The sequence below is a fragment of the Delphinapterus leucas genome, chromosome 3, assembly GCF_059928025.1.
Source record: "Delphinapterus leucas isolate spDelLeu-1000000601 "Yukka" chromosome 3, BTC_Dleu_Yukka2, whole genome shotgun sequence".
Classification (NCBI taxonomy): Eukaryota; Metazoa; Chordata; class Mammalia; order Artiodactyla; family Monodontidae; genus Delphinapterus; species Delphinapterus leucas.
Genome location: NC_143131.1, coordinates 134,548,289 through 134,672,417, shown reverse-complemented (window position 1 = coordinate 134,672,417; position 124,129 = coordinate 134,548,289). Strand labels below are relative to the sequence as shown.

At 38.3% G+C, this 124,129-nt stretch overlaps 1 protein-coding gene and 1 pseudogene across 6 annotated transcripts; both read left to right on the top strand.

Moving 5' to 3' along the window:
* Positions 1-40,315: 40,315 nt before the first annotated feature.
* On the top strand, positions 40,316-41,631 carry LOC149749711 (RNA-binding motif protein, X-linked 2 pseudogene; annotated as a pseudogene).
* Positions 41,632-61,098: 19,467 nt separating this feature from the next.
* On the top strand, positions 61,099-123,880 carry CLINT1 (clathrin interactor 1). Of its 6 annotated transcripts, XM_022590257.3 has the most exons (13): positions 61,099-61,312; positions 84,252-84,306; positions 96,774-96,878; positions 97,416-97,512; positions 99,074-99,182; positions 100,134-100,298; positions 103,137-103,314; positions 105,180-105,426; positions 107,496-107,565; positions 114,748-114,822; positions 118,594-118,886; positions 120,736-120,940; positions 122,166-123,880. In XM_022590257.3, exons 3-13 carry the CDS (start codon positions 96,787-96,789, stop codon positions 122,510-122,512), a joined length of 1,878 nt encoding a protein of 625 aa, XP_022445965.1. In that variant the 5' UTR covers positions 61,099-61,312; positions 84,252-84,306; positions 96,774-96,786; the 3' UTR covers positions 122,513-123,880. The 6 variants fall into 6 exon arrangements, with proteins under 6 accessions (XP_022445965.1, XP_022445964.1, XP_022445963.1 ...); XM_022590256.3 differs by lacking the exon at positions 84,252-84,306 and having other exon boundaries at positions 120,790-120,940; XM_022590255.3 differs by lacking the exon at positions 84,252-84,306.
* The last annotated feature ends 249 nt before the right edge of the window (positions 123,881-124,129 follow it).

Here is a 124,129-nt window from a genome sequence, read left to right as displayed (position 1 = left end):
ATCGAACTTGTGTCCCCTGCATTGTCAGGCGGATTCTTAACCACTGCACCACCAGGAAAGTAGTTCTGGCAGTTTCTTACAAAACTAAACATAAACCTACCCTATGACCCAGAAATCCTACACCCAGGTATTTATCCAAAAGAAAAACATCTACACAAAAAAGAAAAACTATAACATCTTTATTTATAACAGCCAAAAACTGGAAATAGCCCAGGTGTCCATTAATAGGAGACTGGAAATACAAACAGTGGTGTAGTCATACCATCCCCAGCAACAGAAACAAACTACTGATACATGCAACAGACTGGGCAAATCTCAAAAACCTTATGTTGAATAAAAGAAGCCCTACATAAGACTATATACTATATGATTCCATTTACATGAAATTCTATAGCAAGCAAAATTAATCTATGCTGGAAAGAATTAGAACAGAAGTTGATTTTGGGATAGGGATTGACTAGGAATGAGGGAACTTTCTGGGGTGATGACAATGTTTTTTATCTTGATAAGGATTTGTCAAGTGGATGGATATGTCATCACCCACCCACTGAATGCTACATAGGATTTGTGTATTTCATTGTAAGTGAATCTCATAAGAAAAAAGTACACAAACAAATATTGAATTTTAACAATATGTATGATGAAGTAGTTGGGAAGAAGGGTACTGATGTCAACAACTTATGGTGAAATACATCAAAAAATAAGATGAATTGGGCTTCCCTGGTGGCACAGTGGTTGAGAGTCCGCCTGCCGATGCAGGGGACACGGGTTCGTGCCCCGGTCCGGGAAGATCCCACATGCCACGGAGCGGCTGGGCCCGTAAGTCATGGCCACTGAGCCTGCGCGTCTGGAGCCTGTGCTGCACAACGGGAGAGGTCTCAAGAGTGAGAGGCCCGCGTACCACAAAAAAACAAAAATAAAAATAAGATGAATTAAATAAAAGACTGGATAGATATGTGATAAAGCACATGTAGTAAAACGTTGATTGTAGAATCTAGATGGTGAGTATATGAATACTCACTGTAAAATTTTTCCAAATTTTCTGTAGATTTTGAAATGTTATAATAACATGTTAGGGAGAAAAGTTTAAAACATTGTAGAAAGTATGGAAAATTCGAAAAGTTCAAAGAAAATGAGACTCTCCCAAAACACTACTGCCCAACAGCAATATTGAAAACAATAGTGAACTGCTTTCCAACCTTTTTTTTCTATATTTATGGGTGTGGGTGGGTGTTTCACAAAATTAGTATCAAACAGATTTATATCTTCCTATGAAGTAGCGTTTTATCAATGGCCCTTTTCCAGATGATTAAATATTTTTCAAAAGTATTGTATTATAATTTATTTAAACATATTTCAAATATTTTAGGTTATAACACTTGGATGAACACACGCAAGTAAATATATATTTTGCCCAGGGCCTGACAGCTACCTAATGCTTTTACCAAAGGAAGTGTTTTTTTAGGTCAGTACAGCGTTGTGGTTTAAAGAGTGCGTATGAGCCCAACTCCCGCACCTACTCCACTGTTACCTTGGGAAATTTGCTAAATGTTTCTAGATCTATTTCTTCTCCTGCTCTCTGAGGTAGTTTGTGGGAAGTGCCTAGCACTGTGCCTGGCACATAGCTCCCAGTAAATGGCAGCTATTATTATTTCACCCAGCCATGTTACTTGTGTACTGTGACAGCTAGTCAAGAATATTTCGGACAAAGGAAATATTCAGGGTTACAAAGAGAACCATAGATATAACAAGGACCATATCTACTTTGACTTAGTATCACTATGCCTTGCATGGTTTCAATCACATAAGAGGTGCTCAATAAATATAAGCTGAATAAATAAAGAATGAATGTATAAATAAGAGGGTAGCTACCTGGCTTTAATTCATCTAGGCATGAGGCCAGCCTCAACCTCCCTTGTAATTTTATCCTGCCTCATCCCCTGGAAGCAGCTGAACACATCTCCCCTTTGTTGGCTGAAATTGTATAATACACAATTAACTAACTGGGAGACCAAGGTTCAAAGTCTTGCTCCATCTCTAACCAGTGGTGTGCCAGTGAACCAAAACATTAGTAACAACATTCCCATTATTCTATTAGACTCTTAAAATAGTCTCCAGTGAGGGAGGGGAAGCAGAGCATGTCATTCTACCCCCTGTTCAGAGGAAGAAACTGAGGCCCAGAGAAGTGAAATGATTTGTCCAAATACCCTCCTCCAGACCAGGAGGCAGTCAGGTAAAAAACCTCTACTGGCTGGTTTGGCTCTATGGGTCTTAAAGTGCAACATTTCCTCTTGACCACCACCTGACTGCAAATAAGTTCCCTGATTGTATTGTCCTTTCTGCTACAACCTTCGTTTTTTTTTTTTTTTTTTTCGTTTTTAACTCCCCTCGGGGCTCCCTTCCCCAAAGCCAGCTGTGCCAAGCTGCGCTAGGGATTTTTGACAGCAGAGGGGGTTGCTGAACCAAACCGGGCTTTCTCCAAATAAGGAAGGGAAAGAAGTATGCTTGCCTGCTGAGATGCACCCTGACTTCCTCATTCTAACCTGAGTGCTGAGAAGACTCATAGGTCGCAGTAGTACAAAATACTCTAGGGATCTGTAGTACAAAATATAATCCATGAGGAACATGTGCTCTGGTCCTAGCTCTGCCAATAACAATTTGTCACCCCAGGAAAGTCCCTTCGTTGAAATGTAAAAAAGTCCTGGCTCAGGGGTTCTCAAACCCTGAGCTGCATATCAGGATCTCCAGGGCTGCTTATTGAAAATACACCATCTGGGGCTCCAAGCCAGGCCTACTAAACCAGAATCTTCAGGGGCGGAACCAAGAAATCTATCATTTTACAATTTAAGATCCCGGGATTTTCTAAAGCACAAACATGTTTGGGAGCCACTAAACTAGATACATTTGAAGGTTCTTTTTTTCATTCTAAAACTAAAAACTCAAAATGTGTTGATCTCTTTCCCACTTCCATAAAACATGACTGCTTTTATTTCTGGTTTATTGGTAATTGACTGCCTAAAGAACTGTCTTAAGAATGATTTGAAGGCAGGACCGTACTCTAGTAATAAAACACGAGCCACAAGTGTGAGTACCACATACAATTTTACATTTTCTAGTAACCACTTTTAAAAAGTTTAAAGAAACAGGTAAAATTAATTTTAATAACATATTTTGTTTAACCTAATACATGCAAAATATCATCATTCCAACTTGTAATCAATATAAAAATTATTGAGATATTTTATATTTTCTCTTTTGTGCTAGGTCTTCATGATCTGGTATGAATTTTACCTATAAAACATACGTCTATTTGGACTAGCCACATTTCAAATGTTTGATGGCTGCATGTGACCTGTGGTTACCAAATTAGACAGAGCTGTGAAGCCACATCAATAGGAGAAAGTGGGGCTTCCCTAGTGGCACAGTGGTTGAGAGTCCGCCTGCCGATGCAGGGGATACGGGGGATACGGGTTCGTGCCCTGGTCCAGGAAGATCCCACATGCCACGGAGCGGCTGGGCCCGTGAGCCATGGCCACTGAGCCTGCGCGTCCGGAGCCTGTGCTCCGCAACGGGAGAGGCCACAACAGTGAGAGGCCCACATACCACAAAAAATTTTTTTAAATAAAAAATAATAATAGGAGAAAGTGCAATAATCAATTAGAAGCATCCACAATGAGCAGGGAATTGGAGGGGAGGCACTAGTGCCATATAGTTGTCATCGCCGGGTAGTGGACACCAAATGGCCTAATTACTAGTCCTCTGAAGATCAGGAAAAATAAAGGAAAGATCAGGGGTGACTCGGCCTAGGATTCAATCATGAGGAGGAAACAGGAAATTCCACACTAGTAATTAGTGGTTAGGAGCACTGTAATTGAGTATAACATTAAATTAAGAAAAAGATTTAATCAAAACAAGTGTAGAATAGACCCAAGCACCAGCACTTGAGAATATATGTTTTATTCTTTCTATGAAAATGATCTTCCTGACTGTCAGTGTCAATATAACGGGCCTATTGAAGGGCTAATATTGATTGATTTATAAGGAGCGTTCACAGTGTGGTTGAATCTCCACTGTGAGAAACAGCCAACTGATATACTACAGAAGAAGTAGGGGAGGAGGGTATCTATGGCCATGAAAATAATCATGTAATCAGTAATAATAATAGGTCATATTTAAAATTTATGATTTTAAAAAGCACTTTATCCATTCTCATTTGTTCCTCATGACATATGGGACAGGCAGGTGAGATGCATGTCCCCTTTTAGACTGGGGAACTGAGATTCTGAGTGTTTGCCTAAGTCTCATAGGCAGAGAATGAGTAGCATAGTTTCTCCACATGAAGCTCCCTGGTCCCTATGGGAATTCAACCTTGCCTTCATTATCAGCGAGCTCTTTCCAGCTACTTACCTGATGCAGCTATAAATATCGTTAATTCACTTTTCAAAGGCCTTTCCTCTTCTAACAGATTAAGTTCCTGTTAGCCTCCTATCCACCCCCTCTTTTGTGTCTGTGTCTGCATCTCCTCTGCCAGTCTCTAATCATATGTGTCCCTGGAAGGTGTAAATGTCTTTGCCTCGGGCGAGGATGCCTTTTCTAAAGCACCATGTGGAGCCGCCAGCAAGCTTCTAATGTGGGAGCAGCACTTTTCTCTGATGGCATAGTCCAGATAACAACTTGCAAAGTCACTCAGGAGGCATGGAAGGGTTTCAAGCTTGAAAGTGATGTGATGAGACAGGATGGTACGTGAGGCAGGTGTGCTCACCTGCCTCACACACCTACATAGCACTAGAGCACTGTTGTTGAAGTGGAAAGAGAGGAACGGAAATAAAAAGAGGAAGAAGAGAATCATATCATCATCATCAATATCGGCTCATCTTTCAGCTCTCAGTTTATATCAGTTCCTCGAGTGCAATCTACCTGTCCAACCCACCTAAAGTAGCCATCCTATCACTCTCTATAAGATCATCATCCTTCACTTTCTGCACAGCATCTGTCACTCTCAGATGTTTTTGTTTGTTATTACCTGTCCCCACTCCAGGTTGACTATCGGGTCCATGAAAGCACAAACTCTGCTTTATTCACTGGTCTTTCCACAGATAATACAACTACACCTGGCCCTAGTAAACACTAATTAAATGTTAGTTTAATGAATTAATGAGGGGCTGAGCTAAGTACTTAACATGGTTTACAGGTTGCATCACTGAATCCTCACATTAATCCAGGGAATTACGTCTTAACATCTGCACGTTACAGGTTCCTAACCTAAGTGTGAGATGATACGAGTTTATAATCTGCATACTGTAAAGTCACTAGGAATTGTCTAATCCCCAAATCTAAAATCCTTTTCTCAATGAAGCCTTTCCTCATTCATTCCAGCCTTGCTTCGACATTGGAGACTGTCAACCCTAGGTTTCTCCTAGAAAATCTCTTTTGGATTCTACTCATTCCGTCATTCAACAGAAGTTTGTTAAACACCAATTATGTACCAGTCACTATTCTATCGGCTGTGTATGCAAAGTTTTGATGGCCAAGCAGGAATGGGGAAGGGTCCCAATGTGGCGATGCTGCTTTTCTCCCCATCGTTTCTTCTCAACCTCCTCTATTTTTCCTCTATCCCTCAAATGTGAGTGCCCCCAAGGTCCAGCTGTAGGCCTCTCTCTGTGTACATTTCCACCTGTGATGGTGATTTCAATCTACCATAGCCTCTTAAACAGTCACCTATGTGTAAATGCCTCCTAAATCTATAATCTCTAACATGGACCTTTCTCCTAAACTCCAAATCTGCAACTCTTTTCTACCTGGATATCCCATTACCACCTCATCTCAACTCAACGACCCTAAAATGGAATCTATCCATGTACCTCACCCTCCCAAACTAGCTTGCATTCCTGGCACCTATTCTCTCAGAGAAGTCACAAGAAAGAAACCAAAGGGGCAAACTATTGGTAGGAGTATTGACCTCACAGGATGACAGATTGGGAGAGTCTGAAGTAGAGCGCCCTAGAAATCAGGGCTGTAAGTACAATGGACATATTTTCAGCTGCAGCTAAGGGTCAGCAAAAGGTCTAAAGGCTTCAGTGTAGAAGGTGGGATCAAGGGCTCCTACAAGAATGTTCAAATGCTTGCAATTAAGTCATTATACACTATTTAAAGGTCCCATTGTATTGATTCCACTTCAATCCCCATGTAGGGATGGGCTAGAGTCAATATGGAAAACCTTTAACCAAATACACTTTCTTCAAAAGTTGCCCAAAGCGTTTGAGTTGCAAAAACAAATGGAATATCCTTGGCCTAATGGATCCAGGTGAAAGGAATGCAGAGATTGCATAAGACTTTAGCATAAGAAGTCAACTCAACCCCCATCACTGGTGGAGGAATTCCCTATACTGCAGAAAAGACAAACTGAATTCATTGAGGACAACTGCTAACCAAAAATCAGTACCTGTGTGCTGCACATTCTTTGAGAAAGAATGCTGTGATTGATGAATGATTTCTGCCATGGTGGGGAGGAAGACACAAGGTAATAACAGGATTATTTCACATATTTGCCATCTGGGTGGTCAGACAGTTTTTAGACGTATTCTGCTAATCATACTCAACAAACATCAACATTTTCTTTTTGTACAATGCAAAAAAGTAGATTTAATTTTGACCAAACATGTTTTATTTGAATTAAGCTAAGGAATAGCTGCTAACAATACCATACTTCTAATGTCAAAGCCATGAGTTCAGTCCCTGTGGGCAAGATAACTTTGCTCTAGTGAGCAATTCCTAATTTCATCCCTTTTCAAAGTCACATATTTACTTATAACTACGCTATTCAGTTATGTAAAAACCAAATCAAAATGAAATGCACTGTTGGTATTTAGACGTAAATTCTCCCCAAATTAACCTATAGATTCAATGCAATCCCAGTCATAAATCCCAGTTTCTTTACAGAAATTGACAGAAGTTGATTTTTAAATCTAAACAGAAATGCAAAGGATAAGCAAAATAATTTTGAAAAAAAAATCCAAAGTAAGGGAACACACACTACCTGATTTCAGGAGTTATTATAAAGCTATCTTAAAAAGAAAATGTGGTATTAATAAAAAGACGTACTTACAGATAAATTGGACAAAACAGAGACTCCAAGAAGAGATCCACACATACAAACTCAATTAACTGATAACCAAAATGTCAAGGCAATTCAAACAGGAAAGGATAATCTTTTCAACAAATGATACAAGGGAATAAACCTCATCCTTCCTTTATACCACACACAAATAATAAGTCAAAAGGAATCTTACAGCTAAATGTAAGAACCAAAACTATAAAACTTCAAGAAGAAAACAGGAGACTTTGGAGTAAACATTTAACTCAGACCCATGAATACAATCAAAATGAAAAACTTTTACTCTACAAAATAAAAAAGAAATTATTAAGAAACTGAAAAGGCAAGTCCCAGACTGGGAGAAAATATCAGCAAAATAGTTACCTGATGAAGGATTGTAACTAAAAAATATAAAAAACACTCAGAACTCAATAATAATAGCTTTAAAATGATAACATATGTAAATATTTGAACAGTCATTTCACCAAAATAAAAGATATACAGATAGCAAATAAGCACACAAAAATGTGCTCATCATTATTAGTAATTAGGGAAATGCAATTTAAACCACAATGGGATGTCATTACACAATTCTTAAAATGGCTAAAATTAAAAAGATTGACACTACCAAGTGTTGATAAAGGTGTAACTGAGGGCTTCCCTGGTGGCGCAGTGGCTGAGAGTCCGCCCGCCGATGCAGGGAACACGGGTTCGTGCCCTGGTCTGGGAGGATCCCGTATGCTGTGGAGCGGCTGGACCCGTGAGCCATGGCCGCTGAGCCTGCGCATCTGGAGCCTGTCCTCCGCAACGGGAGAGGCCACAACAGTGAGAGGCCCGCGTACCACACACACAAAAAAGATGTAACTGAAACTTGCATGCATTGCTGGTAGAAATGCATAATGGTAGGACAACTTTGAAAAAAATTTGACAGTTTTTTAAAAAAGTCAAATATATACCTACCATAAAATTCAGACATTTCTCTCTCCTAGGTATATACCCAAGAGAAAAGAAAGTATATGTCCAAAGAAAGACATATGCAAATGTTCACAGCAGCTTTATTTGTAATAGGCAACTGGAAACAACTCAAATGTCTACCAATATGTGAATGGATAAACAAATTGGAATTCCATACAATGGAATACTACTCAACAATAGAAATGAACAAATTGTTGATACACATGACAACATGGATGGACCTCAAAATAATCAAACTGAGTGAAAGAAATCAGACAAAAAAGACTAATACTGTATGATGCCATTTATACAAAATTCTAGAAAATGCAAAATAAACTATAGTAAAAGAAAGCAGATCAATGGTTGCTGGGGAATATAGTAGGGGACATAAAGAAACTTGTGAGAAGTATGAATATGTTCATTACATTGATTTCAGTGATGGTTTCATAGGTGTAGGCATATGTCAAACTCATCAAATTGAACACTTTATATATGTGCAATTAATTTTATGGCAATTATACTAAACTGTTGTTTTTAAAAGCATGAGAAAAGACTAGAAATTTAAATAAAATGTTTAAGAAATTATATTTGATTACAGAAGTACAGACACTATACATTTTCCTTTGCCCTATTTGTATTTTCCAAAATTCTAATATTTATTATTTTTGAAGGTTTTTTCCCTCAAATATACCTTTATATTTGCTCATTATAACAAAGTTAAACAATAAAGGAGTTTAAAAGGCAAAATCTATTCATCACTCTGACTACCATCATCAAATCCCAATCCCAAATTAACCACCATTAACAATGTGGTGTGAGGCTTTCCAGACTTTTTTAATGAATGAATTAACATGAATTGTGTGTGTGTGTGTGTGTGTGTGCGTACACACACATATATAGATTTTTTTCCCACTTCTGCAGGAAGTTAGATCATGTAGTTTTAGAGATTACTGACCTAACACTAATTCTTGGAAACGCATGATGCATGATTCTACCAGTTAGAAAAAGGACTTATGACTCAGGTCCATTTCACAGTGAGTCCAGTGGTTCCTTGATTCCACCCCATGTTAAATACAACATTGCTTGTGCACCCAAACTTATAAATGTGACTGGATCTGGCATAATATTCCTTTTACCCTCACCCATCCAGATTCATTCCCTAACATATTCCCTGGATTTCCATATATAAAAAATATAGAGAGACAAAATCTTCCACAATTTTTGGCACTTATGATCCTTCCCCATGAGTTACACTTTGTACCTGACCTCCTGGTGCCTGCCAAAACTAAGTCTGGGTTAAGTCTATAGGCAATGAGAGTGGTGAGAGGTAGGTATTGAGGAGGATCAGTATTCTACTGTAAAGCTACCACCTCAAGAGAGGCTCTTACAGGTTCTTCAGTCAAGGGAGACTAGACTTCTCCAATATGGAAGGTCACTGCTACTGACCAAAAATGTTCAGCAAAATTTGGAAGTTCAACAAATAACAAATGCTGGCAAGGATATGGAGAATAGGGAACACTCATACATCGTCAGTGGGAATGTAAATTGTGGAAAACAATATGGAAGTTTCTCAAAAAAACTGAAAATAGAACTACCATATGACCCAACAATTCCACTCCTGGGTATATATCCAAAAAAATAAAAATGCTAATTCGAAAAGATACATACATGTCAATTTTCATAGCAGCATTATTTACAATTGCCAAGATAGGGAAATACCTAAGTGTCCATCCACAGAGGAACCGATAAAGAAGATGTGGTATATATATATAACAGAATACTACTCAGCCATAAAAAAGAATGAAATAATGCCATTTGCAGCAACATGGATGGAACTAGAGATTTTCATACTAAGTGAAGTAAGTCAGAAAGAGAAAGACAACCACCATATGATATCACTTATATGTGGAATCTAAAATATGACACAAATGAAATTATCTATGAAACAGAAACAGACTCATAGACATAGAGAACAGACTTGTGGTTGTCAAGGGGGAGGAGGGGTGGGGGAAGGAAGGATTGGGAGTGTGGGATTAGCAGATGTAACCTATTATATATAGAATTGATAAACAACAAGGTCCTACTGTATAGCACAGGGAACTATATTCAATATCCTGTAATAAATCATAATGGAAAATAAAATAAAAAAGAATATATATGTGTATATCTACATATAACTGAATCACTTTGCTGTACACCAGAAAGCAACACAACATTGTAAATCAACCATACTTCAATAAACTTTTTTAAAAATTAAATTTCGCCATTTGCAGCAACATGGATGGACTTAGCGGGCATAATGCTAAGTGAAAGTCAGGCAGAGAAAGACAAATACTGTATGATATCACTTATATGTCGAATCTAAAAAATATGACAAACTAATGAGTATAACAAAAGAGAAGGAGATTTACAGATATAGAGAACAAACTAGTGGTTACAGTGGGGAGGGAGCAAGGGGTACTGTGGGGACCGGGGAGTGGGAGGTACAAACTATTGGGTGTAAGATAGGCTCAAGGTTGTATTGTACAACACGGAATATAGCCAATGTTTTTGTAATAACTGTAAGTAGAGTGTAACCTTTAAAATTGTATTTTAAAAATAGTATTGTAGGGCTTCCCTGGTGGCGCAGTTGTTGAGAGTCTGCCTGCCAATGCAGGGGACACGGGTTCGTGCCCCGGTCCGGGAAGATCCCACATGCCGCAGAGCGGCTGGGCCCGTGAGCCATGGTCGCTGAGCCTGAGCGTCTGGAGCCTGTGCTCCGCAAGGGAAGAGGCCACAGCAGTGAGAGGCCCGCGTACTGCAAAAAAAAAAAAAAGTATTGTACCAATATAAAAAAAAATTTTGGAGGTTCAAAGTGCTGAGCTTTACTGGAATCTACCCATATATCCCCATCTTAATTTTCAGGATCCCACTCCTGCCAACACGAAGCATAAATTTAACATACGAGACCTTGTGAGACTTGTGAACTCCATTTGTGTTGTAATTCAGCCACTCACAGGATTAGACTTTGGGTCTGATTTTCAAAAACCTAACCCCATGGCTACAAAAGATAAGCTTTTTTCTTTTTTTCAGAGAAGTCATAGAAGATTTGTGTTTCCTTACTTGGCCTTTGTGCTAAGAATTAAAATCCCTGAGCTTATTATTTTCTTTCTCCAAATTCTCTGGTGACCTTGAAGTAGTTAATCAACTGCAGTCCTTAAATTTTTACTTCCACTACAGTGTTTTATGGTAGCAGCTACTTGGTTATCTTGCCTTCCATAGGCACTTGGCTCCAGGTGGCTACAGGTGATCAGTAAAGTAAGTGATTCGCCACTATATACCACATACTATCAGTGTCCCATTTACCACTGGCAACAGGCTCATTTATGCCATAAAATCAAATCTGATCAAACAGCTAATTCCAGATTCCAATCTTTATGGTTTAATTTCCTGGAACCATTCCAGTACCAATAACCGTATCAGAGAGGGTTCGGCCGGGGAAGCAAAGTCACTCTGAGTATATAAAATAAATACTTTATAAAATAAATACTTTAATATAGAGATCGGATCTTACACAATTGTGAATGAAACTGTGAAAGAAATAAAGGTCAAGTAGGGAAAACCAGATGATCAGAAGAACCACTAACCTGTTAATCTGAGAAGCCAAGAGCAATCAGCCTCTGAAGTATGACCACAAATAAGAAGCTTGTGGAAAGGTCTATGGAAAGCTATTGTTTCTGTGTTACTACTGCCTCTGTGGGTCCACAGCCAAGCATCTAGTGCTCGGTCTGGGACCCACAGTTAGGAAGACCTGAGAGCACCAACGACAAACTGGAACCCTACCAGCACCTGTCTGTCACCACAACTGACCACAACAACCCTCTGAGAGTAATGGCCACTTCTTCACTTCCACCTGCCCAATCTCACAAAATCTCCTCTTTCAGCCAACTCTTAACACAGAACCATACAGGGAAGGGAACTCTGGGAAATGATTCCCAGTTAAACCAAGCTGACCCAGCATAATCTAGCACGTATAGTATACTACAACGTAGGCGTATCATGCTTTCTTTGTTCCTTTATTGATTATATGTACTTAAGTTGACTCTATTAGCTGTTTAAAAGTGCTCCAATAAATATCCTTGAGTATATATATGTCTATATATATAGACAGATAGATATTTTTTTACCAGTATTTTTTTAGGTAAATTCTTAGAATTAAAATTGCTGGGTCAAAGGACATATGGATTTCAAGTGTTTATAGATGAGTTCAAATTGTCCTCCAAAATGGTTATGTCAATTTATACCCTTTTCTGCCTTCTTTTCTTGTCCACACTGAATATCATTTGCCAATATGATAGAGAAAAATGGCATCTTGCTTTTTTATATCTTTCACATGTCAAGAGATTTACATTTCTTCTTTCAGTTATGATTATAGTCTTTGCTCTTTTTATACAGAGTTTTTCTTGTTGATTTTAGGAGTTCTTTATCTTTTAATATATTTTAGGTAAATATTTACAAATATTTTCACTCAGCCTGTAGTTTACATTTTAGTTTGGTTTATACTGTTTGACTTTTTGTTTTACTTTGTTTTGGTTAGGATCCTATCACTTAATAATGAAAAATGTCAATGTGTGCTTGTGGGCTTAGTGAAAATACGACTCTATCAGTGTAAAAATTCCCCACTTCAAGAAAAACCACAGATGTATAGATCCAATTGATGGCAGGTTAGAAGCAAAGCTGTCCTAAATGAAGCAAAGAATTATAGCTATTCCTCTGCTCTAAACAACCCAACTGTAATTTTGAGAAAGTTCACAGAATCCCAATTCTGAATACAGAAAATCTCTTTGAATATTTAACAAATAATCGCATTAGGTTTCAGAATTCCAGTTGGAATTTCTTAGAGCCTATTTGACCAAGGGATATTAAAAATGAGGCACCCATGCTATCATCACCACCACCGTCCCCTTTTTTCACCCATGGTAGACAGTGCTAATTGATTATTCTTTCTTTCGGAGCCCAGATGTGTTCTAAAAAGCTTTCCCTATGAAGCATTCAAGGGAGCTGTTACCAATCAGTCAGATAAAATCTGTTTTGCCATCCTGTTTCTAATCTAACCTCCCATTTTCAGAGGAATAAATGGGAGTCCAAGGCAGGGATGTGACTTACACAAGAACATTCAGCAAGTTAGTTGCAAAGCCAGAGCTCAAAGCTAGCCTTCTGCCTCCCAATCTAACACTCCTTCCATGGGACCACTGTATCTTGCCACCACTAGCGAAAGCCCTTCACAGAGGATTTGGTGAAGACCTTTTCAAAGAATGAATACTACATAAATGGTTAATCACAGTATATGTGTCAATAGTATCCTGATAGCTTTAGAGCTGGGTTAACAGGGGACTAAGTTGGGCAATTAATAATCTATAAGAGGCACTGAAATACAATGACAAATCAAAGAAAGTGGAGACCTTGTCTCACTAAAAGCTCCACATGGAATTGGATGAAACATTGAGGATAAGTTGCTTGCAGAGGGCATAGGGAGCAAGGGTCCCATCAAAGAGCAAGCTCAGTACCAAAAGATCATCTCTAAACTAATGCTCTAGGGACTTCCCTGATGATCCCGTGGCTAAGACTCCACGCTCCCAATGTAGGGGGCCCAGGTTCCATCCCTAGAACTAGATCCCACATGCTACAACTAAGAGTTCGAATGCCACAACTAAAGACCCCGCATGCCCATCCTGCATGCTGCAAAGAAGATGCCGCGTGCCACAATTAAGACCCCGTGCAGCCAAATAAACAAGTAAATATTAAAATAAATAAATAAATAAACTACTGGTGTAATTAACTTTTGTTTTGCAAAGTGGAGCAATAATAAATTGTTGGGGACAATCAAGGAGAGACTAAAGGCTAACAGAAGCCAGCCTCCTCTCTGATCCTCCCCCATGCATGTTCCACTTCACCTCTGAACTGATCCTGAACAAATATTTAAGGACTATCAGTTTAAAGGATCACCATATTATTGGTCTGCTCTGAGCACCAAATCACTAATCCTCAGGAGGCAGTCCCAGGTCTCCCGCTAACTCCGTTTACCCCTGCCCCAAACTCTACCCATCCTTGCATCTTAACTACTCTACAAAAGCTTTCCTGATTCCCACCCTGCCCACTGTTATCCATTTCTCCTTTTGCTTGTTATCTGCATCTTGATTAGGCCCTGGGAATGTGCCACCTGTTATCAGCAAGTACCCCTCTATGGAGGGACAACCTGCTTCTTCTTCTCTACCAGGCACAAACTGTGCCTTTTCCTTATTTGTATGCCATGCAGCACCTGGTTGACACAGTCAGTGCTCAAAAACTGTCTGTTGATTAAATGGCGAAAAGGAAAATTCACAGTGACTCCTGGGCTTGACTTTCAAAGGGTCTGTGGAGACTTTGGAAGCACACAGAGTTCCATTTCCTCAAAGGCCTGACTGGGTCCTGTGCCATTTGTGGAAGGGTTCTGCTTGGAGAGGAATGATTTTGAATTGCCTACACTGTTTTTTTTTTTTTTTGACTGACTCCCATTTTATCATAATACTACACATACAGTAGTAATTTGTTTCTATTTGCTCTCATGCCTAAGGCTAGCAACAATTTGTCGTGAGACCCACAATGTAATTTATGGTATCGTGAAGGGCTGGAATTAAGGAGCTGGAATTAAGGAGAGAGATGAGAAAGAAAGAAAAGTGGGGCAGGAATAAGAGGAGGATGAGGTTGTTGGTAATGTGAGTTCACTGATAAATGCAAATCTTTATCTAGAAGAGTGGCTCTTAACTAGGGGGAGACTGTCCCCCCAGGTAGGTTACCACATTAAATATAGTACATCCAGTTAAATTTACACATTCTAAAATTTATTCATTGTTTCTCTGAAATTCAAATTTAACTACGCACCCTGTATTTTTATTTGCTAAATCCAGCAACCCTACCCAGGGGACACGTGGCAATGTCTGGAGGCATTTTTGATTGTCATGACTTAGGGTTGTTAAAAGATAAACTGGGGCATATTAAAATTCTTAAGAGTTTATTTGAGCAAAAATCAATTCGTATTGGGCAGTACCAAATGGGAAGTGATTAGGAACCTCCTCCAACAGGAGCTGGGGGCAAGACTTTTAGAGATAAGACCACAGAAGCAACGCAAGGAAAGTATTTGACTGGCTATGGCTTAAGTGGTTGCCCCATTTGGGAAAGCCTGGGTTAGCTGTTTGTGCTTGGTTAGCCTCAGGTTTTGATACCTTAACCTTGGGGCATTTACAGCCTTAGTCGTGGTTGCTTACACAGACTAAGTAAGGCATTAGAACCACCTCAGTTTAATGGCTTCCTTGTTTAATTAATTTCACAGGGTGCTACTGGCATCTAGTAGGTAGATGCCTGGGATGTTGCTAAACAGTTCCCCCCATAGCAGAGAATGATCTGGTCCAAAATGTCAACACTGCCACTGCTGAGAAGCCATGATGTAGAAGAATAATTTTCATCCCTAAAAAGTACCTAGTATGGCTAAAATAGCACCGTAGGAAAACAGTATGCATATGTATACATAAGCATATATATATTACCCAGAAAACATGTATGCAAAGCTTTTCTAATTTAAATCTACAAGCTGTGATGATCTACAGTTTTATCACAGTAATTTCTCCAATTTCTCTCTCCAGGATCCCACAGAGCCCCAAGGAAAATAGAACTAAAGCTCACAACTGCTGAACACACTACTCATTCCAGTAAAGCCAGCCTCTCTGCACCTCCCCTGTTCAGCTCTCACCACGCTCAGAATAAGGCAATTGCAACGGGGTTTTCGGGTTTTCGTTTCCAAGAGATCAAAAGTTTTCACAACTGATTAGTATCCAAAAAGAAACAGCCTCCTTTAACCTTGAGATGCAAATAGCCCAAGATTGTCAAGGGATCTGAAGAGCTGGAGGATCTGATTAGTTTCACATGCAAAGTCACAGGATGGTCCTGTCTACTCTCCTCGAGCAGGAAAGCTGTAACAAGACTCTGAGCTTTATAAACTTGGACTAATTGGTCTGTACCCATCCAGCAGAGTTCATTATTGTCATCCCCATTTCATAAAACACAGAAGGTGTGTAGAAATCTTTTTACTCCACCACCACTGGGCACGGGCTTCTTTACTTCCCTCTTCGGATCACTATACATAAACTCCAGGTACCAAAGGTGGGGATTGCTCTGCTAATTATTCATACTAGAGGGAAGGAAAGGTCTAGAATTAAGTCAAATCTCATTGCATGTGCCTCTTAACATTCCACTTGAAGGTGAGTCCTGGCCTCAGAAAGGTTTAAAAGAGTTCAGCACTCTTATCTAACAGTTCAGGAAACCAGGGAGGAAATTGCTGTCAATTACAGCCCGGACTTTGGAGCATGAGCTAAACTGATTTTGAAAGACCTGATTGCTGAACCACTTCCCACACACTGGCGGCCAGGACTGGAACCATGGCTGACTTCTCCAGACGTGCTGTGGCAATCGAGATCCAGCCAGTTGGTCAAGTCCATCCTGTAGCCTGTTGTCACAATGGATTTTCCACTCACATATGTACAGTTATGTCTGCATGTCTTTTGTCATCACCTCGCTCTCTGAAGGGCAGCATGTCAGCCTCCTCCAGGACCATTTAATGGCTGGAGAATCTTCTGTCAGGAGACCCTGCCTGACCAACGAGGTTTATGACAATCCCAGACTCTCTAGGGTTTTCATCTTGGTGTTTCCCTTCCTCTGGCACTGATGAGGCTTTATCTTATGCAAGCTGGCAGCTCGCTTTCTCAAATTGGCCAAAGGATACTGGTGGCAAAGACTTGCCCGGAGGGAGCGTGGCCAGCCAAAGATGCTGATGGAATCCTCGCTGTCAGCATTGACTCTGACTGAACAGCTCGGCACTGACTCCCTCACCCTTTAGGCTTTCCCCTACCTATCAAGAAAAAGGCAAGGCTGATAACAGGAGGTCCAGGCCCTACAAGATTTCTATCCCCCCTTACCTCTCGGGGATGCTTGTAACAGTAAGGTGTGGTGGTTAAGAACAGGGCTCAAGTTTCTGCCACTTTGCTAACCTCATACAAGTTACTTTTTAACTGCCATTTCCTCATCTATAAATAGGGGATAATGATACTGAGACCACAAAGAGTTGTAGGGAGCAATAAATGAACCATGGGCACATGGCAAGGACTCAATAAATATGACCTTGTATAGTGGCAGTGGCGGTATGGGCTCCCCCTGTCAATCAAAGTCACAGGCAAATTTAAGCCTCAGGCCCACTCTATGACACCCACGAAAATCCATCAATCATGGAAAAAACAAACTCCAAGTGGCCTCATTTTCTTGTTAGCCTGTTGCACTCTAAAACCACTCTCTATCCCCACCCAGTCCCAGTGCCCTACTCCCGCCCTGTTTTTAACTGAAATCTACACCACCCTTTGACCTTCACTCAGACAGCCCTTTTACATGCACCCTGGCACACATTAAAATCCTGCTGCCCATTCCATCAAAACTCCTGCTGACTCCATCGCTCTAGTCTCCTCCAGTATCACAGCATACCCACTGGGCTGGCCCTGGGCACTGGCAGGTCACACCACTACCTTCAAAGGGTGACTTGAGGAATGTCAGGAGGCCATGCTTGTCCAAGGACCTCCCCCCAGTGGTCAGTCTCAGAGCCTTCCTTCTTTCCTTACTGGCCTAAAAGGCCCAGTGTGAAACTTCTAGTTTAGACAACATCAAGTAACCCATGAGCTACTATAGAGATGTTCATTTATTACATGAGAGGTGAAGGAAAGCCACTTCTCTTACTAGGTACCCAGTAAGTCATTAGTTCAACAAAATTGATCAGATTAGTGCATTGAAAAGAGAGCAGACTGAGAGAGCTGGGCCACAGATGGGGAAGTTTTGCTGGGATCATCGGGGAAAACATTTTACTGTATGAAGAACAGGCAGCTCTGGGGACCATAATTATTGGGGGAAGAATGAGGGCTTGATATCTAGGAACTTAGGAGGAAAGAGGCCCAAGAATGTAGGACAGAGATACAGGAGATGTCAACTTCTCCCTCTCCCCTGTAGCCTGAGTCCTGCCTCCCTGAACCAGAAGGCAACAGCTGACTGGCTGGATATGCATGTTCATGAACCCACGTTGCTGCAGACAGAAAGGCATGAATATTTTAAATCTACATTTCCTGTTTCTGTCAGGAGCTTCAGAAACTTTTGCAGACAAATTGTGGAAGGCAGGAAATCTGAAGGTAGAAGTCATTACCTTCTTGGGCTGAAAGAACAATAAACTTTTTCACCTGCAGGGTCTGTTGGGTAACATATCAAAAGAAAGGGGTAGCACAGGGAACTCTACTCAATACTCTATAATGGCCTATATGGGAAAAGAATCTAAAAAAGAGTGGGTATATGTATATGTATAACAGATTCACTTTGTTGTACACCTGAAACTAACACAACATTGTAAATCAACTATACCCCAATAAAAATTAAAAAGAGGGGCTTCCGTGGTGGCACAGTGGTTAAGAATCCGCCTGCCAATGCAGGAGACACGGGTTCGAGCCCTGGTCCGGGAAGATCCCACATGCCACGGAGCAATTAAGCCCGTGCGCCACAACTACTGAGCCCGTGTGCCACAACTACTGAAGCCCGTGTGCCTAGAGCCCGTGCTCTGCAACAAGAGAAGCCACAGCAATAAGCCTGCGCACCACAACGAAGAGTAGCCCCCACTCGCCGCAACTAGAGAAAAGCCTGTGTGCTGCAACAAAGACACAATGCAGCCAAAAATAAATAAAATTAAATAAATTAATTTTTAAAAAATTAAAAAGAAAGGAAGGGAGAGAGGGAGGGAGGAAGGAAGGAAGGAAGGAAGGAAGGAGGGAAGGAAGGAAGGGGTAGGGAGGAACTCCGCACTTCCACTGCAGGAGGCGCAGGTAATATCCCTGTTTAGAGAACTAAGATCCCACCTGCATGCCGTGCAGCGCAAAGAAAGGGTCAGGGGAGAGTGCTCCATGTGGGGCTTTTATCATGTGCCTGTGGTGGGTCACTTTATATGGGAAAAGAATCCAAGAGTAGAAAAAGCAATAATAAATGCAGGTGAGAATAGCACATATTGTAAAGTATCTCAATTTATAAAGTCACCACTTTAGGTGACCTGAAACACTTGAAGTATCAAACGTAATTTTTTTGACTTCTACAGATGCCATTAACATTTGGCATCTAACTCCCTGATGTCTGCACACCTAAAACTAGAGGAAAAAAAGTAGGCAGACACAGTAGGGTAAAAACTCTCCCCCCACCTCCCCAAATCTCAGTGATTTGAGAGATAAAGGTTTATTTCTCATTCCCATCACAGTCCAGTGTGGAATGCAGTTCCTCAAGCACCCAGATCCTTCCAGTGAATTCTCTCTTTGGAGCTGGTCAAGAAGGGAGAAGGAGAGAGCCCAAAGAAGGCTTCCTTGTGCTTAACCAGCTCAGCCCATAGGTGACTTACATTACTTGAGCTTATATTACATTGGTGGGAACTAGTCACATGGTCCAGACTTAATACAAGGAGCTGGAGAAACATAGTCCAATATATGTGCCCAGGCAGAAGATAAAACGGATTGGCAAGCACCTAGTCTCTACCATAGCAAGTGACATTAATTTTAGCATCTAGTCAGTTTCACATTTGGTTTTCCCTTCATTAGCACAATATATAGTGCAGATTATGGTTGGGTTGAGCAAGATTCTAATTCAAAGCAGTCAGAGGAATCATCTTTCCCTAGATTGCCACATTCTTGGCAGGTTTGCTGTCACTTCCTATTTCCTGACCACAACAGACATAGCTCATTAATCATGACATTCTTCCCTATAACTCTAGTCACAGCCCCACAATCCTTCTCAGTATAGAACTACAGATATTCAGGACCAATGGATCAGAGGCAGCATGCAATACAAAACGTATTTTCATCAAGAATCATTGGATTCTTTCCACCCCTTACATTTTATAGATGAAGGAACAGAAACTTAGGGAAGTAAAATAACTTCATTCACTGACAAAGTTCTCTTTTGTCCCTACTATATATTAGACATGCTAGGTTTAAACAATACTACTTCAAACAAGATACAGGCCTGCCTCCAGGAATTTAAAGGACAGTGGGAAGTCAGATGAGAGGAGGGTAATTACAATACAGTGTGACAAGTGCTACAAAAGAGGTAGGGGTAGGATGCTATGGGAGAACATGACTGACATCTAACCTGCTCTTGATGAGGGTTAGGCAAATCTTGCTAGAGGAAGAGCCATCTACGCTAATCATAAAAATGAACAGACTTTAGCCAAGGAAAGGGTGAAGCTGAAGGATAAGAACATTTCAGGCAGAGGAACCAGCCTGTGCAAAGATCAAAAGGTAAAAATCAGGGCTTCCCTGGTGGCGCAGTGGTTAGGAGTCCGCCTGCCAATGCAGGGGACACAGGTTCGTGCCCTGGTCCGGGAAGATCCCACATGCCGTGGAGCGGCTGAGCCTGTGAGCCAGGGCCTCAGAGCCTGTGCGTCTGGAGCCTGTGCTCCGCAACGGGAGAGGCCACAACAGTGAGAGGCCCATGTACCACAAAAAAAAAAATCAGGATGGCAATATATAGAAAACTGCAAGAAATTTAGCCTGACTGGACCCCACAATACAGAGAGATTAAATTAAGGGTGTATCAATTAGCTGCTGCTGTGTAACAAGCCACCCAAAACTTAGTGGCTTAAAATAATAACATCATTATTATTGCTCATGAGTCTGTAGTTCAGCTGAGCTGTTCTTCTAGTCTTGGCTGGCTCATTCATGTATCAGCAGACAGCTGAGAGCTGGGCAGGTAGTCTCTCTCTCGCATGTCTGGGCATTAGCTAGCTATAGACTGGTTTAGGATAGCCCTGGCTGTGACAGCTGGGCTCTACTCCAAATAGTCTCTCATCCCCCTGCAGGCTAGCCTGACCTTGTCCACATGGCAGTGGCAGGATTCCAAAAGAAAGAGTAAAAGCACTCCAAGCCTCTGATGCCTGGGCTCAGAAATAACACAGTGCCACTTCCAGTGCATTCAGTAAGCCAAAGTGACAAGGACAACTCAGAGTCAAGAGGTGAGAAAACAGACTCTACCTCTTGATGGGAGAAGCCACACAATCTTTTTGCAAAGCATGTGCATACAGGGAGGAAGAATTTAGTCTATTTTTTAAAAAGTCAACCTGCCACAGAGGGATAGCAGTGGCAAGAGGTAAACCTGCAAAGATAGACAGGTCCAAGACATAAAAAGTCTTGTTTTTCAAACTCAGGTGTTCAGAGAGGCAATGGAGAAACAGGGAAGAGCAGCATGTTCAGATGTGAACTCTAGAAAGGTGTTACTTTAACCCAAAAGATAGTTGATGAAGGCCTGGATCATGGCAGGAGAGATGGATTGCACAGTGATTAGATTCAAGAGAAAACTACAGATACTACCTGTTGTGGGCATGGAAACGAGGGAAGCACCTAAGGTTTTATAGCTGGTGAGTAGAAGGGCTAAGATTAAAGCCAGGCCTTCTACATCCCAATCTCATGTTACTGCCATTCTTCCCACGAGTACAGTATTTTAATTAAGTTCATGGATTTTTCCATCCCTCCCCTACCAGTTACCGTGTTTCCTTGGCTGCTTTCTGAATCCATTACCAGGAAACAGAGGCACCAAGGCCATTCTAGGAAGTAAACCTCGTTGAGATATGAAGCCCTGCTTATCAGAGCTAACTATCAGTGGTAGAAAGCCTTTAGAGATAGGGAAATAACAATAGACCCTAATAACAAGGGTGTCCACCTGGTGTGGCCTGGAACATTAGTAACCGTTGTTAAAGAAATCCTGCTTATTGCTTAGCCAGGAGCATGCTTCTCAAAGTTGCTTATGTGATAAGCAGCTCAGTAGCAAATCAGCACCTGTCATTAGGAGCATTCACCCTTTTGACTTTCAATTTAGGACTCATATTTGAAATCATTTTGTTTTTCTCTGCCTACAGCATCTCAGTCCTTTGGCCTGTCTCTCCCAGTCAGCAGTCTGCAGGCCTCAGTTCAATTTTAACTGCTCTGAAGAACGGCTTCTTTAGAGAGAGCTCCTCACAAGTGAATCCCATGCATGCCAAATCAATATTGCCCATATTTTGTCTGATCTTTGCAAACATACCCTCCAAACCTGATGAAATCTACCTAATTGATTTTGTAGGTCATGGTGACAAACAGAAACTACTTCTGTTTATTTATAGTGGATAATTGCCCATACACTGCACTTTTCTAGCAAGGGGCTCAAATCAGTTTTTTTTGTTTTGTTTCGTTTTGTTTTGTTTTTTTGCAGTACACGGGCCTCTCACTGTTGTGGCCTCTCCCGTTGTGGAGCACAGGCTCCGGATGCACAGGCCCAGCAGCCATGGCTCACGGGCCCAGCCGCTCCGCGGCATGGGGGATCCTCCCAGACCGGGGCATGAACCCGTGTCCCCTGCATCGGCAGGTGGACTCTCAACCACTGCACCACCAGGGAAGCCCTCAAATCAGTTTTTGAATCTTCTTTCATTTAATATTACACCTTGACAGGTATGAGTCAGCTATCATTATTCCTTTCCCTTTTTCAGGTCCATTGTGACAGTTGATCTCCAAAGATGGTCTCAATAATTCTGCCCACCCTTTATATTGCATACCCTTTTTCAGCAATTCCCACCAAGAAGTGGAATCTGTTTCTCCACCTCTTGAATCTGATTTGGCCTCATCACTCACATGAACCAACAGAATATGGCATAAGTGACACTGGGCAACTCAATTGGTCTTGCAGCTTCTGGTGTGGCTCTCCTGGAGCTGCTGCCATGTTAATTAATGGCAGCCTGCCAGATAGCCTGCCAAGCTAGCCAGCTAGCCAGCTGGAGGATTAAACAAGAGAATGTGTACTAAGTCCCTAGCACATAGTAGGTATTCCAGTACATGTGAGTTTCTTGCCTCATTTTCTATAGTAATCAGTTCCTATCTAGGTAAGGCTTGAATTAAATTAGTAATTTCTGCACATTTCTTTTTAAGAGTGGGAGAATGGTTTTTCCCTCTTCCTTGTTCAGAAATGTACTAAGAACCTGGTGTGATCGTGGCCAGTTGAAGCGTGTCAAATATAATTACCATCTGAAGGACAACAGCAGGGTTCTTCAGAAACCCTCTGCCCCTTAGTGAGAGAAAGGTTTCACTTTGTAATATGTTCTCATCAATGAGCACAGAGAGGACTTTGAGTTCTGAATACTAAGTATAGTTCAAAAATCCAACTTATTGGAAAGGAAAAAGGAAAATCACAGGTTTTACAACAAAGTCACTCTTCAGGTTCTCGGAATCAGTTTAAAAGACCAATTCTACTGTTTGCCTGCCAGACCTGAGTATTTTCGTCCTGTGGCTGCTAACCGCATAGGTCTCCATGGGTCACCAAGGCCTCAGAGACTGGGCTGCTGTAGCAGGAAAAACCAGTCAAACTGGTGGAGGGCAGTGCAGCAGGTGGCAACTTACCTTGGAGTCCTTTGAGGTTTACAAGGAGAAAGGGGTGTGGGAGGTGGGTGGTGGCAGTGGTGAGGGTAGTGTGACATTTTCTTGCCAAGACTGTGTGACAGCAGCAGTGGCAGAGCTGATAACAGTCCAAAATCTGGGGAGCCATTAATAGAAAAAAATACAGTGCCTGCTAAAACCTCCTGACCACCAGCAGGAAATATGATCAACCAGGGTCTGTGGTCTTTCAAAAGCACCCATCCAAGACTCCAATGCATGCTCTTCCATTCGCGGAGGCTGTGCCCATATATAGGGTGCTGTGGGTGCTAGGGACTGAGAACAGAGAAGGGAGGAAGTGAGAAAGTCAATAAGCCCCACAATCAGGTGGGGAAGGTTACTCCTATGCCAGTTTTCTTTGGCATATGAGTTGATGCTTGCCAATACTTGCAATGAATTGAAGTCTGTATGAAAGTTATTTTAGTGAGTAGAAATTGTGACTCAATACTCCCAATTTGAGCAATGTCACATTTTTTTAAAAATAAATTTATTTATTTATTTACTTTTGGCTGTTGAATCTTCGTTGCTACATGAGGGCTTTCTCTAGTTGCGGTGAGCGGGGTCTACTCTTTGTTGTGGTGCGCAGGCTTCTCACTGCGGTGGCTTCTCGTTGCTGAGCACAGGCTCTAGGTGCGCAGGCTTCAGTAGTTGCGGCACGTGGGCTCAGCAGTTGTGACTCGCAGGCTCTAGAGCACAGGCTCAGTAGTTGTGGCACACGGGCTTAGTTGCTCCGTGGCACATGGGATCTTCCTGGACCAGGGCTTGAACCCGTGTCCCCTGCATTGGCAGCCTGATTCTTAACTGTGCCACCAGGGAAGCCCCAATGTCACATATTTTTATTTTTATAAACCACACAAAATCCACCTTCATGTCCCAGATGACAAGGTCAGTGAGAAGATGACATCTGTCATCAGTCATTTTTGTGGCTTCTCTCTGTCTTGGTTTGTATCAGAGCATGGGTGTGGTGCACTTCCGGAAAAAATGGAGGTAAGAGCTCTGGTTAGTCTTTGCTGGTCACTATCATCACCACTGTGCCTTCTAATATGTGCGCAAGTGTTGAGAGCTGCTCCCTCCATTTGTTGGTACTGGCCACTCTGTGTGCTTACTCCTTCAGCCTTCCTCTCCCTAAGTCCCTAGGCCACAGGGGCTGAGACATTCTTCTCAAGAGCACAGCAGCTACACAACCACCTGCTGGCCAAGGGCCTGTGATTTTTGAAGGGTTTTGTACAAGAGGCAGCCCAGATTTCAGACACCCTACACAGGAGTCTACAATCCCCATCCCGCCCCCGTCTTCAGGACAGAACTTCAGCACAGCGCTCTTATCTGGAAAATAAACAAGGTGGTCAATGCACCCGTGGACCAGGAACCTGAAACTCAAGGCTGCCTGCCCTTCCTTAGATGTGAATGGAAAATCTACCTCCTCATTCTTTGGCTCTGAGTCCACCACAATGAATAAAACAAAGCATAAACTAAGTAATTATTAATGACAGCCTCCCTGATGCTGAACCATGGTCATTTCTCTGTCTTTCCACTGTTGGTAAATAACAGTAAACCTTTCCTGATAGACAAAGAAATGCAAAGTCACTTACACAACGTGTCCATGCTTTCTCTGTCCAAGCTACTGTGGTCTCTAAGACAGTCAATTCCCAGGGAGTCATCACCAATTGTTTACTTTCCAGTATAATTACAATATGATGCACAACTAGGCAGTTATGTATAATGATCCCTTCTAATAATAATTATCATCATCATCATTAACATTATCATATATTATCATTTATTGGGAGATTATTTTGTAATAAGCACTATGTCAAGAGATATACTTGCATTACCTCATTTTATCCTCAGAACAACCCATAGAAGCAGGCATTATTATCCCCATTTTCCAGCTGTGAAAATCAAAGCTCATAAAGATTAAATTGCCCATGATCACTAGCTAATACATACAAGAAGTGGGGTCAAGGATACATTGTCTGACTTGAGAGCCCAAGCTTTGAACCTCTAGGATACGTAGTCTTCCTACCACATACAGGATATGCCCAAGCGTGGCTTACTAAGCCCCCGCCCGCCTCTCCAGGCTTTTGTACAGCCACACATCACATTTCAGGTCCAGCAAAGAACATACAACTCCCTGAACACGACCTGCTGTTTTACACCTTGGAGCCTCAGTTTCTATGGATCACTCTGCTAGGATCACCTGCTCCCCACCGCTTTTGCTCATTCATCTCACACAAATCAGCTGAGACATAAGTTCCCCAGGAAACTTTCCCCAGGCTGGGTTTGTGTCCTCACTCTGTTGTCCCCTAGCACTCTAGGCATTCTTCTGTCATTGTCCTTACCACATCATGTTGTAGTATTATATTTCCTTTTTATTTATCTGTCCTACTAGACTTCAAAAACAGGAGTTATGTAATATATGTTTTTATATAATATACAGTCATATATAATTTATATAATATATATTATATATAATATATATGAGTCCCTTGAGCCACTGTTAACTAAAGCACAGATGAAATGACAAGGTATCTGTGTCAAAATACTAAAGCGTATCTGTATATCAATCAGGTAAATGGTATTTATATATATATAAATATATACATATACACATATGTCCTGTTATATACATTAACGTTATATTTTATGATACATTTGTATTTTATATATATTTTTAATCTCCAACACATCATACATTCCCTATTGTGTATGAGATACTCAATAAATATTTGCTGACTTGTACTTCCTACAATGTTAAGTGAGTTTCCAGATGCTTATCTAAAAGTATTACCCACAGCTCTGAAACAATGTTAAAACTGACCACCATTTAATTCAACCAGTATTTATCACAGTCACTAAAAGAGCACAGAGAGATCTTGGAGAAAATTTAGTTCACAATGGCATGTAGATGAAAGACTCTGTCTGGAATGGGAAGCAAGGAGCTGAGTTCAAGTCTGTCTTAGCTACTTTCCAGCTCAGGCACTCATGACCTCCCTGAGCTTTGGTTGGCTCATCTGTGGAACAGGGTGAATCGTACCTTATCTACCACGAATGGTTGGTGTGAGGATCAATTAGAATATTTATGAATACTGAAAACATTATATAATTAAATAGCTTTGTTTTGTTTTTGCTTTGCATAGAGCCTGGGACATAGTAAATGTCCAATAGTTGCCAATAAAAGGAATTAATGATTAAACTCTTCATTCTCTGGTTAAGATATCAGAGGTCAGATTAAATAACTTGCTTAAGTTTCCCCCTAAACTATAAGCTCCAGAAAGCAAGGTATTTTTTTTTATCCCCAGCACCTAACACAGTACCTGGCCCATGGTAGATGCTCCATGCGTTTGCGGAAGGAAGAAAGGGAGGGAAGAGAGAAGGAACATCATACAGCTGGGAGTGACTGAAAAAAGGCCCTTCCACCTGATTATGGCATTAGGTACTCTAGGTCAGTGGTTCTCAAAGTGTGGTCCTGAGAACCAGCAGCACCAGCATCAAGTGGAAACTTGTTAGAAATGCTCACACTTCATCCTAGACCTTCTGAATCAGAATCTCTGGGGGTGAGTCCCTGCAATCTAGGTTTTAACAAGACCTCCAGGAAATTCTGATGTGTGCCAAAGTTAGATCTCATTGCTGGAGGACAAACTCTTCATCATCTGCTTATATTTGACACTAAATGGACAGAAAAGGGTGAATGTATTTATGGCTTTTAGATAATGTCTTCAAAAACCCTAATGCATATTATTTTCATTGTCATTTCCTTTTGACTTGATATATTTATGATACAAGGGGGGTACATTGCTGGAAAGATTGCATCAATAATGCAATATGTTTTTGGTTAAAAATAACATTTACTGAATTGTTTTCTAAGTATAGAAGACTACATGATCATTGCTAATAATATGTATAATACTGAAAATTGTAATGACACTTACATAGTGTTACTATATACCAAGCACTATTCTATGCACTTTTCCTATCTTAAATAACTTATTACTCAAAACAATCCCATGAGGCAGGTATAGTTTTTATGATCCTCATTTTACAGAGGGAAAATTGAAGCATGTAGAGGTTCTGTAACTTGCCAAACAAATGTCACATGGCTGGTAGAGCCAGGATTTATATCCATGCGGTCTAGCTCCAAAATTCTTGAGATTAACCACGTTATACCATAAATCACCCATAATTTAGAGATAATCGCTGATTATTAATATTTACAGAGAATTCAGAATTTTCCTTGAGGTTGGTAAAATATATATATAAACATATATAAATATACACACATATCTGTGCATTTACATATGTGTATATGTGTATATAATATATTGATGAACTATTTATAATTTATTTATTTATATGTAACTAATCATAATAGTTTTTACATTTTTAACTTATTTTTATATATTTTACAAATACATTTATTTACAATTTAAAAAATAAAACTGGGTCATATGCTGCTATAACCTAATTATTTTATTTAATAATATATTGTACACACATTCTAATATTACTACAACTCTACAATAATTGTAATGGCTGTACTGAATTCTCTTCTAATTTATTTAATCAGTTCTCTATATTGAACAATCAGATCATATCCAGTGTTTTGTATGGTAACACGGTAGTGAATATCTCAGAACTTAAACTGTGACAATCGTGCACTTCAGTTTTGAATCTCTGAATCACTCTTATTTATTTATTTAATTTTATTTATTTTTGGCTGTGTCGGGTCTTAGTTGCGGAATCTTCGTTGTGGTGTGGAGGCTTCTCTCTAGTTGAGGCGTATGGGCTCAGTAGTTGTGGTGCGCGGGCTTAGCTGCCCCGTGGCATGTGAGAGCTTAGTTCCCGGACCAGGGATTGAACCCGTGTCCCCTGCATTGGAAGGCAGATTCTTTCCCACTGGACCAACAGGGAAGTCCCTGAATCACTCTTAAACATGGGCGCACATAAATAAAGAAGAATAACTCTATCCAAACAGTACATACACTCCATAAACTTTCTCACTTTAATACTTTATGACAGCAAAATCTAATTATGCCCCACTGCCCAGCAGCAAGACTATCTAATAATTGTACATGTCATTTAAAAATACTCTGAGTGACAATTTTATTAGCTTTACATTAAGGAAACCACAGGCACTATCTTCAGAGATTCATAGATGCAGTAAAGGAAGAACTGAATAGCAATAAAAGGTCAAAATATTTATGAAGGAAAATAAAAGCTCTCCTTGCATCTAGATTCATCCCAAAGGCTAGACAGTGTCTAGAATGTAGCAAATGTTTTGTGAATGAGTATCCATCTAATACCAGTAAATAGATGAAAACATGAGAGAAACTAGAGAAAAGGAGAAAATAGGCCCTTTTTCCAGACTTCTCTGTAAAAGGCTATTGATTCCATTGTGGCAAATAATTTGGATATGATTCATACACCAACACTAGAGAGAAATAAAAATAGCAAAGTGATTCATTTACATACCACCACATTCCTGGTGCAGACTTCTAGGGCCTCGATGTGTTTGGATTTGGCCTGAGGTTTCTCAAATCCAAACTCCCAAGGAACTTGAGGGAAACCAAAATATTTAAGCCAAATTGGACGGGCCCAGGATGTCTGCTGCAAGCTAGTAATAATAGGATCTCTGGGTCCACACCTGTTACAGTGGGAAGGGGAGGTGCAACTCTACTAACCCAGATTTAACTGGAGGATTGGAGAAGAAAAAATAATGATTGAAATAGATGTATACTGCCAGGAGCGAGCAGATCATTTCAGTGTCAGAACCTACTGAGACCTCGTTTCCCATCATTATCTCATTCATACTTTGTTGCCAAAGGAAAATTTCGTACCGTGGAGAGACAGGTTCTTCTGGTATAACTGATCCTTTTGGATCATGTAACTAAATTTTAAAGGCATACTGTTGACTTAAATATTTAAAAAGCTTAAGATGCTGAAGTTGGAAGGACTTTCATGTTCAACAAATCTCAATCTAGCATTTCTCAGATGAGAAAATTAAAACCTAAAGAGACGAAGAAACTTCCAATACCACAGAGCAAATTAGTGGCACAGCCAAGATGAGAGCCACAATTTTGATTTCTGTTCTCATACCACATGGCCACTACCCCATGCTTGTGGCCTCGGTGTAATGATATTACACTTCCTCAGACCATCAGACAACAAATTTCATTTTACCCCAATACTGCTTAATTCCTTTGCATTATTTTATTCAACACCTATTTACTGAACACTTTCTAGATGTCAATGTTCTAAATGCAGGTGAGAAAGTAAGCAGCAAGATGTGTCCTTGTCTTCATAGATTTAGGGGGATACAGACGAGGAGCAAGTAAAGAAGATAATTTCAGGTCATGATAAATGCTATGAAGACAACATAATACTGTGGCAAAGGGTGTCTAGGATTGGAAGAGGCTACTTTATAGAGAGTAGTCAGAGGAGGCTTATCTGAACAGGTGACAATTGAGTTAAAACCTGAAATATGAGTAGGAGTTGGTCAATCAAATATCTGGGTGAAAAGCATTTCAAGCAGGGAAGAAAGTAAGTGGAAAATCCCTGAGGCAGGAGTGCCAGTTCCAGGTAAGATGATGTAAGCACATTCTCTCCCAGTAGATATGGCTAGAAAGCCTGAAGTTTTCTTAACTTAAACCATAGAAGGCAAATTAGAGAAGATCAGAATTTGAAGTACCACCAAACCAGCTGTGAACTTCCCCTTTTTTCCCTGGTATCCCCAACCTGGTTTCTAGACATCCTGATACCCAGAGCTTGTCAGGAGGCAGAGAAAGAGAGGTCCAGGAGAAGCCTTCTAGAGCTGGGCTAATGCTAAGGGAGAATGGAAATTTCTTGGGGGTTGTCCTTTTCTCTGTGCTCTCATGCACCAGCCCTCAGGCAATCCCACAGCAGCAACGATAGCAACAGTAACAGCAGCCAGGGCCTACAGGTGTCTACTTTCTGAGGAGGGGAGCCTTTCTCTCTCATTAGAGGGACTTTGAGCCTAAGGAGTGGGGGGAGAACACCTATTGCTTTTTTCTTTCTTACTGTTCTCCCACCACTGATGCAGGCACAGCTGTAGGAAGTCCAAGGCTGAGTGTTGTACCTAAAGGCCTGAGGACTGAACAGGGGAACACCAGGAACCTGGAAACTACAGGGAGATCATAGAAAGGGAGGAGTCAGAAGGAATTTTTTCATAAAAAAAGGAAATGCAAATGACTCTTAAACATATGAAAAGATGTTCCATCTTGCTCATAGCGAGAGAAATGTAAATTAAAACCATGCTGAGATACCACTTCTTACCTATCAGATGGCAAAAAGTCCAAAAGATTGACCACATATTCTGTGATGTTACTTTGGGGAAACAGAGCTTTTCATTCCTTTATGGTGGGAAGGCAAAATGGTACAACTTCTATGGAGGTTAGTTGGCAATATCTACAAAATTTTCATTTTCTCTTTGACTCAGAAATTCCACTTCCAAGTTTTGATCCCAAAAATACACTTACAAAAATAGGAAAATTTCTGTGTATGCTGTGCCAAGTGCAAATTGCATTACTTGGAATAGAAAAAGACTGGCTACAACTTAAGTGTTCATCGGTAGGAAGCTGTCTGCATAAATAATAGTCCATGCTCACAGTGGAGTTCTCCAAGCTGTAAATATGCTATGAAGTGATTTCCAAGGTATAACAATGAGTGAGAAAACAAGACAGAGAAAAGTTATTGCAGTAAGCTCCTGTTTAAATACATATATGCTTATACATACATGATATCTATGGTATATATATACACACACACATATTATATATATATATATGCATATATATAAAAGAAATTACATATATTTAAAACAAAATGTTACCTGCTGGGGAGAGAGTGAACAAGATAGAGGGAATAAGATGAGAAACTAGACTCTGCATATAATTTGTTTTATAGATTTGACTTTTAACCACCTAAATGTCTACATGATTAACTAACAAAAATAAAAATAAAGGCACTTCCTAAGAAATAAAAACAAAATGAAACAAAAACTAACAGTATATTGAAAGGAATTATTTCACATGATTTTAAAACATAGTAATTTGGCTATGTATCCCTAGTAAAGAAAAAGAACTGCAAAACTATCTTAAAGTATGTTTAGTAATCATATTGTTAGTAACAATATTGCTGTTATTATTCTGAAACTATTATATTCATGGTAGAATAAAGCAAATAAGTAATTGTTAATGCTGTTAGGAACCAAGATTTTCAGATTAGGAGAAAATAGATACAAATACTATGAAAATCAAAGATATTACATAATACCCTGTAATAATAAATTTGTATTATTATGAACTCATGATGTCTTTCCTTTTTAAAATAAAAAAAGTATTGCCAAGATCTCTCCACTGCAATGTCATAAAAACAATAATAAACCCAATAGAAATGAGCACTGCTAATCTTCAGATCATGGCCTCCAAATACCATTTCCTTGGAAAAATGGTTGACTTGAGGTTGAAGCAGAAAATGTAAAAGACAAGTCTGGATATCGTGTAATAATAAAAAGCGAGGAAGCAGTTAAAGAAGTCTGGTGTTGTGTCAAAAGGATTCAGGAGCCATAGTGAAAAAGTTCCCCTTGGCCAAAGTTGGAATAATCTGAACATTAAATAGAATAACAACTGTAATTAATTCAAACAAGTCAAATGTACTAAACTTCATGAGTTCATTTTTAAAAAGGAGCATTTCTGAAAGATGCTAGGGAACCAACTCACTATTCTGAATACTGGTGAATACAGAGAGAATCAAGCATTTATTTTTGTTCTCAGAGTTTCCAAACAATTGGTGAAGGAAACATTTCTCTTTAGAAAAACAAATAAATCCCAGTTGAATGAAAAAGTAATGATAGAATTAGAATGTGACCATTTTTGCAAACCCTGAATGAAATAATGGATCTAGTCAATAATCCTCAATGGGGCTTCCCTGGTGGCGCAGTGGTTGAGAGTCCGCCTGCCGATGCAGAGGATGCGGGTTCGTGCCCCGGTCTGGGAAGATCCCACATGTCGCGGAGCGGCTGGGCCCGTAAGCCATGGCCACTGAGCCTGTGCGTCTGGAGTCTGTGCTCCGCAACGGGAGAGGCCACAACAGTGAGTGCGAGGCCTGTGTACCGCAAAAAAAAAAAAAATCCTCAATGATAGCTTCTATTGCCATAGAGGGAGACGACCCCTCACTATGTGCCTCGTGATAGAAATTCCCAACACCACCTGTGTTGGTTTTCTAGCCTGGGTGGCTGAAACAAAAGAAATTCATTTTCTCACAGAGGCTAAAAGGCTGAAATCAAGGTGTCAGTAGGGTTGATTTCTTCTAAGGCCTCTCACCTTGCCTTGCAGATGGTCCATCTTCTTGGGTTTTCACTCTGTAACTGTCTATGTCCAAATTTCCTCTTCTTATAAGGACACCAGCCATACTGGATTAGGGCCCACCCTAATGATTTGATTTTAACTAAATTACCTCTTTAAAGATCCTGTCTCCAAGAACAGTTCACATTCTTAGGTATCGGGGATTATGACATCAACATACAAATTTTGGGGAGACACAGTTCAGTCCATAACAACATCCATGACATATTCTTGCCAAAAACTAGAATCTGAATTAGATCACAATTAAACACCAGTTTACAGGGAATCCGGGGCGGGGTGGGGGGGGCAGTGTTGTGGGGGTGAGAAACATGTTAAACAACACAATGGGAATGCAGTCTGCAAAATTCAGAATTTGGAAAACTCCAAACTTCCAAGTGACCTGCTTCTGCAACAGATAAATTGCAAGGACAAAAGAAGAGGTACCCCCAGATTATGAGAGACCTAAGAAATACATGGATCAAATGCTATCTATGTGCCTCATATGAATCCTAATGAAACCAAGCAATTTTTTAAAAGACATAGTTGTGAGACAATTGGGAAATTTGAACATTAACTGATTCTGAGATTTTTTACATTATTAAGGAATTGTTTTTAGGTGTATTAATGTAGGTTGTGTTTTTAAAACAGTCCTTATCTTTTAGAGATAACATACTAAAATATTTACGTATGGGTGATATGATGTCAGGGATCTATTTAAAAATAATCCAGTGGGGAAGGAGGCAGACAGAGTGCAGATGAAAAAAAGAGTGGCAATGAGTTAATGCTCACAACTAGGTGATGGGTACATTGGGCTTGCTTATACCACGCTCTCTACTTTTGGGTATGTTTGAAGTTTTCCATAATAAAAAGCTTATAAATCAATAAATGAATGAACAAACGGGTGGTCATACCACGCATCCCACTGGGCAAGAGCAAAACAACTGAGATGAAAACAGGGAAGATTAACATACCAAGGGAAGCAATTGGGAATAAAATGTGACTAACACATAATAGCAACTGCCCTTTGTTGAGTAACAGGTAGATTCCAGGACAAGCACTAGGCAACATCATACATCTATACGTATAGTCACAAATTTCTACTGCTTTTCATCTTTATAATGTTCCTGGAGCAGGGGAGAAACTGGGTCATTTTACAAATAGAAAATCCAAGATTCAGAGATGCCTGAAACCATAAACTGGTAAGGACCTGAGATAAACCAGCACCCAAGACTTTGGTCTACAATGTGTATCCCCTTTCCCGTATCCCACTGTACCTTGGGGGTTCAAAAGGGAATGAAATAATGGCCAAAACTTGAGTCAAGAGGGAGTGGCCTCAATCTGGAAATAAAACTTTGTTTTCTTCCTTTGTTCTTAAGGAAATTAGTTTTAAGAGCTTTCTTAGCTTTGTCCTCTATTAGTACTCTTCTTTTTTTTTTTTTCAGGAAAAAAAAAAGCACTTTAAATGGTCCTCATCCAACAGAAATGCTTGCAGTCACATTTCTCTGCAGGTTCACTTTCACAGTAATGAATACAAAGCCTTTTCTTCACCCCCATGATGATATATGTAGAGCTATGACACCAACGTGGAAATATAAAGAAAACAGAGATAGTGTGGAAAATATGTGCGCATTTTTTATCTTCTGCTATGAGTTTCTAGGTATTCCTCTCCGCCAAAATAAAACTCTTCAGACATGATTCACAAGCTCATGGTATCTCAAATAAAATGTCATCCATCTTTTTCATTTGTAGACTATGTTTTGGTTCTGTTTTTTATTTTCAGTACACTCTTTTTAATAACGTGGGGAAGTAGACTCCATTTTAGAAAGATTTCCATCAAGACAGGTAACAGTGAAAGGATCAGCCCATGAAGCTGAAGCCTGGCTCACCTGTGATTCTATACAACCAGCCATTACTCAAGCTACTAGAATGTCAGCTTCTCTCTCCCCTTAGATTTTTATCTTCCTCATGAATGTTAGGGGAAGAGTTGAGGTGGAAGTGGACGTTAATGATTTGTCCCTTGCAGAATCATCTGCTTGACTGCTCCTTCAGGCTACTTGGTCTTTGGCCACTTCTCTCTGCAAAGGTGGTGGGACGGGTCTGGGGAGAGAGGGCCCTTACATCCCTTTATGAATCTGCCTTGAGCACAAGGATTGGGAGTAGAGGGGTGCAGAGGGGACTTTTGGTCTGGCCTCCCATTCATGAAAGGACTAAAGTTCTCCTGTAAAGATTTTTCTCAGTGGGCTTATAAATAAAGATAGGAAGATAAGGTGACAGGACTGAAAGATACTGATGTTTGCCTTGCCTTTCAGCTTTAGGCTTGTATCCTATCCCTGAGCTACAGTGTCCACAGTACGCAATTTGTATACCATTGTAATTATCCCATAAAGAGCGCAGTTTTATTGCTTGTATTTTTCGTGTGTGTGTTGCAAAGCATTAATTTGTCACATATAAATGTCTAAAGCATACCAATATTTTGCAATCATATTTTGTAATTTCCTTATTTGTTAATACACTGGTAGCCTCAAAAACTGGAAGTAGCTCTGGCTCCTTTGCTGTCTGAAAGGCCTTGAGAGGGACTTCCCTGGTACTCCATTGGTGAAGACTCTGTGCTTCCGATGCAGGGGCCTCACGTTCGATCCCTGGTCGGGCAACTAAGATCCCACATGCCACATGGTGTGGCCAAATTAAAAAGAAAAAGAAAGGCCTTGAGAAGAGGAAGAGGAGAAGGTATGGTAACAATAGGCACAACAGTGAACATATACTGAGCATTTTTATGGGCCAAGTGCTGCTGGGTATCCTAATTTAACTCGTTAATTAGCACTTTTTTAAAAAAAATAAATTTGTTTTTTTTTTTTTTTTTGGCTGTGCTCGGTCTTCGTTGCTGCACGTGGGCTTTCTCCAGCTGTGGCAAGCAGGGGCTACTCTTTGCTGCGGTACGTGGGTTTCTCATTGTGGTGGCTTCTCTTGTTGTGGAGCACAGGCTCTGGGAGCACGGGCTTCAGTAGTTGTGGCATGTGGGCTCAGTAGTTGTGGCTCGCAGGCTCTAGAGTGCAGGCTCAGTAGTTATGGCTCGCGGGCTCTACACTGTAGGCTCTGTAGCTGTGGCTCACGGGCTTAGCTGCTCCACAGCATGTGGGATCTGCCCAGACCAGGGCTCGAACCTGTGTCCCCTGCATTGGCAGGTGGATTCTTAACCACTGCGCCACGAGGGAAGCCCTAATTAGCAGATTAATTAACATGTATTAATTAATTTAATCCTCACCTAAGAGGTAGATATTATCTCCATTTTACAGATAAGGAAATTGAGGCACAGCTAATAAGAAGCTGTGTATCAAACTTTACTGAAGGGTTGGAAGAAGCCAAAGGCAGTTACGGAGTATGAGGGAAATAGCATAAAACTAAATACTAAGTATAACTTTTCGTGGTTAAAAGGAAAAGCACCTAAGAGGTTAAACCCTCCATAAAGGGAATTTCCTTCCTGGAATTCCCCCAGATCCTAACCTTGTTTCTGGACCCTCATATTCTTATATGAAAGCACCACCCTCCTCTCTAATCTCTGGAAAATTCCACCCTTTCTCACAAGGACTGTTTTTGCCCCGTCAGGGCCATATCTCTTCCCCAACCAGGGGAGGTGTTTCCCCTAGGGAAAATATCTCAAATTCTGAGTTACTCAGTCTGACATTACACTCAGATATTTGTCGAGGAGGTGCGCTGTAGGGGAGGGGGTTGTTGATACTCCAGGTGTCCAGTCCTCTTTGGTGTCTCTCTTGACATGGTAGGTGACAAAGATCTTCTATCTTGGCCTGTCAATAACTTTTGGACCTACTTGTATCTTCCAAAACTTAACATTAATCATCAGAGGCAGTTAAATCTAAACCAATCCACAGGGATATAGAGAATCATACCTAAATGCTTCATAATTTGCAAATGTATCTTTCTCAACACTGGAGTTAGTGCTCTGGATTATATTTGCTTCACTGTCCCCCTCTCCTCAAATAGGGTTCCCTTGAGCAAACTACCTTCCTCCCCATAACTACTTGGGGTGGATGGGAGGTGTGTGGACGAGGGTATGAAGACTTAGGTCTTCCAGCTGCACCACAATGTAAATAAGGTCATCTGAGACTTTTTTTTTAAAACATACTTCCTCTATATTCTAAGTCATCAATAAAAGACTATAGTTGATATTATTCAGTCACATTTTACCCCAGCACCAAAAGTATTCGTTGAGAGTTCCCTGAGAGCTTGGTTGTTAATAAACGCTGTATAACTACTTTCTGTGAGGCAAGTACCAGGGCCTGGCCCTTACCCAGCTAAGTTGTAAGAAATCTCATATTAATGTTTTATTATTGTAAACATCAGTTGGGGCTGGCCCCAAGCACAGGGATAAATTGGTACTGTAAACAATTCAAGGGCAGTTTTTAGAATGAAAGCAATTCCTAGAATAAGAAGTTTTCCAAAGCACTTTTACACCTACTGCATTGTTTCAGTCTCACGATAACTCAGAAAGGTCGTTAAACTTGTCATTATTACCTGCATTCATAGAACAGGAAATTGAGAGTTTAAGTGATTGGGCAAGGTCACCCAGTTAATTAATCAAAGTGCAAAGCTTGCTTTCGGACAACCTAGTCCAACTTTTGCCAAAGCATTGACATTTGCCTTCTTTATATCTGTAATGCATTTCACAGGATTAAAACTCATTTAATCCTTGTGATGGTTAATTTTATGCATCAACTTGTCTTGGCTAAGGAATGCCCAGATAGCTGGTAAAACAGTGTTTCTGGGTATGTTTCTGAGGGTGTTTCAGAAGCGGTTAGCATTTGAATTGGTGAAACGAGTAGAGCAGATGGCCCTCCTCAATGTGGGTGGACATTATCCAATCTGTTGAGGGCCTGAATAAAACAAAAAGGTAGAGGAAGGGTGAATTCACTCTCTCCCTGTGAGCTGGGACATCTGTCTTCTCCTGCCCTTGACATTATAACTCCTGGTTCTTGGGCTTTCAAACTTGGACTGGGACTTACACCATTGTCCTCCCTCAGCCACCTCCCTTAGTGGGTTCAGCATTGTGTTAATCAAGAATACAAGTCTGGGACTTCCCTGGTGGTGCAGTGGTTAAGAATCTGCCTGCCAATGCAGGGGATACAGGTTCGAGCCCTGGTCCTGGAAGATTCCACGTGCCACAGAGCAACTAAGCCCGTGCGCCACAACTACTGAGCCTGTGCTCTAGAACCTGTGAGCCACAACTACTGAGCCCATGTGCCACAACTACTGAAGCTTGCGTGCCACAACTACTGAAGCCCGTGTGCCTAGCACCCGTGCTCCGCAACAAGAGAAACCACTGCAATGAGAAGCCAGCGAACCGCAATGAAGAGCAGCCCCCACTTGCCACAACTAGAGAAAGCCCGTGTGCAGCAAAGAAGACCCAATGCAGCCAAGAATAAATAAATAAATTAAAAATAAATAAATAAAACAAAATAAAAATTAAAAGGTAGATATGGGGGGAAAAAAAAAGAATACAAGTCTGAGATCCTGGAATGACCTCTGAAACAAAAGTACCCAAATTGAAGGAGACAAAAATTCTTCATGGAAAATAAGAGCCAGCAATAATTCTAGTCATTATTATTGACATTAGGAATAACTTCTGACAGTTATCATCAATCAACTAAAATAATTCATTGGGAAAAGAATAATCTTTTCAACAAATGGTGCTGGGACAACTGGATATTCACAAGCAAAGAATGAAATTCACACCATATACAAAAATTAACTCAAAATGGATCAAGGACCTGAATCTAAGAACTAAAACTACAAAACTCTTAGAAGAAAATATAGAGGTAGATCTCTGTGACCTTGGATTATGCAGTATTTAGGTACAGCACCAAAAGGACAAGTAACCAAAGAAAAAAAATTAATAAATCGGACTTGATCAAAATTTTAAAATGTTGTGCTTCAGAGGACATTATCAGGAAAGTGAGGGACTTCTCTGGTGGTCCAGTGGGTAAGACTCTGAGCTCCCAATGCAGGGGGCCCAGGTTCAATCCCTGGTCAGGGGACTAGATCCCACATGCACGCCACAAATGAAGAGTTTGCATGCCGCAGCTAAGAGTCTGCATGCCAAAACTAATTAGTCTGCATGCCAAAACTAAGAAGTCCGCATGACACAACTAAAAGACCCTGCATGCCACAACTAAGGATCCCACATGCCTCAGCAAAGATCCGGCATGCCTCAGTGAAGATCCCACATGACACAACTAAGACTTGGTGCAGCCTAAGTAAACAAATAAATACGGACTTCCCTGGTGGCGCAGTGGTTAAGAATCCGCCTGCCAATGCAGGAGACATGGGTTTGATCCCTGGTCCGGGAAGATCCCATATGCCACAGAGCAACTAAGCCCATGTGCCACAACTACTGAGCCTGTGCTCTAGAGACCATGAGCCACAACTATGGAAGCCCGCACACCCTAGAGCCCCTGCACCGCAACTACTGAGCCCACACACCACAACTACTGAAGCCCGCGTGCTCTAGGGCCCGTGAGCCACAACTACTGAGCCCGCATGCTTCAACTACTGAAGCCCGTGGGCCTAGGGCCCATGCACCGCAACCAAAAGCAGCCCCTGCTTATCACAACTAGAGATAGCCTGCGTGCAGCAATGAAGACCCAACGCAGCCCAAAATAAATAAAGTTAAAAAAAAGGACTCAATTGACTGGTCTTAAATCATTATTATAAATAAATAAGATTTTTTTTAATTTTTAAATTTTATTTATTTTTGGTTGCGTTGGGTCTTCATTGCTGAGCGCAGACTTTCTCTAGTTGTGTCGTGCGGGAGCTACTCTTTTGTTGTGGTGCACAGGCTTCTCATTGCAGTGGCTTCTCTTATTGTGGAGCATGAGCTCTAGGTGTGCAGGCTCAGTAGTTGTGGCACACGGGCTTAGTTGCTCTGTGGCATGTGGGATCTTCCCAGACCAGGGCTCGAACCCATGTCCCCTGTATTGGCAGGCAGATTCTTTTTTTTTTTGCGGTACACAGGCCTCTCACTGTTGTGGCCTCTCCCATTGCGGAGCACAGGCTCCGGACGCGCAGGTTCAGTGGCCATGGCTCATGGGCCCAGCCGCTCCACAGCATGTGGGATCTTCCCGGACCCGGGCACGAACTGTGTCCCCTGCATCGGCAGGCGGACTCTCAACCACTGCGCCACCAGGGAATCCCGGCAGTCAGATTCTTACACACTGCGTCACCAGGGAAGTCCCTAAATATTTTTTTTTTAAGTGACAAAGACAACGTACAAAATGCGAGAAAGAAATGCGCGCGTAGCACCGGGGCTGCGCATGCGTCAGACGTCTTCTCCCGGAAGCCGCTTCCTAGGTTCTGAGCGTGAAGTCGGTTTCTAGCTTCTGAGTGTGAACCCGCAGAGATGAACCCTTTAACTAAAGTTAAGCTGATCAACGAGCTGAATGAGCATGAGGTCCAGCTGGGGGTAGCGGAGAAGGTGTCTTGGCACTCCGAGTGCAAGGACAGCGCCTGGATCTTCTTGGGAGGGCTTCCTTATGAGCTGACTGAAGGGGACATCATCTGTGTGTTCTCACAATATGGCGAAATTGTTAACATTGTTTTGGTACGGGACAAGAAGACTGGGAAATCCAAAGGATTCTGTTTCCTCTGCTATGAAGACCAGAGGAGCACAATTCTGGCTGTTGACAATTTTAATGGGATCAAGATCAAAGGAAGAACTATCCGAGTGGATCATGTGTCTAACTATTGGGCCCCTAAGGACTCAGAAGAAATGGATGATGTGACCAAAGAGCTGCAGAAGAGGGGGCTGCGGGGCTCACACTCCCTCACTGAGTTCATCTGAGGGCTCTGAAGATGGCAAACCCACCAGAAAACACAAAAAAGACAGAAAGGAAAGGAAGAAAAGAAAAGAAGAAAAAGAGAAGACTGACCAGGAGGTACAGGCAGAGCAGCCAGCCTCCTCTTCATCACCCAGAAGCAAAATGATAAAGGAAAAGGATGACCCTGGCTCTAAAAAGCACAGTGGCAAGAAATCAGAGAGGGGTCAGAAGTCAGAGTCTAGGGAGGTGTGGAAGCCCCAGCCCAGCTCCCCTGAGATCAGGACGACCTGCCATGGTGGAACAGAGGACCGAGAGAGGGAGCCGAGGAAGGAGAAGCCCAAGCACGAACACAAGTCATCAAGCAGGAGGGAAGAGAGAGAAGACAAGAACAGAGATAGAGACAGAGGTCGAAGCTCAGACGCACATTGCAGCCGGCACAGTGAGCGCTCTGAGGGGCTTAGTCACAGAAGTAGAAGTAGGAGTCAAGATAAATCCCACAGGCATAAAAGGGCCCGGCACTCCCGGGACCGGGAGTCCTCTAATCCTAGTGACCACAGGCATCACTGAAGCCACAGCCTGTTCAGCTGCATGGTAGAATTGGAAATGAACTGTGTTTTTTGTTTGTTTGTTTGTTTTTTCTGTACGCGGGCCTCTCACTGTTGTGGCCTCTCCCGTTGCGGAGCAAAGGCTCCAGACGCGCAGGCTCAGCGGGGATGGCTCAGCATGTGGGATCTTCCCGGACCGGGGCACGAACCAGCGTCCCATGCATCGGCAGGCGGACTCTCAACCACTGAGCCACCAGGGAAGCCCCTGAACTGTGTTTTTAAAATGCAGTGAAATTCAGTTATGCTTTTACTATTTCTATATGTAAAATATCTGAGGATGAATTCTTTTATTTTTTTAAAATTTTTTTTACATCTTTATTGGAGTGAGTATAATTGCTTTACAATGGTGTGTTAGTTTCTGCTTTATAACAAAGTGAATCAGTTATATATATACATATGTTCCCATATCTCTTCCCTCTTGCGTCTCCCTCCCTCCCACCCTCCCTATCCCACCCCTCCAGGCGGTCACAAAGCACCGAGCTGATCTCCCTGTGCTATGCGGCTGCTTCCCACTAGCTATCTACCTTACGTTTGGTAGTGTATATAGGTCCATGCCTCTCTCTCGCTTTGTCACAGCTTACACTTCCCCCTCCCCATATCCTCAAGTCCATTCTCTAGTAGGTCTGTGGCTTTATTCCTGACTTACCCCTAGGTTCTTCATGACATTTTTTTTTCTTAAATTCCGTATATATCTGTTAGCATACGGTATTTGTCTTTCTCTTTCTGACTTACTTCACTCTGTATGACAGACTCTAGGTCTATCCACCTCATTACAAATAGCTCAATTTCGTTTCTTTTTATGGCTGAGTAATATTCCATTGTATATATGTGCCACATCTTCTTTATCCATTCATCCGATGATGGACACTTAGGTTGTTTCCATCTCCAGGCTATTGTAAATAGAGCTGCAATGAACATTTTGGTACATGACTCTTTCTGAATTATGGTTTTATCACGGTACATGCCCAGTAGTGGGATTGCTAGGTCATATGGTAGTTCTATTTGTAGTTTTTTAAGGAAACTCCATACTGTTCTCCACAGTGGCTGTATCAATTTACATTCCCACCAACAGTGCAAGAGGGTTCCCTTTTCTCCACACCCTCTCCAGCATTTATTGTTTCTAGATTTTTTGATGATGGCCATTCTGATTGGTGTGAGATGATATCTCATTGTAGTTTTGATTTGCATTTCTCTAATGATTAATGATGTTGAGCATTCTTTCATGTGTTTGTTGGCATTCTGTATATCTTCTTTGGAGAAATGTCTATTTAGGTCTTCTGCCCATTTTTGGATTGGGTTGTTTGTTTTTTTGTTATTGAGCTGCATGAGCTGCTTATAAATTTTGGAGATTAATCCTTTGTCAGTTGCTTCATTTGCAAATATTTTCCCCCACTCTGAGGGTTGTCTTTTGGTCTTGTTTATGGTTTCCTGTGCTGTGCAAAAGCTTTGAAGTTTCATTAGGTCCCATTTGTTTATTTTTGTTTTTATTTCCATTTCTCCAGGAGGTGGGTCAAAAAGGATCTTGCTGTGATTTATGTCATAGAGTGTTCTGCCTATGATTTCCTCTAAGAGTTTGATAGTTTCTGGCCTTACATTTAGGTCTTTAATCCATTTTGAGCTTATTTTTGTGTATGGTGTTAGGGAGTGATCTAATCTCATACTTTTACATGTACCTGTCCAGTTTTCCCATCACCACTTATTGAAGAGGCTGTCCTTTCTCCACTGTACATTCCTGCCTCCTTTATCAAAGATAAGGTGACCATATGTGCGTGGGTTTATCTCTGGGCTTTCTATCCTGTTCCATTGATCTATATTTCTGTTTTTGTGCCAGTACCATACTGTCTTGATTACTGTAGCTTTGTAGTATAGTCTGAAGTCAGGGAGCCTGATTCCTCCAGCTCCATGTTTCTTTCTCAAGATTGCTTTGGCTATTCGGGGTCTTTTGTGTTTCCATACAGATTGTGAAATTTTTTGTTCTACTTCTGTGAAAAATGCCAGTGGTAGTTTGATAGGGATTACACTGAATCTGTAGATTGCTTTGGGTAATAGAGTCATGTTCACAATATTGATTCTTCCAATCAAGAACATGGTATATCTCTCCATCTATTTGTATCATCTTTAATTTCTCTCATCAGTGTCTTATAATTTTCTGCATACAGGTCTTTTGTCTTCTTAGGTAGGTTTATTCCTAGATATTTTATTCTTTTTGTTGCAATGGTAAATGGGAGTGTTTCCTTCATTTCAGTTTCAGATTTTTCATCATTAGTGTATAGGAATGCCAGAGATTTCTGTGCATTAATTTTGAATCCTGCTACTTTACTAAATTCATTGATTAGCTCTAGTAGTTTTCTGGTAGCATCTTTAGGATTCTCTATGTATAGTATCATGTCATCTGCAAACAGTGACAGCTTTACTTCTTCTTTTCCGATTTGGATTCCTGTTATTTCCTTTTCTTCTCTGATTGCTGTGGCTAAAACTTCCAAAACTATGTTGAATAAGAGTGGTGAGAGTGGGCAACCTTTTCTTGTTGCTGATCTTAGTGGAAATGCTTTCATTTTTTCACCATTGAGGACGATGTTGGCTGTGGGTTTGTCATATATGGCCTCTATTATGTTGAGGAAAGTTCCCTCTATGCCTACTTTCTGGAGGGTTTTTATCATAAATGGGTGTTGAATTTTGTTGAAAGCTTTCTCTGCGTCTATTGAGATGATCATATGGTTTTCCTCCTGCAATTTGTTAATAAGGTTTATCACATTGATTGATTTGCATATATTAAAGAATCCTTGCATTCCTGGAAAAAACCCCACTTGATCATGGTGTATGATACTTTTAATGTGCTGTTGGATTCTGTTTGCTAGTATTTTGTTGAGGATTTTTGCATCTATGTTCATGAGTGATATTGGCCTGTAGTTTTCTTTCTTTGTGACATCCTTGTCTGGTTTTGGTATCAAGGTGATGGTGGCCTCGTAGAATGAGTTTGGGAGTGTTCCTCACTCTGCTGTATTTTGGAAGAGTTTGAGAAGGATAGGTGTTAGCTCTTCTCTAAATGTTTGATAGAATTCGCCTGTGAAGCCATCTGGTCCTGGGCTTTTGTTTGTTGGAAGATTTTTAATCACAGTTTCAATTTCAGTGCTTGTGATTGGTCTGTTCATATTTTCTGTTTCTTCCTGATTCAGTCTTGGCAGGTTGTGCATTTCTAAGAATTTGTCCATTTCTTCCAGGTTGTGCATTTTATTGGCATAGAGTTGCTTGTAGTAATCTCTCATGATCTTTTGTATTTCTGCAGTGTCAGTTGTTACTTCTCCTTTTACATTTCTAATTCTATTGATTTGAGTCTTCTCCCTTTTTTGCTTGATGAGTCTGGCTAATGGTTTATCAATTTTGTTTATCTTCTCAAAGAACCAGCTTTTAGTTTTATTGATCTTTGCTATCGTTTCCTTCATTTCTTTTTCATTTATTTCTGATCTGATTTTTATGATTTCTTTCCTTCTGCTAACTTTGGGGGTTTTTTGTTCTTCTTTCTCTAATTGCTTTAGGTGCAATGTTAGGTTGTTTATTCGAGATGTTTCCTGTTTCTTAAGGTAGGATTGTATTGCTATAAACTTCCCTCTTAGAACTGCTTTTGCTGCATCCCATAGATTTTGGGTCATCGTGTCTCCATTGTCATTTGTTTCTAGGTATTTTTTTATTTCCTCTTTGATTTCTTCAGTGATCACTTCGTTATTAAGTACTGTATTGTTTAGTCTCCACGTGTTTGTATTTTTTACAGATCTTTTCCTGTAATTGATATTTTGTCTCATAGCATTGTGGTCGGAAAAGATACTTGAAACAATTTCAGTTTTCTTAAATTTACCAAGGCTTGACTTGTGACCCAAGATATGATCTATCCTGGAGAATGTTCCATGAGCACTTGAGAAGAATGTGTATTCTGTTGTTTTTGGATGGAATGTCCTATAAATATCAATTAAGTCCATCTTGTTTAATGTATCATTTAAAGCTTGTGTTTCCTTATTTATTTTCATTTTGGATGATCTGTCCATTGGTGAAAATGGGGTGTTAACGTCCCCTACTATGAATGTGTTACTGTCGATTTCCCCTTTTATGGCTGTTAGTATTTGCCTTATGTATTGAGGTGCTCTTATGTTGGGTGCATAAAAATTTACAATGTTATATCTTCTTCTTGGATCGATCCCTTGATCATTATGTAGTGTCCTTCTTTGTCTCTTGTAATAGTCTTTATTTTAAAGTCCATTTTGTCTGATATGAGAATTGCTACTCCAGCTTTCTTTTGTTTTCCATTTCCATGAAATATCTTTTTCCCTCCCCTTACTTTCAGTCTGTATGTGTCTCTAGGTCTGAAGTGGGTCTCTCATAGACAGCAAATATATGGGTCTTGTATTTGTATCCATTCAGCCAATATGTGTCTTTTGGTGGGAGCATTTAGTCCATTTACATTTAAGGTAATTATCAATATGTATGTTCCTATTCCCATATTCTTAATTGTTTTGGGTTCGTTATTGTAGGTCTTTTCCTTCTCTTGTGTTTCTTGCCTAGAGAAGTTCCTTTAGCATTTGTTGTAAAGCTGGTTTGGTGGTGCTGAACTCTCTCAGCTTTTGCTTGTCTGTAAAGGTTTTAATTTCTCCATCAAATCTGAATGAGATCCTTGCTGGGTAGAGTAATCTTGGTTGTAGGTTTTTCTCCTTCATCACTTTAAATATGTCCTGCCAGTCCCTTCTGGCTTGCAGAGTTTCTGCTGAAAGATCAGCTGTTAACTTTATGGGGATTCCCTCGGGTGTTATTTGTTGTTTTTCCCTTGCTGCTTTTAATATGTTTTCTTTTTATTTAATTTTTGACACTTTGATTAATACATGTCTTGGCGTATTTCTCCTTGGATTTATCCTGTATGAGACTCTCTGTGCTTCCTGGACTTGATTAACTATTTCTGTTCCCATATTAGGGAAGTTTTCAACTATAATCTCTTCAAATATCTTCCCAGTCCCTTTCTTTTTCTCTTCCTCCTCTGGAACCCCTATAATTCGAATGTTGGTGCATTTAATGTTGTCCCAGAGGTCTCTGAGACTGTCCTCAGTACTTTTCATTCTTTTTTCTTTATTCTGCTCTGCAGTAGTTATTTCCACTATTTTATCTTCCAGGTCACTTATCCGTTCTTCTGCCTCAGTTATTCTCCTATTGATCCCATCTAGAGTATTTTTAATTTCATTTATTGTGTTGTTCATCGTTGTTTGTTTCATCTTTAGTTCTTCTAGGTCCTTGTTAAATGTTTCTTGTATTTTCTCTATTCTATTTCCAAGGTTTTGGATCATCTTTACTATCATTATTCTGAATTCTTTTTCAGGTAGACTGCCTATTTCCTCTTCATTTGTTAGGTCTGGTGGGTTTTTATCTTGCTCCTTCATCTGCTGTGTGTTTTTCTGTCTTCTCATTTTGCTTATCTTACTGTGTTTGGGTTCTTCTTTTGCAGGCTGCAGGCTTGTAGTTCCCGTTGTTTTTGATGTCTGTCCCCAGTGGCTAAGGTTGGTTCAGTGGGTTGTGTTGGCTTCCTGGTGGAGGGGACTAGTGCCTGTGTTCTGGTGGATGAGGCTGGATCTTGTTTTTCTGGTGGGCAGGTCCAGGTTTGGTGGAGTGTTTTGGGGTGTCTGTAGACTTATAATGATTTTAGGCAGCCTCTCTGCTAATGGGTGGGGTTGTGTTCCTGTCTTGCTAGTTGTTTGGCATAGGATGGCCAGCACTGTAGCTTGCTGGTCATTGAGTGAAGCTGGGTGCTGGTGTTGAGATGGAGATCTCTGGGAGATTTTCGCCATTTGATATTATGTGGAGCTTGGAGGTCTCTTGTGGACCAGTGTCCTGAAGTTGGGTCTCCCACCTCAGAGGCAGAGCACTGACTCCTGGCTGCAGCACCAAGAGCCTTTCATCCACACAGCTCAGAATAAAAGGGAGAAAAAGTAGAAAGAAAGAAAGGAAGGAGTTAGGGAGCGAGGGAAGGAGGGAGAGAGGGAGGAAGGAAGGAAGGAAGGAGGGAAGGAAGGAAAAAAGAAAGAAAGAAGATAAAGTAAAATAAAATAAAGATAAAATATAATAGTTATTAAAATAAAAAATAATTATTAAGAAAAAAAATTTTTTTAAATGAAAACAAAAAAATGGACGGATAGAACCCTAGGACAAATGGTGGAAGCAAAGCTATAGAGACAAAATCTCACACAGAAGCATACACATACACACTCACAAAAAGTGGAAAAGGGGAAAAAATCATAAATCTTGCTCTCAAAGTCCACCTCCTCAATTTGGGATGATTCGTTGTCTATTCATGAATTCCACAGATGCAGGGTACATCAAGTGGATTGTGGAGCTTTGATCCGCTGCTTCTGAGGCTGCTGGGAGAGATTTCCCTTTCTATTCTTTGTTCTCACAGCTCTCAGGGGCTCAGCTTCGGATATGGTCCCGCCTCTAAGTGTAGGTCGCCGGAGGGCGTCTGTTCTTCGCTCAGACAGGACGGGGTTAAAGGAGCCGCTGATTCGGGGGCTCTGGCTCACTCAGGCCGGGGGGAGGGAGGGGCACGGAGTGTGGGGCGAGCCTGCGGCGGCAGAGGCCAGCGTGACGTTGTACCAGCCTGAGGCGCGCCGTGCGTTCTCCCGTGGGAGTTGTCCCTGGATCCCGGGACCCTGGCAGTGCCAGGCTGCACAGGCTCCGCGGAAGGGTGGTGTGGATAGTGACCTGTGCTCGCACATAGGCTTCTTGGTGGCGGCAGCAGCAGCCTTGGCGTAGTATGAGTTCTTTAAATCCCTTGAGTGTTAGAATCATTCAGAGAGCTGTAGTTTTTAACAGCTAAATGTCCTGGATTTTTGAGCAAAATCCATTGTCCCTGAGAGTATACTTGGTACTTTTGGTACTTAACCAGAGTATATATCCTAGATTTGGGTTCATTTATGGCCCTTGAATTTGAGACCCCAATTTATGATGAAATGGCCAGGAAGGGGAAATACCAGGCAATTCTAGAATTCCAGTCTTTGTGAGATATTTAGAACACTTGCAGTAACATTTCCAGTTGGCAGGTATAGCCCTAGAGTAGAGAAGTGTAGCTTCACTAGGCTCAGACAGCTTGCTGTGAATGTGGTAAGGATTCTTAACATCAACTTGCTCCCTTCCCACCTCCCCACCCCTTTTTTGAAATTGTAGACTTTTTTTTGTTTGTTTTTGTTTTGGTTGATATGTCTCCACATCTTTTCCTTACAACTTTATTTATTTATTTTATTGTGAAGAAATTAACATAAAATTAACCATTTTTAAAGGGAAAAAAATGAGAGAGAGTACTTGCAAATCATATATCTAATAAGGGACTTGTATCTAGAATATATAAAGAAGTCTCACAACTTAACAACAAAGACAAAAAATTCAATTAAAATATGGGCAAAGGACTTGAATACATAATTCTTCAAAAAAGATATACAAATGGCAAATAAGCACATAAAAAGATGTTCAACATCATTATCCACCAGGGAAACACAAATCAAAACCGCAATGAGGTAGCACTTCACACCTACTAGAATGGCCATTATCAAGCTCTAAAGAGGATGTGAAGAAACTGGAACCCTCATACATTGCTGTTAGGAATGTATAGTGGTGCAGCCACTTTGGAAAACTCTCTGGCAGTTTCTCAAAAAGGTAAACATAAAAAAAAAAAAAAGTAAACATAGAAGTATCATATGACCCAGCAATTCCACTCCTAGGTTTATACCCAAGAGAATTAACATATGTCCGCACGAAAGTTTGTACACAAATGTTCATAGCACTATTTATTCAAGGTAACTGAAAAGCAGAATGAATGTGCATCAACTGATGCACAGATATACAAAATATGGTATATTCATACAAAAGAGTAATATTCAGCCATGAAAGAGAAATGAAGCACTGATGTATGCCACAAATGAATGAACCTTGAAAACATCATGCTTAGTGTAAGAAGCCAGACACAAAATGTCACATATTACATGATTCCATTTATATCTATTGTCCACAGTAGGCAAATCTACAGAGACAGAAAGTACATTAGTGGTTGCCAGGGACTGGGAAGACAGGGAGATGGTAAGTGACTGCTAACAAATACGGGTTTAATGATAATGTTCAGGAATTAGTGTGATGTGAATATGCTAAAAATCACTGAATTCACACTTTAAAAGACTATTATGATATGTAAATTATATCTCAATTAAAAAAATAAATTCCAGCTTCTTACAGGTGCTACATTAAGGAAAACAGATAAATCAATTCAGGGCATCTAAGCCCATCATCAGGGAACCCAGTGAGGAAAGAATAATGCTCAGAAAATCACCAGGGAGGTCAGATTGGTTGTTATGACTCTAAAAGTATTCTAGTAGCACTCCATGTCACTCTCTAGGAAATTTGCATCATGCTTTATACGATGACTAGCCCCAAAGTGAAGCTATGGCCTTAGGACCAAGCTGCTTTCATTTCTCATTAACCTCTATCTTGCCATCTTTCAGGTGTTTCCTCTGCAGTATCAGAAACAAGGACCGTCAAGTTTATGACTCTCAGATAACTGAACTCAATTCATTCAACACATTTTATTGAGTACCTGGAAAGTGCCAGGCACTTGCTATACCCAGGGAATCAGATGTGATCAGGATAAATGCTCCCTTCTCTTGATGAAACATATTCTAATATGAAAAATGGATAATAAAAAATATGCTGCTTCTCTTCAATGGCTCTCCCATCCCCAACCTATTCAAAGGCCTTTTCTGACCTGCTTCTGGAGAGGTAGGGTTCACCTCTGAGAACTGTGTAAACCAGGCTCCCTTTTACTAGCAAGAAATTAGGCAGCAGGAAGAGAGAGGTGAGGGTATTTCTTCTCCCTGCCTCAGCCTCACAGTTCTGGCAGTAAATTTCAACTACTACATCTCCTGTAGGATAGACTTCCTCTATAGCACCAGATCTCACTGGAAATTCTACTTTCTTCCTCTGTCTTTTCATACTGAAGCATGTGTGGCAGATTATCTGAAAAGACAGCTACTAATGATTCATTTCAACCTATATATTCAAGCTGATCCTCCCCTTAAAAAGTAGTATCTAGTTCACCTCCCCTTGAATCTGGACTTGCCTTGTGACTTGCTTTGACCAGAAAAATGTGGCAAATGTGATGCTCTGTCTGTTCTGGGACAAGTCCTTAAGAGGCCCAGCAGCTTCCACTTTGACTTTCCCGGGACCCAGCCACCTAATAAGCGCTCAGGCTAAATTATTAAACAGGGAGAGATCACATGGAAAGAGAGACAAGTCTAGCCCACTACTCACCAGTCCAGCCACCCCAGCACAGAGGTACCAGATGTATGAATGTACCCATTTTGGACCCTCACTCAGCTCCAGTTGAATTTCCCCAGCCAACTCTACCAAGTACAGAGCGGAGATGAGCCATTTCTACCAAGCCCTGCTCAAACTGAATAATCGTGAGCAAATAAATGGTGGTTGCTTTTTTTAAGTCACTAAGTTGTGGGCACCTTGTTACATAGCAATAGAGACCTGAAACTGATGGTAATGGGTCCTCAGTGCTGCTTAGTCCCAGATGCCTCGACATCCTTATTAATACCCTTAACCCTGACCTTGGCTCCATGAAGGGTCCACTGGCTTCATTCTCTTCAATTAAACCCTCTTGAGTTCTGTTTTATGTTCTGTTTTGAGCTCTGAGACACTGCCCAACACAAGTAAATAAATGAATAAGACAATCACAGATCCTTGTTGGTACCAGGATGAAAATAAGCAGGCTGCACGATAGGCAATGACAGAACCAACTTCAGGCAGGGTATTCAGAGAAGGCCTTTCTAACTAACTCTGCTTAAGCCAGCTAACATCTGCAGCAAAGAGGCTGAAGGAAATGCAGTGCTAGTGGAAGCAAGGTTGGTGACAAACTCAGCTGAGGAATACACTTCAGGTTCAAGTCACTTTTTCTGGTGTCTCTGTCCTGTGCCACAGAGCTAAGGCTTGCAACTGCTTTCATATCTCTGGGTATATCACTCATTTCATTCATCCCATTAGGCTGAATATCTGAAGTAGAGAAAAGACAAACAAAAAGAATGGGAATGGCTCCTTCCCTGCCATGCTTGCCTCTCATCTCCCAATACACCTGAAAATACAAGTTTGAAGGGTGTGAGCCATACTGCCTAAGAAGAACCAGGACTAAAAAATGGGAGGGATGTTAAAAAGGACTTTTACATAAGGTATGAAAACATATTTTTTTCCCACAGTTAGGAGTAATTTGAAATTAAGGCAACATATTTTTATCAATACAATTGGCAAAAATTCTAAAGAGCAATAGCATCTAGTGCTGGTGAGGATGTGACAAAATGGGCTTTTCAATATGTTGCTTGGTGAGAGAAAGAACTGCTATCCTCTCTTTGGTATACAATTTGGCAACATCCTTAAATAAAAAAACATATAACATATCTTTCCCTGGTCCCACTTTTGAGAATCTACTCTAAACACCATATGTAAAGATAGATGTGCAAAGATCTACTTTATTGCAATATTGTTCACAGTGGCAAAAATAAAAAGCAGGAACAACCTGATTATCCATCAATAAGAAAATGGTTCAATAAATTACGGTACATTCATATTAAGGAACCACACCAGTATTAAAAAGAATGAATTAGATCTATATTTATTGAACTGGAGGGATATCCATAATATATTATTAAGCAGGTATTTTAAAAAGCAAGCATCATGTATAGTATGATCCTAAAGCAAAAGTGACATATGTGCACGTATATTTGTTTATATTTATAGGAACATGAAGACAGTGTAGAAAAATACATATGCTTTTAACAGGATTACCATAGAGGGGTGAAAATAAATGGAAAAGGATCAACTTTTCTTTACATATTTTTGGACTGTTTCATTTATTGAAATGAGTGTATATCACTTTCATTTTTAATTCTGCTGTCCCCACCCTTCTTTCCACCTCAGGCAACCAGTTCTGATTTACTTCACCTTAGATTAATTTTAACTGTTCTAGAATTTTATATAAATGGATTCATAATTTTTTGTGTCTGGCTTCTTTTGTTCACTGTTGTGCCTGTGAGATTCATCCAGGTTGTTGTATACATTGGTAGTTTATTCCTTTTTCATTGCTAAGTTGTATTCCATTCAAATGGTGTATCACAATTTGTCCATATCCTGCTGATGGACATTTGGGTTGTTTCCAGATTTTGGCTATTGTGAACAAAGCTGCAGTGAACATTCTTGCATGAGAATTTTTTTTTAATTGCAGTATAGTTGATTTACAGTGTGTTAATGTCTGCTGTACAGCAAAGTGATTCAGTTATACATATACATACCTCCTTTTTTATATTCTTTTCCATTGTGGTTTATCAAAGGATACTGAATATAGTTCTCTGTTGCACAAGAATTTTGACATAGATTTCCATTTCTCTTGGATAAATACCTAGGATTTGAATTGTTGGGTCAAAGGGTAGATATATGAGGATGTATGAACATATTTTACTTTTGGTAATTAAAAAAAAAAAAAAAACCGGCTTCCCTGGTGGCGCAGTGGTTGAGAGTCCGCCTGCCGATGCAGGGGACGCGGGTTCATGCCCCGGTCCAGGAAGATCCTACATGCTGTGGAGCGGCTGGTCCTGTGAGCCATGGCCGCTGAGCCTGCGTGTCTGGAGCCTGTGCTCCGCAATAGGAGAGGCCACAACAGTGAGAGGCCCGCGTACCGCAAAAAAAAAAAAAAAAGTTGAAGGAAGAGTATGAATCTGTACTTCAAAAAGGTAATAATCCTTGCTATCTTTTTCTCCATCCTTCCCCTCCCAACAGGTGTTTGCATCTGTCAGTTCTTAGGCTTCCCAGGCCAGATCAGTGACCCACTACTTTTCAGGATGAATCATCAAAGATGGGGAAATTCTAATGTTATACCCGCCCAACAGGAACTAGGTTTAGATAACGCCCACCAGAAGGCTTAAGACTCAAATGATAATTCAAGAGAACTGCTAACACACAGGAAAAGCGGCTTCTATAGTCAGAAACTTATTGCAAACCAAACAAAACTCATGACACTCCTTTTCTATAATAACAAGTTGTCACCAGAATAGATACTTAGCATGAAAAAGAAGAAACGAGTCAAATCAACACATCAACAAGAGTAGCAGAAGTAACCCTACTGCAAGGGAGGGTTTACAAACAAATTGTGAACCAAACCTTGGCAACTTTCCAAACTTAAACTGAAAGTCCAAGATGCTATAAAAATCCAGTCAATACCATGAAGACCTATTCTAGGAAGGATTGGCTGGAATAAACATATTTTTTAAGTGTTAAAAAAAGGGGTACTGCCACACTGTCAATGACAGATTTTAGCACCCTTTTTCTCAGAACCGGCCTTGAGCCTTAACCCATAAGAGGGTCACAGTTTCAGTATATCCTCCAGGATACAGCTGTTTAGACCAGGGATGGACCTCAGACAGTTCAAGTTTGGATTCGAAGTGCCATGGGAAGCCAATAAAGTATTTTGTGCAAGTAGTAACATGGTCTGATTTATGATTCAAAAAGATCTTGGAAGAATAAATTAGCAAGCATTTGCAGTAGTTCAGATGAGAAATGATTATGGTTGACGATGGCAGTGGAGAAGGAGAGAAGTCCTAGGCAGCCCCTCAACATCTACAAGCCAGGGAGAGGAACAAAGGGTTTGTGAAGGAGTCGACATGTAGACCTAAAAGACTGTGGGGTCATGAAAGCTAAGAGAGAGGGAGTTTTGGAGAAGGAAGAAGTGATCAACTGTGGCTTCAGAAGTAATGACGAGGAGCCTGTCTGTGAAGAAGACAGCCCTCTGTTAAAGGGAGCAGAGAAACGGGGCGGTAGCAGGAAGAAGATAAAGTGACAAGGAAGTGACTAAAGCATGTTTGTAGCTTCTTTTGCACTGCAGATAGAAATCTAAAAGGCCAGGTTCTTAACTTGCCATACAAGTCCCTCCGTAGCGTCACTACTTCTATCAGTCAGGTTCCCAGTAGCAGACGCTGGCACACTCGGAGTTTAGCCGAAGAGAACACCGCAATGGGACAATTTACAGCCGTGCAGGCAGGGTGAGGAAACACATCGTATGGGGAAGCACCCAGGTGTTAGCTTCAGGGTGAGAACATTGCCACACAAAGCCTGAAGAGAAAAGGGAGGGAAACTTAGAGCTGGGGCCATGGAAGGGGGGCCACCTGACACCAGCAGTGGCCACGGAGGGCCAGAACCCTGTTGCTAAAGCAGGAAGGAAGGAGAAGGAAATATCTCTCCCCCTGTTTTCTGATCCACCCTCACAACATTGAACCCAACTGGAAACCACAAGCCATGAGGATGCAGATGATGTACTCCACAGAGGTCAGGAGGGCACGGAGAAAGGCAGAGAAGTCCCTGGGAAGTTGATTGAGCAGCTGACTCACCAGCACACCCTTGCTCACCTCCCCAGCTCATCTCTGACCAGTTTCCCTCCCCTCCCCCCCACACTGAGCCTTCTTTCACATCCAGGAACATGCCGAGCTGCATGCTACCTTGGGCCTGGGTACAGTCTGTTCTTTCTATCTGGAATACTCTTCCTCTCTCCGCCTTGTTAGCTCAAAATTATCTTTCCACCTTCACTTTAGATGTCACTTTCCCAGAGAGGCCTTTCCCTGCCCTTGTCCCTATCCCATCTTCAGGAAACACCACTGTTACATTCTCTCATAGCACCCTGTTCTTTTTCTTCTACAGCATTCTTCATCGTGTGCAATGATAGCTTTACCGCAGCGTTATTTGTTTAACATCCACCTACTCCCTCAGACTAAACATCATGAGAACAGGAATTTGTGTGTTTTCACAGGATGATTTTGGCAATGGGGTAAATGCCCAAACACATATTTATTTAAAGACTTAATGAACCTGTTATAATACCCTCTCCACCTCACCCATGATCTCTGAACACAAACGGTTTAGCAGTGATAACAGATCTTATTTAATCCGTCCTTGTTACATGTCAATCAGTGTGCTAGAAATTTAATGTATGTCATCTCATTCACCGCCGACAACAAAGTTCTAAGAGTCAGGGACTCTTTTCAGTCCCATTTACCCAGAAAGGGCGCCAAGGCATGAGAGGTCAAGGAATTCAGTCAAGGTCACACAGCTATGGGTTGTGAACCAAATCCCACTGATATCACAGCCGGTGCTCTGACCTTCCTCCCCCCACCACCCCCATTATACTGCCTCATTAAACATCTCTCTCTGGTTTTTGCTTGTTTGTTTATAAGTCTATCTTCCATATTAGACTATAAGCCCCTTGGGTAACAACAGGTTTTAGTCAACTATTTAACCCCACTGCACATTGCAGATGCTCTATAAACACTGAACGTCAACCCTTTCCTACCAGAAAAGCACGTCTTGTGCTGACTGACCTCTCCCCTCACCTCCAGTCTTTACCCACATTCATTCTGTTTATTAAAGAACAGTGGTCTCTCAGTCAGACTCTTTTGATGTCCACTGCAGTGAGCTCTTCCACTACAGCACAATTCTTTTAATGAACTGATAAAGAGTTCAAGGACCAGCAAAGCCTCCTGTGAACTCTGAACACCTGGGGGCTTTCCCAGGACGCTTGCCCTTATGCAGAAAGACCCTGCCTCAGAAACCAGCCAGCCCATCCTTTCTGACATCCACCCAATTCAGCCCTGAATCTCACTTGACAAAGCAGGATCAGTTCCCACAGTCACAGGCTGCCTAGTTGCTTCACTGACGGCAACTTGCATTCCTGTGAATAGAGCTTTCAGAGGCCCAGCCACTGGGAGCAGCACATCTACCCTGGGCTCCCCTGTGGTCAGGGGACAGAAGGGGAGAGAGCATTCCAGGAGGCAGAAAAATGATTCCAAGAGCACTTCTGCCTCCATCTCACCTACTGCCAGCACCTGCGCATTCTTGCAGAAGGACCTGGAATGTGTTAGCCCTTTAGAGAACTTACCAGGCTCTCTGAATAGGTCCACCCAAGCCCTCTAACAGCCCTGAAAGGAGACCGAATTTCAGCCAAGAAGAGCCCAACTGTCAGCAGAACAGAGAGTTAGGGAGGGCATGCCCTCCTACCAGCTTACCTGCTGCACGGTGCTGCGGCTCCACTTAACTCCTTACTTCTTCATCGCTTCTTTTTCTTTTCAATTATCCCCATGGCACTCTTTTCTCTTTTGCTCTCCACAACCCAACTTCTGTGTGATGTGGACCAAAAAAAAAAAAAAAAAGTCAGAGCTAGAAAGAAACTTGTGTCATCTAACCCAAGGCATCCCAAGCCCTGGCAAAATCACTTAAGAGGTTTTTTAAAATACAGATTTCTAGACCCTACCTTAGACCTGCAGTAGTAAATAACTATTGCTTTCGTCTGTCGAGGCATGGCTTTCTTCAGCGTTTCTTCAGAGAACTTTTCTTTCCCCAGCCTACATGGTTCTCCTAGGACTAGCAATTCCATGATGCACGGCCCTAAGATAGGTACATGATCCAAACTGGGCTAATCAGTCATCCCCAGTGCTATCAGACTCAGTGGAGGAAAGACTAAAGTGTCCCTTTCCCACTGGTTGCCTAATCGAAAAAAATGCAACCCACTCTCCACACAGTGGTAGCCCTATTTCCTGCCAACTAGAAGAAACTTATCTGCAATGAAGGAAAGTGAAAATCAGAGAGAGTTCTGACCATATCTGCTAAGTTCCTGAGGCAAATTCTATCTCCAAACTCCTCTGTCTCCTGGGTCAACAAATTCTCTTGCTTTGCTTAAGCTAGCTTTGAGAGTTTCTGTCATCTGTGACCGAAAGTATAGGGATTAATACATCTACTGAGTCAATAACTCAAAGGTTAGGAAACAGAATCTGAAATTTTGAAAGATGTGCAGGGATTTCTGATGTAAGGCTAGGTTTAGGATATTCTGATAGACCAACCCCTCAGCTTATAAGGATAAAAGCTGAGATCCACATAAGGGATTTGATAATAACGATGAGGTAGAATTTAGTGAGCACTTACTACATGCAGGACTCAATGTGAAATGAGTTATATGTATTACTTCAATCCTCAGCACATCACTTTGAATTTAGTATGTTTACCATATCTATTTGCTTGTTTACTGTGTCTGTTTTATCTACAATTATACATCTACCACCTTACCACCTAGCACAGTGCCTGCAACATAGTAGGAGCTTACTAAATACTTGCAATATTGAATAAATTTTACAGATTAATACAATTACTAGCAGCAGCAGTAGTAGTAGTAGCAGCAAGGTTACTAACATTTACTGAGTGTTTATTTTGTGTTAGATTCTATTCTAAGTTCTTTTTAAACATTAGCTTAATTGTCTGAAAAAGCTTTTAAGGTAGGTTTCTGTAATCCCCATTATGATAAGAAAACTGAGTCACGGAGATGTCAAATAATTTCCCCAAGGTCACATAGCTAGTAAGCAGCAACACTAAGATTCAAACCCAGGCAATCTGGCTCCAGCGTCCCTGTTCACAACCACTATGCTATACTGGTTTAATTAACTTATTCAGAATGACCAAGCTACTGAATAGCAGATACAGAATTTGGGCCTAGGTTTGTCTGAGTCCAAAATCTGCACTTTTTAACCACTACTTTATACTTCCTGCCTGTGGTTAATTGTCTGACAGTTCATGGTAGTCCACATAAATGGTCCTGGGGTCGTGCAATATACAATCTGCCTAGCTCTTGTGGTGACCCTCATAATATGATTCGAAACCAAGTATCCTGACTTCTAGAGAGGAATAGTTAGGTGTGATCAAAAACAGCCCTCGCTGGGCCAAGTACTGAAACCAAGGTACAACTGTTTGCCTCTTGTGTCAGTTTGGATACTGCAAGAAGCAAAAGCCAAGATGGAATTAGAAGTATAAGAGATTTATTGAAGGATAAATGGAAGAAGGAACAGGAGTATGTGGGAAGAGTTTCAGACTACAAGGAAGTTCTGTCAAGAGAGAAAGGAGAAGGAAGATTGGGTTGGAAGAGAATCTGTCCAGTTGCAGCAAAGCTCCGAGGAAATGTGGGCCAGGTCAGTGGGGAGCCCAAGGCAATGCTGGCCCAGCAGAGGAGTCCTGCTTTGGGCAGAAACAGCCTCACTCCAGAACACCTTGCTCAGTCATTACTTGGGAGCAGCCCAGTGACAGCACAGCCTTGGCATAAATGCTGTGGCTGATCCCTAAGAAGTGGCTGTCGGAGCTGCTGGTCATCCACACTCCTCTCAACTGGTCCTCTTAAAGATAGATCTGGCCGGAGCCTTCCCATGGCTGCCACAGCCCTGTACTGGGAATCAAACTCCTCTGGAGGAAACACCAAGGAGCCAGTCATAGGAGAGAAGCAGTGTTTACAATTGCTCCTGGCACATAAATAACACTGCTGCGTACATTTGCTTTCAAACCTTGTGTTGGTTTGGCCTTACTAAAAGCCCATTTAGTGAAAAATATGTTTTCCTGAAGAGGGGTAGGTGGGACTTTTTCTTGTTTATTTTTCTGTGGACACATTTAAATTGCCACAAAGAAGTTACTATGGAAACTGCTCCCAAACTTGCAAGATAAAGGGTAAAAATGGAACACTTTGTTAAAATGCAAATGATTAGCCTTTAGAGACCAGAGCACTTTTTAACAAACTCTCCTTGTCTGGCTCTTCTGAGTCCATTAAGGGCTCTCTTAAATCAAAGGTAGACAGGCAGGTTTTTTGTGTTATATTCTAGATGGCATTGGTCAACTGTGAAAACACCACAGGTGACGACTCTGGAATAAATCTAGACACTTTCAAACTTGTTGGATCAGGCAAAGTAGATAACAGTATTGTACTCTCTGGGTAACTCTGGTGAAGCTGACTATGAATTACTATGAATGTGCAAACAGGCCGAGGGCAGGGAAGGTGATTATTTTTATGCCAGGCTCATTCTGCTGGTGTACCCTGAACCCGCTTGTTTGAAAGTTAACTTGCTGAGCTCTTATTTATGGGAAGCAGTTTCCCTTTCTTATCTCCCCAGGCCACATTCCACCCTTTGAATCTTGAGCTGGACAGTCCTTTCAACACGAAACACAAACTTCTCATTCGAAAGGCCCATTTCTCTGCCTATCTCTTTACCTGCCCCTCCCCACCCACTCTCCAACTCACTTTACTTCTGTCTGCCTGAGCAATCCTATCTTGACAAAGCTCTCAGATAGCTTTGTCCTGATTTCTGCTTTTTGTACTTTTCTGCCTGGCAATTCTTTCAACTTGCTTGTCTTGTTGAAATCCCGGAAGTCTTACTGAAACCCTTTTTCAGAGGTGCTTCCAGTTATTAAGTGGATGCAATACGAAGGGGTGATTTGACCTGAAGAACTAACTGAGGGGTCACATGTTCTAGATTCTTGATTTGATATCATTGTTACCTAGCTTCATGACTAGCAGCAATCAATTTCAGGTCTCCTTTGTGAATCAGGGTCATCATCTGTTCCCTTCACCAGGAATTCTTTTCTTGCAGTTGTTTTGTTTGTTTGTTTTTTGCCAGCTCCTTTTTATCATTCAAGTTTCAGCTTAAATAAAATGTCATCAGGGGAATTCCCTGGCGGTCCAGTGGTTATGACTCCAGGCTTCCACTGCAGAGGGCACGGGTTCAATCCCAGGTTGGGGAACTAAGATCCTTCATGCCAAAAAAAGAAAGTCCTCAAAGAGGCTCTAAATACTCCCTAATGTTATTTTCCTCGAACATCATTCTTCATAACATTATCTTCTGTTTTCTTCAAGCACTTTCTATCTGCAATTATCGTAAATGTTCCCTTGATTACTATGTTTTCCTCCAAAGGACCTTTAAGAGCCAAGAGAGCTGAGGCCTTGTCTGTCTTCTTCCCAGCTGTATTCCCCACTCCTGGCACACAGAAAATGCTCTGTAAAAATTTGTATAATGAAAAAAACTATAAAATTTAAGCAGTTGGACCAAATGAACTTTAAGGTTGCTTGTGGCTTTAACATGAACACTGTCAAAAATGAGTAAGTTAAAAATAAAATGACAACAACCATTTAAATAAAACAATGAATGCAGTGTGGATGTATACTTACGCTTTAAGGATATACACCTGCCAAGTTCTTGGGCCTGTCATAGTGTTGTACTGCTGTTTTTATACAGTTTCCCAGGGAGTATGAACTGAATTTCTGAGCTTTATAATACAGTATTTAACAAGGATATCAAGTAGCTGTCTAAATATAAGAGCCCCGTATCACAGAATTAGAGTGGGATAGGTTTTAAAATACAATCTCTTCAATTTACAAGGATGTAAACTAAAGCCCTGGGAAGGAAGTATATTTGGACATTTGGAACCAAATTCAGCGTTGCTTCTGTCAGTGAGGAATACATACACCAATCACACTTCTTTATATGTAATCATTATTCATAACATAATAATGCTTTATATTGGAAAAACAAGTTTGTGTGACGAGATTCTATACCGGTGGTTCTGAAATGTGAGCATGGAGGATTTGTTAAGGCACACACTGCCGACCTCACCCCTAAAGTTTCCGGTTCTGTGGGTCGGGGGCTGGGGAGGGGTGCGGAGAACCCCGAGAGTTTAAGAGGAGCCCTACTAATCTTACCTCAGGAACTCTCTCAGCTTAACTGGCCCGCTTGGCGCGCTGAAAGAACTACAAGTCCCAGCGTGCCCCGCGCGCAGCGGGAGGAAAGTCGGGCACTTCCGCTCCACGCAGAGCCTCTGTCCCCGCGTCTCGACGTGTCACTGGCGGCGCCGCGGCTGTGGCACGATAAGGCGCTGACTGGGGGAGTTTGAGGCGGCGGCGACCTCGGCCTGGATCTGTCCCGGCACGGAAGGGTTCTGGGGTCCGTGGGGAACAGGAAAGGGAGGTGGCGGCTCAGCCCGCTCGGGGCACGATGTTGAACATGTGGAAGGTGCGGGAGCTGGTGGACAAAGCGTGAGTATCTGGGGTCAGTTGTGGCCGAGGCCCACGCGGGGGAGGGGCGGGGGGAAAGGGGAGCCTGGTGTGCGCGCGGGGCCTCCCGCGTCACGCCCCCCGTGTCGGCCGGCCCCATCATGGCGGCGTCCGGCTGTCTCCTCGGCCCCGGGCCGCGTCCCGAACCGCCAGTCTGGGAAGGGACCCTTCCTCGTTCGAAACATCCTCTTAGCCCCCTTCTCTCCTATGCAGGCCGTCCTCACCCTGCCCCTACCGCCACCCTTCTAGGCACAGACACTTTGGTCGGGGAGGGGGCGGGGTTGTCTAGAGATGGGTCAGTGCCCTGGCCGGAGAGCTGTCTTGGCCCCAGGCTTTGGGCTTTTGACTCCTGGGCAGCAGCGAAAGCTTGTGGGTGGAGGACTCACTTCACTGGCTCTCTGTGCACCTCAGAGTGTGGTGCAGAGACCTTAGGCCTGGTCGGGAGGTGTCCTTTACCTTGCTGGGTTTCTTTTAATTCCTAATGAACCTGAAGTGTTGGAGTGGGTGGTAGGTGTAACAAGTGGCCACTGTGGTCAGACTGAAGTTACTCAAGAGGAGACTCATCCTTCGCTTTTCTAACATCAGTGAGAGTAGATCACCACATAGCTTACTGTGATTCTTTTCCTCTGTTTCCTTTTCCACTACACTTCATTTTTGGAGGGCCACTTGTTCCATTTGGTTTAATTAAGAAGTCATTGAATTAACAAGAAATTTCCCCTAAAGAAGGAAACAACCCAGGTTTATATCCTGTTGATCTACTTTTAACTTCCCTGACAGGTAAAAAGACTAATATATAGTTGATTTTCTTTAAGATTTAAGTCGTAACTTTAGTATCTTACACTTAAATTGAGTGTATCAGATAGATAACAATGGTTAAGTAAGGTCTGCTAGGCCAGCAGGAAATAAAGTTTAAGAATTTTCCCCTTCCTCTCGGGTTTTAGTGATGATACAACGTGTGGTGACAAAAACATTTCATTTGTGCCACTTACCCAACCTAAAATCAGGAACTGTAGATGGCAAATTCTTGAGGCTTTCTTGACCCCAGAAAAAATAATTCATTAAGGGATACAAACTACTAGGTATAAAATAAATTAGATCCAAGGATGTAATGTACAGCACAGGGAATATAGCCAATATTTTATAGTAACTTTCAACAGAGTATAATATATGAAAATATCTAATTGCTGTTGTATACCCGAAGCTAATATTATAAATCAACTATACTTCAATAAGAAAAAAATTCACAGTGGCTTGGGTAATACATCAGATAGAATTTAGAGTCTGACCATATTTTCAAGTTTTCTGTGCTACCAAGAAGGCAGTAGAGTGCCTAAGGAGCACAGGTTTGTGAACCTGCAGAGCTGGATTCAAGCTCTGTAACCTTGGCAGATTACTTAACCTTGAAGTGCCCCAGTTTTCTCAGGTGCAGTATGAAAATATGATAGATACTTAGAGTGTTGTTGTGAGAATTAAGGGCTAAGGACTTAGCATATAAAGCCCTTAATACAGTAGGTTTAGATCAGTATGCTTTTGATAACTATAGCAGATGTTCTGCATCAAGAGTAAGATTAAACTTCATTAAGAGAGAAGCTCCATGTTTAGAAAGTGATTTGGTGATTTTGCTTTATCAACTATTTATTTGACCGTTAAGTTCTCAGTCCTTTATTTTAGGTTTGTTTTGCTATTTATATAACCTTTGCTTTCCAAAGATAAAATAAAATCATGTTGCCTTTTTTTTTCAGATCCAGGTTCGTTGGTTTTTTAATATTTGGTGTAAGTCTAGGATACCAGCTTAAATAGTCTTTAAAAATCCAAAAGCCTCTACAAAACTCTCTCTTTATTTCTTAGCCAGATGACAGTGGAAGAAAAACCACTAAAAAAACACGTTCTTATCTTAGGGGACTAAATCTGTAGTACTCAAAAATTTGAAGAGACTGTACATTTTTTAGGAGACAAATCAAGGCAATATTTCTGCTTTAATTGTTCATTTCATATTGTTTTTAACACTTTTGTTACTAATTTTCAAGTGCTTCAGGTTAAATTTGTCACATAAATAGTCAGCAAGTCAATCTAATGGAAGAGCTGCTGTTGAAAAATAGCTTCTCTCTTCCTTTTTACTACCCAATTTAGAATGGAGACTTGAACCAAGTTATTCAAGAACATGTAAGAACGTTGCCACCAAGGACTTTTTAAAGATTTCGTGGGTGTCTGACACATGATATTAGGATTACAACATGAGGTTATTTTACTGATGAATACTCAGAACTTAATTTTCATCTTTCACTGGCAGGAGAGAAGAAATTGTTCCCCCCAAATGAAAGCATTTTACAGAACCAGTACCTGTGGCACTGTGTGCATTTAGACTCTTCACCTTAAATTGCCATAATGAAGGTGAAGCAGATCCATAGAACCGCTGTTCTGATTATCAAGGGGATAAGGTGATGAGGAAACTTGCAAATGAGGAAACAATGAAGTGACTAAGGACTGCTCTGAGAGCTTTGTTGAATAGAAATGAGGCTTTATATGATAGAGCACTGGTTAGAGGTTTAGGAGACCTGGGTTCAGGTTCTGATACTGCCTTTTAAATTAGCCGTATGTCTGATCTGAGGCAGACTCATATGACTCTCTAGACCTTGGATTCCTTATCTTTAAATTGATGGGATTGGGCTAGAGTAAGACTTTTGCCAACAATATGCCAATATGCCAATATGCCAACTGGCATATTGGAGGCATGAATTTCTATCAGGGGGCAAAGAAACAGAGCAGATATTTCATAAGAGCAGATAAATTTTAGGAAGTCATTATCCTCCAGAGACAGTTTCAGCTGAAAAAGGAATTTTGTTTAAATGTGGCAATCAATAAATGTTATATTTAAATGCTTTATGCAGTAAATAAGTGCAACCCATGACTCTGGAAAATTAGGACTTTCATTTAGCATATATCCCTACCTATTAAGGTTTACTTCAGAAAGAAAAATGTGGTCTTTCAAAATGTGTCCTCTGGAGCTACTGTTAGATCCAGCATGGTGGCAGTTCTTAAGTATAATGATATATTTCAAATACTGGCTTTTGAGATTTTATGGAAGGTTGGGGAGGTATTTTCCACAATTGTTGCACCTGCTGGTGGTATTAAATGGCTCTGTTTTGCAGAACATTGTGGAACTGAGGAAAAGCAGATAAAACCATAGGCCAGCCAGAGCTTGGAGTGCCAGTTTCCTCCCACTTGTACTTGAGTTGCATTAAAGAGAGCTGTGGCAGGAGAGGATAAGTGGCACCACTCCCACCAACTGGGAAAAGCTTGACCATTGTCATCCTTTGACCTGCCTCCCTTTATTTGAGGCTGTAATAAAATTGAACAGTTTTATATTTTGTTATCCTGTTTATCGTATAAATTGAAAGTTGCTACAGCTCTGTTGTCTTTTTTCTTCAAATTTTGGAAATGCAGTGAAGGTAACCTGGTAGTGGTCAATCAAACTGCTACTTACTGTTCAAGCCCAGCCAATCCTTCTCTTTCATGCAGGGAGTAGTATTAACAGTAAATCTATTTCATCAGTGGCCCCTATTTTTTTTTATGATAGTGATTCAAACAGGGCTGGCCAAGGTCCTAAGGCAACTGCTATAGATACTCCATTTTAAGTTATTCTCTTAAGCATAGCTTGCATTTTTTTCCCCCATAAGTTGATTTTTTGGTGTTACTTGCATGATTTTAGTTTCTAAATGGTCACATAATGTAATAGAACTGTGGAAACTACTGATCTAGTCTAGCTGACTCCAGAGGGAGAACCCTTTGCTTTTATAGAAAATATTTCATTCAGTTATTTCAACAGATAATACATTTATTATTTCTTGGAATAGTACTGTATTTTCTGAACTTGAAAAATACAATACCTGCCTTCAAGAAATTTGCCACTGCAAATTGGTGCACTTGAACTTATCATTGGTTTTCCACTTCAGTCCTCGGATGTGTTCCCCCTGTTTCCCTATCTTACCAGTAAATCTCTGTTCAGTTTGCTTCTTAGAACTTGAAAACAAAGGTGATTTTCAGCTTTCTAGTTTCCCCCATCAACTTTTCTTTAAACCAGTTGTTATTGCTGTAACAGTAAATTCATTATCCTTCCTTCCTCTCTTCTAGTAACTGGACACAAGTAGATATTAAGAATTTAATTGCAAAGAAAGATGATTTTATCTTTGCCAGCATTTCTTAGGAGTGATTTTCTGTAGTTCAAATTAGTCTGTTTAGTACCATTGCCAAGGTGCTTTTAAAAAGCTCTTAGCTGCCTCTTACATTTTCCTGTGCCCTTCCTGTTTTCAAGTAGTTTTTCATTTGTTTACTATGCATCCACTCAAAGTATTTGGCCTTTTTAATTTTAAGTACCACTTAATAGTACTCACTCCTAGGTTTTACAGTATGACTCCACAGTTGAACCTTTTTCTGTGCTCTTGTATTATTTTCTTACTTATTTCCAATGTTTATTTAATATTTCCTTTAAGAAAAAAAGGAAGAGTATAGGCAGCTTAAATAACTTTTTTTAGTCTTGAAGAAATTTTATTGTTTTATCTTTAATATTTAGATCTGTCTGGTTGGAATTTACTTTTTGGCTTTTATTATGGAAGATTTCAGATATATCCAAAACTGGAGGGACTGTTGTAATGAACCTCTGTGTACACAGACCTAACTTCAACAGTCTGACTAGTCTTGCTTTATCTGTGCCTCTGCCTCCCGCCCCCACTCCGTATTATTTTGAAGCAAATTCCTGACACTGTATCATTTCATCTATAAGTATATCAATCTACAAAAAGTAAAGAGTCAACTTTTTTTTATCATAACCATAATACCATTATCACACCTTTTAAAAAGGATGATTACTTAATATCAAATGCCCAGTTAGCATTTGTTTCTCATTTGCCTCATGATTCCTCTTTGATGTTTCTGAGTTGGTGGGTATCTCTTGATTCTTTTAATGTGTAGGCTCAATCTCTGCCTTCTTTTTTTCCCTCTTAAGGTTTACATGTTAAAGAAACTGAGTTTTTTGTACTTTCCTCAGTTTGGTTTTTGCTAATTGGATCCCATAGGGTTGTTTAAGTGTTTTTCTAACCTCTGTATTTCCTGCAATTTGGTAATTTTATCTACTCGATAAATTCAAGTTCCAATTTGGGGGGCAGCAAGACTACTTCATAGATTCAAAGTACATTTTTAGTACTTGTAATGGGTCTTATGTATAAAGATTTAGCTCTCTTTAGTCTCAGCTGACATTATTTAACATTCTGGGACAATGTATTTAACTGTTTATTCTTTTTTTTCCTAACGTGTCACTGCATATGAGCTTTCATTGTTTAGTCTAATTATGTGAATGTGTGCATATATGTATATTTTAAAAATATATTTATTTGTTTATTTTTGGCTGAATTGGGGCTTTGTTGCTGCACGCGGGCTTCTCATTGCAGTGGATTCTCATATTGCAGAGCACGGGCTCTAGACGCGCAAGCTTCAGTAGTTGTGGCACACAGGCTCAGTAGTTGTGGCTTCTGGGCTCTAGAGTGCAGGCTCAGGAGTTGTGGCACTGGGGCTTAGTTGTTCCGCGGCATGTGGAATCTTCTTGGACCAGGGCTTGAACCCGTGTGGCCCGCATTGGCAGGTGGATTTTTTTTTTTTTTTCTGACTGGTGACAATGTTCTTTATTCTTTTCCTTCTTTTCTACTAATTTTTTTTTTTTTTTTTTTTTTTTTTTGCGGTACGCGGGCCTCTCACTGTTGTGGCCTCTCCCATCGCAGAGCACAGGCTCCGGATGCGCAGGCTCAGCGGCCATGGCTCACAGGCCCAGCCACTCCACGGCATGTGGGATCCTCCCAGACTGGGCACGAACCCGTGTCCCCTGCATCGGCAGGAGGACTCTCTACCACTGCGCCACCAGGGAAGCCCTCTACTAATTTTTTTTTTTAACATCTTTATTGGAGTATAATTGCTTTACAATGGTGTGTTAGTTTCTGCTTTATAACAAAGTGAATCACCTATACATATATCCCCATATCTCCTCCCTCTTGCGTCTCCCTCCCACCCTCCCTATACCACCCCTCTAGGTGGTCACAAAGTGCCCAGCTGATCTCCCTGTGCTATGCAGCTGCTTCCCACTAGCTATCTGTTTTACATTTGGTAGTATTTGTAAGTCCATGCCACTCTCTCACTTTGTCCCAGCTTACCCTTCCCTCTCCCCGTGTCCTCAGGTCCATCCTCAATGTCTGCGTGTTTATTCCTGTCCTGCCTCTGGGTTCTTCATTAACCTTTTTTTTCTTAGATTCCATATATATGTGTTAGCATACGGTATTTGTTTTTCTCTTCCTGACTGACTTCACTCTGTATGACAGACTTTAGGTCCATCCACCTCACTACAAAAAACTCAATTTTGTTTCTTTTTATGGCTGAGTAATATTCCATTGTATATATGTGCCATATCTTCTTTATCCATTCATCTGTCGATGGACACTTAGGTTACTTCCATGTCCTGGCTGTTGTAAACAGAGCTGCAGTGAACATTGTGGTACATGACTCTTTTTGAATTATGGTTTTCTCAGGGTATATGCCCAGTAGTGGGATTGCTGGGGCATATGGTAGTTCTATTTTTAGTTTTTTGAGGAACCTCCATACTGTTCTCCATAGTGTCTGTATCAATTTACATTCCCACCAACAGTGCAGGATGGTTCCCTTTTCTCCACACCCTCTCCAGCATTTATTGTTTCTAGATTTTTTGATGATGGCCATTCTGACTGGTGTGAGGTGATACCTCATTGTGGTTTTGATTCGCATTTCTCTAACGATTAGCGATATTGAGCATTCTTTCATATGTTTGTTGGCAATCTGTACATCTGCTTTGGAGAAATGTCTGTTTGGCTCTTCTGCCCATTTTTGCATTGGGTTGGTTGTTTTTTTGATATTGAACTGCATGAGCTGCTTGTAAATTTTGGAGATTAATCCTTTGTCTGTTGCTTCATTTCCAAATATTTTCTCCCATTCTGAGAGTTGTCTTTTCGTCTTGTTTATGTTTTCCTTTGCTGTGCAAAAGCTTTCATTAGGTTCCATTTGTTTATTTTTGGTTTTATTTCCATTTCTCTAGGAGGTGGGTCAGAAAGGATCTTGCTGTGATTTATGTCATAGAGTGTTCTGCCTATGTTTTCCTCTAAGAGTTTGATAGTGTCTGGCCTTACATTTAGTCTTTATTCCATTTTGAGTTTACTGTTGTGTATGGTACTAGGGAGTGTTCTTATTTCATTCATTTACATGTAGCTGTCCAGTTTTCCCAGCACCACTTATTGAAGACGCTTTTTCTGCATTATATGTTCTTGCCTCCTTTATCAAAAATAAGGTGACTATATGTGTGTGAGTTTATCTCTGGGCTTTCTGTCCTGTTCCATTGATCTATATTTCTGTTTTTGTGCCAGTACCATACTGTCTTGATTACTGTAGCTTTGTAGTATAGTCTGAAGTCAAGGAGTCTGATTCCTCCAGCTCCGTTTTTCTTTCTCAAGATTGCTTTGACTATTCGAAGTCTTTTGTGTTTCCATACAAATTATGAAAGTTTTTGTTCTAGTTCTGTGAAAATTACCAGTGGTAGTTTGATGGGGATTGCATTGAATCTGTAGATTGCTTTGGGTAGTATAGTCATTTTCACAATGTTGATTCTTTCAATCCAAGAACATGGTATATCTCTCCATCTGTTTGTATCATCTTTAATTTCTTTCATCAGTGTCTTATAGTTTTCTGCATACAGGTCTTTTGTCTCCCTAGGTCAGTTTATTCCTAGGTATCTTATTCTTTTTGTTGCAGTGGTAAATGGGAGTGTTTCCTTGATATCTCTTTCAGATATTTCATCATTAGAGTACAGGAATGCAAGAGATTTCTGTGCATTAATTTTGTATCCTGCTACTTTCCCAAATTCACTGATTAGCTCCAGTAGTTTTCTGGTAGCATCTTTAGGATTCTCTATGTATAGTATCATGTCATCTGCAAACAGTGACAGCCTTACTTTTTCTTTTCTGCTTGGGATTCCTTTTATTTCCTTTTCTTCTCTGATTGCTGTGCCTAATACTTCCAAAACTACGTTGTATAATAGTGGTGAGAGTGGATAACCTTGTCTTGTTCCTGACCTTAGTGGAAATGGTTTCAGTTTTTCACCATTGAGAATGATGTTGGCGTGAGTTTGTCTTATATGGCCTTTAATATGTTGAGGAAAATTCCCTCTATGCCTACTTTCTGGAGGGTTTTTATCATAAATGGGTGTTGAATTTTGTTACAAGCTTTTTCTGCAGCTATTGAGATGATCATATGGTTTTTCTCCTTCAATTTGTTAATATGGTGTATCACATTGGTTGATTTGCGTATATTGAAGAATCCTTGCATTCCTGGGATAAACCCCACTTGATCATGATCTATGATCCTTTTAATGTGCTGCTGGATTCTCTTTCTCAGTATTTTATTGAGGTTTTTTGCATCTATGTTAATCAGTGATATTGGCCTGTAGTTTTCTTTCTTTGTGACATCTTTGTCTGGTTTTGGTATCAGGATGATGGTGACCTCACAGAATGAGTTTGGGAGTGTTCCTCCCTCTGCTATATTTTGGAAGAGTTTGAGAGTGATACATGTTAGCTCTTCTCTGAATGTTTGCTATAATTTGCCTGTGAAGCCATCTGGTCCTGGGCTTTTGTTAGTTGCAAGATTTTTAATCAGAGTCTCAATTTCAGTGCTTGTGATTGGTCTGTTTATATTTTCTATTTCATCCTGGTTCAGTCTTGGAAGGTTGTGCTTTTGTAAGAATTTGTCCATTTCTTCCAGGTTGTCCATTTTATTGGCATAGTTGCTTGTAGTAATCTCTCATGATCCTTTGTATTTCTGCAGTGTCAGTTGTTACTTCTCCTTTTACATTTCTAATTCTATTGATTTGAGTCTTTTTCCTGTTTTTCTTTATGAGTCTGGCTAATGGTTTATCAATTTTGTTTATCTTCTCAAAGAACCAGCTTTTAGTTTTGTTGATCTTTGCTATTGCTTCTTTCATTTCTTTTTCATTTTTATTTCTGATTTGATCTTTATGATTTCTTTCCTTCTGCTAACTTTGGGTTTTTTTACTTTTTCTTTCTCTAATTGCTTTAGGGGTAAGGTTATTTGAGATGTTTCTTGTTTCTTGAGGAAGGATGTATTGATATAAACTTCCCTCTTAGTACTGCATTTGCTGCATCCTATAGATTTTGGGTCGTTGTGTTCTCGTTATCATTTATTTCTAGGTATGTTTTGATTTCCTCTTTGATTTCTTCAGTGATCTCTTGGTTATTAAGTAGTGTATTGTTTAGCCTCCATATATTTGTATTTTTTACAGATATTTTCCTGTAATTGATATTTAATCTCATAGCATTGTGGTCAGAAAAGATAATTGATACCAGTGTAGTTTTCTAAAATTTACCAAGGCTTGATTTGTGACCCAGGATATGGTCTATCCTTGAGAATGTTCCACGAGCACTTGAGAAGAAAGTGTATTCTCTTGTTTTTGGATGGAATGTCCTATAAATATCAATTAAGTCCGTCTTGTTTAATGTATCATTTAAAGCTTGTGTTTCCTTACTTATTTTCATTTTGGATGATCTGTCCATTGGTGAAAGTGGGGTGTTAAAGTCCCCTACTATGATTGTGTTACTGTTGATTTCCCCTTCTATGGCTGTTAGCATTTGCCTTATGTATTGAGGTGCTCCTATGTTGGGTGCATAAATATTTACAGTTGTTATATCTTCTTCTTGGATTGATCCCTTGATCATTATGTAGTGTCCTTCTTTGTCTCTTCTAAGAGTCTTTATTTTAAAGTCTACTTTGTCTGATATGAGAATTGCTACTGCAGCTTTCTTTTGATTTCCATTTGCATGGAATATCTTTTTGCATCCCCTCACTTTCAGTCTGTATGTATCCCTAGGTCTGAAGTGGGTCTCTTGTAGATGGCATATATACGGGTCTTGTTTTTGTATCCATTCAGCCAGTCTGTGTCTTTTGGTTGGAGCATTTAATCCATTTACATTTAAGGTAGTTATTGATATGTGTGTTCCTATTACCATTTTCTTAATTGTTTTGGGTTTGTTATCGTAGGTCTTTTCCTTCTCTTGTGTTTCTTGCCTAGAGAAGTTCCTTTAACATTTGTTGTAAAGCTGGTTTGGTGGTGCTGAATTCTCTTAGCTTTTGCTTGTCTTTAAAAGCTTTAATTTCTCCGTCAAATCTGAATGAGATCCTTGCTGGGTAGAGTAATCTTGGTTGTAGTTTTCTACCTTTCATCCCTTTAAATATGTCCTGCCATTCCCTTCTGGCTTGCAGAGTTTCTGCTGAAAGATCAACTGTTAACCTTATGGGGATTCCCTTGTATGTTATTTGTTGCTTTTCCCTTGCTGCTTTTAATATTTTTTCTTAGTATTTAATTTTTGATAGTTTGATTAATATGTGCCTTGGCGTGCTTCTCCTTGGATTTATGCTGTATGGGACTCTCTGCGCTTCCTGGACTTTATTGACTATTTCCTTTCCCATACTAGGGAAGTTTTCAACTACAATCTCTTCAAATATTTTCTCAGTCCGTTCCTTTTTCTCTTCTTCTTCTGGGATCCCTATAATTCAAATGTTGGTGCGTTTAATGTTGTCCCAGAGGTCTCTGAGACTGTCCTCAGTTCTTTTCATTCTTTTTTCTTTATTCTGCCCTGCAGTAGTTATTTCTACTATTTTATCTTCCAGGTCACTTATCCGTTCTTCTGCCTCAGTTATTCTGCTATTGATCCCTTCTAGAGAATTTTTAATTTCATTTATTGTGTTGTTTATCACTGTTTGTTTGCTCTTTAGTTCTTCTAGGTCCTTGTTAAACGTTTCTTGTATTTTCTCTATTCTATTTCCAATATCTTGGATCATCTTTACTATCATTATTCTGAATTCTTTTTCAGGTAGACTGCCTATTTTCTCTTCATTTGTCAGGTCTGGTGAGTTTTTACCTTGCTCCTTCATCTGCTGTGTGATTTTCTGTCTTCTCATTTTGCTTAACTTACTGTGTTTGGTGTCTCCTTTTTGCAGGCTGCAGGTTCGTAGTTCCCGTTGTTTTTGGTTTCTATCCCCAGTGGCTAAGGTTGGTTCAGTGGGTTGTGTAGGCTTTCTGGTGGAGGGGACTAGTGCCTGTGTTCTGGTAGATGAGGCTGGATCTTGCCTTTCTGGTGGGCAGGTCTATGTCTGGTGGTGTGTTTTGGGATGTCTGTGGCCTTATTATGATTTTAGGCAGCCTCTGTGCTAATGAATGGGGTTGTGTTCCTGTCTTGCTAGTTGTTTGGCAGGTCTATGTCTGGTGGTGTGTTTTGGGGTGTCTGTGGCCTTATTATGATTTTAGGCAGCCTCTGTGCTAATGGGTGGGGTTCTGTTTCTGTCTTGCTAGTTGTTTGGCATAGGGTGTCCAGCACTGTAGCTTGCTGTCGTTGAGTGCAGCTTGGTCTTACCATTGAGATGGAGATCTCTGGGAGAGCTTTGGCCTTTTGATATTACGTGGATCCAGGAGGTCTCTGGTGGACCAATGTCCTGAACTTGGCCTCCCACCTCAGAGACACAGGCCTGACACCCGGCTGGAGCACCAAGACCCTGTCAGTCACATGGCTCAGAAGAAAAGGGAGAAAGAAGAAAGAAAAAAAATAAAATAAAGTTATTAAAAAAATTATTAAAAATAAAAGAATTTAAAAGTAATTTTTAAAAATGGACAGACAGAACCCTAGGACAAATGGTAAAAGCAAAGCTATACAGACAAAAATCACACAAAGAAGCATACACATATACACTCACAGAAAGAGAATAAGGAAAAAATATATATATATCTTTTTCCCAAAGTCCACCTCCTCAATTTGGGATGATTTGTTGTCTCTTCAGGTATTTCACAGATGCAGGGTACATCAAGTTGATTGTGGAGATTTAATCCGCTGCTCCTGAGGGTGCTGGGAGAAATTTCTCTTTCTCTTCTTAGTTCGCATAGCTCCTGGGGTTCAGCTTTGGTTTTGGCCTTGCCTCTGCCTGTAGGTCGCCTGAGGGTGTCTGTTCTTCACTCAGACAGGATGGGGTTAAAGGATCAGCTAATTAGGGGGCTGTGGCTCATTCAAGCTGGGGGGAGGGAGGGGTACAGAATGCGGGGCGAGCCTCTGGCGGCCAAGACTGGCATGATGATGCAATGGGGCAGGTGGATTCTTAACGACTGTGCCACCAGGAAAGTCCCATCTATATATTTTTATAGTAATTTGCTAGCTCTCCAGACTTTTTTTATTAAATTTTTTTTGGCTGCTTTGGGTCTTTGTTGCTGCATGCAGGCTTTCTCTAGTTGTGGTGAGCGGGGGCTACTCTTCATTGTGGTGCACAGTCTTCTCATTGTGGTGGCTTCTCTTGTTGCAGAGCACAGACTCTAGTCCCGTGGGCTTCAGTAGTTGTGGCCGGCGGGCTCAGTAGTTGTGGCTTGCAGGCTCAGTAGTTGTGGCACACAGGCTTAGTTGCTCTGCGGCATGTGGGATCTTCCCGGACAAGGGCTCGAACCCATGTCTCCTGCATTGGCTGGCGGATTCTTAACCACTGCGCCACCAGGGAAGTCCTATACACACTTTTATATTTAGACAGCGCCATGTGATGTTTACTGGATCTGGGAAGAAGTGTGGTTCAGAGATCGGAACTGGATTGAAATCTTACGTCCACCACTAAGAAATAGTGATCTTGGGGATTGGGACAGTATCTCCAAACTTTCCCATCTATAAAATAGGATGGTATTTATTTTACAGGGTTCTTGTGAGGATTATATTTATGTGAAACACTTAGCATAGCACTTGACATAAAATAAAGTCTTGAAACACTGTCATTATTGTATAATTTAAAAAGTAATTTATAACAATTTATAACGTGTAGAAAAAAGTGAAAGGAATATAGTGTTTGAAGGAGTAAAGAAAATGTCAGAGTAGATTATTTACAAGTATATAAGAGCTGTGTCTTAATCCATAAATCATCATTTTCAATGTATATTCACCTCAATAGACATGTTAAGCAATGTATAGGAGAACTTATAAAAATATCTGTAATATGTGCCTTATGTTGTGTTCACCAAATCACAAATGCCTTGAATATTGTAAAGCATATTACAGAAATAACTCTTTCAAAAGACATAAGTAAGGAATAAAGTCTTTGGAAGGACATATTGCATTTCCATCTGCTAATTTTTATTCAGCTTGTTTTGTATTTTCTCAAGATTTTAAAGATGCTGCTAATCTAAAATATTTCTTCTAAAATATAAAAAGATTTATTTTGTGAGGGCAATTTGAAGTTGACAGTCTATCCTTAAAGAAACTGAACAAAATCAAGAAAAAGAATCCTCTAAAATGTGATATCCAATTCATAATCTCTGATAATGGATGAGCAGTATATATAAGGAAAGCACATTGCAGTGTGCTTTCCAGTTTTTCAGTACACTCTCCCAAACTGGCAAGAAATTCTTTCGGCTTACCAGAGCCCTTTAGCCAGAAAATTTCATACAGGTAAAATAACATAATGCATTCCCATGTATTGATAGCTCCTCATGACTATGACTGTAGTAAATATGAGTGATTTTGTTAATGTGCAACAATAGCCAAGAGTGTTTTGTACTTAAGAGAAGTCTAGTTAGCCAATTATTTTGGAGTGTCTTCTCTTGACATACGAATTGTATTTAGTTTAGAAATTCTTAGGAGAGTAAGTTCTACCTAATTCTAATATAAATAATTTTTTTTATAACTTCCACACAAACTCACCATTATGTGATAAACGTGTATGTATGCATTTAAAAATGTTTCACTCAAAAAATTTCTCGTCCAGATAGGGTTTTTTTTTTTTGGCCATGCCTCATGACTTATGCAATCTTAGTTCCCCGACCAGGGCTTGAATGGGACCCTCTCAGTGAAAGCATGGAGTCCTAATCACTAGCCTGCCAGGGAATTCCCTTAGGTAGCTTTTATTTTTATAATAGAAAGAAGACATATATTTAAAATTCAATTTCTTATTTTTCTTACTATTTGTTTCTATGAAGTTTTAGCAGTTTTAGCAAATCATTAAAGAACAGTGCATATTCATCACTTGTAATTTTTAAAAGTGACTTAAGATTGTATGATTAAAACTTTTTACTTGAAGTTAAACCATAATGGTTAAAAATAATATCCTTAGTTTGATATGTTTGGTTTATAGTTATAAGTTTGGTACTGAATGGGTTTCTGAAGTGTGGCTCATTTCTCATGAAGCCAAATAAAAATTTTAATCCTATAATCTGTTCCGTCTGCTGCCTCTGGGATATAAGCTCCTTGAGGGCGGGGACTTCGTTTTGTTTACTGCTATATTACTTACTCCAAGTACAGTGTGTGACGTACAGTAGGTGTTCAATAAATATTCTTTTGAATGAGTATGTTAAATTTGGTAAGTTGTTTTATATTACTGAGGAAATCTTTTAAGTACAGATATTTCTAATAAAAACAAATCGTTATTGAGCATTTGTCATGTGCCAAGAACAATAGTGACAACATTATTATTATTCTCAATTTGTGGTTGAGGAAAATGACCACAGAGAAGTCCAGAAACTTGCCCGAAGTAACACATCTAGAAAATAGAGTCTAGATTTAAATCTAGTGTCTGCTTTCAGAACATATATTTAACAGTTTTTGCTAACTTGTACAAGACATTATTCACTGTAATAGAGGTGAATTACTAGTGTATGCCTTAAACAAGTTAAAAATTACTTGAAAAAAGTTTATAATAAGCTTCTGAACCAAATTCAATGAGTATTTATTCCTTTCTTCCGTATATGTACCAGTCATAAAAGAAAATTTTTCTGGCCTCTTGTAATACTCTGAATAATGTAAGTAGGATGCCCCTCAATGATCGAGGAGCAAACAGTTGTAGGTGAAAAAGGAAACCTTTTTTTTCTTGTAATGAACTTGCTCACTGTAATTAATCCTAAAAAAAAATGTCACGACAGTCATGAGCTGTAGTATGTGTTTCAGAATTAGTCCCCTGTAGCCAGCTTCCACAACTTTAATAAGTTTCACACAATTTTTTGATCTTTATATTGTGGTCAGTTAGCTGTGCCTGTAGTGCTATGTCTTATTACCCTGATTTATGTACAACTTTTCCCAATTTTTCTTATGCTCAGATTGAATAATTTGGGAATAATTTTCCTTAGTTCGTTATGTACCTATCCAAGGAGTATGTTTTTGGCATAGGTTTTTTTTAAATGGTATATAATAACTGAAAATACATTACTGATATCCTTACTAATCTTTGCCATATCTTATAAGGATCTTTCAGTGAGTGCTTATTAAATATCTACAACAAGCACTGTACAGTACTGTAAACTGACTGACAGACCTTATGGTTCCAATAGCAGCTCATGATTCTGTGAAGTGGATGCACATGACAAGCACATGAAAAAGACAGAATAATATAAGATATGATATCTGAATTTGGGGTATAGGTATATATACTGTAGAAATTCAGAGAATGGAAAGAACAATTAAGACAGAGCAAAGGCTTAATGAAAAAGATAGATCCTGGTATTTCAAAATATGTGTTTGCTGAAAGGAGGATAAGGCCAAATAAGGAATCAAACATGGAGTGAAAAATCTTAAACACAGGTCAAACGATGTGGGCTCACTGATAAGAACCTACTCCCAAATGGTTCCAAGCAGGGGATGACATTACTGAATACTGTCTAAGCTGTTCTGTTGCAAAGGGAGGTCCCCCTTCTACCCCAATCACATAGTCCAGATTAAATAATTTAAAGTGTAGATGTTTGCTGGTTTGTGTTTGTTTGAGTTTGAGGGGAAATAAATTATATAGGCTTCAAAATTTTAGTAGTGAGGTTCTGGAAACAATTTCCTTCGTGTCAGAAAAATTGAGCCTAGTTTTTGGGATTTGGAAATGCATTTGAGTAAATCTAAGTTTAATCGATCATGGATGAAAATGGGGGAAAAAAACTATTGCTGACTTAATATTTTTAAGTTTTAAATTTTATTTAAAAATTTTAAATTATTTGAGTTCACTTACAGGTAGTTTTACAAACTTATCACTGCTGAGGTGCACGATTTCTCATTTTATTATTCTATTGATAGGATTTCTTAGTTATATACTTTCAGTTAGTGTTTGATATTTGGCAGTGCATCTGAACTTAATCACATAGAAGTGAAAACATCTATAAGTGATGTGATCAAACTACAACGTCAAGCATTTGTGTCTACAAAGATGTAGTTTTCACATATTGTCCCAGTGCAGGATGTTTCATAATTTTCTCATTCTCTTAGAAGGGTTTTATGCTTTTTTTTAAGCTTAAGTAATTTTAGTACTTTCTTTTAGATTTTTTTCCTGAAGGAGTCTCATAATACAGTTAATAAACTTATCTTAATAGGGTATTTTAAATAGGGTGCCACATATTTTAAAAGATACTTTGTTATGAGTATGCCCAAGCTGAGCAAACTTCTTTGGGTTTCAGTTTTATTTTTAAATGAGGGGTGGGAGGAGTAATTTGAGGGAAGACATCATAAGTCAAGAGACTTTTTGTGCATTTCTGTATGAAATGGGCATAAGGTCTACCTTCCAGGAATGTTGAGAGAATTAAATGAGTTAATATATTGTGAAAAGGTTTACCATTGTGTTCTCAGTAAATAAGATATAGGTGAACAAAAACTGTCATTCCTTAGATTAGTTCTAAAGAGTAGGAATTTAAAAGTTGGCAAATAATTTTAATAAACTTTAAACCCCTTTAACAGTAAAATTTTTACTGTTATTTTAGTAGCTACTCTTTTATTATACCTGTAAAAACTAGAATTGGGATTTATAATGCTAAGAATTCTTATGCTGTACTCTTTTTTTAATACACTGGGTTATTTGATTTGCTTCTGAAACCAGTTTAACATATGACATCTCTTGATAAGAAAAACATCACACTGTCCTTTCTTTTTTGGAAAAAAAAAAATTGATTTACTAAGTAACCTGAGCAAGTGACCTTAAGCAACTGTCAGCAATAGGAAAGATTGTTTCACAATTAAACTTACACACAAAACAATGCAAGTCTGAAGCTGCTTAAAGTAGAGAAGGACTGTTTCTGGTTGTTGAATAGGAATAATATTCCCATACTTTAAAAAAAATATGGACCTCAGGAGCTTACGCTTTCAAAATTTATTAGAAGTTGCATTTGAGGAACTTCTGCTTGAATTGTTAACGTGTGTCATAAGATATACAGTTGAATTTGAAATGACTGGTATTTCCAGAACAATTTTCAAATAAATACGTTATGCTAAATATTTAACTAAAAGTTTTTCTAGCAAGTGGGAATGGGTGTCCTAGTTATTTAGAGTCATAAATAGAACATTACTGTTGTATCTAAATATAACATTTAGCTAGCTTTTATTAACTTTTGTCATTAAAAAAATGGTAATAGATTACTGTTTTTCATGAGAACTTTGTAACTACAATAATCCTAAGAGAGTCCTTGAGGGTGTGATTGGCCTATTTATAAGTTGTGTGAAATGTTTAACCTTGAGGATTTTTTACTCATGTAAGTACTTAACACTGCTTGACATGTTAACGTGGTTTGGGGTGTGTGTGTGGTAGTTGGTGTACCAAAAGAATGATTTGCATATGCTATGCTACTAATTGTTCTTTTTTACTATAATTTAATTATAAAATAGAATGATACTAATTATAAAAAGTTAGGTGAGCCTAAATTTCATAATGCATTTTAACTGTGATAAACTTCCTTTACATTAAAACTGATGCATTCTATATCTAAAAGCATAATGTATAGTGTTCACTGTATCGAAACTCTTCGATGCTTTAATGGAGGAATGATTGCACTTGAGAAAGCTAGTTACTGCCTAATTTGACACTGAAATAAATTTTCTCCAAATTATAGAATCAAGAAAATGACAGCTTGAAATGAAAAAGAAATAAACCAATCAATCCTTTCATGAAGTTTGACTTTGTTGCAAGTTATTTGTGTTACTTAGAGGGGTAGTTTTAGGGAAAAAAATGTTTTTTATTGCCGTTAAGATTCACATAGCATGAAATTAACCATTTTAAAGTGTTGAATCCAGTAGCGTTTAGCACATTCACAGTGTTGTGCAGTGAGGCAGATTTTTAAATAACTTTTTATTTTGAAATCAAAGTTTTAAGAATAGTAAAGAGAATACTTGTATACCCTTTATCCATATTCACCAATTTTTAAGATTTTGCCATAATTACTTGTCATTTCCCTCCTCTTCTACTGTCTATTTCTCTGTGCGCGTGCACACACTCTCTCTCTCTCTCTCTCTCTCTCACTCACTCACTCATCTGATCCATTTGAAAGTAGGTTACATGACCCCTTTGCCTCAAGACTTAAGTGTGTATTTTCTAAGAACAAGGTTTATTCTCCATATGGCTATGATATAGTTAGCAGATTCAGAAGATTTAACGTTGAAACAATAATTTTATCTCCCTGTAGCCCATATTCCAATATTGCCAGTTATCCCACTCCAGTACAGGATTCTATCCGGGATCATGTATTTAATTGTCATGACTCTTTACTCTCCTTTAATGAAGTTCCTTAACCTTTCTTTCCTAACAAAAATGACACTGGCACTTTTGAAGGTTACAGACCAGTTATTTTATAAAATATTCCTCAATTTAAGTTTAGCTGATACTTCCTCGGGTTATGTTTTCTGAGCTGGAAAATTCCATTAAGTGATGCTGTGTCCTTTTCAGGGGGAAAACAATTTCTATATGTTGCTCAATAGTGATGTTAATTTTGGTCACTCAGTCAAGGTGTTGTCTGACTCCTCTACCATATAGTCACTATTTATCTAATTGCAAGTAATAAGCAATCTGTGGGGAGATACTCTGAGACCCCCTCCTCATCAGACTCCCCCCTGGATTTAGCATCTACAGATGATTGCTTGAGCCAGTCTTTACTATAATGGTTAAAAATAGTGATGCTCATCCCTCCCCTTCTCTTCAGAGTTATCAGTTTACTTTAAGCAAGAGCTGTTATTTTTTTTCTTTCCTCCATCCCTCTCTCATGGATTTTCATTTTATTCAGTGGATTGTAATCCATTACTGTCTGCCACTTATTTCAGGACTCAAATTGTCACTGATGTAGCCAGTGAGAGCCCCATGAAGCTGGCCTGTATCCTTTCGTCATGCCGTTTTATTTTTTTTCGCCCTTTCTGGCACAAGGTGTTTCAAGCTTGTCCTGTATTTTCACTGCTTCAGCCCTGGAGTCAGCCATTTCTGCAAGGACCCCTGGCTTTGGTTCTTTTTAGCAGTGGGACAGATTTTAAAAAGATTTTTTGGTAGATTAGAGAGATTTTTGTCATAATTAAGATGTTGCTAGAACTTCTTACATGTAGGAACACCTACAGTACAGAGAGGTGGCACATGGGATAAAGACCTCTTTGGAAATGTGGTGGTGGTATTTTTCTTTTGGATAATTAAAGTTTAACATTTTGTTTTCATATTTTTAAACCTTAAGAGAATAAGATTTGTGAAGGATGCTGCATTGCTATTCTCTCCTGCTATTCCCACATCCAGCAATGTAATTTGCTTTCAGTGAATCAATTAAGTATGAAAAGACAAAAATCAAAGCACTTGCTATACAGGTATATACATTGTAGATAATCTGATTATGTCAATAAAATGCTGTCACAGAGTACACTTTTCCTAATGGTATTTCATGTTACAGCCATCTACCTGTACTTCACATACTTTTTATTATATCTCCTGTTTGGCTTTCGAATTGTTTATACTAGCAGCTGATTACTGAGTAATTTAAGTCTCACTTAATTATGGCAGTACTGTTCTAATTAGAATGCTGGATGTTGGTGCTTTATTTAGCTAGCAAATGTAAAATACTTGTGTTTGTGATGTTTGTAGAAATAAGTATTGAAGATTAATTTCCTGTAGATAATCTTAGGATGTATAGCTTAAGTGTAGACTTATGCCTACTTTACCCCCAAACCAAATAGATAAAACTCATTTGGAATATGAAACGCTTTTGACTTAAATTGGAAAAAACTGGCCATATGTTGAGAGTCTCATTTTCTGAACAATTAGAAAAATAACTATATATGCATAAATGTTAAAACGCAGCAAAATTGTACAATTTTAAATAATTAAATAAAAGTAATTTGAACATTAAGAGTTAGAAGAGCTTGAGAAATTTGCTGGAGATACAACACTGGTGTTTGAATTTAACATAGGTAATATCCCTTTGTTCATGTTGAGATTTATAAGGAATAATTTGAAAATAATAACTACATAATTAACATTCCCTTTAGACTGATAATATTTTTCAGATGAGTTTTTTGGAATAAATGGTAATGATCATCTTTTAATGAATGAGTTATATTCTTAATGCTTAGATAATCTCTGATAGAGAAAACTCAAGTTATAGGTATGCTTCTCATGTCAGATACCCATACAACAAAGAGAATGAGGTGTTGTACTAAGGATTGCAGGAAGCCACAGCACAACCTGGCTTATTCACTTAATGAGTATTTACTGATCATCTGGAACTCTTTCAGATACTTGAAGTATAGTTGTAAGCAAGTTTTGGTGGGGAGAGATAAAAAGAACAAGTAAGCAAAATAATTACGTATTTTTTTGAGTGTTATGAAGAAAAGGGGCTGAAGTAGAGAATGATGAATGGGGCTGTTTTAATTAGGGTGGTGAGATGAGACCTGAGAATATGGTATCTACATTAAGACTTAAAGAATTTAGAGCACACAGAGTAAAGGAGGAGTGTTCCAGAGAGAGGGCATTATGGAGTGAGCAAAGACCCAGAGTGGGGAAAGAGCTGGTGAGAAAGTTAGAGAACAATATGGTAAGAGCATGTGGAAGAGAAGGGATAGCCTCAGGGACTTGTAGGCCATTCCATGGAGTTTGGATTTATTTTAAGTGTATAAAGCCAGTGAGGAATTTTGATAAGCAAAGGAGTGAAATGATCTCACTTATGTACCTTACTCTTGGTACTGAGTTGAATAATAGATTGAGGGTGGGGACAAGAGTAGGAGGGGGGGCACTGGTTAAAGTCATGATTATAGCATAGCAGTTAGGAGTGTAAGCTCTGGACCTTTATCTCCGGAGTCAGATCATCTAGGTTCAAATACTGAGGTCACTAATGGTTGTGTGGCCTAGAGTGAGATAACCTCTTTGTACCTCAGTTTCCTCATCTGTAAAATGGGGATAATAATACTGTCTCATAGAGTTGTTAGGAGAATTAGATGAATTGTTTTTAAAGGGCTTAGACATTGCCTGGCCTGTAGAGTTACATAAGTGTTTAAGAACCAATAAACAAATATATATGGCCATCTTATGGAATAGAATGTGAAGCAGGCAATAAAATGTGCTCATTTACCTCTGCCATTTGTGTTACTTTGGAAGGAACACACAAGAATTACTGCTATGCAGTCTTTGCTTTGCTCAGTTCTTCTGTGGTAATAGATTGTGCCAAGTGAGGGCCTGGTCCAGTATGTATGAGTTTCAGTTAACAAGGTGCCATGCAAAGGGAGGGCTGCTTGTATATTAGAATTCCAGCATCTAGAGAAGTGAAATTCATGATGGTCTCAAATTCGTAGTTGATACTGAGCATGAGTAGGAAGTTTAAAGTGTCTGAAGTTTTTGGGGGGGTTTTTTTAGCCTTCAATTTCATATTTAGCTCTTTACATGTTTCTGTGGGACACAGAAGTCCTATGCCAAGGTATCTTAACTTTTTAAGTCTTTGCTAGGGGTCAGTAAGCTAATTTTAAGGGATATATAGTAAATTAACAAGTCTTTCTTGCTGTGATTCCAAAAAGCCTGAGATTGAAACATTCTATGTCAGCTTTTTAAAAAAGAAATTTTGTGAGGGTAGTATTTCTTATGTCATTCTCTTTTGTGTATTTGTTGGTCAGTGGGTGTTTATTTTAGTCCTCTCTATTCATATCTTAATCTCAGCTTCCTTATCTTCCATCCGCCCCTCTCTGTTACCAGGAGATCATAGATTTCATTTATGTATTCACCGGTCAGTTATTAAATACCCATTTTATGTGAGGCATTCATTGTTAGGCACTGAGAGGGAAACAAAAATGCATAACATGGAGTACAGTCAATTCTGATTATTTGAGGTAGTTATGTTTTAAAAAGTCACTGCAAACACTGAACCTTTGTTCATAGGGGAAGTACTGGGTTAGTTTCCTGTAGGCCTCTGGTCACATTTTCATCAACCAATTAGTAACCTTCTTTTATGTGTGTTTCTGTTTAAAGTCACCTTCTCTAATATTGTTGATTCATTAACATTGAACTCAGGGCCAAGTACACTATACTTCATGTCTTATCTAACATAGGTATATTCTCTGTAAGGCACATCATAAGCTTCTTACTTTTAGAAACACTAGACAGCTCTTCAGCAGTCAGCTTGGGGGCCATATTAAACAATGAAATCAAGAAAAATCATAAAGATGTGAAAAAGCAGTACTGAATAGACCAGAGAAAGGATGTTTGTTTACAGTACAAGAACTCAAACAAGAAGACAGAGCATCAACTTTTTGACTTCATCTGGGAATGCATGACAGATGACTCAAATGTTTTGCTGCACTCTTCACAAATGACCACAAAAGCACTGTGAATATTGATTTTGGTGTTAAAAATACATTTCAGTGAGCAAATATAAACTAACAAATACAGAGTCCTCAAATAATCAACTCTACTTGCTTTTTAAAAACTTATATTTTATTAAGGGAATTAAGATAAATTCATACATAGCCGTTGTACGGGCAGAATATAATTCATAATGTTTATTTCTTCATAGGAAAGGGAGACTATGGGCTGGAAAGAGTCAGGAAGTCTTCATTTTTGCATCTTTGTTTAATACTAGGCTTGATTTTAACTGAAAGAAGAGGTGGGGATTCCAGGAGTGAACAGTTACTCAGGTAAGAAAGTAAAGGGCATGTTTAAATTCCAACTAGTAATACAGTATGATTATCCTGTAAAGTAAATGAAACAGAAGTAGTGGGAGAAAAGGCTAGACAGATAGGTTGAGTCCAGATTATGTAGGTCCTGATCACCTGCATGATCAACAAGGACTTTTTTTAGTCAGAGGAAAGAAGCTATAAGGATTTTAATCCTTTTGTTTAATTAGTCAATAAATATTTATTAAACATCTGCTGTCACCAAGCCTGTTCCTGGTACTGGGGATTTTAAGTGAGTTAGACAATTTGTGTCCTCTGGATGTTTTCAGTCTAGAAGGGGAGACAGGCAAGTAAACAAACACGTCCATTATATAGTGCACTGGTTTTAGTTTTAGTTCAAGGTAATAGAAAGCACATAATGTGCTTTGCTGTGTAGAGCACATAGGCAGATCCCCAGAGTTGAAGGAAGATTTCTTGGAAGAAGTAGCATTTAAGCTAAAATCTGATGATAAGGTGGGATTAGGTGGGGGGGATGGGATGTTTGGGCAGAGGATTTAGAAACAGAGGGAATAGCATGTGCAGAGACCTGGAGAAAATAACAGTGATGGGACTGAAGAAATAAATTGGTATCTCATATGAAGGAATGTGGACTTCATCTTGAAGGTAATAAGGAAGACTTTGCTGGATTTAAAATGGGAGCTGAAGAGTCATGGACATATACACACTAACAAACGTAGTAAGGTAGATAGCTAGGGGGAAGCAGCCGCAAGGCACAGGGATATTAGCTTGGTGCTTTGTGACAGCCTGGAGGGGTGGGATAGGGAGAGTGGGAGGGAGGGAGACGCAAGAGGGAAGACATATGGGAACATATGTATATGTATAACTGATTCACTTTGTTATAAAGCAGAAACTAACACACAATTGTAAAGCAATTATACCCCAATAAAGATGTTTAAAAAAAAAAATAAATAAAATAAAATAAAATAAAAAAAAATAAAATGGGAGCTGAGATAGATAGGATTTGTATTTCAGCAAGAGTTCACTTTGTTTCTAGCCTGTTGGAAGATAGAGGGGAAGCAGAGAGACTGGTTACAAGGTTGTTGGCAGGAATCCCTGTGAGAAATGGTGGTCACCCTGGACCAAGGTAGTGGCAGTGTGTGTAGCTAGAAGTGGATGGACATATTTGAGAGATACTTAGAAAACGGGGTTGAAAAGACTTGGGAATGGATTGGATGCTAGCTAGAAGACGGGAGAGAAGTAATCAATAGTGATGTTCAAGCCATAACCCAGGATGGTACTGTTCACTGTACAGGAGGAGGAAGATGTTTCAAGGGGAAGGTGGTAATGAGTTTGTGGTAGACTAACATGACCAACACTAAATATTAGGAAGATGAATCTGATTGTGCTTTGGAGGATGAATAAAAGGAGAATACACCTGAAATGGAGAGATTGTTAAACGCTTTTGTAGGAGTCTAGGCTAGAGGTAGTGCCTGTATTTTTAATGCAGATTGAACAGGTTTTGGAAATTAATGGGAAGTAGGCATTGAGGGAAAAGACTCCTGAAGATGACTCCAGACATCCCAACAACTGCACCCAGCCTGCCCAGCTTTATGATGTGCCCTGAGATTATATATCAGGATGCAAAACAGTGAAGCTACCTTCATGTTGCTACCTCTCAAATACATAGGAACTAACATTTTATTGTTAGAAAGCAGCACTAATTTGTAAGAATAATCATTTTTTTCCCGCTCTTGGGACTTTCTTTTGGGGTATCTCATATATGTATTTAATTGATCCTTGTGAAAAATGTTAGCTCTGCATGAGGGAGCCTAGAAAAGCAGCTACCAGTGTGAGAGTAAGGGGCCATGGGGAGAGGCCATCCATCTCTTTTCCTGAGCTCTTTGCTGTGGTTCTTCTTGTTCAGCTGTGCATTATAAAATATCATAAAATAAGTAAAATATATAGGAAATAAAGATGTTTAACATATGGTTATTAAATGAGGATTAAGAAATTAAAACTTGAAGCTGAAATAAAGTGAGAACTTTGAAGGGGTTGGAATAAAGTTTTAAAGTTTTTTAAAACCCAATGCAGAAAGGACTTTACAAAAAGAGTAAAACAGATGAGTCTTAAAATAATATTGAGGGAATTCCCTGGCGGTGCAGTGATTAGGACTCACTGCTTTCACTGCCAGGGCCTGGGTTCGATCCCTGGTCAGGTAACTAAGATCCTGCAAGTTGCATGGCACAGCCAAATTTAAAAAAAGAAAAAGTATATGTATAACTTAGATCAACAATAAAGTTCAATCAAGAGTTTTTTTAAGTGTGATAAAAATAAATAAGAAGTAAAGTAAGGTAAAAGGCTGAAAGCCAGTCAACAGATAAGAGTTTAAAAACATAAAAGGTTTTCATTAGGTTAAAAATGAGAAATAACAGATACTAAAAATAATGGTAAGGTAAAAGGTATCAACTGACAATATTTTTGGAAGTTTGGAAAAAAGGGCCTTTTTAAAAAAATACATCAAAGTGGGTTTCTTGGGACACTTTCAAAATGTCCCAAGGGAAAAGGTGTCTTGTCCCCAAAGTTTTAGAAATGTTTAATATAGTCCCTGTTGGAGATTCATAATGCACTTGAGAATAGTAAAGCCTCCAACAAGTGTTGCAGTAATAAAGTTGCCTTTGTTTTACATAACATTTCCTAAACCTTACCATGTAACACATTTCTCACACAACACCTATTAATGTCTCCCAGAGTATTTTTCACAAAACACTAGAGTACTGTTTCAAAAGAAAATAAAAAATGAAAATCATAACAGTTACAGAGATATGTGATAAAAAAAAAAGTCAGCTGGAAATAAGAAAATGGTTTTGGGTTGGGACTGGCATTCATTCCTTGGGTATGTCTCCTGTTGAGGCAGCAGTGTTCTGCAGGAGCCAGGGGGCAGAGAGCAACCTGATACCTTTACCTTCTGGCCCTCCATCCATAGCTGTCTTCTTAGAAAGCTTTTTATCTGTGCAGACAGAGCATTGATATAACACACAGGCTGCTGAGGCAGGGGGGTGCAAGCTGATCCTCCTCCAGCCAATGGACACTTACCTAGCAAGTGAAAAGAAGTTTTATATACAAGTACTGTTTTTCTTTTCTTTAAAAAAAGATCATGTTTTTTCATTGTATAAGTGAAATTTTAAACAAATGTGCCTCCACCTCAACACTTCTTACGGGCTTTTTTCCTTTAGGCTTTGTCCACATGCACATGTGTTTTTATATAGTTGGTAGTGGTTAATGTTCATACAATTTTGTGTTGTGAGAGCTTTTTTCCTATGGCCATGAAAGGAAGAATTTCCTAGTGGTGGCTGCCTCTGCCTGTTCTGTTGCTACATTGTTCCAAGCACCATTTCTGCAACGTCTTGGGAGGAGCTTTTCATTCTGCTTCCCTGAACCACTCAAAAAGTCTTCCCTTTTTCCAGCCTTCCCAAACCTTACTGCTGCCAGAGTGCCTCTCTGGAAAATAATAACTCCTTAGCATTGTGGGACTAGCCTATGTTGGGACAGCTTTTTTCTAAGCCTGTCGTCTGCTGCCCAGGTCATGTTAGCAGTGCTTATGCTAGAGAGACATTAGAAGGGCTTCCATATAAACCATCAAGACCTGTGAACATCCAGACATTTCCTAGTATAATGATTTTGCTGTTACAGAGGAAACAGGATAGAGAAACTGGGTGTCATGGCTTTTCTAACATCCTTTGTTCAGCTAGACACCTCATGGAGTGAGTTACATGGGCCTTATTTTTGGTACTTCGAAGCTCAGAATTCTGCAACTTTTTCAGTATCCCCAAATTGTAGATATAAACTTCATGCTAAATATGTTTCTTCTTATAATAGCTTAAAAGTCTTTGTTTTTTGTGTAATTTGCTTTGGGATGTGTGGCTTCAGTAGCTGATATTTATGAGTTAGTTTAGTGAATCCAAAAAAATTAGAGACATTATCAGATGATGTCAGATTACCACTACAGGAGAAATTGCTGCTTAATGTAAAAATAAAACCCTAGCTCATGGTTGGTGGTGTACCAAGATTAAGGAGAGTGAACTTCAAAATACAAACTCTGTTAAGCATAAAATGGCAGTTCTGTGCTAGGGCTTGTATTGATACTTGTCCTGTCTCTTAGTGAAACTCATTTCCAGATCTTTGGCCGTTTTTAAATAATAGCCATCCTGCCTTGTTGTATAGTTACAATAATCTTCATTTCAGTGTGCACACCGGGGTCAGATAGGCTGCCAGTTACCATGACTGTAAAGTCCCACAGCAGTGAATGAGATGGGTAAGTAATAAGTATTAATGCCAGTGTACTCTAAGGAGCCATATAAAGAATATCTTCAAACTAAAAATGATAAATACTGGCAGAAAAGTAACCATGTGTGCTAAATGCTTTACATGTCATTTCATTTAATCTCTGTAATACATAGGAACTACCTTTCAGATGGGGAAACTGAGACACATCAGTGGTTGATTTGTCCAGGGATCTGAGACAAGATATGGGCCCTATTCATTTCTAATAAATTATTGATCAATTAATATACATATCACTTTGCTTTTCTACAAAATAACCATAAAAGATGAATCAGATCATGAAAATACATAGATGTGCAATGTTTTCCTCTAGTGTGGCCCTTGTGTTTTGGAACAGTTCCTGGAGTCAAGGCTCATTTTAATGTCTGAATAAGGGCTGCTATAAAATGGGTTATGTAATTTGCTATTGCTAACCACTGAAGTTGTAAGGAAAGGGAAATAGTTTTATAGTTTCTCCCACAGGTCATAATTTAGTTGTGGACATCAGGATGTTTTTCTTGGCTTATCTCATCCATGTAGTTTTCCTTTGCACATCTGTTACATAAATTACTAAACTATTTTCTTGAAAAGTTGCCAGTTTAAGTCACACTTAATAGTGATCAAGGGGTTGGTACCTTTTGGAAAAATGAATTAAATGACAGACTTTGAGGGGCAGAAATCCAACTACTATCCCAATTTAAGTATTTTTTTGTTTTGGATCAATTCCTGTATTTTTTGAAAATTGAAATAATTATATGTGGTTTCTAGTGTTTCCCAAAAGACTTTATGTTGGACTATAAATATTTAATGATCTTTCATATAAAATGAGGTATTTTAGTTACTGCTTCTGTAAATTATCTCTCCAGTGATCAATTTATGTATACATTCTAGTCTGGTACAAAGTTTGCCATTTGAAATTAAATTTGGAGTATTGACTTCTTTAATGATTATTCATCTTATGTACCCTTACCTTGAATTCTACATAAACTATAAAATAATGATTTTTCTGGGGGGTTTTTTTGGGGGGGAAAATTCATAAGATTTATTATTTCTGCTAGTTACATGTTAGGACTACTTTATACTTAAATGATGAACAAGTCAGTTAGGAATCTCAGAAATTTTAGATGTGGGTCTGGTTAATTTTGGCTTGTGCAAACTGATACTGAATCAATACTGGAAATTTTCATGGAATGTTTGGTAAACTGTTACATAAGCAAGGGCCCAAGTATTTTTTTAATGCACATTGTGAAATTGTGTAGATTTGGAATGCTGGTTTTTAAGCTTGAAATCTTTAGATAAAGATATCATTTAGAATACTGATAATCTGTAACGGCTGTTTTTAGAGATGGGAAGAGAAAGTACGTTATAAGTCGGTGTCAGTTACTGATAAAAGTTCTTAGATAAAATTTTTTTACATTACATTTCCTACTGTGTAACCGTTCTCCTTTCTAAATTACGGTAGAGTCTTGATAGATTTTTCTGTTCAGAGTTTTGACTTTTTATAACAGATCTTAGAAGATTTGTTAACAGAAAATAATGTATAATTTTGTGATGATCCAAATCTGACTTGCAGTATGGGAATTAGTCACTTAGCTAATAAGCAAGTCACTGGCATCCACCTTGCAGCTCAGCCCTGTTGTGCTCCAGTTCTGGGGCTGTGGTAACACCTTAACTTTTTGTGTGTGAAAAACGACTCAAAAGAAAGCCAACCTCTGGTACTGGTATTGAATGTGGCAGAGCCTAAGAAAATGATGATTCACAGGCAGAAAATAGAAGTATTATGTGTATTTAAAGAGGAACACATTTAAGGGTTTGGTAGTACCTTGGACTGATGACACAATCAAATCCATATGGAATCAGTAAAAGAAATTTATGGAAAGTGTTCTGCCATGCAAAAGTTTCTCACCTAAGAGATAAAATTTAGTGAATCTAAATATTGGTTACCCTGTGTTAAGGAAGTATAATATGCACAGGATACTTTAATTTTTGATTGAATCTGGGAGATTGTCAGGAGTCTACATTAACATTTTTATTTTCACAATTTTAAAGATACACAAAGGTCTTCAGCTCATCTTTCAAGAATGCTACGGGTTTATTATAGTTCCTTCTACCTGCAGAGTAGTGTTTAGTGTTTTATTTTGCTCTCTGCCTTGTCCCCCCCCCCCGGAATGAAAAATACTTTTATAGAAAACAGTTTTGTACAATTTATCTTTCCACTTTATCTGTAAGTGTACAAATGCAGTGTAAAATTTTGAGTTAAGATTACGAGAATATTGAGCCATATCTATCAACAGTGTTCAGTAATAGTAAAACATCACAGGTGATTAAAATTCTATAGTTCATTTCTCCACCCCATGATAATACTGGTCTGAAGTATTTATTGAAATTGAAGGCCAGCATCACTCAGAATGGATCAAAGAATTTGGTAGTAGAATTGATGTGAGAATAGCTTTTGATTAAGAAAAGAGTATAAAGTCCTTAATTTTCTTACAACTTAAAACAATTAGAATTTCAAAAATAGTTATGTCAGTTAGGAGTACTTTTCATAATAATATGTGGGGAGGGAACAGTTAAAATGGTGTTTTGAACATTAATACATTTTCTGTGGTTTTAATGTCATATTTTAAAAGTTAGAAGCTTTAAAAAGGACTATGGGACCCCCTTCCTCCCTCAATAAAACCTGGCAGCAGATTGCTCTTTAATATTTATTTGGGTTTATTTATTTATTTTTTTTACTGTGATAGCTAAAGGAAGAGGTGTAATATTTCAGTGCATATTCTTGTTGATTATTTTTAGAAGTAGCAATTAAATATTATAGCATTTTAATGTTCCCTGTTGAAAAGTGAAGAAGAGAACAGAAGGTACATAATCCAGCACAGTCCTCCGTGTAAATAGGTGAAGTCATAAATAATATGCACATGAGCATACTACATACCTATAAGTGGATTGAAATAGGGCATTTTTTTTTAAGTAAGCAGGTTATTCTTTTCTGAAATCTTGTTACTGCAGAAGAATGGTTGAGAGCCTCAGGTTTTAGATGTCTTCAATTTCAGTTCTTTCCTATTTAAACTGTTTTCTTTACCTTGCTTTTAAGAATATGTATGTTTAAGAGGGGGTACATTGATTTCCTTATTTTCAACTGGATAGTTTGTTTTTAATTTTACTAAAACCAAAGAAAATGTAATTTCCATGACCGAGAATATATCTTTTTAAACATTAATTCAGCATTTAGTTCTTTTAGTAGCACAATTTGTGATGTCATCTTACATATTAATTAGTAGACTTTTAGCTCAGATGATACTACTAATTCTCTGATTTTAGAGCATTATGGCATAATAGAAAATGGGCTACATTTAATTAGAATTAGAAAGCCTAACAAAATTTGGACATCTATTGCTATTTACTAGTCATGTGATCCTGAGTGTAAGTTTATTTAAAGTTCTCTACTAAGGAGATGCTATTAAATATTTTTCCCTCTCTCCTCACTCAAATTTTTAAATTATTTATTTTTTGGTAGGGGGGCTTTTCTAGTAATGGCAGCGTGGTAGCACTAGAGAGAAAGTGGCAAGCGTCAGATTTGTTATTTGTTTCTTCTGTACTTATCAATATTTCATTAGTTTTCTTTTTATGATACAGATGGAGTACTGTAGTTTTTTCCTTGCTTTAGCACTGTAGCTATATAACTATGTTACTGTATAATCAAATATGATAATAACATCTGCTTTAGCAACATTAATTCTTCTACTGAACCATTGCTTGTGTTAAGACATAATTCATTGCTTTGTGTTTCATTTTCAGATCAAGAAAAAGCTTTTTTTTTTGGATGGGTAGCAATATGAGTATTGAACCTGTAAATGTTCACCTTGCAGATAAGGGTAATGTGGTGAAGACCATCATCCCCTGATGAAAAATGAATGTCACATGGTCCATTATCTAGCTTTTAGAGCAAGTATTCTTAAAACTGTTTCTCTGCTCTTTTGGTTAGAAACATTTTTAAAAAGGAACAGATTTTTCTGGCATAAGTAATTTGTTACCTAAGAAAACTGTCTTTTTCACTGTTCATTTTAAGGGTATTTTATTGTTTTTAAAAAGTTTCTTAAAGATTGATATTTTTAGAGGGAGCGTAATAGTTTTACCTGTATCGTAAAAGTATCTTCTGAAATCTGTGGCATTAAGATCAAGAGGTCACTTTTAAATATAGATTTTGATGTTGGGAATTATTCTTCCCTAATACAGTTTTTTTTTTAATCACATTAATTTCAATATTATGTACCTAAGTTGTCCCTGTGGTTTTACACACATAGCATTTGGTATACATATTTTAGTTTGTATACATATATTTTAGTTACTAGTTTGCTACACTTACTAGCCTGATAACAAGACATTGTAAGTACAAATAATACTAATTTGGTCTACCATGATGCTTATTTGCCTATAAATAGTTAAAGTGTTGCTAATGATGATATAGTACTCGATTTGTATTCTTAATGGCATTTTAATACTTTTCCCTTGGTTACAATATAATGTTCATAGGGGAAATTTTGGAAAATATAGAAAAAAAGAAAACACAGTTTGAAGAAAAAATACATTATTTAAAGCCATTACTTTGAATGCTGTATTTGTCTCTGTCTCTTGCTGCCTCTGTTTTTCTGACTCTCCTGTGTTTGTAAGTGTGGATGTTCGTATGAAAAAACACAAGTTTAACCACCTAATAGAAAATACTGCTGAATATTTTTTCCTGAGCTCGGAATGAATAAAGTCTTTACAATAACTTTAAAACAAAACGAAGGGGCTTCCCTGGTGGCGCAGTGGTTGAGAGTCTGCCTGCCGATGCAGGGGACACGGGTTCGTGCCCCGGTCCGGGAGGATCCCACATGCCGCGGAGCGGCTGGGCCCGTGAGCCATGGCTGCTGAGCCTGCGCGTCCGGAGCCTGTGCTCTGAAACGGGAGGGGCCACAACAGTGAGAGGCCTGCGTACCGCAAAAAAAAAAAAAAAAAAAGCAGTGGTTCAATATTACTTTAAGGTAAAAATCTTCAGAACATGAGCAGCTTCTTATATTTTTCACTCTGGTCACTCCCTGGTAATTTCCTTTAATTTTGTTTGCAGAACAGATCCTTGACCTTTGTCTGAATTTTGTGTGTTTTAAAAAACTGATGAGAGATCCCCCTCTAGTGTCTGAATTATCCATTCTCAAAACATTTGTGTCAGTCATAAGAAGTTTTAGGAATTAAGCTGAATGTTTTTTCCTTTCACATCTGGACATAACTTTTTTTTTTTAACTTTTCTTTTTTGGGGGAGAGGGGAGGAGTTATTTTCCTTTCTTAAAAAGGGCATTGGAATTATGGGTAGGGTGTGGATTGAGGGCAATAGAAAACATGGGAAAGGAAGGATCAAAATGCCATTTCTACCTTTTTAGAAACAGTTATTTTTAAATGACCTGGAATAAGGCCAAACTATACAGTGTTGTTTTGTTTTAGTTTATATTTGTTTCTGAATTAAGTGCAGCTTAAAAATACTTTGTTTTGGAATTCTTTATGCCATCGGATCTCATCTTGAGCATTCCAGTCTCTGGAAAGCAGCGGTATTGTTAGAAAATGGTTTTAAAATAGAGCCTGATACTCTTCATGGAGGTGTTCTAACTTTGTTACTTTTTGTTACTATTGTTGCCATAGTTTTCCATGTTGTTGCCATTTTATATTTTATGTTGTGTGTTTAATGGCAAATTGTCCTTTTACATAGTTCCCATGGTTTCTTAACCAAGGAAATAGGGAGATTCTTAAGCTATTGGCTCTCTGCCACCTCTTCCTCTTAAACACACAGCACTCAAACACATATAGGCCTTCAGCTAAGAATCTTGTGAAGGGTTAGGGAAACAGGACCTTTCTCATTTGACCCATGGGTTTTTGTAGCTTGAACAAGGAAAGTAGTGTTCGGAAAGCTACAGCATTTATGAAGGCTCTAGTAAAAATATTTCATGTACATGAGCTAGAGATTAACTCTTCATCTTGTTCTCCAACAAATTAAACAGTGCAAACAATTTCAGGTGCATTCTTGGTCATGAAATGCTTGGATGAATTATAATTCTAATTGCTATTGTTCATTCCCACAGCTACACTTTTAACTGCCTAAGCCGTGCATTCTTCAGCCAGTAGGATAAACAACAACATTTTGAAATCCATTATTTTGTGGCATCTTAAATTGCAAATGTGTCATTGCCTGCCTTAATTTTATTTTGATTCAGTTGTTAACAAAATTAGAAAAAAAGTTACTATTTCTTTATATTTATACATAAAATTTTTAATAGAATGATTATGGGGTTTTTATAAAAATACATTCATTAATAGTCTTAAATTTTGAAGGAGGCAGTGGAGACCAGGGATTTATTTTAGTGCCATGGAAATAATCTGTATTTGTTATCAAACAGTTGATATTTTAGGAGAAAGAAAGTAATAGGATTTCGCTTTTCTACCTTAATAGAACAGTATTCTGAATGTAAATCTAGAAGCCATATTTATTCTGTGATTTGTCAATTCATATATATGCATAATGGTTCCTTTAAAATTTGAACTGTTTATTAATTGAAGTATTTGTAATAAATTTGAAATTTATATTTGAGAGATTCGAGTGCCAATTATAATCAAGCCTTCCTTATTTAAAACAACTTTTTGATGACTGAAAAACCGTACAGCAAAAGTGGGGTAGATGTAAGTAATAAGAGTTAACCAAATTCTTATTTTTTCACTATTTCTAAAACTCAATTTTAAGTGGAAGATTTGAATTACCATATTTACAGGCATCTGTTATATAACAATTATTCAGTAATAATTGGAGTGTTACATGTCAAATGAGTACTACTATAATATGTCACATTTCCACAGTATGTATTCCTCAGAATGTCTTTGAATTCTTCAATCCATATAAGCATGAGAAATTCTTTTTTAACAACCACACATTTTGCCATCTCATCTCTTAATTGTAAGATATTCTTTTCAAAGTTAGTTCTTTCTTATAAAAATATTACTTAATATTGATATTTTAAAATTCTAATAGGTGATATTATCTCTAATAATAATAGCTAACTTTTATTGAGCACTTCCTCTATATGTCAGACACTGTACCATTGTGTATCATTTGGTATGTTACCCTTTGAGATAGTAGTAGTTTTCTTCTTTATTCCCATTTTACATTTGAGGAAACATTAAGAGAAGTATTGGGTTGGCCAAAAAGTTCGTTCAGATTTGTCTGTAAGATCTTATGGGAAAAACCCGAACGAATTTTTTGGCCAACCCACAAAATAATTTTGCCAAAGATCACAAAGTAAGTTAATTGGAGTCAGATCTTTCTGACTCCTAGAATCCATGTTCTTGACCACTGCTGAAGTCTTAAGTGAAAGTTAAATACATTATGATGCAGTCTCCAGATGGAATATTATGTAGCCATTAGAAATGAGGGCTGGGACTTCCCTGGCGGTCCAGTGGTTAAGACTCTGCGCTTCTACCACCGCAGGGGCGCGGGTTCGGTCCCTGGTTGGGGAACTAAGATCCCACATGCTGTGCAGCACAGCCAAAATATAAATTAATTAATTTAAAAAAAACAACCACTGAGGGTTACAGTGACTACACAGTGACATAGAAAACACATGTGGTACAGTAAGTGAAAAAAGACAAGGACTACAGTTAAATGTTCATAGTGGTTCTAAACATCTTTAGACTTATCTTTGATTTTTCATTGCTTTTTTTATACAGTATAAATAACATTTAGCTTTTATATAATTTTGCTCATTAAAGAATTTCTGTGAACAGGAAACCTAAGACTGCATGTAAACCAGGTCTGGCCAGCAAAATGACAGCTTTATAATAGACTGTAGCATGTTCAGTTTCCTTTTTAATTTGACCTAAAGCCATTTCTTACTGGACTTATGCCAGCTCTAATGTAATCTCTCATCTGTATTCTTGAAGCCTAATGGAATAGTAAAATCTTCTTAAAGATAACTTAAATGTGTTATATAGTGTCCTCAGGGTAGCTTGTGCACAAAAGATGTTTTCTTTCCCACCCTGTAGAGGTATCTCATTAGGACACCCAGTAGTGTCATTATTAAGTTTTCATGTGTTTCTCAGTTTTGATGCTAATCTTTGTGCGTATGTGCATGCATTTTTTTTCTCTGCAGCACCAATGTGGTTATGAATTATTCAGAGATAGAGTCTAAGGTTCGAGAAGCAACGAATGACGATCCTTGGGGACCTTCTGGGCAACTCATGGGAGAGATTGCCAAGTAAGTGATAATTTGACTCAGCAGTGCAGAAAGAATGCAGCTATCTTCACCCAGAAATGTGAAATTTGCTTTCAGTTTTAAACTGTTTAGCTGCCAGATATAAATTTTGCATATAATCATTCATGTATTAGTGGGCGAAGTTCTACAGAGGATCCATTCCCCTTAGATATTAGCTCAGAAAAGTAAAACAAAATTTTTCTTTTTCAATGAAGTTTAGACAAACTTTGTTAAAATTTTGACAAATGCATATAAAATGACTTAAAATAAAGCTAGGAAAATTTTTTCCTGATGAACATCTGGACGATTATACCAGTGAATGAAGGGCTTGTAAAATATGATATTAATTAGTGGGACTTATGAATGTGCTCAATGTTGTATAAAATATAAGAAAGACATTTTTAAGGAAGCATATCTAAAGTTTTTTGAATTAAGCTTATTAATTTTTTAAAGCTCTTTAGGAAAACACAGAACAAGCCTGCCATCTACTGTCAGAATTAACACACTGCAAACTCTTAAGGAAAATTATTCTTTTTTCAGGGCTACATTTATGTACGAACAATTTCCAGAACTTATGAACATGCTTTGGTCACGAATGTTAAAAGACAACAAAAAAAATTGGAGAAGAGTTTATAAGGTATGGGTTTTAGTCTGTATTTATTATTTGACACGTTGAAGACAAATGCTTGAAGTTTTAAGGTGTACATACATAAGTGATTATGAAGGATGTTGAATCCTAGAATAGAATATTCTAAAACAGGTAAAAGAAGTAGATTTGCTGTTTGTGTTCTGTTTTCTAGTCACCATAAACCACTCTTCATATATTTGTCCATATCGAAAGTAATGAATCTATAGTAGTATGCATGTTTAGTGTATGAGCAATTAGGATGAAAACCACCCTCTAATATGCTTTGTCATCTCTACATAAAAATTTGCCAGTATTATTACAGTATTGTACACCAAAAATATGTGTTAAATTTAAGCATAACAGGAGATTCTAAAGCATTAAAATTCTAACTTTTTAAAATTTGCAAATATGTACTCTTTTGTTAGATTCTTTTCATTTAATACTGATCTCATCATATAATGTAGAATTCTAAAACAAGATAGTAATCTGTTCTTCCATCCCCACGATATTTTCTTGCTGCTCAGAAAGTTTTTCTGTGCTTTCCAAAATGGTGTTATTATATTTATATTTGAAACTTTGAAAGCAACGTTTCTGGCTTTCAGTATTGAAAATCAATGCTTTATTTAGTTCCATGTTTTTGATGTTGTTTGTCTCTGAAAACATTCACTGTCATTCCTTTAGCTTATACAGTAGTAGTGATGAAATAGTTTAAATTTCTATAAATTAATTTTTTAAATTAGAGCTTTTTGTTTGTTTTAATAATTCTTGGGTAAACTACTTTTTTAACGAATAAACTCCTGGTAGAATGAGGGTTTTTTGCCCCTCAATTTCTTCAACCTAACTAGATTTTCATAGATCTAATCATCTTTATGTGAGGTTTGTTCCAAACAAATCTAAGTTCAGAATTCATAATTCATTGGTTTTTAGTGCATTCACAAAGTTGTGTAGTAATTACTAACGTCTAAACCAGAACATTTTCATCACTTCAAAAAGAAATCCCGTAAACATTCTTTTCTCATATTTGTTGGCAGCGAGTTTTTTTTTTCCTTTGATTCTTTTTTTTTACGTGTCAGCATAAATCACCTTTTTAGCAGAAAATATCTATATTTTCCAAAGCAAGCAGCAAGAACAAAAGCCATATCATAAACCTCCCAAATTAAATTTTATCTGGGAAAAATGCTGTGAGGTCATATAATTACCAAATAATTGTTCTCTTTAAACTGATGCTTCTAACACTAAAACTGAACCAGCTTTCTAAAAAGCTTAGTGTTCATTTATATCATACATTCAGATATTTAACATCTAAGTTTTTTTTTTAATCTTTTGACACGTGTATCCAGTGGACAGTTTATAATTACTTAGTACGCTTGGTATAAGAGGAACTTTAAGTTGATAGTAAGAGTTTTTAAAGGTACTTTTAAAGTCTAATGTAAGGTAAAGAACCCACATACACATACGCACACAGAGATTATTTATTTGCAATGTTAGAATTTTTTTTTTTTAGCCATTTACCAGAGCTCTACCAGAATTTATTTCATTAAATCTCATTTGGTGCTTTGTATTTTTACAGTCATTGCTGCTCCTAGCTTACCTCATAAGGAATGGATCAGAGCGTGTTGTTACAAGTGCCAGAGAACACATTTATGATTTGCGATCCCTGGAAAATTACCACTTTGTAGGTGAGCAATGGAAAAACCTATAAGCAAATTAAAACAGTAGTTGGAGTTGTCAGTCACCTGAACCAGCTTAGAAGCTTCTCCACTCTAATTAGAATGTGACTGTTGCTGGTTGTGTGACGAGTGCAGAATCCAAGACGTGGGGCCCTAGAGTATTAATTAGTGAAGACAAGAACTTGCAGAAAATACTGGCTAATAACAACAGAACCAACACAACATGAGTGTTCGGGTTTATATTAAAATATGCACTGGAGACTGGTCCCCTGTGGTGTCCATAAAGGAATAGCTTTAATCATATGGGAAGAAAAGGTTAGAGCTCCAAAACACACACATCTGTTTGAAGCTGGGGGTTTTTTTTCCTCCCACCAAATAATATTTACTGTGCAAAGGCAGCAAGGCCAGAGTGTGTTTTGAATGTGAAAGAGGATACAGAATGAACCACATTTCATTTTGTAGCATACCCCAGTTGAAAGCATTTTAAAAATTCAGTTTTTCAGCTACACTAAATCCTGGTAATTAGTGTTTCCAAACTTGTATTGGGGAGACGAAGGCGTTTGGGTGCTTTTCAGTCATTAAAATGTACGTTTTGTTTTGTTTTGTTAAAATACCATAGAAAAAGAAAATAACATTTTTGGATATTAGTCCATTTTGTATGGTTATTGTTAGTAATCATTTTTAGTGGATCTTTAATTGATTTTGCATAGAACCGTTATCTGTGGTCCTTTTTAGTTCATCTTTGCACTCTCTTATAAGCCAAAATTGCATCTCAAGACTTAGGATTTGATGAGGAAATGACAAAATTCAATAACACAATTTGCCTCTTTTTATTCACTTTAAAATATTGAAGTTGGTTTCTTGTGTTGAAATTTTCATGTCTTTTTTGTGTGTGTTAAAGAGTTTGATACATATTAACTGAATTCTTAAGGTTTTGTTTCTCCCTTACCATCCTCACAGATGAGCATGGCAAGGATCAAGGTATAAATATTCGCCAGAAGGTGAAAGAATTGGTTGAATTTGCCCAGGATGATGACAGGCTTCGTGAAGAGCGAAAGAAAGCAAAGAAGAACAAAGACAAATATGTTGGGGTTTCCTCAGACAGTGTTGGAGGATTCAGATACAGTGAGTATCAAAGACAGACTGGCACCTAAGCATCAGTTTAGCTTCTTGGGTGTATTTTAAGAATCATTGAAATACAGAAGACAAAAATGCTATTTTGAATACATACAATACTGAGATATATGTAATACTCATTTTGGCTCCTGTGGATCTTAGGAATCTTTCTATTTTTTACTTTTGTGTTTCAAGAATATGATTTTAACCATTAAGCATTATTGAATGACGAAACTTTGAGTTGACATACAGAGAATAAAATAGATATATGCCCTTTCCTCTTGGGGTTCCCATTCTAAGAAAAAAAAGGATTTCTGTAACTTACCATGTAGAGCATTAAAAAAAAAGTTTGATGAAGAGATTCATCCTCCTAATTCAAAACCAGTTTAGTTCTATTTTTGGCCAAAAATAGAGCTACAGTTTAGTCCATCCTGAGTCTGTTCCCTTAATTAAGCACTGCGTTAATTTGATGTAGAAAAAGGTAACTGACAATACCATCAGTTTTTCATCTAGGCCTATCACTGTATTGTTCCTAACATATTTAAGAACAGCTAGAACATTCATCTCTCATGTTTATTTTTAATGTAATAATATGGTTTTCCTAAAATAGATCACTAGGCAGGTGCTTGAAACAGATACAGAAAATAAGAACTCTCTTTCATGTTCCTTTGGACTCGTTCTGTCTTCTCTGAACACTGACAGTCCCTTGTCATTTTGTATATACACAGACAGGCCAGTGCCACGTATACTTAGCAGCTGCATATTGGGGATCTCTAACTGCCCCCCCAACCATATCTAAGTTTGTTTATATTTGAATTATACTGAGATCTCGTAGCTCCTTCATTGTAACTGTGTAAAAATCTTCTATTTCTTACCTTGCGGGTATCTATAAAATGTCTTCGCTCCTTTGCTCCTCTGCTTTCTTGCCCTCAAATTAAAAATACTGCACTTAATTGGTTAATGTTTCTAACAGCAGAAAAATTCTTTTTAATGTCCCATATCACATTTAAGTCAGTTCTTGAATTGGGCAAAAATGTTTCTCTTAAATAAATCACATAAATATGTTTTGGAGTTTTTATTTGTTTAGGGGAGTAAGAAGTCTTTCAATTATTTACCCAAGTAAATATTTTATTCTTTAGATTTTTCAAAGTAGCTTTAGCAGTTTAATGTGTTTTTGAGTAGAAAGAGCTGTTCGCCACTCCTTTCCTCATTCTACTTGCTAGTAGTCCTTTTTTTAATCAGCACAATATATAATTAGATAAATTTAGACAATTGAGTAAGTTTTTAGACTTAGAGTGAACTAATTACATCATCTGCATTAGAGATAGAGTTGAATGTCCTGTGCATTGCCTTCTTTTATAAATTATTTTTAATGTTATATATATTATTCAGAGACTTAATCAACTTTAGCTATTTTACATGCTTTTTATTTTGACATTAGATAATGTTTTGCCAATATCCAGTATCTCTGGCACTCATTTAGTATGATGTCCACCGTGCTAATTTAGTTTTCACCTGCTTTCATTTATCCTGTAAATTTGTTTCTTTTCAAAGTCTAGTTCATCACATTGTTACTGAAGTGTACATATACATTGTTGGAGAGCCATTCATTTTTATAATACCATCCTGGCTTAAATTTTGTCTAGAAAACATTTTTTTCATGTTCTCTTTAAGTTGGTGGTCACTTTCAGATTTAGTAGACATATTTTTAAATCCTCAAACTCTCACAGAAAATTTTGGCTTTGCAGTTTTACTGAGTAATTCAGCAAAATGGTTTTGTTCGACCTCCAAAGGGCATGTATGCCATCAGAACTTGTTAACCAAAGTTTAAACAAAAGCTCAGTTATCCACCTTTTGATTATGTTGCTGTTTCTCATTGGTCTTTCCTTTTTCTCTGCACCCTGCCTTAATTTTCGGTCTTCTTTTTAACCACGCATGATTTTTCTGCACCTTGTACTCTTGCCTCTTGAGTTTGGACATGAAAATGGAAATGGAAAAGGGTCCATTTAGCGCCTGTAATTCCTATCTCTTCTTTAGGCCCTCAAAGTCAAGGACTAAAACAAATCTTGACATTTTGGGGCTTTTTTCACTGCCAGTGATCTACTATCTCCATTATCAAATTCACACAGAGGCTCCCTAGGTTTTGCCAGTCCCAGCATAATGTTTGGACTTGGTGTTCGAATAGATCATCACTGTTCTGAACTGCTTGAGCATATTTCATGATTCTAGTCTGTATAGTTTTTGGTAGTTAGAATATTCTTTTCTTTTTAAAATAATTGAAGGATGCTTTCCCATGCCATGAATTACATTTATTTTTCTAGTTTGATGGTAAAGAATGACAGTTATGAGTCTTTACAGTATATTGGGATATGTAGCATTCAGAGTAGTGTTTCCTGTAGTTGGTGTTTTGTAAGAGATTGTTGCTGTCCAGTGCTTTTCTAATAATTGAAAAACCATTAAGAAATGGGAATGAAATATAATGCATTAAGTGACTTTTGTGAAAACAAAAGATTTCCATTTCTCTTTTGCTTATATAGCTCGTGTTGGTTTTTGTGTTTTCCTCTACTCCTTTCAGCAGCCCTTAAGAACTTCCTGATATGCTGTGCTGTGCATTAAGGTTGTGTTAGTTTTCATAAACAAAAGCTTTTGAATCTGCATTCCTGCCACTTAATGACTGGCACTACATGCTGTGCCTTGCTGCAATTGTGTTGATTCAGCACTGTGGGAGCTTTCTGTTTTCCTTTGAAAACTATTTTATTATGAGGAAAAGTTTCAGAAATAAGGACTATAGACACCTTTTGAATTTAATGTCCTTAGAGTTGCTTCTTTTTTTAATGCTTTATATAGGTGAACGATATGATCCTGAGCCTAAATCAAAATGGGATGAGGACTGGGATAAAAGCAAGAGTGCTTTTCCATTCAGTGATAAATTAGGTGAACTGAGTGATAAAATTGGAAGCACAATTGACGACACCATCAGCAAGTTCCGGAGGAAAGATAGAGAAGACTCTCCAGAAAGATGCAGGTATTATTAACACTTTGTCTCCTGGGTCTCTTGGAAAGGGTACTAAATTGACACAGCTGGGTCTTGGGTTTTTTTATTTGTTTTGGGTGTTGGCATTATCTGAAATTCAGCTTTATTTGTTTGTTTCTTTAATTTATTTTTTAGAGCAATTTTAGCTTCACAGAAAAATTGTGCATAAAGTACAGGGAGTTGCTGCATAACCCCACCTCTCCGAGTGCAAGAATGCATGCACACACACACGGTTTCTCCTGTTATTAACATCTTGCATTAGTGTGGTACATTTTTTAACAATTGATAACCAATATTATTAACTAAACTCTTCAGTTTGCATTAGGGTTTACTGTGTTGTATAGTTGACAAATGCATAGTATCCACCATTACAGAACCATACAGAGTAGTTTCACTTCCCTAAAAATGCCTTGTGCAAAAATATGGAAAAATTCATGAATTTGCATGTCAGCCTTGCATGGGGACAGGCTAATCTAGTTCCCTGACGAGGGATTGAACCGAGACCATGGCAGTGAAAGTGCCAAGTCCTAACCACTGGACCACCAGGGAATTCCCAGGTCATGCGAATTTTCACTGTATTGTTCCATTTTTAGTATATTTGCTGCTGATTTATACATATATATAGTGTGTGTGTGTGTATTTACACACATATATACAGTGCAGCTGTTTATAAGATGCTATGTCAGACATTTGCATTTAGTATTGACACACTTTCCTTGTCTGTGTCCATTTATTTCTAAAATTGATCACATTTCCTGTATGTTTTTATTCAGGCCATTTATTGGAATTTTTTTTCCCAGTAAGAACTTTGATAGCTTATTTTGCAATTGGGCATCTGATGATCCAGGGATCTAAGGTATTGCTGAGGGATAATGAAGTTCATTATTTTATTAGATTTAAACAAAAGTTAGGGGTTTGAAAATTCTTCCTGTGACATTTCATTAAGATTCTGTGTCAGTTTATACCAGAAAAAAAAAATCCAGATGGATATTTGGACTAAAATGTTTTTGAGTATGACCTATATTTTCATAGATTACTGACATATTTAATTTGGGGCATATGAAAAACACAGTTCTTTTACTCGTTCTGTATTTTTTTCCTTTCGCATGTTAAGAAGAAGAAAAAATCTTTGAATGTGCCTGAAAAGGAATTCTTTTAAAATATTTTAAATATATTTAAATTTTCTGTAAAGCAGTTTTCTTAGTTTTGTGAAAGTTTGATCTCGTGATTCTATATAGTAAAATAGAGCATAGTTCTTGTAAAGTGCATTACCTCATTTTTCTGCATTTACAGATGAGAGTTTAATCATTTGAATGCAGATAGGATAATATTTAAAAGATATCCATTGAAATTATAGTATTTTATTATATATTTGCATTAGTATATGAGAGTCAGTGACAGAATCATGTTATATAAATGGAACTGTAGTTGTTGCACAGTCCATTTCAAGAAAATGGTTATCAAATGCAGCTATTTGAGCTCCTAGACTCTAATCAATTGATTCTGATATGAGAATAACCCTGCTATTTTATTTTTTAATTAAGCTTTAAATCTATAATAAATAAGCACTTGAATTATTTCAGGCTTTTTTATTTGTACACATTTATGTAAATACTTTTTTGTAGCAGTATTTTAGACTTACCTGGGGAATTTGATGGGTTCCCACTTCCGCTCCCCAGTGCATACATATGATTATTCAGATAGCTTAGATAACATTCTCTTGATCCCTGTCAGATAGTCAAAGTGTGGAATTTTGGAGTTACTACATTTGAAATTCTTTAGCTCAAATCACTGAGGGCTCCATTTTAAAGTAATCCCTAGTCTTATTATTTTCCTTCTTTTTTAATATCTTTTAGTGACAGTGATGAGGAAAAGAAAGCAAGAAGAGGCAGATCTCCCAAAGGTGAATTCAAAGATGAAGAGGAGACTGTGACGACAAAACATATCCATATCACACAGGCCACAGAGACCACCACCACAAGACACAAGCGCACAGCAAATCCTTCCAAAACCATTGATCTTGGAGCAGCAGCACATTACACAGGGGACAAAGCAAGTCCAGATCAGAATGCTTCAGCTCATACACCTCAGTCTTCAGTTAAGGTGGGAATGGCACGAGTTTACACATTATACACAGTTTTATTCTTATAAGTTACTTTTAGAATTACTGCATTAGTAGTCTCAGGCATTTCTAGGTAATCATATTAATTATAGATCATCTGGCATGTATTAGTCATTAATAATAAGAAATCTCTTTGGAGGAAGAAACCTGTCCAATTGCTGAATGATTATCTATGTACTTTCTATGAAAATAGTAATAACACTCTTGGTTCACTTGGGAAAGGTTGTGAATCAGAATGTAGTGCATCTGTTTCCTTCTGGACACCACCACTGGTACCAAGTGTGAGATTCACTAAGGAAAACATGGTAGTGTTTGGAAATTGTAAGAAATGACCACTTGTATATATGACAAGTAGTTATATAGCGGAACTGGTCTTGTTTAATACAGAGATCGTTCCTCTGAAAAGAAGGTTTATTTGCCCTGTGGTCAGTATTGATCAGTAGCAGCACTAATTCTTGTAACTGTCTTCACTTTTTATTCCGCACAGAAATGAAATCCACCTGATAGATACCTGGCTGCAAGCTAGTCTTTTGGACAGAAATCTGCCTAAGAGGGAGGTTTGCCCTGAAAGCCTCAATAGTTGTTTTGTTACTCTCCCCCCACTAGTATTCACCCAGCTTGTATCTTTGCATCAAATGTAGCTGAAAGCTAGGGAAAATATTTTTCTAATGTATCTTGCAAATTGCAGGGGACTCTAAAAATAAAGCTAGTCCTACTTAGTGTCAAGAACTGTGTCAAGTTTTCCCACATATCTTCTGGTGTATAATTTCACCCATATTGTGCTCGTTTTAGTTTTGAGGAAAACCTCAAAATTACAAGTCAACTTTAGTTGTAGTTAAAAGGGGGAAATGGATGTGTTATTTCCTTGTGGTCTTAGTTTTCCCCTACTGTGGATACAGTTGCTTACTGATGACTGTCTAAGATCTGGTAGATAGTCATAATTAAAACCCAAATAATACATGATGGCTGTTATATGAAGAGTTCATTTATGGTTGCATGGGGAAAATCATCCAACCTGTATAATTTTTTTAACAGTAAACTGAGACTTTTATATCTTAAAAGGATTTTAAGTATCAATATGTAGTACAGCCTGAATGTATGTCACTGCCATAAATACTTTAAATTTATAGTGTAAGCTTTTTGACTTTGTTTTTATTACCAAAAAAATGCATAGAACTCTGAAGTTCTCAGCAAGTTACTCAGCTGCTTCAGATCTCTTTCAACCTCAAGGCCTTTTTGAACCACAGTATATAGTGTTTTAATCTTCAAAGCTCAAATTAACATGCCTAGGAATTTACAGTGTTTTCCTATTGCCTAGCACTTCTGTTCTAATTTAACGTGTATGTATTGAACATTGAGGACCTATGCATTAGGGTGCTTAGAACTATGTATAGGAGAAAAATCATATTACAACTCCAGCCCCACAGTTTAGTTTTGGAACTAAATATAAAACAGATGTCAAGGTATATCAGACCAACATAGAATTATACTGACCTGAGCTAGATAGGAGCTAGATAGGATGTTGGCCTTCAGTCCAGTAGATCTCAGACCTTCTTATGCATTGGAATTACTTAAAGGAGCTTTCTAAGACTGTACAGACCAAGATCCCAACCTGGGCAATTATGATTCAGTATCTTGTGATGGAGCTGGGCATATATATTTCTTTAATGCTTCTCAAGTGATTCTGTGTTAAGATTTGAGTGGGATCTGGAAGGTATGTTTTTTCAGAGTGAAATGCAGTAAGAAATGAGAAAGTAACCCAGGAGTAGTGGACATGGCTAATCTTGTCTGATCTCCGAAAAGAAGTGAGTTAGGGAAAAGAGGAGTGTGGATGTTAGGGACTTTTACAATGGTAGGCATTTAAAAATACTATCTCTCCATAAGGATTCAAGGTCACTTCTCTTTTTTCAGAAAAGGAAATCTACCTTTATTAAGATAATTACAGGTATTTGTGTCTCAGTTGGGAATTAAAGATGAGTAGAGCAGATTTTTTTAAAAAAATAGTAGAAATAAGTTTTCTAAGCTTATTTAGCTCTGTGTGTGTTTTCAGACTTCAGTGCCTAGCAGCAAGTCATCTGGTGACCTTGTTGATCTGTTTGATGGCACCAGCCAATCAACAGGTAAGCTTCCATATTGGCTTTTTCTTTTTATCAATAGTATTCTTGGTTTCAGAGTAATTTTTTTTAATGGCACATAAAAGATGGAATGAAAATTTTAAAAAAAAATTTTTTTGCATTAGATTTATTTTTAATGTGAAATTAATTCACTTTGAGCATTATTTGGGACGAAGTGTTTAATTGCCTTAAATAAGGAAGGTGAGCACTTAAATATTTGACTGGTAATTCAGTAATCTCTCTCAATTTCTTTAGCACTGAGTATTTGGGGTCCCTTTGCTTTTTCTATAAGCAAAATGGACTGCTCTGCCCATTTCACTGTCTTTCCATAAATCTTAATTCTGGCTGTCAAACTACCCACGCCTAGAGTTCATTTAAACTTTTCATTCATTTATTCACTAAACATTTATCGAACCAGACACTGGCCTGGGTGCTTGCAGTATAATGCTTAGTAAAACAGTTCTTGCCCTCATGGTAAGGTCAAGTGGAGGAAGTAATCATTAACCAAAGAGTCACAAGTAGTTACCTAGTTACAAACATACAGAGTGCTTTGGAGGAAAGGGGCATTCTGTGAAAGTGTGACATATTTTAAAGAGGGCTGCAGCAAAAGAATAGTCCATTTACCAAGATTTTCTCACAGAGAAGATTAATGGTTTCTTCAGTTTGATGTCCAGTATGTGCTAGATTTTTTTGAGTAATTCCCTATAAATTGTTTTCAAGAAAATTGATTATTTTAGGTTGCATTTGATGATTATGGAGTCGTAATAAACTGTACTGCAAGTCAAAACAGCTTAAGAAATAAGACTTATGTTTAAAGTTCATTTCACATTAAAATGTAACTGGCGAGATTGGCATAGAAATAATGTCAAAGTAAATCTGTTGTTTCTAGTTGTGTGTAATAATTTTTCAAAACTGAATTGTTTTAAAATCTACATTAGTGTTTATGATGAAAATTACTTCTCACTGATAGTTTAGTACATATGATTAATTTAAAGTCTCCTATTATTTTCTCCCTGTCCTTGCCTACTATCATAAAATTAATTCTTAGACTAGGTGTGAACTTACTAGGGTGTCTGGTTCAATACAATTTCTGAGATTCTTCAGTTCCCACTCCCTTTTTTCTGTAAATGTAACTTCGTAAAATTATTCCTTAAACTCTATTGAACTGTCATGCCCAAGTTTGCAAACAACTACATTAGTTGTTTAACAATTTATGTGCTGTCTTTTTGTACATTGAAGATTTTCATAGTAGTATTAACTGGTAGCTAGCATGTAGTCATATAATACAGACTTAGTGTCACAGAATATCAACTATTTTGGATTTCCTGGTATGAAATATTAAAGAGCCCTTTTCATGCATCTGTGAAAATTTTTAATGGAGCAATCAGAGAAGAATTAACTAGGAAGGTCAGATGAGTGAATCTAACTTTTTTCCTTGGTGTTAGCCAGATTGCTTTGAGCAGAGAGAATTATTAAATACCAGCATGCTTCCTTTGCTTGGCAAGAAACCTTTGAGTGGTTTTTCTTCTCCAGTGCAAGCAGTAGATTGGCTAATTAAATAGAAGTAGCAATTAATATTAATACAGTAATTGAGACAAAGTCTGAATGAAATTTGGAATATTTCTTGCCTTAATGTTTTTATCTTAATAATTTCTAAAAACCAACCGAAAATGGGTTGACATCATAATTTTTTTTAATTGTTCACTGTTTATTGTTACGGTCACTTTTTTTTTAATTAATTTTTTTTTTTTTTTTTTGGCTGCGTTGGGTCTTCGTTGCTGCGCGCGGGCTTTCTCTTGTTGCCGCGAGCAGGGGCTGCTCTTTGTTGAGGTGTGCGGGCTTCTCATTGCGTTCTCGTTAAGGTGGCTTCTCTTGTTGTGGGGCACACGGACTCTGGACGTGCGGGCTTTAGTAGTTGTGGCACAGGGCTCAGTAGTTGTGGCACAGGGCTCAGTAGTTGTGGCTCGTGGGCTCTAGAGCGCAGGCTCAGTAGTTGTGGCACATGGGCTTAGTTGCTCCGTGGCATGTGGGATCCTTCTGGACCAGGGCTCGAACCCGTGTCCCCTGCATTGGCAGGAGAATTCTTAACCACTGTGCCACCAGGGAAGTCCCCATAATTATTTTTTAAAGTTCACTCCTATTTGAAACAGTTTAACCACTTTGTGTAGAACCCCCTCCAATCAGTAAGATGAATTTCATTACTATGAATTTCTATTTAAATATTTTAGTAGTAATATATTTTAAATTGAATTCAGCAGTGGAAAAGAAATTGGATGTTAAATCTTTAGCACCTACATGTAAGAAAGTCTAAGACTCTACCATATTAGCATTGCTATTTGGTATGCCATTTGGGTGTCATTTCCCATATGTGCCTATATTTATAATACTGCTGTCATGCAAGTAATATGGACATGAACTGTAAACCTAAGCAGATACAGCTTCTGTACCATTCACCAGATAAATGTCTCCTTGGAGAAAATGCTCAGATTTTCTTTTTTTATGTGTTATTTCGTCCTTCTTGTTAGCATCTTCAGAAGTATATGTGGTAAAATCATTGTGGAATATCAACCAAGTTTAAAAGTACACATGTGAAACCCATTCATCAAAATTTTCTTGAGACTCTGATGATAAATGTCCCACTCTGGTGATGTTCTTTTAAAATCTGTACTCAAATGATATTTTGGTGACATTTATACATAGTATGTTTCTAAGTAAACATTTTTTAAATGAATAATAATGTATTTAGAAAATAAGCCAGTTACAAATATAATGCCAAGAACCATTCCACTTCATTTTTAGTATATCTCGACTTCAGAGTTTTCGTTGTCTTCTTTTGTCCCTTTTGTAATTAAGGAATTTAGGTCTTGATTAACATACTACTACGTAAGTTGTTTTTAGTACAATGAATGAGGTTGAAGAGAAAATATAAAGACTTTACAAGGCTTGCAATATCTTTTGAATTTTTGGTTGTTAAAAAATATCTTTTAAGATTAACATATAAAATCCAAAATGTTCATTACATTTACATTTGAACCTGTTGCCTTGTACTCCGTTATCACTAAAGTTAGTTGAGGATATTTACATGGATGTGAACCACCTTGTTATAGCCAAGTTACTGGTTATTACAACCCAACTTACATATTAGAATTTTCATGGGCGTTGTCTCTAGTTTAACCTAAGTTTACTAAGAATAAAATGTTTTACCATATTCTGTTTTCACTAATATAAAAGTAGTGTGTGCTCATTTTAGAAATTTTATGGAAAAAAAGTAATTCACCGTAACTTAGGTGCATAAAGTTAACTATTAATAATTTTGGTGAATAGTCTTTCTTTAAACATTTTCTATATAATCAGTCAATATATTTATTTAAGCATTTATTTATTTATTTATTTTTCACAACTCACACACACACTGTATTTTATTTTTACAAGAGATAAACTGACACCAAGCATTGTAAATTAAGCATTTATTATGTTGCAAATCTTTTTCAGGCTTCTAGATAAAGATTTTATTGTTATTATATTTTTTTGTAAACTCTTTTTCATCTAAAATCTCATGACCATTTCCTTATTATAGTTGGTATTTTACAGACCTTTTAATTGCTTTATAATCTTAACATTGTGTAAATATGCTGTAATTTACTTGACCAGTCAGCCTCTTATTTTTTGGACATTAGGTTTTGATTTGTTTCCAAACTTCTCTCTGTTATAATATTTCATTCTATTTTGCATGTGTTTGATGACTGACTTTGAAACTTTTCATGGTTTTATATTGCTAGTTGTAACTTGTCTATTCATGTCCTTTGTCCTTTTTTTTAAATTGGGGTTGTTTATCCTTATCGATTTTTTAAAAACTTATTTATATTAGTTCTTCATCATATGTTTACAATTTTTGGCATTTCTATTAATTTTGTATTTATTAGAACTCCTTGTGCAAAAGTTTTCATAACGTAATCTAGATTAAATTCTTCGTTAAAGAATATTTCCGTTTATAGTTAAAGCACTGTCTAGTTCAACTATATTTTTCCTGTTCACAATGTTGCTTTGGAAAATACATGTTCCCAGCTGGTGATTGTAAATAACCTCCTTGCTTCCCTGAAAAGGCAGATGGAAATGGTTCATTTATAATGACACCTCTTGTGGGAATCTTGAAGGGTAGCTCTTATTGTGAAATTTAGCAGTCTTCCACATGCAGCAATTTTTGGTAGACTCTTATTTAGATAGAAGTTATCTGGGAAAAATGCTTAAGTATAGAAAATGTCTGTTAAATTTAAGGCATTGGTATGAATAACATCATGCATATAGGTTTGGATAGTCCCTCCTAGGAGGGAGAAACTTTTCCTAATTGAAATAAGAGATTTTTAATTTCTGAGATAGTTTCCAAAGTTGAGGATCACATTATGTAAAACACAGTAGAAGTATAGTCTGTGGCACTTCAGAAGATGGAGAAAAGTTAAATCCTTTTCAAGGAAAGGTGGCTTCTATTTGTTAAATTCTTAGGTGTGTTTCCACTCTTTTACCTCCAGTGTTCTTAAATTAGTCATGTTTGAAATTAAACTCCCTGTAGTGTGGATGGAAAGAATAATATTTGCTATAGACAAGTTATGAACGTAGTATAATTTTAGCTTAGGTGTTAGAATGTAGAGCAATAGAATAACAAAATAATTATTTGAAATGTTAAATTCAGGATAGGACAAAAATAAAATATGTCACCCAGTTTGAAGATGTGATTCACAGTATTCAGTGCTATACTCCACAGCATGAATTTTCTTTGTAGCCCAGACTGGATACGGTTTGAAAATTCCGAACTCATTTGGCATAATAAATTACATATTGATGTTTATTCACTGCTTGGATGAAGAAAATGAAAATAATCCCCTATTTTCAAATCCCTTAATGTTATAATAAAAGATGAACTATCATTCTGTTACCTAACAGTATACGTTGATCAATATTTTTAACATGAAGGAATATTACAGAAGACATACTTATGAATATTAAGCAGCAACTGTTCACACCATTGATTTCCCTGCTAGATTTTATTAATATATGTGCTTGTTTATATAGTTTAAAAATATAGCTCATTGATCTTTTGTACCTATTGTCACATTTATTATGACATATGTACCTTTAAAGAAGAGAAAAATCACTGTGATATTTTCCTTTGGATAAAGCAAAAGCAGACATATGAGCTGTAGTTGTTGCTAGGAGTAGAGAACCTTGGCCTTGGTGGAAGTTAGTTCACGGTGAGTGAGTATACATGTGAATATGTGCATCTGTAATGAGGTGAAGGAATAAGGAATTTGTTAGGCCTGCTGATAGTTGACTACAGTAAATGTGCCTTAAAAAGAAATACCAAGTTCACCTGTGTCAGAAACTGATTTGTTCCTTTTATTACTGCTGGCTATTTATTAAGAAGGGGAGATGGTTCTAGTTTAATTAACCCAGTTGAGTGTAGCAGATGGGACAGAATGTCTTGCAGCGATAAGACAATTCAGAAATGGCACCAGATGTTGGAAGCTGTCCCTGGTGGTATTTGAGTGCAGCCCAGATGTTCCAGTCCCACCTGGCTAGTTTCTAAGCACTGCAGGCTAAGCAGCTGTGATGTAACCTATATAATGTTCACATAACAGTAAAAGCACAATAATTGAACTGCCGCTCTAAATTTCTAAGGTTGTGACTCTTAAGAGGTGAAATCTTTAAGGACAAAAATAAGGACAACTATTTAAGGTTTTAGATCCTTTGACTATTGCTGTTTCATTGATAACTGAATTGAGGAGAAGTGGAATATAAAATTTAACAATGTTACTGTTCAAATTATAGATAAAAGTAAATATTCGTACCTGTTTAGTGTTTACAAATGAAAATTTGTATGAGAATGTGATGTTATGCATGCAGATTGATCTGCAGCCTTATGATTTGAATCTCACCCCTTTAAAAACACCAGTCTGGAAGCAGCAAAAAGCTACTGGTTTTTTTTTCAAGGATTAAAAATGGAAGTGTTTTGCAAATATTTGCAAGTAAACAATAGGAAAAAATAGTCCACCTTTTCATTGCATTCATTTTTCTTCCTATAGCTATTAAAACTGATTACTATGCAGATCAACTTAAAGGGTTTTTTTTTCCCTTTTTATTTAAATAAAAGTCAAACTGCAGAAAATTTGTCACATTTTCTTTGTCTCTCTCTAGTTCTTTTTTGGTTTTGTTTATTTATTGTGCACCGTTTGAGAGAATTGCAAACATCATAACATTTTGCCCCTAAAATACTTCAGCGTATATCTCCTTACAACAAGGACATTCTCCTTCACAATCATAATATAATTATCATATTTGGGGAATTTAACAGTGAAACAGTACCGTTGTATAATAGACCATATTCACATTTCCCTGGTGTCTCAATTACATCATTTCAGTATAGCACTTACTTAAATATCCAGAGTCCAGTCAAGGATCACCCATTTCATTTACTTGCCATGTTTCTTTAGGCTTCTTTAATCTGGAGTGGTCCTGGTCTTCTTCTTTTATGATGACATTTTCTGAAGAGTCTTGACAGCTGTTTTGCAGAATGTCCCTCAATTTGTATTTGTCTGATTCATTCTTCGTGACTGGAGTCAGGTTAAATATTTTTGGGAAGAATTTGGATGATGATTTCTTTTTTAGTCTCTTTATATTAGAAGACCCATGAGTGCTATTTTGTCCGATTGTTAGTGACATTAAGTTTGAGCACTTGTTTAAGGTGGTATCTATATGATTTCTGCACTGTAAAAGTAGCTTAATCTCTTTTTATTTGTAATTAATCTGTGGAGTGATGATTTGATTACCCAGCAACATTTTACCCAGGTTTTAGCATCCACTGAAGATTCTTATAAAGAGCATAATTGGCCAGATAAACTACATGCCTACATTATGTTCGTGAAATGTGAGTAAGGGGTAACTGTAACCACAGTTGTAGTATCTATTATATTACTAGTTACAGAACTGAGAGATACTGTAAGAGAGTCTGTCCTGTGGTAGCTTAAAGGGAACATGGTGACATGAAAAGCTGGATCAACTAACTAGCTGTTTATGATGGGTCTTGGGGCTCTAGTATTGGGTATTTTTTGAGTGCAGTGCTAAAATGGCTTCCTAAAAGTGCTATCAGTTGTGCTGTGGTTCTGACAGTTTTTTTTCCTCATACTTAATTTCTAGGAGGATCAGCTGATTTATTTGGAGGCTTTGCTGACTTTGGCTCAGCCGCTGCATCAAGCAATTTCCCTTCCCAAGGTACGATATGATTTGATTGGCCAGAAATCTAGGGGCAGTGGAAATGTTAACCAAAACAAAACAACCCTTCACCACCCCACCCCCATCTGCTGCTTTTGGCCATTTTCTACTTGTAGTAGTATTTATAATTCCCAATTCCCAAAGAATTTATTCACAAAGGTACTTTATTGGGCCAGTATCCTAAATGTGCCAGACGAATTAATCTGGTTGCAGACTACTCAGGTACACCTAAATAAAATTGCCCTCACTCATAAGTGACTCTTGTTTTATTTTTGGGGGCGGGGGGGGGGCAGGGAGTAGGTGCGTAGGGAGTGTGAATAAGTATAAATCTCATTTTAGCAGCAAGAATATTATGGTTTATGTTTAGCTTATATGATTTTCTTGAATGAAATTCAGGGACATTGGAGTTGGGCAGACCATCTTACCAAAATTCATTTCTTTATAATTTAGATATCTTAAAAGAATTTCTGTGAAAAATAACTGAACTTCATTTTGGCATATCCTTAAATGTGAGCAGTTGAACCTCAGGCAAAAAAGAATTCCTCATTCCATGTTAAATTAGAAATTTTAAAATACTCTAGATTTGTTGTGATCATTTCACAATATTTGTAAAGATCAAATCATTATGTTGTCCACCTGAAACTAATATAATGTTATGTGTCAGTTAACACCCTCAATTTTTTTAAAATGGCAAAAAAAAAAGCTAACATCCAAGCAGAATATAGGCTTAAACATAATGGACTGAGGTGAAGGGCTTGTATTTTTCCCCCTTATTATTAATATTTTTATCTTACTACCTCTGCCATATACTTTGGTAGCTATTTAACTTTATGAAAGCCTCTGAGCCTCCACCTTTCTAAAATTGGGAATAATGCTACTTGTCATGGTTCTTTATAAGGATAGAGTAACGTCTGTAGAGACGTGTAGAATAGGGTCTCAGTTCATTATTAAGTGTCTTTTAGGTTGTAAAGGGGTTGGTTCTAATGTTTTTTTCCATAAAATTTGGTCAGTCTGAAGTTTGAGAGATAATATAAAAAATTTAGCTATAAAAATCAAACATGAGGTGAGGCAAGGAGGAAATATTTAACTGAATTAGTTTTATTCATTTCAAGTAGAGTCATCTATCCCCATTAATTGGATTAAAATTTATATTTAGTACTGTCTAGTTTAGGTTAGTGAGGATTTAGGAAGAAAGACGCATAGGTTTTAATGTGATTTGGGTTATTTGGACCACTTGTGTAAATTCCAAGTATTTCCCAGAAACCAGGATTGTGGAGTAATGAACTGCTTCATTTTAGAAGTGTGGTTATACCTTGTAAGGGTTAATACCTTGCTATAGGCAAATCAAAGTGGAAAATGAACATTGCCCTAATTTTACAGACTGCCTGTGTAATTCTCAAAGTTTTTATGTATATAAAGTTGCCTACTATGCAAATAATTCAAATATGTTAATGTTGCTAAGTGATAACATCTCTTCATCTTATGTGATTAACATAACCTGATCACCATTACGCAAGGGGCTGAAGCTGTTGCAACAATGATTAATGATTGCTGAACAATGTATGCCTCACTAGAAATCTCTTCCTCCCATGATTAATCATCTCAGATAAAGTTTTCAGATGGGGCAACACATTTTGCCCCAGTTTCCATTCTTATTCTGTTTTCTAGATCAAGCAGATAGAAAATCAGCATAAAGTTTACCTTTATCCAGCAGTCTTCCTTAAATTAGTTTAAATTGTTTAATACATAGAACTAACTGTAAAACTCTTAATTCAGTCTTTTTTGTAAAGAAGATCAAAGACATATTTTAGCAAAACCCGGAAGTAATGAATATCAGCCCAGTTCTTATATTAAATTGTTGGTAGAACTTGGGGTTTCTAAGTGAATTATTTTCTCTTTTGAGGGTGCTTACATTACAAAATGGTAATAGAACATATAATTTTAAAGACTTAATGTTATTGTTCTCTTGATATTTAGCATAATGAGACACAATATCATAGTGGGTGGTTACCTTTTAGGCTAGACAAAATGTATTTCCTAGTTGTAAGTGAACATGTAGTGCAAAGAAATTAACTTGAGCTACATACTGTTCGCTTTCAGATGACAGTTTATATGTAGCTCTTTCTTCACCTTTGCTTTTTTCAACTTCCATTAATTCATATTTATCTGTTTGTCCCTTTCTTAAAGCAAGGTTTGTTTACTTAGTATAGCCTAGTTTAAAAAAATTTTTTTGCAAGTATCACTTGCCTTTATATTTATTGTGTTCCAAATAGTATTATGTATGCAGAATTTATAGAAGCTTGACTTATACTTTTATATGGCATACCTAAAGGAAAGAAAGTGTGATGCTTTGCCTCTCCTCTGTCTTTTCACAATTAATCCAAAGTAACAATAAACCTCAAATGGCACTTACTATATATTAAGTTATTCAGTCTTCGCAACTTAGATTTTTTAAAAAGTATGGCACGGGGGACTTCTCTGGCAGTCTAGTGGGTAAGACTCTGTGCTTCCACTGCAGGGGCATGGGTTCGATCCCTGGTTGGGGAACTAAGATCCCGCATGCCTCACGGTGGGGCCACATAAATAAATAAAAGCTCTCCTTTAAATAAAATAAAAATACAAAGGCACAGAGAAGGTTAAGTAAGGTCACACAGCCAGTAAAATACAAAATCCGTTCTCTTAAATATTTCAGTCTATTAATCTATTAATTTTTTTTTTTTTTTTGCGGTACACGGGCCTCTCACTGCCATGGCCTCTCCCGTTGCGGAGCACAGGCTCCGGACACGCAGGCTTAGCGGCCATGGCTCAGGGGCCCAGCCGCTCCACGGCATGTGGGATCTTCCCGGACCAGGACACGAACCCACGTCCCGCACATCTGCAGGCAGACTCCCAACCACTGCGCCACCAGGGAAGCCCTAACCTATTAATTTTTATATTATTAAATGCATTAAATCTTTTCTATGCATTAAATCTTAAACTTGTTATAATTATACTTTGAAGCATAGTGATAGTTTTGTTTCTCTTTTTAAATATTAGCATGAGTTCCCCTCTTAAGACTATACCCCGCTTTTTACTTAAATAGATTGAACAGTCCCATTTGAAGTAAACAGTGTACTAAGGTTATATATCATGGCTCTCTGTAGCCTTTGTGTTGTCAGTGGAAGCATGGCCAAATGGGTGAGAACTTCTTACAGAAATTTAGTAATCCTAGTCTTAATTTTATTGAGTTTTTGAGTTTTTCTTTTTAATGAATTTGGGGTTTTATTTACATGAGATGGTATAAATCATAGTCTGATTTCTCTTTGAACCTTTCCAAATAATGATTGAACAAAATGAGCTGAACTGTCTGATTTTACTGAGTTACTCCTTGCATGAGGATTCTGGATCTCCCAGCAAAGAGTTTAACCAGTTTAGAGGTTTTTTTCTTGTTTTTTGGGGATCTCAGGCTAGTTCATATTTGTTTAGCTAGAAACTTATTTGATATGCAAACTTAGGTTGAAGGAAAGCTTTAGTTTCTGTAATTTCTTTGTGTCACCTCAGACCTGCCAATGCCAAGAGATGGATTTTACTTTATATGTGGAAGTTTTTTTTCTTTGCCACCTTGTTAACACTGGTGGAATATTCATGAGAAAGAATAATGTCCAGATGGAGGTGGTACCTGCAGATGTTAATCTGGATGGACACAGATCAGCTCTAATTTGTTTCACTTGGAAGACTGTCATATGTGTTCTGTGCATTTCAGAAACTTTCTTACCCTTTTTTCTTTCTCAGTAACAGCAGCAAGTGGGAATGGAGACTTTGGTGACTGGAGTGCCTTCAACCAAGCCCCGTCAGGCCCTGTTGCTGCCAGTGGTGAGCTCTTCAGCAGTGCCTCACAGCCAGCTGTAGAGCTTGTCAGTAGCTCACAACCAGCTTTAGGCCCACCTCCAGCTGCCTCAAATTCTTCAGACCTATTTGATCTTATGGGCTCATCGCAGGCAACAATGACATCTTCCCAGAGTATGAATTTCTCTATGATGAGCACTAATACTGTAGGTCTGGGTTTGCCCATGTCAAGATCACAGGTAAGTTGTCTGCCTCCCTTGGAAATTGTGATTCATAATCTTTGAGATGCTCTAACTAGCTAATGGCAGATTAGCATAAAACAGAAAAATAAGCAAGTGACACATAGATTACTTTTGTACATTGGCGTTTACCTTGTGTCCCTACCCTGGTATAGTCATTTGGGTTCTCCAGGGCAAGGCCTTCTCACTCATCTTGCTGTCCATGCAAAGCCAAGTGTGATGCCTTGCACAGAGGAGGCATTTGTTGAAAATTTATTGAACTAATAAACAAATTGGAATTTAATAGTTTAAAAAATTGTTTTTAAGATTAAGGAATAGAGGAGTTCCCTGGTGGCCCATTGGTTAAGACTCTGCGTTTCCACTGCAGGGCATGTGGGTTCGATTCCTGGTTCGGGAACCAAGATCCCGTGTGCCGTGCAGCACGGCCTAAAAATAAAAAATTAAAGACATTAAGAACAAGAAAAGAGGGGCTTCCCTGGTGGCGCAGCGGTTGAGAGTCCGCCTGCCGATGCAGGAGACACGGGTTCGTGCCCCCGTCCGGGAAGATCCCACATGCCACGGAGCGGCTGGGCCCGTGAGCCATGGCCGCTGAGCCTGCGCGTCTGGAGCCTGTGCTTCGCAACGGGAGAGGCCACAACAGTGAGAGGCCCGCGTACCGCAAAAAAAGAACGAGAAGAAGAAGGAATAGAGATATATTGCTAATATAGAAAATTATTCTCTAAAATAATGAATGTTCTTCCCTATTCTGGACCTGCTCTACATTATATAATGTTTATATAGGCTCTTCTTTCAACTTTTATTTTCATAAAGGAAAATAACTAAACAGGAACTTTTAAATTCACTTTTTAAAATTAAATCTAAATTACCTAATACTAGCTTAGAATTCAAACAAGTGCAGAATATATGTGTCTGAGCTGTATCAGGAACTTGCTATTTTTGACTCAGGCTATTCTGAATATTTGTTTATGATGCTAATTATTCATTTTAATATGTAGAATCTCCTATTTTGGGTGTTAGGATGAAGGAAGAGAAGAAAGAAGCAGAAAGGTGACTGATCTGTATAACAGATATTAGACCTAACATTAAGAAAAAGGACATGAGAGCCATACCAGTACCATTAAATTGAACTGCAGTTCACTGTTTCTTTCATATGGTCTAAGCATAAAGCCAATCTACTAATTTTCAATCTTAATCGCAACTGTGTTGTGAGTCTTTGCATTGGTCCATTTTAAATTATCCTTCCTATTTGTATTTATTTCCCTTTTTCTGTCCTTGTTACAATTATTCTGGTAGTAACTACCAGGCACCTCTGCTGCTTTTTCCTGAATTTCTCCTTTCTTCTGTATTGGTCCATACTGTACCAAATTCCACTAGTGTTGCTTGCTTTAGGCAATAGAAATATACATGGAGCAGGGATATGTCCGTCAGGTTATGTGGAATATAATTTGCTGTTTTGATGGTTTTGTTTTTTTAACATGAGAAATCATACCCCGAATTCCATTTTGTACGAATAAATTTCCACTTGTATATTTCCTTAAAGTTGTACTAACCCGAAGTTAATAGTTGCCCCAGGATTGTGGCTTCTAGAATTGGGGTGATGGGAGGATAACTGTTAGTGTACATATGTTTTTTCCCCACCCCAAACATGATTTGGACTTCAGAGGAATATTATGGGAAGCTGGTGATTCAGGATATTGAAGACCTTAATGTAGAACATTTGTTGTTCTTATTGGTTTCAAGAGTTTATTACAAAGTCTAGTATATATTTGGAGTTACTATGATTAAATTGCCGTCTGGTAATCTTTATAGAGCAGATGCTTAATTTTTAGAGCATTTTTCTATTTTCCAGCCTTTGCAAAATGTTAGCACAGTGCTGCAGAAGCCTAATCCTCTCTATAATCAGAATACAGATATGGTCCAGAAGTCAGTCAGCAAAACCCTGCCTTCTACTTGGTCTGACCCCAGCGTAAACATCAGCCTAGACAACTTACTACCTGGTATGCAGCCTTCCAAACCCCAGCAGCCATCACTCAATACAATGATTCAACAACAGAGTAAGTTACTGCAAGACATCCCATTTCTTTGTGTATTTGTAGTCCTTTGCCCTTATGCCAGGACTACTTCAAGCCATGAAATAAAACTGTACTGAAAGCAACTGTGTATTCACTTAATTTAACACTTAACTGTGTTTTCACATAATACCTGGTATCCCTCTTGGCACATTGAATTGCTTTGTATTCTGCTCTTGACATGTTAACATTTATTGTATGGTGGTGAGTTTTGGGAGCCTGATCACTAAAATAAAAGTATTTGTTGAGAAAAAATTTTTAATATAGGCAGATATGTCAAGAAACAAAAATCATCTGAACTCCATAATCCAGGGATAATCACCATTAATTCATGTTTCTTCATAGTCCATCTTTTCTAACCACATTTTTAATACTTGAGATCATTCTGTCTATATTTTGTTTCTTGCAGTTCATATTCAACATTATTGTTTTTTCTGTGTTGAATATTCTTAAAGAAAGCAAGCGTGGGGCTTCCCTGGTGGCACAGTGATGGAGAGTCCGCCTGCCGATGCAGGGGACGCGGGTTCGTGCCCCGGTCTGGGAAGATCCCACATGCCGTGGAGTGGCTAGGCCCGTGAGCCATGGCCGCTGAGCCTGCGCGTCCGGAGCCTGTGCTCCGCAACGGGAGAGGCCGCAACAGTGAGAGGCCTGCGTACCGCAGAAAAAAAAAAAAAAAAAAGAGAAAGAAAGCGTGATTTTTGGATCTTTATAGTTATCCATCATATTAGTGTGCATTTCCTCTCTTGCTGGTTATTTCAGTTGTTTCCAGCTTTTTTCCTATTATAAATAACTCCATGGTCTTGTATAAATCTTTTTACTTGTGATTTTTTCCCTTAATATAACGTTCTAAAAATAGAGCGAGTCAAAGGATATAAACTTTTTAAGGTTTTTGATACACAGTAGCTCTTGACAACTTGTTAGGTCGGATTCAGTAATAGATTTTATAGGAATGGTTTTAAATTGCCTGATGTTTTCTGCCAGCCCACTCTTACTGTTTCTACATCTTGGGGAAATCAGAGCTAACAGCCACTGAATATTTCTCAAGAGTAAACAATACAAGTTAATTGACTTCTCTTATAAAAAAATCACTACAAAGTAATTTTATTGGAGCTTACAAGTATTGATGGTCAGGAAGATTGTATTATTTTTCTGCTCTGTGAATCTAAGAATTCAGTGTGATAAAGTTCTTTTGTCTCTTTTCTGCTGTTAGATATGCAACAGCCTATGAATGTGATGACCCAAAGTTTCGGAGCTGTAAACCTCAGTTCTCCATCGAACATGCTTCCTGTCCGGCCCCAAACTAACCCTCTGATGGGGGGACCCATGCCTATGAGCATGCCCAGTTTGATGACTGGCACCATGGGAATGGCCCCTCTTGGAAATAGTCCAATGATGAACCAGAGCATGATGGGCATGAACATGAACATAGGGATGTCAACTGCTGGGATGGGCCTGACAGGCACAATGGGAATGGGCATGCCCAACTTAGCCATGACTTCTGGAACTGTGCAACCCAAGCAAGATGCCTTTGCAAATTTCGCCAACTTTAGCAAGTAAGAGATTGTAAAGGAGCAGATTGAATGAAGGATTTTTAGTGGTGCAGATAGGTGATGTTGGGATGGAAAATGCTAGTCAACTCCCCTTTCTTTCATCAATTAATTAAAATAAACCTACATTAAGAACCAAAAAGGTTGTTTTATAAAAGCAAAATATCTAGTATTTCAGATGGCCAGGCAAGGGCGCTTCAGATGAGGCAGTCAGAATCATTCTTCCCAGTGAGACTAGGCCACAAATGGGGCAGTGAGACCACTGAAAGCCTTTATAAATTGAGGAGCCCATTTTAATATCATAATATGTGGGAATACTAGAATAGGGCTGAATAAATGTGTTTGAATCTCTAATTTTATACTTTTCTTTTCCTGAAGAACTTGATTTTTCTGTCCCTGAATTGCCTTGTCACAATTGGGTCTGTTCCTTTTACTACCACTCTTGAGTCCATATATGAAATCATTAAAGTTGGATGATCAGTTTTTTATAAAAATATATATTTTTGTCCAAAAAAGGCATACATATGTGATTATGGCTAAATCAAAGGTAACTGGAATGTATATACTTTTGCTAATGTTCCAGCAATACTATTATACTATCCAAATTTTTATTGTAACAAAACCTCTTTAAGCAATTGGTGATAGCTATGGGACTTTTCCCATTTCTTCTGCTATGATTATCCTGTGCAGAACTCGGAAAAATATTTTTTTCAGGACTGCTCTATGGTTTCCTTTAAAAGAAAAGAAAAAAAACCCTCCAGTATTTTTATTTGTTCTTAGCAGTCATTATTTACACTTTGCAGTGATAACTTGGCAAGGCTTCCTTCTGTGTTTATCCCTGTAGCCACCATGTAATAGTCAGGAACAGTCAAAAAGAAAAATTTTTTTTTTTTTTGGTGTCTTCAAAAAATTTTTGAAAAGGGTAAAAATCCATTAAGACCTTAAATATAAATGTTAGAACTCAACAATGTTGGCTTTTAGATTTTTATACAGTATTGTTTTGGTTTTGAGTGTATATAATATGGCATTAGCAATATGGTTCCAATAGAGAGGAGTTAAATATATATATTATTAAAGGAGACCTGTAGCAGTCAAAGATTTTATTGATTTAATGGCAAATAAAGGAAATTAATTAAATTGTTTTCCTGCTGTAATTCTGCATTAAGGTCACATGAAAATCATGATTCTAGAGTTTGGAATGCAAAATTGTTTCACCCTTAAGCTGGGAATATTTTTTAAAAGAAATACTATAATATAGGCATCAAATTATTACCTCCCCACTTTGTGTTGAAATTTTTTTTATTGATAAAACTTTGTTTCCATTGTATTCATAATATAGTTCTGTTATACATAACATTAAAATGTTCATTAAAATCAATGTTGAACTGCTTTTTCTTTCATTATGTTAGACATTAGAGACCGTTTGGGGAAGAAATAATTATAATTTGGGCAAAGTAATTTTTATAAATAATTTAAAATTATTTAATGACTTCTCTATTCCTTCCTATCAGACTGCTGTTAGGAATTAAAAATGAAGCAGCAAAGATATCCTGACCTGCTCCATTCTTGCTAATGTTCCATCTACAACATTTCTAATTAGGCAGAAATTCATGTACTTCAGCTAAGT

Coding starts and splice junctions, on each gene's coding strand:
- CLINT1 (XM_022590255.3), top strand. CDS start 61,272: ATGTTGAACATGTGGAAGGTGCGGGAGCTGGTGGACAAAGC. Junction 61,313..96,773: donor CGGGAGCTGGTGGACAAAGC/GTGAGTATCTGG, acceptor TTTTCTCTGCAG/CACCAATGTGGTTATGAATT. Junction 103,315..105,179: donor GACTCTCCAGAAAGATGCAG/GTATTATTAACA, acceptor AATATCTTTTAG/TGACAGTGATGAGGAAAAGA.